Source organism: Tiliqua scincoides, chromosome 1, assembly GCF_035046505.1.
Source record: "Tiliqua scincoides isolate rTilSci1 chromosome 1, rTilSci1.hap2, whole genome shotgun sequence".
NCBI classification, from domain to species: domain Eukaryota; kingdom Metazoa; phylum Chordata; class Lepidosauria; order Squamata; family Scincidae; genus Tiliqua; species Tiliqua scincoides.
Genome location: NC_089821.1, coordinates 62,815,470 through 62,958,598, shown reverse-complemented (window position 1 = coordinate 62,958,598; position 143,129 = coordinate 62,815,470). Strand labels below are relative to the sequence as shown.

General features: G+C 44.5%; 4 protein-coding genes and 1 pseudogene across 6 annotated transcripts in view; 2 read left to right on the top strand and 3 right to left on the bottom strand.

Annotated features, from left to right (window-relative positions):
- The window catches only part of LOC136656418 (bestrophin-1-like), a 23,856-nt gene extending 24 nt beyond the window's left edge, over positions 1 to 23,832 (top strand). Inside the window, exons 1-9 of the mRNA XM_066633031.1 lie at positions 1 to 128; positions 3,888 to 3,982; positions 5,759 to 5,992; positions 11,472 to 11,626; positions 14,027 to 14,104; positions 19,099 to 19,251; positions 19,804 to 19,884; positions 21,043 to 21,194; positions 22,620 to 23,832. The exon at positions 1 to 128 is cut by the window's left edge and continues 24 nt beyond it. Of these exons, the coding sequence (XP_066489128.1) occupies positions 1 to 128; positions 3,888 to 3,982; positions 5,759 to 5,992; positions 11,472 to 11,626; positions 14,027 to 14,104; positions 19,099 to 19,251; positions 19,804 to 19,884; positions 21,043 to 21,194; positions 22,620 to 23,832 (2,289 nt within the window). The remainder of the gene's footprint in view (positions 129 to 3,887; positions 3,983 to 5,758; positions 5,993 to 11,471; positions 11,627 to 14,026; positions 14,105 to 19,098; positions 19,252 to 19,803; positions 19,885 to 21,042; positions 21,195 to 22,619) is intronic.
- LOC136637865 (5S ribosomal RNA) lies at positions 17,261 to 17,381 on the bottom strand (annotated as a pseudogene).
- Positions 23,833 to 30,983: 7,151 nt separating the features above from the next.
- FTH1 (ferritin heavy chain 1) lies at positions 30,984 to 37,870 on the bottom strand. Its single transcript, XM_066630080.1, has 4 exons — positions 37,610 to 37,870; positions 34,099 to 34,245; positions 32,284 to 32,409; positions 30,984 to 31,298 (listed from the first exon to the last, which is right to left on the bottom strand). The coding sequence occupies exons 1-4, from the start codon at positions 37,718 to 37,720 to the stop codon at positions 31,134 to 31,136; spliced, it is 549 nt and encodes a 182-aa protein (XP_066486177.1). The 5' UTR covers positions 37,721 to 37,870; the 3' UTR covers positions 30,984 to 31,133.
- Positions 37,871 to 60,203: 22,333 nt separating this feature from the next.
- LOC136655588 (inner centromere protein-like) lies at positions 60,204 to 92,746 on the bottom strand. Of its 2 annotated transcripts, none has more exons than XM_066632161.1 (19): positions 92,601 to 92,746; positions 89,709 to 89,853; positions 88,834 to 88,947; positions 87,186 to 87,901; positions 86,703 to 86,751; positions 85,114 to 85,147; positions 82,291 to 82,402; positions 81,463 to 81,556; positions 80,277 to 80,412; positions 80,058 to 80,192; positions 78,997 to 79,008; positions 78,629 to 78,738; positions 72,355 to 72,475; positions 71,703 to 71,789; positions 69,670 to 69,764; positions 69,229 to 69,310; positions 65,893 to 65,997; positions 61,555 to 61,714; positions 60,204 to 60,503 (listed from the first exon to the last, which is right to left on the bottom strand). In XM_066632161.1, the coding sequence occupies exons 1-19, from the start codon at positions 92,629 to 92,631 to the stop codon at positions 60,295 to 60,297; spliced, it is 2,547 nt and encodes an 848-aa protein (XP_066488258.1). In that variant the 5' UTR covers positions 92,632 to 92,746; the 3' UTR covers positions 60,204 to 60,294. The 2 variants fall into 2 exon arrangements, with proteins under 2 accessions (XP_066488258.1, XP_066488267.1); XM_066632170.1 differs by having other exon boundaries at positions 80,304 to 80,412.
- Positions 92,747 to 98,886: 6,140 nt separating this feature from the next.
- INCENP (inner centromere protein) lies at positions 98,887 to 142,684 on the top strand. Of its 2 annotated transcripts, none has more exons than XM_066630910.1 (18): positions 98,887 to 98,959; positions 102,332 to 102,470; positions 104,182 to 104,289; positions 109,012 to 109,814; positions 110,719 to 110,767; positions 113,189 to 113,222; positions 115,763 to 115,859; positions 116,893 to 116,941; positions 119,160 to 119,274; positions 119,361 to 119,498; positions 134,267 to 134,376; positions 134,454 to 134,574; positions 138,675 to 138,797; positions 139,329 to 139,504; positions 139,692 to 139,797; positions 140,026 to 140,118; positions 141,359 to 141,509; positions 142,404 to 142,684. In XM_066630910.1, the coding sequence occupies exons 2-18, from the start codon at positions 102,340 to 102,342 to the stop codon at positions 142,607 to 142,609; spliced, it is 2,610 nt and encodes an 869-aa protein (XP_066487007.1). In that variant the 5' UTR covers positions 98,887 to 98,959; positions 102,332 to 102,339; the 3' UTR covers positions 142,610 to 142,684. The 2 variants fall into 2 exon arrangements, with proteins under 2 accessions (XP_066487007.1, XP_066486999.1); XM_066630902.1 differs by having other exon boundaries at positions 140,023 to 140,118.
- The last annotated feature ends 445 nt before the right edge of the window (positions 142,685 to 143,129 follow it).

The following is a 143,129-nucleotide window of genomic DNA, read 5'->3' as shown; positions in this document are numbered from 1 at the left end:
GTCGCCGATGCACGCTTGGGCACCTTCTCACAACTCCTGCTCCGATGGAAAGGAAGTATCTACAAACTGCTCTATTGCGAGTTCCTAATCTTCATCTCTTTCTACTTCAGCATCAGCCTCATCTACAGGTGAGCTTTCCCACTGTACCTGGGTCTGATGGATTTCTTTAGGGCCTTTCTGCCTACGGGAAACACAACCCAAGCACATTGTGGACACCAGTGTTCTGTACTTCTGCAAGTACACGGACAAGAGCATTGCAGCTCACCAACACAGGAAGTTGCCTTATACTGAGTCCAGTCACTGCTACGAGCTCTCAGCTAGCAGGCCTCAGGCCACATTCACCTAAGTCAAGGACAGTAGGACCTAGAGCTCCATGGCAGTGTTGGGAGGGTAAATTTTTTTTCCCCAGAAGTTTGCCCCTATAGGCTTGCTTGGCAGTTACAGCACTGTACAACCACTTTTCTATGAATAGATTCAGCCAGAAGTGAATGAGGAAGAAAACCTGCAGCCTCTCGCCTAATCCTAACATGTCCTGCTTGATTCACCATTAGGGTTGTGAACCCTCCAAGACTGGTATGGAATCTTAAGGTAACAGAATTGATCTCAAGATGCCTCCTGAAAGCAGTCCTGGAGATTTTAACAGGAATTCCTTGGTTTAAGTGATATTAAAGTGGTGTACTCATCAGTGGTGTAGCTAGCAGGGGGCGGTCTGTCCTGGGTACCACCCTTGGGGGTGACACACCACAAATGCCCCAACATTGCTAACATCGCGAAGGTTAGGAGTAACCCCATCTTGCCATGTACTGTTGGATGCAGAATTTCCAGCTGAATGCAGTGCAAAAAACAGGATTGAAATAACTCAATTCCATCAAAAGTTATGGCCAAAAAAACAAAAAAAATGCATGGAACCCTATGGAAAATGAAACTGAACCATAATTGCATGTTTACTCGCAAGTAGGCAAACTTGCCATAGTTCGTCGGAAAGGGCAGGCTGAGAGGAATCCAATGACACCAGAATGGTTCCTATCCAATGAAAGCAGCCCCAAAAAAACACCCAAAAAGGAAGTCCCTCCCTCCAAGCAGGCGAGTGTATTGAGCCCTATGAAAAAAGTAAGCCACAAAGTCGCGTTTACTTATGAGTAAACAAACGTGCCTTGGCTCCTGGTTGAGTCAGGCAAAGGAGAATGCAAAGCTAGCTGCATGGTCCCAATCTGATGAAAGTGGAGCTCAACAAATGCTCCAGATGCAGCCTCCCCTCCCTAAAGAATAAAACAGAAGCTTCAGTTGGTAAGGTCCATTTTATTTGTTTTTAGACCTGTAAAGCCAGGTGGGTCCTGATAGTGCTATGCTTGAAATATAAGAATTTACACTGAACTGGTCGCTTGGGAGGGCTGAAAATCTCACTGATATTTTTGTGGGGGGGAGGGGGTGTTCTTGGAGGCAGGCTACAGAGAAAATTCCATTGGTGGAACAGGGCTGGCTTCCCCTTATTTAATTATCTGTTTTTCTTTAATTTAATTATTTATAATTATTTTGTTTTGCTTGATGATGTCACTTCCAGTCATGACATCACTTTCAGTGGGTCCTGGACAGATTGTCATTCTAAAAAATCGGTTCCAGTGTTAAAAGTTTGAGAACCACTGCCTTAACTCAAAACAGGCCAAGGAGACATCCAGGGGGGGTTGGGTGACACCCTAGTGACCAAAACTCTGGAAATTGTGGCTTTTAGGAATAACACCATCATGTTATATATACCATTTGATGCAGAATTTCAGCCATTGCTTGTGGGGAAATATTCACTGCATTTATTTTTAGGCCATTATTATTAATTACATGTCATGACTATTACTATCTCTCAGTCTCACCTACCTCACAGGGTTGTTGTGAGGATAGAATAAGGGGAGGAACCATGTACACCACCCTGAGCTGCTTAGAGGAAGGGTGGTATAAAAATGTGAATAATTAATTAAGTTGTATGGGGTGACAAAAATTTATGGGCCCTGGGTGTCAAATGACCTAGCTACGCCTCTGGTGCTCATATTTAGCAGGGGAAGAGCAATTGTCTCTCTTTGCCCCTGCATGGGGTATTTTCTAGTAACTGTTGCTGGGGTATCTTCTGTATTTTTTTATTTTTTTTAGATTGTGAGCTCTTTGAGGACAGGGAACCATTTATTGACTTACATGTAAATTGCTTGTGAACTACTTTTGTTGAAAAGTAGCATATAAGTAATAATAACAACAATAATAATAACAATAAATTTCATACTGAAAAGAACCTTACATCATCAGGAATAACTTGAGTCAGATTTGGAAAACCTATTCCCTGTGAAGCGCCCTATCCCTGTCTCTAAGCACAAGTAGCAAAAAAGTGCATATTTTAAATGATAGATTTGACCATATCAGAACTGTTCTACAAATAAAATGTGTGGGGGAAAAGTGAGTAGTGGAAGTGAGTACATTTCCTTCTGCTCCAAAATAGGCTAAATTGGGGGTGAATCAGAGGAGAGAGATGCTGAGAGTAACCTCAGCATACCCTAAGATTGAGAACTCTCAATCTTAGTTCACGATGAGCAGTGTTAGATGGCATTCACCCACTGTGTGAATGAAAGGCAATTGTGAATGCATATGGGGGGTCGACAGTTCCCTTTGCCTCCTAAGAGTAGTTCCTCTCACCTCTCAAAAGCTGCTCATGAGGGTTCCTCAACCTTCAAGAGGGGCTTTCGAAGCAACTGACATCACAAATAGTTTTTGATAGATGTCTGTGTGCAGCAACATTCCACACTCAACAACCAATGAATGTGCTTTCTGGAGTAAATATGGCATTGTAACGTCCATGGCGGGAGGAGGCCCCTTCCCTGGGGTTGTTACCGAGTGTGAGGGGCTTACCTGGTCAATAAGCAGTGGTCAGCGGTGAATTAAAGGACAGGAAGTAGGTATGGTAGCTCTACACAGGCAGTTTAACTGCGTCAGCCATTTTACATTCATGTGGACCGTTACTGCACGGCCCACCGCACTCTATGCTGATTTATGCCATCGTCGTCTGATCAGCTCAGGACCTGGCCCTTCCGGCTCCTTGGCAGTTCCAGCCCAAGCTTCCTGGCCAGGGTCTCTTGGCCCAGAGTCCAGGTTCTGGAGGGCCACAACCCTGCTGGCCAGGGTCAGGCTGGCTGGCCTTGGGAGGGCCCATGGTACCTCTGCGCAGGATCCCCAGTCAGTTAGCCACCCCAGGGTATAGTTGGCAGCAAGCACCCAGCTCAAAAACCCAGTCTCTCCAGGATACGCCCTCTGGGTCCAGGCAGGTCCTGGGTCAGGCAGGTCCCTACCCCAGCCTCCTCTCTCTAGAGCAGACCCCAGCCCCTTCCCTCTGGAGGCCTCTCTCTTTCCCCTCAGACAGGGGAGACTTTTCCCCTCTGGCTTGACTCCGGCCTTCCACCCCTCTGAAGAGGAGCAGGCTCCTTATGAGTCCAACCCTCCTGACCACGTGTCTGCCTGTTCCCAGCTGTTCCTTGTCCCTACTCCCAGGTAGGTGTTCTGCAAGGGCCCCCAGTCCTGATGACACTTGAGTAGGCCTGAGTAGGCCTCGACTCTAGAGGAGATCCTTGCTCCCAGGGAACTCCTGGCCACCGGGCTGGCCTCAGGTGACAGGCATTTAAAAAGATTTCAGTGATCAGAAAAGATATTTGCACAACAAACTGCTACATTGACAGAAGATGTGTTCTGCAGTTGAAAAATGGGAATAAGTATGTTTACAAACTGACAAGACCACCTGATTGTGCAAAAGGGCCCTTAGAACTGGGTTGGCTTCAGGTAATTAGTATTTTTTTTTTTAGTTCCCATCAATGAGAAATACCTGAGACTGTCCTCTCCCCTCTGTGTTTCCATTCCAGGTTGATTCTGAGTGAAAGCCAAAGACTGATGTTTGAGAAGCTGGCCCTTTACTGCAATAACTATGCCGAACTGATCCCCGTTTCGTTTGTGCTAGGTAAGGGATACCAAAAAAAAAAGGTAAGGGCGAGACTTGACCTCAGTTTATTTTATTTACTACATTTGTAGCAAGGACCAAACCAAAAGATGTCAATACCTCAGGCAGAAAGTCTAAAATGGTGCCCCACCTTTCTCTGTAGTAAAAATATAGTCATATATTAAATAATGGATTGTTTGCTGCTCTTTAACGACACCCAAAATCTGTTTCACTCTCCCTAATAAGTCCAGGCTTCATAATAGCACATTAAGTTCTGTTGGCTCAAGGCAGATTATAGCAATTTCATTTTAAACTAGAAAGGATGGCTGGTCCTTCAAAGGGTTCATAATATACACAGTATTATACAGAGCATGGGAAAACAAAAGGTAAACTACTAACAACGATAGAATCAGACTGTATACAATTTAATACATCCTCTAACAGTTCCTTTATAGGTCATTCTCTTTCCATCTCCAAGTAGTCAAAAAGTCCACAAAGCGCTTAATATAAGTTGACGTGAAATGTGTTGTGCTTCTTGCTAAGAGCTTAGTCATGCTGCCTGTATTCTTTCAGCTCATGACATGAAGTCTTTGAGGCAGCCTCCACTGCATTGTTTTGTGCCTCACAACAACTGAACTTGATATTTAAGCATAACTCTGAAGGCTCACGAAATATTTCCTATTGTTCATTTAAAATGCAATACAAGGAAATACCCATGAAGATATGTTTTGTGAGAGACAGACCAGAAGCACCCACAAGTGGCCTTTTACTATTCTTGTAAACAGATTTTTTTATGTAAGGTTTTATTAAAATCTCCCTACTTCTGGCTGAGAAGACTATGAGGAACAGTGATGCCTGTTATGATAGGATATCACAGCATGAGAGAAGGGCAAAGATCTCTCTTACAGAAAAGTCAGAAGGCCTAAGAATTAAATATCTCTTATGGCCAGATACTACTGACAGGGAATGGAGCATATTTTGCCTACTATTGTCCACCTAGAATCAGAGAAATAATTGAGTTTTCACAGAATCTTAGCTCTCTTCCTTCTAAAGGACGTTTTTTCTATCCTTTGTGATTCTCCAGGAAAATCTACAAATGTATAGACCAGGGGGAGTCAACAAAAGGCCCAGGGGTGGCTGGGCTGGATGCAGCCCACAGAAGCTCTTTATCCAGCCTTATGGCTCTCAGCTGCTGAGCTGTGCTGAAGTGTCACTGCTGAAAGGGCAGCCTGCGTGATAACTGGGCTCTCCCAAATCTTGAAAATATGATTAAGATTTGCAGATTTTCTATTCTGTTATTTCTAGCTAATGAATAACTAAGTGAGAAAAAAAGCACTTCTGGTCATCATCTGCTCAATGATATCACTTACTGTTTAATGACATCATTTCCAGCCCTCAGTAGGCATCCTGAATGCTGTTTGGCCCACTGTGTGAAACAAGTTTGACACCCTTGGTCATACACTTTCACAATACTGTACTCTGTGAAAACTCAAAAACTGAAACAGTTGTTGGCCAGAACTTTTGGTGGCTGTAGTTGCTTGGGGGGGGGGGGGGACATTAAATCACAGTTACTTTACTGCTCCATCCTTGCTCCTACTACCTGCTGCCAAATTCTGTTCAAGTAAAGGTGAAATTTTTAACAATAGCTCTCAGGGCCTTCACCCAAAATGGTGCATTGACCTCTGAAATATGAACAGGGCAGTTAAAAAAAAAAAAGGTAAGAAACATGCATGCCAAGGTAACAGACAGGCCTTTCCTCTTGGGCCTCCTTATGACTAACTCTCTCTGCCATTCTAGGCTTTTATGTTACCTTGGTGGTGACTCGCTGGTGGGGACAGTACGAGAGCATCCCATGGCCCGATCGCATCATGAACTTGGTCTCAAGTAGCGTGGATGGGAAGGACGAATACGGGCGCCTCCTGAGGCGCACGCTGATACGCTACATCAATCTCCTGAGCGTGCTGATCCTGCGCTCGGTCAGCACTGCCGTTTTCAAGCGATTTCCCAGCATAGACCATGTCGTGACAGCAGGTACAAGCCAGCTGCGAAATGGACACACTCCTGAATGTTACAAATGAAAATCCCCACGGGAACCTCAAAGCTTGCTGAAAAACCAAAAGCGGGGGAGGAGGAAAAGCTATGAAGCCTTTTGGCCACGCGGGCCAGTTATCATTGTTATGTTGCAACTGGCCACCCTATAAGACGCACCACCAGATCTGTACAACTTGGGATCCACCAAGCTGAGTCATGTATTGTAGCCTGCCAGATGCCTCTCTCACTCACTCACACACAAACACACACACACAGGGTGGGTTCTGCTTGGTGGGTCACAAATTATGCAGATCTGCACTAAATCCTTTTTTAGAAAAGAAGTTCATCAAATGCTTAGTCTCTTTAGGCTCTGTCAGCATTCACTTCTGCGGGCAGAAAAAAAATTCACACATCATTACAAAAGTATCATTCAAAGACCTTTGCAGCTTTGTCAGGAAAATCTGCTTTCCGTGCCCCAGTGGCAATGCTGTTTTCCTTTAAACAGGGCAGCCTTCCAGATCCATACAGTGGAGGGTCCCCACATGTCCCCACACATGTCCTCACTCTTACCTGCCTCTAACTGTGCAGCGTAAGTGCCTCCACATGTACGGGCAAGAGCAGCTACCAGCCGCCCTGGGTCCCGTTAGGGAGAAGGGCGGGATAAAAATAAAGTTTTATTTTATTATTATTATACAACACCAATGGGTATAATAAACAATTTCCCACCCTTTATGTGCGACTTTTATTCAAGGTTCTCTGTCCATCATGTAATGAGTTTTCCCATGCCCACTGACAACCATCATTTATGCAGATCAGTTGTAGCTCAGTAGAGCAAATGCTTTACCTGCTGAAAATCCTAGCTTCCATTCCTACCACCTCCAGGGGAAAGACCACAGTCTGAAACCCACAGAACCACTTCTGGTCAGTATAGACAATCCTGAGCTAGATAGACTAATGATCTGACTTGGTCTAAGGCAGTCTCCTATACCCATATGATTGCAGGCAGGAAAATTCAGTATGTGGTGAGCTGTGCTCACGTAGTGAGTGACTTCTGCTATACAGCACAAGGTGGAAGAAGGCAGCATTCACCACAGAGCTGCTGTTCCCTGGGTTGGGTCTCTTCTCATCTCACTGTTTCCAAAGAACTGTGCAGGTAATCATAATCACCATAGCTCCATAAATCTGCACAACTTGGCTAGAACAATACTACCTGTCACTTATGGCTTCTCAGCAGAGGTTTGGATACATGCCCAAAGACACTGTCTGGGAGGTGGCTGCCTTGCTTGTCTTCCAGCTGGCCCATAGGAGGTAAGCAGGCATTTTATGCAGGCCTTCCACCAACCCAAACTTTGCCACTATTTGGTATCTCCTAGATAAGTTTCAGGCAGCTTCCATACTTTAATACACTGTTTCTCAAACTGTGGGTTGGGACCCTATAGGTGGGTCACGAGCCAGTTTCAGTTGGGGTCCTATTCATTTCAATATTTTATTTTTAGTATATTAGACTTGATGTCAACATGGTATGTGACTGCATTTGGGGAGATCTGTACTTTTAACAGGCTACAATGTATATGCTTTTAACAATGATAGGCAATGGGGCTTACTCCTGGGTAAATGTGAATAGGATTGCAGCCTAGGATTGTTAAAAAATTTTCGTGCTTGATGTTGTCACTTACTGCCATGACATCACTTTCAGGTTAATGTCATCACTTCCAATGAGTCCTGACAGATTGTCATTCTAAAAAGTGGTTCCTGGGCTAAAAAGTTTGAGAAACGCTGCTTGAATAAACAGATCCTATCTAACATGCGTTCCAACTAGAGAAAGAAATGCCTTTCCTCAATGCTGTACTACTGTGGCACTATCTAGTGGCCATTTCACACTCTACTTTCTGCATTTCTTTTTCTTTTCTTTCTCTCTTTGTGAGATGATCAAATTTAGTTTTCAGATCACTAGAATCTTTTGTGGTGGGTGGCCCTGGGTGAAATAAAGGACAGCAGCTGGTAAATAAAGGATAGCAGCTGGTAATAGAGAGATCTGTAACCAAATTAAATTTCATTGTTAATATATAAATACATTTATATTGCGCCCTCCAGTACACATTTTCTCCAGGTGGCTAACAAAAAATGCAATAAAAATCAACAAAACATGACAAAACAGTAACATAACATATAACAATTTAAAAATTAATAAAATAGCAAATTCATTTCAGCATAAAATCAGAAGTAACAAAAATACTGGTAAAAGACCTTGAAAAAAAAACAAAGGTTTTTGCCCACTACTTAGGGTTACCAGATACAAAGGGGGACAGAGTGCCTCTACCTTTAACCATTGCATAGAAGAGGGAATTTGGGCAGGTGCAACTTTTTAAACCCTTCCATGTTGAGCTGCACTTGCCCAAATTCCCTCTTATATACAATGGTTAAAGGTAGAGGCACTCTGTCCCCCTTTGTATCTGGTAACCCTACAGATACAGAAAAGCCATTGAAGTAGGTACTAGGCAAGCCACCCTAGGGAAAGTATTCAGCCATTCAAAAAAAAAAAAAAGGCTGCAAGCCTATGCATATTTATCTGGAAATAAGCCCCATTTATTATAATGGGACTTACTTCTGAGTAGACAAGCATGGGCTTGGGCTGTTCAACAATAAGTTGGACTGAGTTGCAGGTCACTTGATCTCCTGTTCATTTCCTTCCTCTGAAGTCCAATACAAAAAAATCAAATTGCATAGAAGTAAGACAATACAGTAATTCTAAGAAGGCTGCAAGCAGTTTGATGTGTTCCTTTTTTGTTGATACAAAATCCTGAACAACCTGTTTACCACAAACAAAGAGGGAAGGCTGCAAGATTCACCTTTAATTCTCTGCTGGGGATGGGGGAATTGACTGCCTTCTTCCTTAACCTGTTATTTAAAACAACAACCAGAAGCAGCAGCGGAATGCTGTATCACTTTAAAGCATAATTTCTGGGGGATCAGCTGTCATAAATTACAGCTCACTTTGTTTGGGGCAATGAGAATGTGAGTCTATGAGGACATGATGTGACCATCACACTTTTCCTAGATGAACGAAATACATCAAACAAGAAGAGAATGATTTTGGTTTCAGTGCAGGGATGAGATGCCCATTCCATGCTAGGGATCATTGAAAAGGGATTATGAATAAAACAGCTAATATTATAATGCCATGGAACATATCAATGGTACAGCCACACTTGGAGTATTATGTGCAGTTCTGGTTCTCACATCTTTAAAAGGTCATAGTGGAACTAGAAAAGGTGCAGAAATAGCAACCAAAATGATTACTGGGCTGGGGCACCTCCCTAATGAGGAAAGGCTACAATGTTGGAGGCTCTTCAGTCTAGAAAAGAGGGACCTGGGGGGGGGGGGAAATGACTGAGACATACAAAATTATGCAGGGGATGGATAGAGGGATACTCTTTTCCTTCTCACATGACACCAGAATTACGGGGCATCTACTAAATTTGAGTGTTGTGAGAGTCAGAACAGACAAAAGAAAATATTTCTTTACCTAGCATGTAATTAGTCTGTGAACCTCCTTGCCTCAGGACATGGTGGTGGCATCTGGCCTAGATGCCTTTAAAAGGGGATCGGACAGGTTTCTGAAGGAAAACTCCATCACAGGCTACAAGTCATGATGGGTATGTACAATCTGAGATTAGCTGGTTACTCATCATGAAGGCTGGGTAGGAATTTTTTTCTGTCATCCGAATTGGCTGTGGATGGCAGCTTTTTCTCCTACCCCAGACTGGCAAGGGAAGGAAGGTGCGTTCAGTAGGTTTCATGCATTAAAAATTGGTCACCTGTGTTTAATAAAGTGGCCCAAGTTAAACCCAAGTGCAGTGTCTTTGTTGGGGTTTGTGAGAGTGGCAGCGAGATGCAAGTATCTTGTGGTCTTGTGTGCTCCCTGAAGCATCTGGTGGGCTGAGATGGACTAGATGGGCCCTGGGCCTAATCCAGCAGGGCTCTTCTTATGTTCTTATTCTTGATAGCAAGAGATGGTCATTTTGGGTTGGGAAGCTTAAGTAAGCCCTGACCTTGTCAACACATCTTCACTCTTCATAGCATTCTGTGGTTCACCAAATAATTACCTGTACCTGGAGGTCTCTATAATTATATGGTGTGGGCACTTAGTCTTGGGGGAAAAAAACAGTCATCGTAAATCAAAAAGAGGGTCTCCTGAACATTATTTTGCTCCTAGGAGGTAATCAGGTGGGGGGGGGGAATGGGACACCACACACAAAGATTAACTCATTTTTGCCAGCCCACAAGTGTACACACTTCATCCCTGTTGTGTATATGCAGTGTTGGGCAGAAATGGCTTTAGAGATCTCTTAAAGCTGGAATCCTAAGCACCTATACTAGGAAGTCCGATTGAATTCAGGTGAACTTACTTTTGAGCAAACAGCTGTAAAGTTGTCAGTCTAGTAGCTCCCCTAGCCAATATGCATATGCACGGGTTTACCTAAGGGCAGGCCAAATATCTGGCTAGCAGATGTCTGGGCATCAAATGGTTCAGTCTTAAGATATGCTGCAACAACTAAGGGCTCAATCCTATCCAACTTTCCAACACTGATGCAGCTGTGCCAAGGGGTGTGCACTGCATCGTGTGGTAGGGGTGCAGTCACGGAGGGCTCCTCAAGGCAAGGGAATGTTTGTTCCCTTACTTCAGGGCCACACTGTAGCTTCATCAGCACTGGAAAGTGGGATACGACTGGGCCCGAAGTGCTCTGTCAGTGTGCCAAGGCAATAGAAGGATAACATTGCAATGGAACATTGCAGTGGAAAAAAAGACTGCCGTTAAATGTTTAGGATCAAGGAATCAAAACATCCTATTTTAGCATTGTATGACTAGTGTATGAAGTTGAGTCAAAGGTCACTGGTCCATCTACTTCTGCTGGCTTCACTGGCCCTCCAGGGTGACAGGCTATGAGCCTCCCATCCTTGCTACCTGAGAGTCAAAATCCCCTGCTGACAGGGATTGGATTTGGCTGGGATCTTTTGCACGTTCTGCGTGTGCTTTGCTATTCACTTACCTGGAGCCCCAGAGTCCTATTCGCAGTACTTCAGGCAGATATGTCTGTATCCTGTCAGTTATTCAGTTCCATTGCCCAAAAGTACATCCTAGAAGGGACCTAGTATAAAGGGGGTGGAGTCAGCAGGGAGGAGCGAGCAAGGACGAAGAGAGAGAAAGGGAGAGGATGGAGATGTCCCCAGGGAAGAGCCAAGGGGGAGCAGAGCTCTGTCTTCTTCTACAGCAGGATCAATACAGTCATCAACAGGAGTGCTGCTGTTGGAACTTTAGTTGAGAAGAAGCATCAGGCTCAGCAGATGGCAAACTAACAAGTTTGCCTAGGGACATATACTGTATTTATGTACAGTATAGGCATTTCTTTGTGCTGCTGTTCTCACACATTCTGTAAGAATCCTGTAAACGGCCCTTCCTCTCTTCTCTTCTGAGCAGGCCTGATGACTCCAGAAGAACACAAGAAGTTTGACAGCCTGAACTCCCCCCATAACAAGTTCTGGATCCCCTGCGTGTGGTTCTCAAACCTTGCAGTAAAGGCACGTAATGATGGCCGAATCCGTGACAGTGTACTACTCCAAGGCATCTTGAATGTGAGTTCTGGACACAGAAATGGGGTTGCACGGAAATTTCATGAACAGCATCTGGCATTTCTCCAGCCAGGACAGAGGCAAAAGCCTTGCTATATGTCATGCAAGTGTAGAATACAATGATGGGGAGCTTAGAGCCAGGCAGAACACTGGCATGTAGGTAGGTGCAGATCCAAAGAGATACAGGGCTTGTGATTCTCCCCATTCAGACTCCAGATTCAAGGCTGTCATCACACCAGGTAAAGGAAATATACAGTAGTAAAAACAGAGAACTGATTTAAGCCATTGTGAGAAGCGAATGAGACCTTGAAATCTTATTCCAACAAAAAAAAAGACAAGCTTGAAATCCCATTGATGGAGCCCTGGTGGGTAGGAAAAAGGGCATGGAAAGAACGAACACAGAGGAGTTCTCAAACAGTGTTTTGGTGGGACTCCTCAATCCAAGATTGAAAACTGACTTCTTGAACCAGCAATGAAAAAATATAGGTCATGCCTCGCTGTCCACTGGGGTTCCATTTCGGAACCCTTAGTGGATAAAAAAAAATCAGTGGATACCATGTCAGTAGAAAAATAGCTTTAAAGACCCACTTCCAGGTCTGTTTCTTGCTCCTCCATTGTCACCCCAGAATGCATTGGTATAGGTATCATACTGCATTCAGCCACTAGTTGGGGTGAATAATGGAATCTAATGGAATGAAATTATGACTGAACTTAGTATAGTGTCTATACTGATGCATTCTGGGATGACAATAGAGGAGCAAGAAACCCGGAAATGGGTCCTTAAAGCTATCTTTAACCCTGAGAAGCTTGCAACCAGTGCAGTTCAACAGCACGAAGGTACAAAATTGAATTTTGTTGCTTTTTTCCTTGTTACAAGTTATTTAAAGGTGGACCCCAGTATCAGTGGTGAATCAAATCAGTGGATGTCAATTCAGTGGATAATGAGGCATGACCTAGAATATGCTGGTAATAATCACCTTTCAAACTTTTAGAATTTTGGTGGCTCATAAGCTTCAGCTTGTTTGCCCACATCCAGTTCATCACTGAGCACAGACACAGACAGCCTAGTCCTGTTGGGTCTACTGCTGCTGGATCCTGTTCCAGGATTGGTAGCTGCTTTATGGCTTTTGCAAATGGCCTCTGGCAGTTCATGAAACCATCCTCTTCCAAATGCCTCCGAAGAGGTTGGAGTAGTCCTGTGTAAGGTGGCAGGGCAAGGAAAACCCACTGACTCAGGTATGTCAGTGGAGAGGGCAGAACAGGGCGGAGGGAGGGTGGAGCAGAGTGGGAGATGGAACAGAGGAAGGGTGGCATGTGCGTAGGAGGCAGGAGGGGATAGCGCTTAAAGCAGGTGACTTTCGCTGGATGCTATCCCCTCCAGGAGCAGCCGACATGCGTCCCCTTATCTCCATGGATTTGTACCAGCTAAAGAGTCCCCCCATTGTTGTGGGGGAGGCTTATTTTCCTGCTCTGGGAAAATATTTTCTTTTTCCTCTCCGAAGTATCTCAATCTGCCACCTCCCCCCACCCACCGCATACAGCTCAGCGCATTTTGGTTTGGCTACATGCAATGGTAATTTTTGGGCTCTGTTTCAGGGCCTCCCCTGCTCCCCTCATTTTTGGACTCATGCCGAGGCAGACAGATCAAAACAAAAAGGAGAAAGCAGGATTAAGTAGGTCCATAACATTCTTCAAGGGTCACACAGGAGGAACCATAGGAGCCCACAGAGAGAAGGAGGGGGAGAGGGAGGGAGAGAGAAAATGAACCCTTAGCCTTTATCAAAAGCAGCAAATGAGAAGCACAGTCAGAGGAAGGAAAAAGGACCCATGAGCACGCTGGTCCTATAAAGACACATAAATGGGCCTCCTGTCCCTGTACTGGGTTGGGGGATGGGTGGGCTGAGGTTGAGAGACACAGTCACTTCCCTAACACTAGTGAGTTTATGACAAGACGAGAGCATGGCTAAAGGCTTCTTGATTTGCAGCTTGGTCTCTCAGTCATTATGCTATGCCAACTCCCAAATTTTTAGCAAAAACGGAGCCCATTTCATATGCTCTCAGTGAAATGGGAGGGGGGGTGAACGTTTGACCACTTGAACCTTCACCCGTTAGTGTTTGGAACCCCCTACACATTTTCAAACTTTTGTCCAGCATGATGATTTATAGAGATGTTGGAAGCCCGTTTTTGTGCTAGATTCCACATTTGATGCTGTACAGCATGTATTCTGAATGCATGAAATTCTTGGTTTGATATAGCTGAGTGAGGCAGATATAGTATAACTGGAGCCCATTTGTGAAACAGGATCAAAAGTAGCTATTAGCACACGTAATTATATAGTAAAAAGAAGCAGGGATTCTCCAGGGAATAGTTTCTCTGTCACTAGTTGTTTTTCTTTCCACTAGGAAATGAACACATTGCGCAGTCAGTGTGGGCGACTCTATGGGTATGACTGGATCAGCATTCCATTGGTCTACACACAGGTGAGGAATGGATTCTGGTATGACAGGCAGCAAAATTATTTTATCCTTCCAGAATGATGCTTGGGAACAGATAAAGGGTGCAATCCAGAGAAATTTAATTTAAATTTTGACCAATTGAAAATAGAATTATTGGGATGCTAGCTCACAGTTAAACATTTGAACTGTCACTGATGTCAGTGGTTTCAGCAAAATCGTAGGTGACCATTTTGTCCCATTAGAAGAAAAATCCACAATCTAAAGTTGGGTAATGCTTTATTTAGGGCCAACTAAAACTAGCAAAGTACAAAATGAGCATTCAGGTTCAACAGGTTTAAACACACGTAACCTGCTTTGGCTTACACCCAAAGTACTGGTAAGTACCTACACATAAACCCATATCAACTTCCCTGGCACAATTACAAATACATATGCTGCATACATGTTCCCTTGCACCCTTCACACCTGAACCTTATTTTCTTTCAAATAGTCTCTCCCCAATCATAAACAGGAAATCTTCACAGTAGCTGGTCTTTATTTTCTCAGAGCATAATTTTATTCTCCTTATATTGTTGGCAACCTTCAGTCTCGAAAGACTATGGTATCGCGCTCTGAATGGTGGTTCTGGCACAGCTTCTAGTGTGGCTGAAAAGGCCGATTCGGGAGTGACAATCCCTTCCACACTGGGAGCAAGTGCAGTCTGTCCCTGGCCTGTCTCCCTGGCTATGGGCCTTCCTTCTTTGCCTCTTTGCCTCAGTCTGTTGGCAAAGTGTCTCTTCAAACTGGGAAAGGCCATGCTCCACAGCCTGCCTCCAAGCAGAATGCTCAGAGGCCAAGGTTTCCCATCTGTTGAGGTTCATTCCTAAGGCTTTCAGATCCTTCTTGCAGATATCCTTGTAGCGCAGCTGTGGTCTACCCATAGGGCTCTTTCCCTGCATAAGTTCTCCATAGAGGAGATCCTTTGGGATCCGACCATCGCCCATTCTCACGACATGATCAAACCAACGCAGGCGTCTCTGTTTCAGCAGTGTATACACACTGGGGATTCCAGCTTGTTCCAAGACTGTGTTGTTTGGACCTATGTCCTACCAGGTGATACTGAGGATGCGTCAGAGGCAGCGCATGTGGAAAGCGTTCAGCTTCTTCTCCTGTTGTGTGTGAAGAGTCCATGACTTGCTGCAGTTCAGAAGTATACTCAAGATGCAAGCTCTGTAGACCTGGATCTTGGTATGTTCCATCAGCTTCTTGTTGGACCAGACTCTCTTTGCGAGTCTGGAAAACGTGATGGCTGCTTTGCCGATGCATCTGTTTAGCTCGGTATTGAGAGAAAGAGTGTCGGAGATCGTTGAACCAAGGTACACAAAGTCATGGACAACCTCCAGTTCATGCGCAGAGATTGTAATGCAGGGGGGTGAGTCCACATCCTGAACCATGACCTGTGTTTTCTTCAGGCTGATTGTCAGTCCAAAGTCTTGGCAGGCCTTGCTAAAACAGTTCATGAGCTGCTGGAGATCTTTGGCAGAGTGGGTGGTGACAGCTGCATTGTCAGCAAAGAGGAAGTCACACAGACATTTCAGCTGGACTTTGGATTTGCTCTCAGTCTGGAGAGGTTGAAGAGCTTTCCTTCTGATCTGGTCCGGAGATAGATGCCTTCTGTTGCAGTTCCAAAGGCCTGCTTCAGCAGGACAGCCAAGAAAATCCCAAACAAGGTCAGCGCCAGAACACAGCCCTGCTTCACTCCGCTTCGGATGTCAAAGGGGTCTGATGTGGAGCCATCAAAGACTACAGTGCCCTTCATGTCCTCGTGGAAAGACTTGATGATGCTGAGGAGCCTGGGTGGACATCCAATCTTGGAGAGAATCTTGAAGAGGCCGTCCCTACTGACCAGGTTGAAAGCCTTCGTGAGGTCTATGAAGGCTATAAAGAGTGGCTGTTGTTGTTCTCTGCATTTCTCCTGCAGCTGTCTAAAGGAGAATACCATATCGGTGGTGGCTCGGAATCCACACTGTGATTCTGGATAGATGCTCTCTGCAAGTACCTGGAGCCTCTTCAGTGCAACTCGGGCAAACAGCTTTCCTACAACGCTAAGGAGAGAGATGCCACGGTAGTTATTGCAGTCACCCTGTCGCCTTTGTTCTTGTACAGCATGACGATGTTTGCATCCCTCATGTCCTGTGGTACTCCACCTTCTCTCTAGCAGAGACAGAGGATTTCATGCAGCTCAGTGGCAATGATATCTTTACAGCACTTTAGGACTTCAGCAGGGATACTGTCTTTCCCAGGTGCCTTGCCAGAGGTGAGGGAATCCAGGGCCACATGAAGTTCTGCTAGGGTTGGTTCACTGTCAAGCTCGTCCAACACAGGCAGGCACTCGATGTTGTTCAGTGCTTCCTCGGTTACTGCATTTTCTTGGGAATATAGCTCAGGGTAGTGCTACACCCAGCCTCCCATCTGCTGCGCCTGGTCCTGGATGACCTCACCTGTGGCAGACTTCAGAGGGGCCGTTTTCTTCTCTGTTGGACCTAGAGCCAGCTTGATACCGTCATACATCCCATTGATGTTGCCCGTGTCAGCTGCTATCTGTATCTGGGAACAGAGTTGGAGCCAGTAGTCATTAGCACATCTCCTGGCAGTCTGCCAGGAGATATTCTCCTTGCACATATCAAAAATTGTAAGCTGGTCCCTTCTGTGTAATCTTTCTTTTGCCTGAGCCCCAAGGATAGTGTTTCACAGTTTTTGGCACACACAACACTGCATTTAGTGAACTGAACCATCTTGGCACTCCCAATGAAGGGAAAGCTGTTATCTGCTTTAGCAACACGCACGTTAACTGTTCACCACCGCCCTAATTGCCGTCTCAGGGTGGATCTCATGATGCCAGCTTCCTCCTATGTCTTATGCAATCCTACTACTTAGATAATGCACTTTGCTAACAGCCTGTGTTGTGCAGTGAAAGAGGATTCTTGTCCCTGTGGACCATTAAGGTTAATGAGAGATTTGGAACCCTGGGCAGATCAGAGTCTCCTGCAAACTAGAATTGAAGGTGGATGAAGGTCAAAAACAAACACAATGCATCTGTTTCTATGGGAACTTGTTTGGAAGTTGTAGGATGTTGGCTGGCATGTATAAGAGAGAAATATGAATGGTTGGCAACCTTCAGTCTCGAAAGACTATGGGATAAGCCTACAGCACCTGGTATTCCCAGGCAGTCTCCCATCCAAGTACTAACCAGGCCTAAACCTGCTTAGCTTCCAAGATCAGATGAGATCAGGCATGTGCAGGGTAACAGTTGCCGCTATGCTTTGCACATTCTTTCTCACATGTGCACACACATGCAGTCACGCTCACACACTGATGTGTTTCAGAGTGCGGTCTGATTTGGCTTGTAACAGTGAACTAGGAGTGGATAGGCAGTAGGGTCAGATTTCAGCTGGTGCATAGACTTACTGAAATCTTTGCAGCAACATAACCATCTCTGGGGACAGAATTTAGAGAATGGATTCATTAGTCCATCTTAAACTGCAGGCTACCTGTTGTTAAAGACAGTTGATGTACTATTTTTATTATTATTATTATCAGTTACCTATACAATGTACTAGCCACTTTCCAAAAATGAAAACAGGTCAGTTTCAAAATGGGGGCTATAATCTGAAATCCAGAACTTGTCCATTTACAAGCTGCATCGCTTCCTAAGGTACTGTTTCATGATAAATATGTATACTATATTGTGATGAAGCTAAGCTGTTCCATTAGGTTGTGCACCATACAGCCTACTTTGTCCTCTTGCCTTCTTACATTGTTGTTGGCAACCTTCAGTCTCGAAAGACTATGGTATCGCGCTCTGAAAGGTGGTTCTGGAACAGCGTCTAGTGTGGCTGAAAAGGCGGATTCGGGAGTGACAATCCCTTCCACACTGGGAACAAGTGCAGTCTGTCCCTGGTCTGTCTCCCTGGCTACGGGCCTTCCTTCTTTGCCTCCTTGCCTCAGTCTGTTGGCCAAGTGTCTCTTCAAACTGGGAAAGGCCATGCTGCACAGCCTGCCTCCAAGCGGGCCGCTCAGAGGCCAGGGTTTCCCACTTGTTGAGGTCCACTCCTAAGGTCCACTCCTAAGGTCCACCTAAGGTCCACTCCTAAGGTCCACTCCTGAGGTCCACTCCTAAGGTCCACTTCTTCTTCTTTTTCTTGCCTTCTTTTGGCTTTCCTTGCACGAGGAAAGCCTTCTACTTTTCCTTTTTCTTGCCTTCTACTGCAGGCAGATTATGTGGGTCCTTAAATATTTAAATAATAAGTAATTTAGAGCACAATCCTGATTCTGATTTTGGCCAGCACAGGCCACCTACAATGGACCAGGAGTGTCGCAAACATGCCATGAAGCATGTTTGTGCTTCTTTAAGAGCAGGCTGTGATGGTGCAAGGATGTGTGCCAGCCTCACTGAGCCAGATCCAGCCCTGAACACGGTGTTGGCTAAGGCAAGCCAGTGTGAGGTGGTGGTGGTGGTGGAAGAAGATGGCGGGGGGCAGAATAGAGGTAGATTGGGCCCAGAAGGGAGGGTGGGATCAAATCCTAACCCCTATCTCTGACCCAATCAGCATTACATTGACTGCTGGATTTGTGCTAGCAAAATTGCTGGCACAGATCCAAGTAGCCCCATAGGGTTGACTTGCTAGGACATTCCAAGGGGTAAGGGGAAAAAAATCCCCCTATCCCAAATTGCTCTGCAGCTGGCACCTACCTTGGGCCGGATACAGTGCAAGCCACTAGGCCTGCCAGTTTAGCACAAGTTAGGATTGGGCTGCCCAGTAATTAAATAATGAAAACTGAGATTCACAGCATCCAACACTTAAGCCAGAGAGTAGATTAATAATGACTCAGGGTGCATGGAACATTTACGGTTATGACTTTGGGTTTCCTTTTTGCAGTGTAGAAGTACTAGAAGATCAGCAGAACTGTAGAACTCAATGCCTGAACGAGACAGAAGGGAATGTGTCTCTCATCTGAACAGTGTCTCTTTTCCCAAGGTGGTCACAGTGGCTGTGTACAGCTTCTTCCTGGCTTGCTTAGTTGGCCGGCAGTTCCTGGACCCAGCAAAGGAATATCCTGGCCATGAGATGGACCTCTTTGTGCCCATCTTCACTTTTCTACAGTTTTTCTTCTATGCTGGTTGGCTAAAGGTCAGTCCAAAGGAAAGCCTGTCTTCAGGCTGGAGAGTTAACTTCAAGGTTATTGCACGCAATATACAGAGGCAACCCAAGTTTTCCAATGAGGTCCAAACTACACATGATGGTGGTAGACCCACATTATTAAACATAGGTCAACCCATTCATGTGTGAAGCATGGGTGTAGAGAGTATTTAAAAGAGTGGGCAGAAGATGCTGTATCTCCCTTCCATCACTTCTACCTCTGTAGTCTTTCATACCAGCTCCATTCTGGTCAGGCTCCATTACCAGCCCAGTTTTTAAAAAATAAAAATAAAAAGCTGAAAAGAGCAACAGTTGATGTAAGACTATAAAGAACAAGCAAATACAGTATATGCGTCTCACTCCTCTACAGAGACCTAGATCCTTGGATCTGCCAATCTTACCCTCTTGTCCCACTTACTGCACAAGTGAATAGTTCCTTCAGTATAATCCTGGAATCTGTTCCCAACAACCTACACCCGATTTAGGAGAATTCCATGAGCCAAAACCTCTATTGGTGATCCTTTCATTGTTCTCATTTCACAGGTAGCTGAACAGCTGATTAATCCATTTGGGGAGGATGATGATGACTTTGAAACCAACTGGCTCATTGACAGGAATCTACAGGTGTGTTGGAGGCCTGGCAATACAGCCATCAGAACTCAGAGAAAGTCTTTCTCACACTTCCTTTGTGGCTATATTTTCCCTTCTGTGCCATCCCAGGCAGTGGCAGTTCTCAGATGTTTTTAATACGTGCCTTTTTATGAAGTAATACATGTACATTAGAATTTAATTCAGTTGGGAGTGGACACCTATGACACTTCACCTTCCCTCTCAGCAGTTCAGGAATCATCCAGTGTTCACTGAGACCATGACACTAAATATACATTTCATATCATATTAGTAGTCTCCCAAGTCTGGCAGATATTTGTCTCGGTGTGCTGCTCCATTATCGTCAAAACTGCTGTGCTTATAACTTCATTATTTCAGTGTGTGACCTTTCGATGTCCTTTTAGATCAAGATCATTTCTAAATGTTGGAAAGTCCAAACAGGCCTCCCATGCTCACTTCTCCCTGAGCATTCACTCATGCTGTGCTTCTTGCACTTTGATGATTCCCTTGTCATTCATGAGTCCATGCTGCTCAGTGCTTTCTGTGCATCAAAGAGCATTCCTCCTTTTCTAGGCAGACCTGAACAATTTATGACCCACCATAAACCCATATATTTCCCATCTAGGACTACAAAAAAGGAGGGGATTATCAAGCAACCAACAAGCCACAATCCCCAGTTAACTCAGTGGCAGACCTGCCATTGGATGAAAGGGGCAGAGCCTTGTGCACCTCTAGGACTGTGTGGAAGCCTCACTGAGGCTCCCAATGTGGTCGGAAATTGTGCTTCCAGTTTGCTGGAAGCACAGTTTAAAGCGTTGGGGAAACTTAAGGAGGCTTCCCTGATGCATCCTGGAGTTGCATAAGGCTCTGTGCATTCCTGGTAATTGGGGGGGGGCAGATTTGCACATGTGGGGTGGCGGCATCCTGCAAGGGGCGCCATCACTGGCCTTTGCCCAGGGGCGTGGGACCAGGGAGGTCTGCCACTAAGTCCATTATCACAAGCTCTTTAGCATATTCAGTTATTGGCATAAACAAACCACACTTTGTAGTCTTTCAACTTTTCCTAAATTATTTAGAAATAGAAAAATAAGAGCAAGATTGTCATGGTGTTTGATTCATCCTCATTCTGTTTTTACCCCATTGCCTTTCATATGTGTGGGTGTCTCTTGGCAGGTCTCCCTTATGGCTGTGGATGAAATGCATCAAGACATGCCCACTCTGCAGAAGGATCCATATTGGAACGAATCCGATCCACAACCACCCTATACAGCAGCAACTGCAGAATATAAGCGGTCATCTTTTCTTGGCTCAACATTTGATATCAGGCAAGTGACACATCCTTCCCTTTCTTGACATGGGAAATGCATCTCATGAACTTGATTATGGAATCTCTTTCCTCCATAAATGTCTCGCCATAAACCCTATCCAATTTTCCAGTGCCAGTGCAGCCATGCCACTGGGGCGTGCACTGCATCCTGTGGTGGGGATGCAGTCACAGAGTCCTCCTCAAGTATGGGAACATTTGTTCCCTTACCTTGGGGCTGCATTGTGTCTTCACCAGTGCTGGAAAGTTGGATAGGACTGGACCCTTAGTCTTTATGAGGACAAAAGACTCAAATAGGAAAAGCAAATAGGAAAAATCAACATTTACTCCAAATCTCATGCCATTCTTTGTAGATCAACATCTACCAAAACTTTCCATTTGCTTTGACTCACTGTGATGCTTTCTAGCTGTTATTATAGCTCCTGGCATAACCTCAGCCATCCAATCCTCATACATCCACATTGTTTGTGATGTGTTGGCAAACCCCACCCTTCTTGTTAAACGCTGCGGTACTCACTGTACGGTGTGAAGGCAATGAAGTGAGCAGCAGTTCTGCCCAAGGTAATCAAGTGGGTGCTGTCAAATAAGTTGTACTTGGTACACACCTCAGTCTTATCATCCCTGAGGTGTCTGAATAAACAGGAAGGAGCTCTCAGACATGTCTGAAGAGATCCAACTTGCCAAAGACTTCACATGTTCCTGGGACAGGAATTTTGATTCTTCATTTTAAGCATGCAGAGCCTTGTTGTAGCATTTTTTTTTATTTTTACCCTATCATTCCTCTGAGGAGCTCAGGGAAGCATGTATGATTCTACCTACTCCTGTTTTATCATCACAATAGCCCTACGTGAGGCAGGTTGGGCAGAGAGGGAGTGACTGGCCAAGATCACATGGGGAGCTTAATTTCTAAGATGGGGTTTGAAGCTGGGTCTCTGTGGTCCTAATCAATACTCTAACCACTATACTACACTGCCATTCATACACTGAATAATTGCTACTGGACACCAGAGTAAGAGTTGATATGAAGGATTGGCATTGTCGGGCACCTGTCAAGACCATTCCCCCTGCAAAGCCTCCCATCAAGGGTCTTTCTGCTGTTCTTTCTCTTCACTGCCACCTGCCATCTCATTGGTTCAGCAGGAAGAGCAAGTGAGCAATAATGTTGGTGTGGAGGAGGAGCAGCTGCCACCACCCCAACTTGTCCACTGGTTTTCTCACTGATGAGCAGGCAGGTAGCAGCAACAACAGCAGCCTAGAGGAGGAGGTGAGCCCACTGAGGGAGGGAGGCAACCACTGAGGTTGTTGCAGTAGGGCCCCCAAAGCCTGGCAGCAGCATTGACCAGAGTGAGCGGATATAAGCTGAGAGGCATTCTGTATTTTGATTCTCTTTGTTCCCTGTATGCAACTGCCTGTTCCTTTTTTGCAGCATGCAGAAAGAAGAGATGGAGTTCCAGCCCCTGGAACAGATTAAAGAGAATGAGGAGGCAAACCACTCCACCCCACTGCTGGGGCACATAAGCCGCTTCTTGAGTGTCCAGTCCCCCAGTTTTGCCAGGTCAACATCAAGAATGAACCTGATGCGTCGGAGGAACGAAAACGTGCCTCCTTCTCCTTATTATGTCTACCCAGATGTTGGGAAACCTGCGAGCCCCACCAGCATTAACCAACAAAGGGGGGATTACTCCTCCCCAGGACTTGGCTCCCAGGATCAGTGGGATAAAGCTGCCAGCAAACTGAGAGAATTTGACGCCTTCACATCAACGCCCTTCTGCGAGAGGCCCGGCTTCTACAGCGCTCCACAAACACCCATTAGTTCCATCCCCATGATCTTTCCCTCCAGGCGTCAAGGCCGTAAGAAGCCTCCTGCTCTCTCCGGTATTGCTGCCTATCCTGCTTCTTTGCGGGACAATTCAACCAGCCAGTCACCTTGTAGAATGAGTGATATAGACAGAAGTGACACTTCTCTTGGTTCAGGAGCCAGAGAAACATTTGTTTGGCCAACAGAAAAAGGCCAAGCCCCAGACTCACTGGCTGTCACCGTTGAAGAGGAGGCAAATACTGTGACTGACAGATTGAAGGAGGCTGCTCCTCTTGGAAGCCCCATGGCTCTGTCCTCCACCGACTCAATAAGTCCAAAGTTTCCTTTCTTTGGCGACTCCCCAGATTCTGTAAAGCAGGCTAATGTCAAGAGTTTGAATGCTCAGAAAAGCCACAGGCACCCCTGGCAGACTCCAGATAACACAACAACTCCAAATCCAGACCATGCCAGCTCCCTTCACACCCACAGCCTCAGGACCCCCAGCAGCAATGGCCCAAGCTTCTTTTCATTCACACCCTTGACTTCTCCAGTACTCGAGAGATCCCGCCTGAGCAAAACAAACATTGCTCTTGGCCCTAGCTCAGAGGACACTCCTGGAATCCCTGAGCAGGGTTCTGCATCAGCTTCTGGGGGTGCCAGAGACACAGGAAGTGGAGTCACCAATGCTTATCATACCAAGGATCAGAGAAAGGCCCCCAGTTCTTCACCCAATGACTCTGGCATCTCTCTAGCAGAGGGGGATTTTGTAGGACTAATGGAAGTGATCATGGAAACCAGCGAGAGTGTAGCTGATGAAGGAAAGGTAGACAGGGACGACTAAATGGAACAGTCTCCCTGATGCTTTCCATTTGGATGTGTGATGATTCATTTTTTACCAAGCTTCATTGGTGCTCAGTCTGTGGATATCATTTGCCAAAGAGACACCAGAATTGCATCCGATAAACTGCAAGAAGCCCAACCCTGTAAGGTAAAGAGCTCATTTCATGGCTACACCCATGTCTCTTCTGTCAACAGGCCTGTAAGAAAAATTCATGGTACAGTACAGTACTTCAGTCTCACTAGACTAAGAAGATTCCAGTAATGGATGTTAGCATTTAAGACTTCTCTGTTTTATCATTTGAAAGTACCAAAGAATGGAACCCATGCCACCAGGTAACTTTGCTCCAGGTATCAATTCAGGACTAGCTGGTGTCATTTGTTTTCCAGTCATGCAGAGGATACCCTCCTCCCCATAATCATATACACAGGTGAGACTGTTCTTGTGAAAGTAATGATCCCATTTTGCCATCTTATGTCTGAAGCTTATTGGACACATATTGGGCTGGGGAGCAGGCTTCCCTCTCATCAGCTGAAGTTCTTTCAGGGAAGACCACCATATGCTGGAGACTGATTGCATGAAACAGGTGAATGCCTGGAGTACAGAATGCACCCCTTAGAGTTTCATCCATTTCAAATGCATTTCAGTTTCTGCTTTCTGCAGGGCAGGGGCCCCACCCTCTGTACTACCTGACCTGTTGAAAAGTGCCTTGAAATTTCAGCCATGTTGGCAGAGCAGGAATCAGCAAATGATGAGCACCATAATTCTGATTGGGAATAAGGATGCACTGCAATACCTGGATACAGCCAGTGCTACAGCTGACAGGAGAGTGTGGGAATTCCAGAAGCATGTGCATTACCTGGAAAGGATGGTCTTATTTCAGGGCCCTGGCTGACTGGGCAACAGGAAGGCAATAAACTGGTCTGGCCAAGGAAGATGCTTGCATGTTGTTATGGAAGTGGATTTACATGTATATTTTTATTTAATTCTTAATTTTTATAATTTTTTTTTGTAGTGTAAAAGTGGTGTGCCTCCAGTGTTGAAACTGGGGCGGAAAAAACTGGCCCACAGAGCAGAAGTTGGGAAGCGCTGCTCTCCATGCACAACAGAGCTTAAGAAATAAATGTCTAGGAAGATTAAAGTTCAGAGGCTAGAAGAGCCTCTTGCCTGATAAGCATTAGCAGTTTTACACTGACCGTTGAGACCAGATAGTGAAACCGTTGTGCTGGATTACAGGGTGTGCTTCTTGTGCCATGCACAGCGGATAACAATTGCACACTCTGTTGTAAGTAAGTGTAGGCCCTGCTAATCCAAAGTGGTATGCAAATTCTGCCCCCCCCCCAACACTAGCACACATGGCTGCCCTGCTGCTGCCACCATCTCCTCACCCACTGAAGCAGCCAAGTGGGCAAGAGAGGAGGGGGAGGGAAGGGAAAGAATGGCAATCTACAGCCTGTCCCCACCCCCATATCCTGTGTTCTGACCTCCTTCCTCTGCACCATCCACTTTGAGATAAACACAAAGAGTAGAGCATGTTTAGTGGGTGGGAAGCAGCAGCAGCAGCTTTTATTTTTCTTCTTTCAGTGGTGCTAGAGGAAGGGGTGGGCTGCTACTGCCCTGACTGGGAAGAGGATCACAGACCAATTGAAGCAGCTCATTGGGCAGCAGGCTGGAGGGGGTAGCAGGCAGATTCTGGTTGCTGGGCACTCTTCATCAGTGTACCACTCCTCCCCCCCCCAACTTGCCAAACAAAGCAAGTGCTTAAGGCTGCAATCTTATGCATACTTTCCTAGGAGTAAGCCCCATTGACTGCAAAACACAACTTACTTCTGAATAGACAAGCCTAGAATTGTGCTGTCAATCAGCCTCCTTGCTAGGTTAGCCACACTTTTTGTGCACATTTGCCTACAATCTATTTCTAAAAAGCAGGTGACAAGTGACGCCACTGAAGAAAAAGTCCCACTTCTTAGTTTCTTAAATAGCATCTGCAGAAGCACGTAGGCACTGCCCTGCTAAAATACAAAACAACAGAGAATAGACTGAACTTCCTGTGGTTTGTGTAAGATCTTAAACGACAGGCCCAATAACTGATCCCTGATGTTATTTCTTGGCTGTTATGTTTCTAATTCTGCCCTTCCAATCAACTAAGAACCCAGTCAACCAAGCATTTAATCAAGGAACTAGACAAGATTTGGGTCTTTCCAATTGCCTGTTGACACTCTCAAAGAGCTCTAGGTTAGTAAGGCAGGGCTTTGTAGAAATCATGCTGATTCTCCTTCAGCACAGTTTATTCTTCTATATATGCTCTCTATCCGTTTACTTGCAACAGACATGAAGTTGAGCTTGTAATTTTCTAGATCCCCCATCCCTTTTCCAAGTTTTGGTGTTACATCGATCATCTTCCAGTTCTCTGGTACAGAGGCCAATTCCACACCATTCCCATTATATCCTTTCTGGTATGTATCCTGAAACAGCCCTATCCAACTGGTTCTCTCCAGGCTGCCAGCTTTCCATTATATCTATACTCTCCTTTGCAAATAAGCACTCTAGCTCCTCCCTCTCACCTTGAATCTTCCAAGTCAAGGCTTCAAGAAGTTGCATATAAACACCTACACATCGTGTTCCCTTATTAATGCTGTTGGTAAGTGCCTTTTCCCCTACAGCCTTTTAATCTTTTGACGAGCAGGATCAGTAAGGAAGATGACAGCCACAACTTATGCTGGAAAGGCAGAGGCCCTAGGTAAGGCAAACCTATTTCAGGTTTGAGTGGGGCAGGGAGGGCCATCCTTTGCTGAGGTCCCAAAGAGGAATTTATCAAAAGTTGGATGGAATCTGTTTTCCAAAAGAGGAAGGTATAGATTATACTCATGGCTAAAACTGGCAGAGTAAGAAACTTCTCAACTGTGTTAGTTAAATAATGCAAGAGTTTGACGAGAACAGTTGCAATTACCATCCACTGAGACCAGAGAGAAACAAGACAGGCTTTGCATATTGACAGAGCATGTCAAATATCACTTTCAATAGAACCGGATGTCAGCTTCTATACTTGGGGGTGAATGAGAACAGAAGAGAAACAAATCTAAGACTTTCTAGTCTTGATCACCTTGAAAGTGCATGCCACACAGGTGAAGTACGAGAAAAGCTCAGATTGGACATTTAGTCAGTAGGACTCAGGGCACTGCATAGCTTCTCACTGTCTTTCATACTGAGTAAAAACTAAGCTATGATCACAAGTACACTTGGGCAAAGTTCAGCTTAGTGGGGTTCAAAATATTACTTTAGAGCAGAACACAGGAACCTGCCTTTATATTTTAGGATTACCTGACCTAGAAGTGTGTCTGAATGGAAATAGATGCATCCTTGTGACAATGACACTAATCAGCCAGTGCATCTCTCAAAGATCTGCAACTGAAGTGTAATACAGAAAATGATACAGGCTTTATTCTGACTTTCTGCCCATGACATAAAGGTAGTCAGGAAGCTAACAAAGGTTCAAAAGTGTATATGAGATAGGGTCATTGAAGTTCAGATCACTTTTCCTTGGCAACCCCAACCCTGAGCGCTAGATAAAGAATTTCACTTTGCAGCAGTAAGAATAGTGTTTTACCAGATTATGTAAATGTTTTTGAAATGGCAATAGGGAGCAATGCAAGCCTTGCCCCTGCCATCAGCTGCAACACTGCGAACCGGGCTGAAAAGGCACAGCTTTGACTTGACAGTGTCCTCCTTCTACCTCCCCATGTTGGAGTTCAAGAATTTATGCCGTGAGAGTAAGCCATGCCAAAATGAGGTTGTGGGGCTTGGCTTTCTGTAATGCAGTTAGGAAACACTTGTTAAAAGCAGATTACTGCCCTTTCATTTGAAAGCCTGTCTCCCCTACCCATTCAAGTAGAAAATGGTTGGTTTCTCAGAGGAGAAAGGAGAGCTCTCTGGACACATTTAGAAACACTTGGGATGCAACCCTAAAGACTTTCACTAGCGAGTGTGTCCCACTGAACACAATGGGATGCATTAGACTGCACTGTTAGTAGCATACAAGTCCTGGGACAAGAAAGGGAGGAACATTTAAGAGTTACAGTCCTACCAGTGCAACACACATTACTGTGAGTTGTAAGTAGTATGGAGATGTGCTCAGGAACATAAGAACATAAGAACAGCCCCACTGGATCAGGCCATAGGCCCATCTAGTCCAGCTTCCTGTATCTCACAGCGGCCCACCAAATGCCCCAGGGAGCACACCAGATAACAAGAGACCTCATCCTGGTGCCCTCCCCTACATCTGGCATTCTGACAACCCATTTCTAAAATCAGGAGGTTGCGCATACACATCATGGCTTGTACCCCATAATGGATTTTTCCTCCAGAAACTCGTCCAATCCCCTTTTAAAGGCGTCTAGGCTAGACGCCAGCACCACATCCTGTGGCAAGGAGTTCCACAGACCTACCACGCGCTGAGTAAAGAAATATTTTCTTTTGTCTGTCCTAACCCGCCCAACACTCAATTTTAGTGGACGTCCCCTGGTTCTGGTATTATGTGAGAGTGTAAAGAGCATCTCCCTATCCACTCTGTCCATTCCCTGCATAGTTTTGTATGTCTCAATCATGTCCCCCCTCAAGTGTCTCTTTTCTAGGCTGAAGAGGCCCAAACGCCGTAGCCTTTCCTCATAAGGAAGGTGCCCCAGCCCCGTAATCATCTTAGTTGCTCTCTTTTGCACCTTTTCCATTTCCACTATGTCTTTTTTGAGATGCGGCGACCAGAACTGGACACAATACTCCAGGTGTGGCCTTACCATAGATTTGTACAACGGCATTATAATACTAGCCGTTTTGTTCTCAATACCCTTCCTAATGATCCCAAGCATAGAATTGGCCTTCTTCACTGCCGCCGCACATTGGGTCGACACTTTCATCGACCTGTCCACCACCACCCCAAGATCTCTCTCCTGATCTGTCACAGACAGCTCAGAACCCATCAGCCTATATGTAAAGTTCTGATTTTTTGCCCCAATGTGCATGACTTTACACTTACTGACATTGAAGCGCATCTGCCATTTTGCTGCCCATTCTGCCAGTCTGGAGAGATCCTTCTGGAGCTCCTCACAATCACTTCTGGTCTTCACCACTCGGAAAAGTTTGGTGTCGTCTGCAAACTTAGCCACTTCACTGCTCAACCCTGTCTCCAGGTCATTTATGAAGAGGTTGAAAAGCACCGGTCCCAGGACAGATCCTTGGGGCACACTGCTTTTCACCTCTCTCCATTGTGAAAATTGCCCATTGACACCCACTCTCTGCTTCCTGGCCTCCAACCAGTTCTCAATCCACGAGAGGACCTGTCCTCTAATTCCCTGATTGTGGAGTTTTTTCAGTAGCCTTTGGTGAGGGACCGTGTTAAACGCCTTCTGAAAGTCCAGATATATAATGTCCACAGGTTCTCCCGCATCCACATGCCTGTTGACCTTTTCAAAGAATTCTATAAGGTTTGTGAGGCAAGACTTACCCTTACAGAAGCCATGCTGACTCTCCCTCAGCAAGGCCTGTTCATCTATGTGTTTTGAGATCCTATCTTTGATGAGGCATTCCACCATCTTACCCGGTATGGATGTTAGGCTGACCGGCCTAGTTTCCCGGGTCCCCCCTCTTTCCCTTTTTAAAAATAGGCGTGACATTTGCTATCCTCCAATCTTCTGGCACCGTGGCCGTTTTGAGGGACAAGTTGCATACCTTAGTCAAAAGATCTGCAACTTCATTCTTCAATTCCTTAATAACCCTTGGGTGGATGCCATCAGGGCCCGGTGACTTATTGATCTTTAATTTATCAATGAGGTCTGAAACATCTTCTCTTTTAACCTCTATCTGACTTAACTCCTCGGTCAGGAGGGGCCGTTCGGGCAGCAGTATCTGCCCGAGGTCTTCTGCCGTGAAGACAGATGCAAAGAACTCATTTAACTTCTCTGCCATCTCTAAGTCTCCTTTTATCTCCCCTTTCCCTCCCTCACCATCCAGAGGGCCAACCGCTTCTCTGGCGGGTTTCCTGCTTCTAACATATTTGAAGAAGCTTTTATTATTCCCCTTAATGTTGCTGGCCATGCGTTCCTCATAGTCTCTCTTGGCCTCCCATATCACCTTCTTACATTTCTTTTGCCACAGTTTATGTTCCTTTTTATTCTCCTCATTAGGGCAAGACTTCCATTTACGGAAGCTTCCTTGCCCTTCACAGCCTCTCTAACTTGGCTGGTTAGCCATGCGGGCACCCTCCTGGATTTAGTGGAACCCTTCTTTCTTTGCGGTATACACCTCTGCTGGGCCTCTATTACTGTTGTTTTAAGCAGCCTCCATGCACTCTGGAGAGATTGGACTCTTTTTACCCTCCCTTTCAACCTCCTTCTAACCAGCCTCCTCATTTGAGGGAAGTCCGCCCGTCGGAAGTCAAGGGTTTTTGTTAAAGATTTGCCTGGTATTCTTCCCCCAACGTGCACGTCAAAACGGATCGCAGCATGATCACTGTTCCCCAATGGCTCAGTAACGTTTACATCTCTAACCAGGTCCTGCGTACCGCACAATATTAAATCCAGAGTCACCTGTCCTCTGGTGGGCTCCGTGACTAGCTGATCTAAGCCACAGTCATTTAGCACGTCAAGAAATCCGGTTTCCTTATCGTGACCAGAACACAAATTGACCCAGTCAATATGAGGATAATTGAAGTCCCCCATGATTACAACTCTGTCCCTCCTTGTCACCTCCCTGATCTGTTTCCTCATTTCAAGGTCCCCATCCGATTTCTGGTCTGGAGGACGATAGCACGCCCCCAGTATTACATCGCTGCACAAGCCTGGTAATTTAACCCACAGAGATTCTACGGTGGAGTCGGACCCACCTTCAATCTCTACTTTGCTGGATTCTATCCCTTCCTTAACATAAAGGGCCACCCCACCTCCAACACGCCCCTGCCTGTCCCTCCTGTAGAGTTTATAGCCTGGGATATATAGCCCTGGGATATATAGCCCGGGATATATAGCCCTGCACAAGAGTGCAGAAGTCAGATGGTATCCAAGGAGCTTTAGAAATGTGGATTGGGGCCACATGGCAACTAGGGATCTGTTATGTACTTGGCTGGCACTTTAGTCCTCAAACACTGCAGTACAAGTAAGACCAACTGGAACCAAGTCACTTTATTGAGGATGAGTCACAACACAAAAGAAAGTTTGCTGATTTTATACAGTTATGGACAATGTTAGAGATAAACCAAAGAAACATGCACAGCTGAACAAGAAGCGAGAGTCCACTGAAGCGCTCATGGGAGGTGTTTAGTTCTCACTGTCACTTTCTCCCAGGGTGTGCTTGTCAAAGAGGTACTCTGCCATCCCAGATTTTGGTGCCCCCATCTTTCGCAGGTTGGTCACATGATCACCCAACTCTTTGATAGATTTGACTTGCTCATCCAGGTAGTGGGTTTCAATGAAATCACATAACTAGGAGGAAAAAAAACCAAAGTGCATTACAAAATGATGCATCCAATGATTCATCCAACCAACCCTCACGGTGCCATGCAAACACCCAAAATTCACCAAACAATGAGCAAAGCCAAATATTAAGAAGACTCTCGAGCAGTGTCAGTAATGCAAGTCAAATTTGCAGTTCTGAAGTGCAGCTCTATTCTCCATTATCTTTTCCATATACACAACATATTACCCAAGTCTGACAAGCTCCATTCACAAGAGCAGCTAAGCACATGGGCATTATCTACTACATCCAAGAAAGTTTTGCACTTGGGCAAATTGTATATGAGAGGCAGGGGACAGTCCCCAGGGACAGGCATTTGCCCATATCCAGAGTTTCAGCCACCTGCAGGAGATGGGCTATCTGCAGGCCTATATTGGCACAAAAGCTGGATTCTGCCATCTAGGGAGGTTTGCAGCATCAATTATGCAATCTTTTTTGTTAATCATGAAAGAAGCATTGTCACTGAAGCCCTGACCCAACAACTGAAAAAAATCTCAACTTCTCTTGCATCTGAGATTTTAGCAGGCTTTGCTCATACACTTTCAAGCATGCTTTTGAAGGTGTTTTTTTTAAAGTTATTCTCAGAGGGCAAATTCTTCATGAACCAACACATTCTTCACTCCCACAGAATCTCAACACACACAGTTCCGTCTACGAGTTTAAGCCATTTCAGCCCAGAGGAGCATATACACAACATGGATCAAATGTGCACAACTGTGGGGTGGGCAGAAAGAAGTTTTTAACATTCCATTCTTTACTGGCTCAAATTTCATTTTGCTATTATTTTTTGCAAACCATTTTCAAATCTGCATTTTTTTAAAAAGGGTTGCAAGATAAAAATGCAGGTAGCAGAATCACAAGACCATTATTTACAGCCATTCAGGTGCAATCACTTGACCAGCAAACATCACAGATCCCTACAAGATCATGCCATCATCATCAACTTCTACTTACGTGGGGGTCATTTTTGTCTGTTGCCAGCTTGTGCAGCTCCAGTAGTGACTGGTTCACATTCTTTTCCAAGTGCAAGGAGCACTCCATCGCTGTTAGCCCGCTCTCCCAGTCATCACGATCTGGTTTCTAAGAAAAGCAAACAATTGTCACTGGAAAGAGTTACAGTATACTTGATGCTTGGGTAACAAGAGTGATTGACTGGTTTTCTATAGGAAGACAGTAAGGACCTTAATCCTTTACCCAAGAAAACACTTTCCAGCAAGTCTGATTACAGACCATCTCTGAAGTCAATATACTTCAGCAGTATGTTCCTAAAGCATGGAAGAAGGTGACAAGTTCTGCCATTTTCAAGTGTTCTACGGCATACACCTTTAAACCTCTACCTGAGGTACTTCTACATTTATTTCAACTTTGACACCTATAAAAGAGCTTGCCCTCCACTCCAAGTCAGAATGGCAGAAGAGCTACAAGCAGCTACAACACCAAGGAAGATCCACAGCCCAGCAAACCTTTCCCTGAACAGTCCGATGTTCAGAGATCCAAGCATGGCTTTAAGGTATTCTTGACAGGTTTCAAGCTTCTCACAATCAGTTCTTTCATCAAGATACTTAGTACTTTCCTTAGAGACTTGCTCACTTGCTCATCACCTAGCAACTCTGAAGCTATATGGAATGTCTACTCTGTCGATTACACTGTTTTCCAGTTTATTATGCAATCACAACAGGATCTGTAGACATGGTTTCCATGGCAGCCATATTCTCAAATGGCATTTATGTTTTACAGAGTAGAGGCATGTCAGTCTGCACATATCCTTAACTCTACAATTCCAGTTGTTGGCATGAATGTTGCCCTGACCCAGCAGTTTGGAACTTTTGACCTTAAGTTCACCTGCAGAGGCATCCCTTATCTTGCAAGGTGTTCTGAGAACTGCAAAGACTTCTGAAGCAAAGGGATTACACAGCCATCAAATCACAGCAGTGACCTTCTGGAATGTCCTCCCTAAGGCGGTCTAGTGGCCCCTGCCCTACACTCCTGTAGATTTTTAAAAACCTGGCTCTCCCCTTCGACTCTGGGAAGAAACAATGTCTGCAGTCGTAGTGAGGATACTTTACTTGACCTTCCAAGTTGGGGATCTTGGTTTCGTTAATGCTGCCTTTCATTCTCACTTGTGTTTCATTTGATACTTTTACTCTGGTTTAATTTTATTGTAAATTACCTTGTTTACAGTCAAGACGAGATTGGTTAGAAAATAAAATACAGGCAACAAGACAGCCAGTTGAATCACATTGTTACCTATGTGAACCCAAGAGCTTATCTCATTTCCCCCCAGTAACACACAGCTGCAAATTGATAGTGGCAGTCAAATTACTCAGGAAAGCCAACTTAAAGTTATTATCAATATAGCCCAGGATTCCCCCAAACATGTTTGAAAATCCATCCTTTGAGACCACACATAATCCGCAGCCTCACATCAAGTACTGCAGTACTTCAGACTGCCACGGTGGACGAATTCGTTTGAATGTTTCCTAGATTCCTGATCATCTCGAACATGCTTGTTTTGCACATGCAGAGAAACAGTTGAACACTTGACATAGCCCCACCCATGCAGATAACAACATAGCCCAGCAATCCCTACATGAGGCTAATCATGTACAATAACCCTGAAGTGTCTTCAGCTGCCACAGTCATGGATTACACAACTTCCAGAGCACTGTACAAGCATTTCACCCGTTTTCATTGCTCTATGGTTCACTGAGAAGAGCAGCACAATCTCTCCCATACCCTTGAGCTTGAATCCTTAGTGGTGCCACTCACCTTGATGTCCTGTAAGAAGATGCGGCCGCCCCTCTGGTTCTGCAGCTTCATCAGTTTCTCTGCATGCTCACGCTCCTCATGGGACTGGTGCAGGAAGTACTTGGCAAAGTTCTTCAGAGCCACATCATCACGATCAAAGTAGTAGGACTGAAAACAAGAAATACAAATCCTCAAATAGGACCATCATGGAGCCCTTTATTTCAGCTACAAATTTATTTCAGCTACAAGGGTTTTTACTTCATCTGTAACACCTAGACAGCAACTTGTTAGGAACAAGTCAGTGAAACTATCTGCCTGTTGCTCAATTGTTGATGCTATTGCTGCACAGCAAATCTTTGTCAAGCTTGGCCATACTTAGAAGGTAACTGCAACTAGCATCAGATGCAACATGCAAAATTGAAGCTGTAGAAGCACTGCAGCCCCCAGATCCAGTCACATGGGAAATTCCTTCAATCCCATCACTTGTAGATTCCATAGCAAGTTAACTCCCAAAAGTTACTCCAAAGCAGAAATCTTTTAGTTGATTTATTTTCCCAGATACTGGGGCAAAAAGCCAATTAGATCTTTAAGAAAAGTGTTTGGCCACTCTAGGAATTCGGTAACATGTTTTCCAGTTGTGCAGCTCAACTGTGTGCAAATTAACTCAGAAGTGTACTACCATAGAAATGCTTTTTCGTTGTAAGCTGCCTTGAGAGCCCCTTTGGAGCAGAAAAGCAGGGTAAAAATTGCTAAATAAGAATATTGTTCAACAAGATTTACTCCCAACCAGGCTTGGATGGGGTTGTAGTTTTTGAACAACTGCCAGGATAGTGAATTACTGGCAATTCTGCCTTTGAAGGCATCATAGTAAGGGGAAACATTACTTTTAAGTAGTGGTCAATAGTTTCAACTTGGCCTGTGTTAAAGTCAGAATTGTGGCCACTCATAGGCACATGTGCAACCCATGTTTTCTCCTTCCTGCTTAATAGCAGAAATGGAAAGTGATCTATTCAGCTTCTGCTTGGTTACTCTGGAATACAGCAATTAAGCATTGCCACCTGCATTGCTGCTGAAGAGCAGGAAAGGGGAACTCCATCTGGCCGCACTTTGAGGCATTTCAGAGTGCTGTGGCTGAGCAGCTGCCAAACATGCACCCTCCCATCTCTCTTCTTACTGAAGAGTGGGGCGAGACAGGCTTATTAAGGCTCTGCGTGATCAAGGCACCCTTGTGAAAGAGCTAGTCACAGTGCAGCAGTCAAACAATTTATACCCTTTCTCCCAAATTTTGACCTGGGGAAGGGGCAGGGACCGCTGACAACAATCTTGTTGATCCCCACCTACTTCCCCAGGTCAAACCTTGGGGGGGGGGGGGAAGGCTGGGGCTTGTGCTACTCTCCAGACGGTGGTGCCATAGGAAGCAGTGGAAGCTTGATTGTCATTGTTTGAGTGAACTTGTCCCCAAAGGTGCTTTTAAACTATGAGAGAGATTGAGTGGTCAGTATTGTGATGGTAAGGTAAGGTAAGGGAGTCAGATAAAATAAATCCACTAATAAATCTGAGAAAAACCCTTCAGTTTCAAGAGACAGCACATCATTACTGGTACTTGGAAATTATTTCTCTACTGCAGATTTATGATTAGATGGCCGATTATGCAGCTTGGTCACTTATCACTGCTAGTGTTCTTAATTTCTTAAAGCCAGAAATATGCTCTGTTATATAACTGTGTTGAGCAAGGCTCCAGGGCAGAAGTGTCTATTCACTTGGAACACAAAGGTACAGCTATCAGATTTTACACACTAACAAGTTCACACCACACATTTAAACTTGTTTTTTTAATGGTGTCACTTATGTAGAGTAAAGTGAACTGCTCTGGGAAGGATTGAAAAGTCTATTGCTCTTTAGAATACTAGATAATTCACTGACAAAATTCTCCATATGTCATTATAATCCAATTCACTGTTTAAAGGCAACAGGGTTGGAGAAATTTGTACACAGAAAATTTTCCACTGTTTACTCAAAAGTACTATAAACTCTTTTCACACAGTAGCCATTGGCTAGAGCTCCCTGAAGAAGCAATAAATGCATGCAGCCACAACCTTAACCTTTCGTGATGTTCAAGCTGATAGAAACTGCCAACAGGCCAACTGTCAATAAACTGCTCCTCCTCTAAATAAGGATAATGATTTGCTAGGACTTCTGATTCGGTACAGACTAGTACAAATGCTACTACAGTATATTGCTTCTCATGGCTCACTGAGCAAACTGTAAATAAATAAGCAAGGACAATCACCCTGTACTACAGAGATAAGAGCTGGAGGCTTTGCACAGAACAGGCCTTCCCCGTAATATGGCCCCCAGCAGGTTTCTACCAACCTTATCAAGTTCCCACCCTATTATCCATTTGCAACGGCACATGCGGGCCACTGCTTGGTTGCACCACCACACAATGCCCTATTACAAACCAAGGGTTAGGTGTTCCAACCAATGGACAAGCTGAGACCTAGCGAGTACAAAGGTCACCGCTGAGGCAGGTAAGAATGCAGTTCTCCCTTGACAACCCCATCTGGCCATACAGTAAGAGTGCAAAATTCCTCAGGGCCAAACCTAACTGAACCAAAGCCAGTCTTGCTCCACATTGTATTTCCAATAGCAATCAGGGTAGAAATGTAAAACTCAAGCCTAATGGAAACGGCTGGTTTTCAGAGTCACTCTCCCCTACCCTGAAGCAATACATGGCAACAGCTCGCTCCAAGAATGGGTGTGGAGGAAGCAGTTACACCTTGAATCAGAGCCATTCTCTAGGAAGACCTCATCTGCTCCAAGGACAGCACAAATGTCTCTGAACAGAAGAGGCGGGATTGTTGACAACGAATCTTGTGCCCAGGCCCAGGGGGCTCCTCCTACCCAGAAACCCAACAGGGAACCAGTTGCACCTCCCACAGCACGCAGGCTTGGCTGGCTCCCCAAGGACGCGCTGATGCACGCACGTAAACAAGCCGAGAGAGGATCACAGGACCCAGACTCCAAAAATGCTGCATGGCGTGCAGAGAGAGCATGCTTGGCAGGAGACAGGACAAAACAAAGGAGCACCTTCCTCAGAGAGCACACAAGTCGACTGTGGAAGTAGCTGTTGCAGAGGCCACAATGACTGCCAGGAATGGCCAAATTCATGGCACACGACAGCTATGCATGACCTCAAGGGTTCAGCACAGTATGCCTCCAAATCTCTACTGCAGGCGAAGGAGTGTGCCTTTGGCTGCAATCCTAGCCACACTTACCTGGGTGTAAGCCTCATTTTGTATAATGGGCCTTACTTCTGAGTAGACACGTACACATGACTGGACTGTGACTCTCCTGCGTGTGGGCTCCCCAGAGGCAGCTGTGGGGCCACTGTGGGACAGGGAGCTGGACTGGATCTAGCAGGGCTCGTGGGGGGGATCTCTGGCCGACATCCCCACAGCGCCCACCCAGCAAGCCACAGCCCATGCAACCCAGCAACCCTCAGCCCCCACAGGCCGGGGAGGAGACTCACCATGCTGAGATAGACGTAGGAGGCGTAGAGCTCCAGGTTGATCTGCCGGTTGATGGCAGCTTCGCAGTCCTGGTGGTAGTTCTGGCGCACCTGGGAAGGAGACGAGGCCATGGCAGCGCTGCGGCGGTGGCGGTGTCGCTGCTGGGCGGACTGCGCGGAGACGAGCGGGCCCGAGCGGGGGAGGGTTCCGTCCAATCACTGTTGAAGCAAGAACCTCTTCGGCTGGGTCTCGCGGAACGTTCTGAACGCAGCGGCCTGACGTGGCCTCTATATATAGCCCGAGGCGACGTCACAATCGGGAGCAGGGAAGCCACGCCCAGCGCCACGCCCACGAAGGGCGCGAGGGAGTCCGGCGCGGGGGGCTGCCGTCCTCGAGACAGCCCCTCCCCTCGCAGACGCTCTGCTCTGGAGTAAGCGTGACTCAGCGATTTCCACCACGTCCTCTGACTCGGCGGGAGGAGTCGGACTGGCCCGGAAAGTTCGCAAGCTCCGCAGAGCGCAGCCACGTGCTCGCCCACCGGGCTGCTGGGGAAGGTGGGCGAGGAGAGGCAGGGCAAGCCAGCCCGCCCCGACGCTGCAGCTGCAGTCCCCACGCCGTCCTGGTTGAAAGGAGCAGGATGAGCGCAGTCTCTGCCCCGCTCAGCCTGCTCATTTCAAGCAAGATCAAGGGGAGGAGGCAGTGCCGAAGCCGGAGGAACGGGGAGGGCTCCGGCTTGCTGCAGCCTGCCTCACCTGGCCTTCTGTTCTCCTGTTCTTCCAAAGCATCCAGGCGGGCAGTGAGGAGGAGCTGCTGGCAGTGAATGCAAACCCCCCACGTACACTGTTGCCGCTGATAGCTCCTCCTTTTTGCTCTCCTACTCCTTCACCTGTCGAAGCTCCCAGGTGGGCAAAGAGGAGGGTGACGTGGCCTTTTGGAGTCTCTGGTCCTCTTCTGGCCCACTGGGAGCAAGCTGGGAGAGAATGAAGCAGGGACGGATCAGTGTTTGTAATGGGGAGGGGGGTGAGCACTCCTTTAACTCCAGAGCCCAGGTCAACCAGGTGGGTAGACCTGGGCTCCTCCAGTCTGGACTTGGAACCCGGATCTATCTGCTGGGTAGACCTAGGCCCCGGTTGAGTTTATGGGTAGGAAGTCTGATCTAGAGGGTAGAGCCTCCATTTGCCTGAAGATAACATCCGAAGGTCACCAGTTCGAGGCCACCGCACAGTGAAGGGCGAGATCTTGAAGCAGCTGACAAGCCTAGCCGAGTTATGCTGAGTTATTTCCTGCTCTTTGGCCACTGTCAGCCTGTGTGGGAGGAAAATGGAGGCCAGAATGTGATACCAGATCATAAAATCCATCTGAAATGTTGTGGTTCTTGAAAGACAGAACCTTCTTCAATTGTAAAAATCCCTATTGGGATTTAGTATTTCCTGCCTATGTAAACCGCCTTGAATTAAAGTCTGAGGAGAAATCTGACGACCAAGAAAGGCGGTATATAAATACCTGTATTATTATTATTATTATTATTATTATTATTATTATTATTATTATTATTGCTGCCTCCATGGCCATTTGCTGGGCGTATCTGGGATCTCACCCAGAGTTGAAGCCCAGAGCTACCTGCAGGGTAGACCTGGGCTCCTGGTTGAACTTAAAGCCTTCATGGCATTTTGCTAGATGGGTAGACCTGGGCTGCAGTCTGAACATGGAGCCCAGATCTACCTGCCAGGTAACATAAGAACAGCCCCACTGGATCAGGCCATAGGCCCATCTAGTTCAGCTTCCTGTATCTCACAGCGGCCCACCAAATGCCCCAAGGAGCACACCAGATAACAAGAGACCTCATCCTGGTGCCCTCCCTTGCATCTGGCATTCTGACATAGCCCATTTCTAAAATCAGGAGGTTGCTGATACACATCATGGCTTGTAACCCGTAATGGATTTTTCCTCCAGAAACTTGTCCAATCCCCTTTTAAAGGTGTCCAGGCCAGATGCCATCACCACATCCTGTGGCAAGGAGTTCCACAGACCAACCACAAACTGAGTAATGGTAGACCGGCTCCCATTCTAGCTCAGCTCTATCAGCCATCAATCTCCTGCTCAGTGGGTGTTCCCCTAGCTCCCAACTTTGCTTCCTGCTGGTGCAATGGTTTGGGGGGTTCGCATACCTATGGCCCCCCCTTGTACCCACCCATGGGATGAAGGCAGTTGCAGCACACCTCTTCCCTCAGCACTGCTGGAGGAGATGGGAAGGAAAAGGCTGGGGCAGGTACCAGCTCCTCACCCACCTGGCTCTTTAGGAAACAGCAAGTGGAGTTCTACAGTCCCAGCCCCTTGCCTTCAGTTATGGTACCACCTCATCTAGCTCCTTTCTGTCCTCTTAAAAATAAGAGTGGCCACAGAGCTCTTCTTTATTTGAAATAGGACTTTGAGGAGAAAAGCAGAAGCACTGGTAAGAGAGCGTAGGTGGGCTTTGGCTCGTGCTCTGCCTGGCTTGGCCCTCCTTGGTTTGCCAGTCTGGCTGCTTCTTTAAGCAGCAGGGAGGAGGAGGTGGCAGTGAAAAAAGAAGGGGAGGAAGCACCTTATGTTGCTGCTGCTTCCACCTCATCTTTCTCTTCCCATTTCATTCAGCTGCAGTGCTTAGGAAATGAGCTTGGTGGGCAAGGAGGAGGGTCAAACAGTGGCAGAAGAAGGCTGACTGCAGCAGCCATTTTTAGAACCTGGTCAGGGGGAGCATCACTCCCTGCAGCTGCCCACCTCTCCCCTCTGGTCCACCTTCCACTTCAGTCAGCTCACTGATCCTGTTTCTGCTCACTGCTTTGAGCAGTGAGCTCAGAAAGAAGCAGTGACAGGCTGCCCTCTTCCTTCAGCACCACTGGAGGGGTAGGAGGAAAGAAGAGGCTGATGCCTGCTCACCCTTCTGGCTGCTTAGCAGAGCATTGCAATCCCAGCTCCTTATCTTTAAGCTCTGCCTCCTCTAGCTTCTGTCTGAAATAAGCAGAATGAGCAGTGCATCCTGGGAGCTCTCAGAATGCTCTGCCTATCCTGTTTAAATAAACAGGACCTTATGGAGGAAGGAGGCTGGAAGACCAGGCTGTGCATTTGCCTGGCCTTGTTCACCTTTTCTTGACAACCTGGCTGCTTTCCTAAGTAGCTGGGTAGGCAAGGAGCAGGAGGTAGGAGCAGCGAAAAAAGAAGAAAAACACACCTTATGCTGTTGCTGTCTTCTCACCCATCTTACATCTTAGGAAAGGGTTTCGTTCTACATGTTTTATGTATTTTATGTGCAATGAATTTTCCACAATTCAGGCAGCAGATCTATCTGGACTGCTCCTGCTGCTGATTTGCTGTGTCATTTAAACTGCAGATTAGAGTTCCTTGAAATAAAGGAAAATCCATCAGCATGACTCTCCAAGATGAGGCAACTCTGACATCTCTTGCTTAAGATTGCTGTGTTCTTTCCCCCAGACATGTGCAAATGCAAACTACCCAAATAGGAGAAGATCTAGTAATGAAGGAAGCCAGTTACTGCAGAACATGCTCTTTCTGATGTTCACCCATTCCCATTATTGCTTTTAAAAGGCTGGTACTTTTCCAATGGTTTTTGATGAAATGTTTTATGTAACACAAAACTTGGTATATTTCTGCAAACAATACTGTACACAATCTTTTCTTCATTTCTTAACAAGTACATGGGTGTTGTATCATGTAAACATATGACAAATGATGAAATTTGTCAAATTTGTCAAATTTATGTGAAAGATAAATTCCTGCTCAGAGACTGGAGTTCTGCTATATAAAGCCATCTCTTCTTAAAGAAGCACCAGTATGATTGACTGCAATGATCCTTAAACTAATCTCAGGCTTCCTAGAGAAAGATGGAATTGGCAGGGGCAATGTAAGGTATTTTGGACCCATCCTGGTGGCTATTCTGTTTAGGTCTGAAAGCAGAATAGCAACCCATTGCCACCATCCTCAAATCGTGCACAATAAGATTATGTGTGTCTTGTCAGTACTTCTGGAGGTTAAAAGGGCAACTGTTGTTTTTATAAGCCTATTGGTCTGAATATCAGCTAGTACGGTTGGTCCATCCATGAGCTCCACTGAGGCAGTTGCTTCAGGTGTCAGATTGGCAGTAGTAGATTTGAATAGAGCAGGGAACAAGCAGAAGAAGACGTGTAAACTTGAGGAAATTGGTGGGCCAGGCATTAGAAAATCTGTAGCCACACGTGCCAGGGAGTCAAACCGTTAAAAACGGAGGTTTACCTTTATCACAATTTTTTTTTTTAACTTTCCAGTTTAATTTCATTTCAGACTCTTAACTTTCCAAACTGGTTCATTAACTCATTCAGACATTGTTACCAGTAGTTACATTTCATGCATTTCATACTGTTTTTTTCTTGCAGTGTAACTCTGTAAAAGAAATACAATAATATTTTATTTAATCTCAAAAAAGATATTTTTAAATTGTTTGTTTTTGAATATTTATACAAACAAAATGCATGCAACAGGAAGAAGAAAAAGCAAAATAAAACAATCAGATAATAGAAGGCTGAGTATGTTCTTCTGTTTTGATTTGTGTCCACAAAGGAAGAGCAGTGATGAGTTTCATAAATGTAGCATATTCCTTTGTGGAACTGTCAACATTGCAAATATACTTCGGTTTCTGACAGGAGAAAAGAGCTACATTCCAAGGGCTCTTTGTATGTACAGTAGGCAACAAGCTGGAATGAATTAGGGCGCAATCCTAACCAACTTTCCAGCACTGACATAGCTGTGCCAAGGTGAGGCGCACTGCATCCTACTGCGGGGAGGCAATCAAGGAGGGCTCCTCATGGTAAAGGCATGTTTGTTACCTTGGGGCTGCATTGCGGCTAGGTCAGTGCTGGAAAATTGGTTAGGATTGTGCCCTTAGCCTCTTTGGTCAGGTCTGGTGACATGCTCTACCAAAGAATATTTTTAAATATTAGCTTCTTTTCAAGTATCTATTTTCTTAAATGAGCCCGAAAGCACATTTTCACAAGGCTCACTTATAACTGTATTTGTCTGATCAAGCGCCATTCTCATCTTAAATTTTCAGAATTTCAAAATCCGATACACACTGTCAAAGTTGTGAAATTCAGTTCCCAATAGGAAAAATCTTGTGTCAGCCAAATTGATAAAGTTTGCAGGAAAACTACTGAATTGGGTATGAATTCAATATATGGTAGATCAAGCACAGATAGTGAGAAAATGGGTTCTATTTAAAACCAGATCTGTCTTAATGTTACATTATTATCTTATTTGTTAGCTGTATCATCTGATAAATATTAGTATAAGCTATCCTGGTGGCCCTTGTACGAGTGGAAGGGTGGATTGAAAATTTTTTTAATATGTAGGTATCCTTGGAGGCTATGGATATTCTTGCACTTCTGTGATACCAGGATTGCTGAATGCTGTTACTCCAGAACATCCCAGCCCCATAGAATATAATATGTACACTGTACTTCTTTTGTGAAACAAATGGAAAGAGGGAGGTCATGAGAAAGAAGCAAATCTCAAGCTGATACTAAGGTGATGGTATTGTCAAGGTGATGGGATTTTCTCCATCTCACACTGAGTGACCTTTCGTAACCCCTCTAAGTAGAAATCATTTTTGGAATCAGTGTTTAGTTGAGAAGCTTTGAGTAAGATCCTAATTTTTACCTCAAAAGGAAGGTCTTTTAGAAGCCCCTTTCTAAAAGTTGTAGGTTTTATTTTAATATTTAAAACAATTTATCATACCAGCCTATATGCACTCACCAAGTATTCATGTAGCTGCTGATACTTGAAGTTTACTCTGATGTTGCCTTTTCAGGCATTACATTCTTAGAGAATAGAAATAGAGATTCTTAGAGAGTAGCATTCTCATGACTCCTGCATCAAGATAGGAACTGCTATTTCAAACCACTTGTGTTAATCCTTTCTGTGATGTCATGGAATGTTCACAAACAGGTTCTTCCTGACGCAGTTAATAACAGAATGGTTGCAAACAAGTCAGTTTTCATGAGGGAAATGAAAGGTCTGTTTGGCTGGGGGGAGAGCTTATATATGGTTTAGGAACAGGGGCTTGTGGTCAGGGCCAGTGCAAGCCCCCTGGATGTCTGAGGCAGCATGACAAGTGCTATCCTCCCCTTACCCAATGATATGCCAGTCATATGATATACCACTTGGACATATCATATGCTTTATGAAGAAGTGGGATATCCTATGCCATATGATATGCCACTTCCTCATTCTTCCATGTTCTAGCTCAGCACTCTCCGCACCTCTATGTTCCCTCTTCCTTTCTACCCCCCCCCTTCCTTTTCAATCCAGGGAATGGAAGGAGGGCAGTGGAGGCAAGTAGGCAGATAGACATGGGTGTTTCCCACCAATCTGCTGCCTGAAGCAACTGCTTCAGTTGGCCTTCAGTTGCCTGGGTTGGCCCTGGCTGCGGCAGTCGGGGTAACAGAGGGCTGTGAGGTAGGAACAGGATTCAGGAGGTAGCAAAGATGAGAGATGATGGATGTCTGAAAAAAGTGGAACAGCTAGTTACTAGTTGTGGGGTGAGAAGGAAACCTTTGAAAAGAACAGGTAGGAGAAGGTGGGGCTTCAAAGAAAGGAAAGCAAATTGGGAAAAGGAGAGCCTAAGAGATGACTTGAAGGAACATGCAAAGATGCTTTGGAGGCTAGAGCTGAGAGCAGCCACTGTTTCTATTAGAATAAGAGGCTGGAGGTTACATCTTCAGATCTGAATTAACCAGCCACATCTCAGACTGCAATTCTTCTGAAGAAATAACATTCCAACTACTCTTTAATGGCTTTGAGTCAGCAAAGCGCTTCCAAATTTGACCTTACATTATGCTTGGAGAAGGAAGTGTTTACACTGCACAAAACTGCTGTGTGTTTACCAGCATGGTTGAAATTTGATGTTGTCATGTCACCCAAACAGGAAACGAATAAAAAGCCCAGTGTACCACTGTTAGGGCTGCCGCTTTTAAAAGTGTGATTGCAACAGGGAGTGACTTCAGAGAAGTCGTGCAATGAACTGTTTGTGTAGCAACCAGGAAAAACGCAGTGAAAAATGTCCCTGGGATGGGCCTGCATAAGACTTAGGACAGCATAATCAGGGTTTAAATGAAAATCTCAGTCAGATGCTAAGTCACAAAGTCGAGTTACACAGGCCAGACGTAAGACTGGTGTGGGGAAGGGCAACAAACAGTACTGGAAGAGGAAGAAAACAGTACAGTATTGGCCAATTGACTTGGTCAGTGACTCATCTTGCATGACGCAAAGGGTGTTGGTCAGAATCTGTATCTTAATTCCTAGCATCAGTCCCTTGGCATAGGTAGGTCAGTGTTGGGGAGGAGCTTAGCTCAATGGAAGAGCATCTGCTTTCTGTGCAGAAGGTCCTAGGGTCAATCCCTGGTATCTCCAAGGACAGAGAAAAATTCCTGTCTGAAAATTAGGAAAGGCCCTGCTAGTTGGTGTCAACAATTCAGAGCTAGATGGGTCGGTGCTCTGACTCTGTATAAATCAGTTTCCTATGATCAAGCTGACTATTTTCATTCTCAGTCATAGGGATGCCTCTGAAAACACCTTTTCCAGCCTCCAAACATATACTCTACTGCTGTTCCCATATTCATACATAAGATACTCTTGATAAAACTGAATGTCAGACTAATGCTCGTTAACTTTCAGATTTCACTGATCCAGGAAAACATAGGAACATTTGAAATTGGCACATGCTGTGTGATGGGAAGAACCACACTTTGTGACAATCCCATTTCTGTGTGCCATGCTTAACACTGCAGAAATCCTGTTCTGAACAAACCTAGGCCAATGCTTTTGGCTGAAGTATGTAACCATTTGGTATCCATCAGACCCAAGATCACCAGGAGAAATATCAATAACCTCAGAAATGCAGATAATACCACTTTAATGGGAGAAAGTGAGGAGGATCTAAAGAACCTCTTGATGAGGGTAAAAGAGGAAAGTGCAAAATGTGACTTGAAACTTAACATTAAAAAAAACTAAGATCATGGCATCCGGTCCCCTCACCTCATGGCAAATAGAAGGGAAAGGAATTTATAAACGTGACAGAGTTTATTTTTTTGGGCTTCAAAATCACTGCAGACGGAGATTGCAGCCATGAAATTAAAAGATGCTTGCTTTTTGGGAGAAAAGCTTTGGCAAGCCTAGACAACTAATTAAAAGCTAAGATATCACCTTGCCAACAAAGGTCCATATAGTCAAAACTTTGGTTTTCCCAGTAGTAATGTATGGCTGTGAGAGCTGGACCATAAGGAGGGCTGAGCACCAAAGAATGGATGCTTTCAAATTATGGTGTTGGAGAACTATTTTGAGAATTCCCTGGGCAGCAAGGAGATCAAGTCAGTCAATCCTACAGGAAATCAACCCTGACTGTTCAATGGAAGGACAGATGCTGAAACTGAAGTTTAAATACTCTGGTCATCTCATGAGAAGGGAGGACTCCTTAGAAAAGACCCTGATGCTGGGATAAATTGAAGGCAAAAGGAGAAGGGGATGGCAAGGGATGAGATTAGATAGTGTTACTGAGAAAACAAACATGAATTTGGACAAACTCCGTGATCTATGGGGTCATGAAGAGTCGGACATGACTTAACGATTGAATAGCAACATCTATCAGACCCTTATGCAGCCTACGAACTGTCTTTTTCTTTTAGTTATGCAATTACTCTGACCCCAGCCTTTGTACTGTGGGTGTTTTTAAGAGCTTCAAGCCAGTTTGTTTAATCTAATCTCTTTCAAAGGCATTTGTCACAACGCCTTACACACTCATTCTTAGCCTTCATTTCTTATTAACTCATCCAGATGCCTTATGTGAGCAGAGTGTTTTACTATAATGTGTTGTTAGTAGTATGTTGCGAAATGTGATTTGAAACATGTTTTGAGTCCACTCATCAAGAAGGCGATTCCTTCGTTCAAGTAAAAGCAAGCACTGATTTGATTTATTTGTATTTCATTCAGTGGTTGTTAGAGATTTGGTTCTTTCAAAGAAAAGTTATGATTTCACTCTGGAAAATGAAGTTGTTGGTGTAAAGAAACCTACTTTGTTACCTGGACAGAAGAGGAAATATGTGACTATGTTTCTATATAACTCAGGTTGCCACATAGGGATCTGAAGAAACAAACTGCTTATATGCCTTTATGAGAATACATGGAAAAGAAAATGCATCAAGTTGCAACTTCTCCCACTGGTACAGAGAAAACCACACCTGGTTAAATTCTGCCTATAGTGCAGTTTTGAAAAGTACAGGAGCCCTCTCTGAATCTTGATCTGCCCCAGAGTACATATACTGTACTGTAATAAGCCTTTCATACCTTGCTCAAACAAGCACTTTACCGCTACTGGTTCATTATTGAATTTGCTCCTACCACTGTAAAGTGCACTACTGATATGTTAAATCTGGTAACTACTGGTATATCTAGCAGAGACTGTAAGTGTCCCAGAGGAAATGGTATTAAATGGGGGGGGGTGGAGTTAACAGTCTGTGCAGTAGCAGGGAACCCCAGAGGACTCTGGGGGGAACTGCTAAATAGATGTGTTTCCAGAGGACCTCAGCAATGAGGGACTCTTCATTGACTAAGAAGAAGACATGAAAGCTGAGAGCTTGAACGTGGGGGATCTCTAGGGATGGCGGTCACAGAGGAAACCTCCAGATATTGCTCTATGCTGGATCACATCGTATACCGGATGCCATCTTCGGAGAAGATTCGGAGAAGACAGATTCGGATAGCTGGGTACCCCCCCCCACGGCCTAGATACAACAACATGACAGTGAAAAAAAGCTTTAAACTGTGAGTAACCAGTTCATTAAAAGGCTATAAAAAGAACTGCAATCAAGAGATTGGAAGGAGGGAAAGCTAACCTTAAGATTACCGCAGATACCCGCCTATAAGTCGACCCCAAAGATAAGCCGAGGGCAGGTTTTGAGCCAACAATCATGGAATTTTCTATGACCCTTGGATAAGTCGGGGGTTAAACTTAGAGGGGTGTCTGACTATAGTTTTGTCTGATTTTAACCCAGGCCAGATCCTGAAAAATAACCTACCACTAATTGTTACCTAAGAACTGTAGCCTCTAATTTATTAAAAACATAGTAAAAGATCATAAGATACATTTTTATTCTTTTTTAAATTCTGGTCTTCACCACCTTTTTGTAAAACACTATCAGAGTAAGTGCACTGTAAACAACATACCAGTAAATCAGTGGTTCCCAACTTGGTATTCATGTACTCCCAGGGACACTCAACAGGACCTTTAGGAGTACTTGAAAAAGAATGGAATAATGGTAGAAAAAGGCAGGTCATGCTCCAGAATGCCTTGCAAGGACCAGCAAGGGAGGTAGCTAGTTGGCTTTGAAAGCCCCACCAACAGCTAGTTTTTGGTCATCAATTCATGTATGAACCAGTGATTGAAAACCAGCACAGTAAAAAAGCTGAAACATAATATGGAAAGTGATCAGTCACCCAGAATTTCTCAGCACACTTCTGGTGCAAAACAGTGCAAAGGCAGAGTCTTCTGTTCCTCAAACAGATAAAAAGAGAAAACACTGTGATGAATACATGAAGTCTGGGTTTTCATAGAGAGGAGATGAGGGCTTGTATGATTACAAACATTTTGCTAATATGAAGGGTACAATTTATTATTGCCAAGGGATATGCAAGTGAAAAAGGTCGGCAACCACTGCAGGAGAACTATGAATCAAATCCACCTTTAAGGTGTCTGGTGTGTTAAGCCAGAAGCTCTACATACAACATACAACCCATAACACATAACTGAGAGTGTGCAATTCAATTCACAGCAGAGAGATGCAGCTGCATATATTTGCAATCCTTTTTACTCAGACATAGACCCACTGCTTTCCATGGGTGTTATTCTTAAGTAATGCTGCATTGAATTGTAGCCTGGGAATTGTTGCTTCAAATGGAAAGGGGATCCATCCCATCCTGGTGTTGAAAAAAAAGACCTCTGCCAAATGCAAAGCCTTTGCAAAAGGGAATTGGGTTGCAGCAGCAAAAGGGAACAGAGGGGAATAAAAGGTTAACTTTGGCTGAAATGTCCCAGGAAAGTAACTATAGCAACTAACCAGCTGCCTGCCTAAGCTTAGCTGCGAATGAACCTGTTCAGAGTTGAAAGGCTCTGCCCTCTGATTGACCCGGAGATAAGGCGAAGTGAGAATTGGAGCTTGATTACTTGGCAAAAATTTCACATACTATACCTGAGCATCTACAGTATTTACGTTGGGTGGTAGCCACCCTGAGGGGAAAAGAGTAAACCTGGATTTAAAGAAGTCCTTGCTGGAATATTTTTTTCTTTTTTGTAATAAGGGTGACTGGAAGAAAAGGCGAGAGATAAGACAAGATAAATAAGGGAAGATAAAAGATCACCCTGCTGAAATGGTATGCATGGAAAAGAAATAAATAACTAACATTTATTGAAATAACATTTTCGCTTTCCTAGCAAGAAGGCTCGATTCAGGCCTGGTCATTCAAAGGCATACTAACTTAATTTGCCAGTGTTATTGACCTGAATTACTGATCCACCCCTTTTGCATTTTAAAAATTAAGGATTACATTGGACAAGAAGGGATGCAAGATAATAAGACCTGGATGACTCTTTAATTGTTTGACTGATTTGACATTGTTATTGACTGGAAGTGGAATATTGCCTTACCCCTTTTGGATATAAAAATTGGAAATTAGCCTTACAAGAAGGTGAAACAAGATAATGAGAGTTGGTTGATTTTTTTAATTGTTGGACTGTTTTATCTCTGTTTTTTAACAGTCAGAGGTATATTGGCTTGATTTGATATTGATAAGAATGGCATTCAAAAATTTAAAGGATGTTAGTAAAAGTCAGTCCTTATTATTGGATTTGTTGTGGGATTTCAAAGTGAAATGAAGCAACAGGTCAAAAAATTATCTGAACAAATGAAGCAAATAAACTCCTCCCTGACAAACATGCAGAAACAGATTACAAATAACAGACAAGAAAAAAGAAGGGATCAAATGTCGGATGAAACTAAAGAAGTGGAGATTTTTGAAATGAGACAGGAGATGGAAAAGCAACCGTCATTATCAAAATTGAGAATTTTAAGGAAGAAAAAAGAGGGAACTTTCAGAGAGCATGTTGTTTCAAGAAGAGGAAGAATTTTTGGATTAAATCCAAAAAGAATGAAGAAAAAGAAAGAAGAAAAGAGAGGGATCAAGAAATACAAGAGAGTTAAGAAGAAAAAGAAGAAGTGGAAGGAGCAGTGGGAGGAGCAAGAAGGAAAACACCAATAAGACAGAGAACAAAGGAAGTACTAAGACAGAAAGTGAAAATGGCTAAACAACAAGTAGAATTTTTTTTGTAGATATTAATGGACTGAATTCTTAGAAGTGAAGAGTATTCCATTAATTATATCAAATCAAAGCAGATGTAAATGAAAACAAATTTGGAACACAAATATTGCGATATTTAAAGTGGTATTAAGATAACTAAAAGAGTTATTTTTTAAAAGAGAAATTATATAAAATGTTTTATATATGGTATTTAATTCCAGAGAAAATAGTAAAAATGTACCCTGGGTCATCAAACAAATGTTGGATAAGTAAAGAATTGAGGGAACTTTTTATTATATGTGGTGGATATGTGAAAAAGCAAAGAAATATTGGAAAATGATATATAAACTGTTACAAGAGATATTGAAGTGTGTATTACCATTCAAACTGGAAACATTCCTCTTAAATGCAACATCAGAAATTAAGAATCAGATAAGAAATATTTTGTTCTAAATATTAGTTTAGTGGCAAGAATAGTATATAAGTAAAATTTGAAGTGTATAAGAAAATTTTTATGATTGGATAGATAATTTTAGATAAATATTGATTAATATTGATTGTTTAGTTAATCAGTAGATTAATCAGTAGATTAACAAATATGATAATTTTTGTATTGATGAATAATTTTGTTTTTAGTCATTATCCATTTTGGGGGGGCTAATGCATGTTGTAATCGATGGCCAATACCCTCATGTGTAAGCTGTGTAGTCGCAGCCCTAACCTATTTTCCTTATCTGTATCTGTAATAAATAAACAAACTTCATTGCAAAAAAAAAAAAAAAAAGGAAATGGTATTAAATGAACAGCTGACAGTTGTATATAATATAATAAATCTGAGTAACTAACCAACCACAACCAAGTATCCTTTTGAGATGCAGCATTTTCCATATTTCCTGGTCAGTGAAAGGGAGTTACATATAGAATCATCACAACATTTTTATTTTTTTTGTGGGTGGAAAATCACAGGAAAATGGAAACAGGTAAATCTCAGTGTACTCTGTGTGAATCTGTGCAAAGACACTACAGAGAGTGAATTGTTAATGTCAATGTTACTCCAAAATAGAAAGAGGCATACAAAGGCCTCAAAAACATTTGCTGCTTTTAAATTAGTGAAAGGATTTTTTTTAAACAATGCTATATTTCACTTTATAGACATTTTACTTAGTAGCAGAGATTGCTATGAAAATGATAGGATACTATCTTTCAGTTAGGTTTGGGTTCAGTTTCTGTTTTTGTCACCTTGTATTGTGCTAATATTATTGCTTTGTATTTTGTTTTCAAGACTGAACTTTTTCACGTGGGAACAACAACAAACATGGTTATTGCACAAATACAGCATTGATTTTCAGGCAGCTCTGGCACCACTGATTCCCTGTACTGGCCACAGGCAAACATGACCTCTGCCTATGCATGCTTTGGATTGTTCAGGACAATCCTAACCTTTGTTCTCAACTGAATAAACATCCACTGGAACCAAGTGGTTTCTTTACTCTGTACTAATCAGCCACTTTGTCTATTTGTAGAGTTGCCAGATCTTCACTCAGAGATGGCGCCTGGCCATCTAAAAGCTCCAAGACACCAAGAGAGGATGCACCTGCTGAGCTACCTCCTCCAGCAACACCTTCTTTCCCTTCCACTTACTGTAACAAGCCGGACTGTCATTTGCACTACAGCAGGGAGAAGAAGATGAGCACAAAGGCCAGTGGAGCAACAGTACCACATTCTCAAGGGCCATTTTCACATGGGACTCCTGTGAATGTGCAAAAAGCACTTTCCCCATTTGCCATTCCCATATAGAACCCAACAAATGGAACATGCAGCCAACTCCCACTTTATGAGAATGGTGAATTAACTTTATTGTAGGGGTGTTCAAGAACTGTATTTTCTTTCTCTTTTCATTAACTAATGTCCCCTTTATCTAGTTATTCTTTTATTTATCTTTCATTAATTTAGTTACTTTCAGTCGTCTTTGTTGATTTTGAAAATAAAATTACACTATTTTTCACTGTTTATACAGCACTCTCCTGGTGGTCACCAATTTCCTGTGATACCTCCAATACATCATGACTCTTGAGTATTATGGAAAAAATGATGGCTGCTACAAAAACATGATGGCCTCTGTTTTTTTCCAAATGCCCAAGAGTGATGCTGCATCAAGGACATTTATTTTTTGCAAATGGGCTGCTATAAAGAGCAGTTCCTTGGTCACCAAGAAAAGTATGCTTCCCACCCCAAATGGGTACAAATACGAATTAATGGAGTTCCAAAAAAAAAACAACCCTCCCATTCATTTGGAGATATTGAAAAAATGTGTGAAGAAAAATTGCATTTTCAAACAACCAGGAATGGAGTGGACACACTTTAGAATGCCATGATTGGCCATTGTGTTCCCTTGTGTGTGTTGACTATGTATTTTTAGACACATCACCCCGTCTTACTTGACACACAGCAAACATGCCTGCTACATCAAAATGTGAATCTGTCCCACATTTAAATTAAAATGGGCTCTCTACTGGTTTTCATCCTGTATTGACAGAACTCACTGCTGGAACATCCCAGCCTAAGAAGTGTTCTCGGTGTCATTTGTAATCATGCCCTACATAGCTATACAGCATGCTCTAGAACAGGAGGTCTGGTCTAGAGGGTTGAGCCTCCATTTGCCTGAAGATAACATCCGACGGTCGCCAGTTCAAGGCCACCAGCACAGTGTGACCTTGAAGCAGCTGACAAGCTGAACCGAGCTATTCCATCTGCTCTGAGCGTGGGAAGATGGAGGCCAGAATGTGCGACCAGATCAAGAAAGTAACATCTGAATGCTGTGGTTTCTTGAAAGATAGAAACCTTCTTTCAAATTGTAAAAATCCCTACGGGGATTTAAATTTCCTGCCTATGTAAACCGCCTTGAATAAAGTCTAAGGAGAAATCTGAGGACCAACAGGGGTGTCCAAAGTTTTTGGCAGGAGGGCCACATCATCTCTCTGACAGGGAAAAAAAGAATTAATTTACATTTAAAATTTGAATAAATTTACATACGTTTACATAAATGAATATATTAAAGATGAACTTATATGAATGAATGAAGGTCTTGCAATAGCTCAAGGCCTATAAAAGGCCTTGCACAAAGCAAGGCTGGCCTTTCCTTTGCTGCCACTGCTGCATCACAGACGTGAAACAGCAAGCAGTGGAGGGAGCCCTCATCCCACAGCTCATGTGAGAGGTCAAACAATTGCCCTCACACTGCAAGCAGTTGCGTTGGGCCAGTGCGGGCTCCAGCAAGTCTCCGGAGGGCCAGAGGCTCAATGGAGACTGGGGGCTCCCTTAGGGTCACATTAGGAGTCCTCAAGGGGCGCAAGTGGCCCCAGGGCCGGGGTTTGGGCACCCCTGCTCTAGAAGAACTGAATACAAAGAATTTATTGCATCATAACATTGGTTCAGCGATGACTGAAAGCTCTATAGAACATTGAAGCAATGCAATAGTTACCTGCCCAGTTAGATTAGAACCTAATCCAAGCATTTCAAAGAAAAACAACCACTCACACAGGAGAGAAGAATCTCCAGTTCTTCTTCTTTAGATTTCTTTTCCGCCCAGTAGTAAAATCCATGACTCAGGTTAATTTCTGCTTCCTTTATTTGTGTAGTTTAATATGCTGAAATATTTTTTTGCACATCAAATGATGCAAAAGCAAAAAAAGGGTTTTGTCATTCGTCCGTCCCCCACAGAAAAGAAGTGAGTAGATCAGTTTAGTAGGCAACAAACTTGAAATTTAGGGTTTTCATATCATCTTTTATTGCTGTATTCGTATTTGCTGGTGAAATATTGAATTAAAGCAAACAGGCTATGAACTGAAAATTTCAAAAACCCCTGCTAACTGGGTAAGAGACACTCTTTCAAGTGGGTGCTCCTCTTAGGAGGAGAGAGTAACTAGCCCACCTCACCCCAGCAGTGTCTTTTCTAGTGGTTGCTGCTGGTTTTCTTTTGCATCTTTTTAGATTGTGAGTACTTTTGGGACAGGGAGCCATTAGTTTTTTGTGTTTTTTTTCTCTATAAACCACTTTGTGAACTTTTAGTTGAAAAGCGGTATATAAATACTGTTGTTAATAATAATAATAATAATAATAATAATAATAATAATAATAATAATAATAATAATAATACTGCGAACTTAAACTTGGCCTGTAACTTGAGCTGTAGAATTGTAGCTTAGATGGTCATGCTACTGGCTACTGGCCATCCTGACAGGTTACTTAAGAACATAAGAACAGCCCCACTGGATCAGGCCATAGGCCCATCTAGTCCAGCTTCCTGTATCTCACAGCGGCCCACCAAATCCCCCAGGGAGCACATCAGATAACATGAGACCTCATTCTGGTGCCCTCCCTTGGATCTGGCATTCGGACATAGCCCATTTCTAAAATCAGGAGGTTGTACATGCACATCATGGCTTGTAACCCGTAATGGATTTTTCCTCCAGAAACTTGTCCAATCCCCTTTTAAAGGCGTCCAAGCCAGACGCCATCACCACATCCTGTGGCAAGGCGTTCCACAGACCAACCACATGCTGAGTAAATAAATATTTTCTTTTGTCTGTTCTAACTCTCCCAACACTCAATTTTAGCAGATGTCCCCTGGTTCTCGTGTCCCGTGGTTCTACTTACAAAGAGATAGAAAATGTCAGCACATAAATTTAGCAAGGAATTTACTTACCTGATAGGATTCAGGAATACTTTGCCCCTACCTCTGTGATAGCCCCAGATTTGTAAATACTTGAGGTTGTAATCCTAACCATACTTACTTGAGAGTAAGCCCCATTGAACACAATAGGACTTACTTCTGAGTAGACCTAGTTAGGATTGTGCCCTTTGTCACTCACCTGGCCACCTGTAGCAAATCAAATAGAGCTTTTATAAAATTGAAGAGAGTCTATTCCTTTTTGACTTTTGAGCTAGTAACTTGGCAGCACACAATTGACTAAAATATGTATGTGGGGGCAGGTGGCTAGAAAAATGTAAATTGTAACTTACAAGTCTGGGTCTCTCATTCTTCCTTTAACTCTGCTTTGCATAGGCATGTTTTCTTCTGCTGCTCCAGCATTCTGCTCTACTACCTTGGCTCATGCTGCCACTTGCATTCACTGGGATCCCTTAGGGGGTGATGTGGTCTGGTCCTCTCCCACACAACGTGCCTGAACATTTCAGTGCACTGAGATGCTGAAACAGGATGCATACAGTACACCGTCTTGCACCGTTGTGCCTCCTCAGGATCCTCCTCCCTCCTCCCATGGAACTTGCTGCAAGGAGGGGTATTGAGGGAATCACCAAAAAGAGAGACAAGATGCAATCCCCTGCATGGTACCTTGACACATTTTAGGGTATAGACACCTTGGCATTGCCAGGCAGAAAGTCAGATGCCCTTCAGGCAGTGTGCCAAAGAAGAAAATTCTGTAGGGAGCAATTCTATAGGGGAAAATTCAAGGATTTTAATCCAAGAACTCAGCCCATGAAGGGAAAGACAGCTCTTCTGGAACACCATTATGGAGAGTTTCCACTCCCTATAACCAATGATGCAGTCCCTAGAGATGTTACGCAAACCCTGAAGGTAAACAGTGAGGCTGACTGGTAGGTTTTATGTCTGGAAAGTTGGACTTGCTCTTCTTTGCTGGAATGTTATTCAGAGTTATGTTATTATCTGGGGCCTCTGCTTGTTTATAGGATAGTTCATCAGCAATTCCAAGTGCCAAGAAGAGATTAAAAAAAACAAGGGGTCCCTCTGCTGTAAGGTCTTGGCATCCTCCTTCCCTATCCTCTTCTCTAGTTGCACTCACAACAAAAGGCTTCCACTTCAAATTTCCTGACAATGTTTATTCACTCCTTCAAAATTTGAGGAGACTAAGGGCCCAGTCCTCTCCAACTTTCCAACACCAGTGCAACCACAGTGCAGACCCGAGGTAAGGGAACAAATGTTCCCATAAATTGAGGAGGCCTCTGAGACTGCCTCTCCACCACAGGATGCAGTGCACACCCCATAGGCACAGCACTGGAAAATTGGATAGGATTGGGTCCTAAGACTGCAGTCTTATATAGATTTTCCTGGGAGTAAGTCCCACTGAATTCATTGGTACTTACTTCTGAGTAGACATATAGACTTGCACTATAATTTCCCTCAAAGAACACAGGCCCCTCTTCTCATGGAATGCAAGAGGGAAAAAATATGTTGCAGAGTGGGAATTTTTAAGGAGTCAAAAAGGGTTCAAGGATTCAAAAGACTACAAAATGGATCAAAACAGATGTAAAATATGCAGAGACAGAATTCTGGCAATACAAATGAAGAAATATAGAGCATGGGGGATTTTCTACCAAACCACTGCTGGAATGCAGTATTTTCCTAGATTTTTAGGGGAGCCAATGGAGGACATGTGAAAATGGAGGGAAGAGAGACAGGACTCTTCACCAGTCACCCTAGGTAAAATGCATCACACCAGAAGCTGCAATGGGAGCAGCCTAGAATTAACAAACACAATCTGGACACTATGGTGGGGTAAAAATGAAACTAACTTGCATTTTTCCCTCCAGCCACTAGACAACTAGTGGTCTCAATGCTTATACAGCTAACACCAAACACGCCTTTCTGAGGAAAATGTCCAACACAAACATAAAACATTTTATCTTTTGTACTGAATACTGTAATATCCTGTGAAGGTTCAGGTAGAGTGCTTGAGCCTTCAGGTCATGTCCAGGATTATTCTGCCCTGTTGACGTTCAGCTACATGCACACTTTCCATCTTGCAGGCCTCACTCATTATATCTCTCAGAAATGCTGGTGGTTGCCTTTCCAGATTTGGATACCTTCTCATGGGAGAGAAGAGGGCATGTAAAGATGACCTGGAACATCTGTTATATTAGGTTAACAGGTTATATTAGCAGTAAACTGTGTTGCTATGCACATTTCTGAGACTGTTGCATATGCTCCCATTCTACAAACTATGCTTAGTTTCTATGGCTAGTATGGTAACTTGCTGGTATGGTAACCAAACCAGTTCAAAAGGTTTGTGTATCATCTCTTTTTAACAGAAGTCTTCTGCTCTTAAGGGTGTGGTTGCACATTCTGCTTCACATTTGAGGAGGGGGGGAAGAGTAATGGGATGGAGGTAAGATACTGAGATCCATAGTCTATGCAAACCTAGAGAGTTTAGGGAAAAACTGGAGCCCGTTAGCTGAAATTGAGTGCAGGGGAACTCCAAATTGAGCAAAACTAGTACTAGACTGCCCAGCAATTTATACATACAGGATTTGAAAAGTACTATTCTGTCTTAAGATAGGACCTGTCATCATACTGGCTTTCATGTCATAATTCAGAGTAGAGACTCACTGTAGATATTTAAGTGACCAAGCTGTAGTGAGAGAGACAGCTTTTAGGCAAGGTAGCAGAGTATTAAGTCTGAGTGGTTCCTTAATGTACATTTTCATTCATGTTGCTTAATATGTCAGTATGTATCAAATATCAGGTAGGTATTGACAGACTTCATTCTTATCAGGAGATTTTAGTCATTCAATGCATAATTGAGATGACAGGTATAATTACCATTTTGCTACCACGGTCACCAAGGTGATCGCTGCATGGAAAACAAACACCAGGATGTTTCATCTTCATCACCAGAAGAAGCCCAGGAGAGCGTAGCTGGAGAAAGCAAAGGCTGTATGCTCAGTGAGCACAATTTACCAAGTGACTGCAGGGTGAAGAAATCACATTACCCTCTAAGAAATTCAGAAAAGCAGCTGCTGTAGGAGATTAGCATACTCACACCCCTTTTCAGTTCATGGGTAAACTGTAAAATCATTCTTTAGCTGACCATGGCTGTTAGAACAACTGTTTCCACCTCTGCTGCAAATGGTGTGGTGGAAAAGTTTGCTTTTTTCCCCTAAAGAGCCTTGGACAAATTGAGTAGAACCCTAAGCAGACCTTCTTTCCAACAGTGGTTCAAATCCTTCTGGAAGACAGGCATTGCTTAAATACTGCTGAAATACATTGGGGCTTCGTGCAACCATTACTAAGCAGAGCAGGGTAAACTTGACAAAACCTGGCTGCCTCCACAACATTTGATAAATAAGTCTATTGTATGGCTAGAGGTGTGCTTTTTTAGTGATAATGAAATAAAAACACTACTTTCTGCACTTCTCATTTTTGTGAAAACACAACCCAAAATCTGTAAGAAAAATAAAGACACCTGTACATGTTGGTCACTGTAGGCTGGTTGGGCTGGATGGGTGCGCGCGCATGGGTAATCACCATGGCTGCATCTGCTGACGCTATACCATCTATATCACCTTCCTAGTATGAATAGCTTTAAAAGTATAATAATTTATTAAAATGTGCCCATGGAATTCAAACACAACACCGCTTTCTGCATTTTTCCTCCTGGGGGAAAAACAAAATCTGCAAAAAAAATTTAAGAACACTTCTAGCAATGGCTTAAGGCAGGGGTCTCCAAACTTTTTGGCCAGAGGGCCGCATCAAATATCTGGCATGGTGTGGAGGGTCAGAAAAAGAATTTAAATAAATAAGAGATGGAACATAGATGAATGAATAAATGAATGGGCTCATTCATTCAACCTCTCTGGCCCTCAGAACACCCTCCAGACACAATCAGAGCACCATTCTGCTCATGTTCAGTTGAGTGGGCCAGAGGCTTGCAGGGGACAAGGAGTTGGCCATGGGCTGGAAAGAGGCTTGCTGCAGGCCGCATCTGGCTCCTGGGCCAGGGTTTGGAGACCTCTGGCTTAAGGTGCAGCGAGTTAAAAAGGAAGAACCATCACCAAAGGTGGGAAGTTAGATTGGGGAATTTCTTTCCTAAATCATGGTATTAGAAAAAAAAAATCAAGATCTGCCACTTTAGTTAGGCACTAGGAAGTGTGGAAGTGGCAAAAAAGAACCACATTCTGTCAGCTCTAACATAACTGTAGTCATAATACAGATTAAATGCAAATTGTATTTGAGCCTCTTGACAATTTATGCAGATAAAAGCACTAGAGTTGGAACAGATCATGTTTACAGATGTTGAAGGTGATTCTAAGTATTAACAAGTCATCATGCACACATATGATGTGTATTCATATACAAATTCTCCACATAGAATTTGGCTTAATAAGTTCACTCCTCTTTCACTAGTGCAGCAAGCTCCTGAGGCACAGCAAGAACCCAAACTTTAAGATCCAAACCTATCCAACTTTCCAGGACCAATGCAGCCACAATGTAACTCTGAAGTATGGGGACAAATATTCCTTTACCTTGAGGAGGCATCTGTGACTCTTCCCCCCCCCCAACTGCAGGATGCAGTGCACATTCCATTGGCACAGATGCATCAGCAGTGGAATGTTGGATAAGATTGAGCCCTTAGTTTGTTAATGGTCTGAATTCAGATATGATGGGAAATCACATTAGCAGAAACTTGTGAACCAGCTTCAAGCTATGGCTTCAGATCTTGGTTGTGAGACACAAGTATTATTATGATCCCTCACAGTAGCATCTGCAGAGTGAAAAGATGTGAAAATCCACTGAACGTTTCTATGAGCTGGCAGTCTAGGGGTTAAAACAGAAAGTTTAAGTTTAAACAATAGAAGAAATGGGAAATGGGTGTCAAAAATTATAGTTATGAGGACTTCAAGTGGATGGAAAATAAATCAGAAAAAACTTTCCCTATATATGTCATGTAATCTGAATGAATCTCCAGCTCTTCAGTAAGTGGGTACTTCTATCAGAGTCCCACTGGGTTTCTTATTCTATCAAGGAGAAGGTCCATCATGGGGGTGACACAATGAGCTCTTGTACTGGGTGGTGCAAACCCTTGTGATGCCTCTGTAACACCCCCCCCCCCGGCTGTTATTTGCTCCAGGGAAACATGCAGATACCAATTTTTTCAGCCTGACACTACATAAGAAAATGAAGGCAGCAAGGTTTAAATTCAGATTATTCTTGGCGATTTGTCTCCTTGCTCAGTGAAGCTAGCTAAGAATTTTTATTAACTGCTCTTTGGCTGCTTAGAGGCTTCCACATTTCCCTGCGCAGCAAGCAGACTTCAAGTATGACAGTATTAGAGTACCAGATGGCATCAATGGAAAAGATAAATCCAGTCATAATACAGACCACTCAACCTTTTCTATGGAAAGACTCAAACTCCTTGAACAAAAATACACATGGCAAAGTTGCCCTAGTTAAAAGTCTGAACAGTTTCAACTTTTAAACCTTTATTGCATGAGACATGAAGTATTAAAATGTTTACAGATGTCTACATAAAAAGACAAACAAAACAATGGCAGTGATAAGGTCCCCTATCCAGCCTCAATATTTTTTCATGCTGTTGGATGTACGCAACACTGTTTTTGGAAGAGGTGGGGATTGCCAAACAGCTGAACTTGTGCGCTTGAAATATCTTGGCTTACTTTTGTAGAAAATGTCCTCTAGTTTAGGGCTCAAGATTTGTCCAAAGAACTTGTTGATGTCTGGAGGATTGTAGTATTGGTATGTGACAGCTTCATTAAGTTGAAGCCCTGAAGGAAGTAATAGTTATCACACTGTGAGTAATTTCTTCAAGCAACACATCACCACTTAGACAATTCAAGTGCTTTTGCGTGGGGAAAGAATGTGGAAATCTGCTCATGGAACCAGGCTTCAATCAGCAGTTAATTCAGTTGTGACATTTAATAAAATTTAGGTATGGTTTTTACCAGATGTCATTACTGAATGGCCTCCACCACATAAGTACTCAAGCACTTCCCAGCCCCTAACCTTCATTTCTACAAGTCATTTAGAGGCAGGCAAGTACAAAAACCAAAGAAAGTAAGTTTGCCAAATGGTCATGGGAGGGGGAGAACACTACACAGCAAATAGTTTAATATGGTTTCCCCAGACAGCAACCAAACAGCAAAGAACTAGGATTAATTTTTCCCTATTCATTTTCTTCTACTGAATATGCCACTGGCTCTGTTTAAGTTATGTGGTTACAGACATAGGAGAGCCTAGACTCCTTGATGCGTTCTTTTCTACTTCTTTTCCAAGGAAGTATAGATTGACTCTATGAAGGAAAGGGGCCCCAAACTACACCCTGGTGACCACATCTGGCCCACCAACACATTTTGACCACTCAGCTGCTGAGCTCAGTGGCATTATAATTATGTGCTGTCCTTTCCCATTCCTTCCTCTTCTCCCCCCACCCCGTTGCAACCACTCACTTTCTTCCTCCTACTGAAGCAACTGCTGAACCGCCTAGCAGAGCGCCCAGCTGAGAAACAGCAAGCAGCTCCACAACTGCAAATATTTTTCTCCTATTGTGCAAATTCTTAGTTATATACAAAATGTATATATTAATTTTTCCACAACTGGCTTGCTGTGGCCCACCATAAGAGTAAATAATGTGGTGCTGATTGACCCCCTAATATTAGGCTTCAGCTCAAGAACTACCAGTTGGTACTGCAGTATGTTCAGGACACTTGGAGCTTCTGTATAAAGACTAAGAAATCTGTAGAGACCATCAAGTGTCAAGCAGGACCCCTTTAATTTCAGATTTACCATTTTGCAACGGGTAAAGAGATTTACACATACCACTGGCCCAAAAAGGGATGGGTTTGCGGGGCTGGCTTTCATCATCAGTAGAGTCATCACTATTCAAATCCATTCCATAGTCATTGGGATTGACCTTGAGGACCTTGGAATTTCTCAAAATTTGGGGGTTCATTTTGCTAGGGCTGCCAACAGCAGATTTCTGAAATAATGCAGACAGAATACTTAATGCACAGCTAATGCTACATCTGTAGTTTGACAACAGTGACTATTTGGCAAAAGTGCTTGCACTTGTAAAACCTATATCTGGGGCTGTCTTCGTGTGAATTCCAGGTCCTTGCATAAGAAAAATGCTTATTTTCCAAGTTCAGTACTATCCCTAGTGCAATTCCCATATTGGAAGTATTTAAAAAAGGAAAACAAATGCTTGAGCAAACTTGAAGTTCTGTATCAGCAGTATAGAACAAAAACTATATCCTCTGCAAAGTACATAGATAGAGAGAGATGGGTGATCATGAGTCATGAAACCCAGAAGAACCAGCTGGGCATGATAAGTTTGTGAAATCTAGAAGAGAAGGGTGCTTGTAAAGGCAGCTTGTTTGTCCACCCAAGTATATCATCTGGGAGAGGCTACTTCAAGACAGAACAAAAATGACTACATAGATGTGAAAACAGCTAATTAGATTATGTATCTGAGTGGAGCTTGTTCCAACATGCTGACACAACACCACAAAATAAAGGACTGTAGAGAGGCAGGAGAATGCTGACAAGGTATTCAACTACGCACATTGCAGCTTCCTTCACAATAGACTGCAATGAAGCAGGTAATGATCAGGAAATTTTAAAACCCAACTCCCTTGTTTCACCAATCACATCTTGAAGTTCTCAAATATTGGGGTATATCTGTATGCCACCATCAGATATGGTTTTTTTTAAAGCAATACGAGTGGGGTCTCAGCAGGGTCCTCAATACCAAACCACAGTTCAATGTCCTTGGTATGTTGCTGGCTCCATATCCTTTTTAGGATGTAGGCAAAGCTCCGCCCTGGCTTCAAACGTGGTATAAAGAAGGATTTTATTCAAAACAAAAGTCAGGTTTCCCCCATATCCCTGGGCCCCACATCTGTAGTTTCACTTATCCACAGTTCTCAAACCCCCCCCCCATTGCGCTTGTGACTCAACCTCTTCGCAAATGCTTTACAAACAGAAGATTTTTCCTTCCTTCCCTTTGAAACAGGAAGTAAGCAGCAAGAACCTAGACTTGTTCTTGCTGGAAGCAACAGTGAGACCATTAGCAGAAGTCCTCTGCTGTCCACTTCCTGTTCACCCAACGTGGAATCGTGTCAGCTCTACTAGGATTGGCAAGTAAGGCTGATGCATCCTGTGATGAAGGAGCTTAATCACCAGAATAGCAGGCCATGTGTTTAGCTCATGGCAAGGATCTTATAGTATTGACCCCCTCCCAAAAAATGTTAACCTCATCTTTGCCAGCTATCAGTAATCAATCATTGTCCTACATGTGAGAAGGACATTTATTTCTTGTGTTGATGTTATGAATGTTGGTCTAAGACAAGGAAATATAGGGATAAATACTTCCCAAATCTTGTGTCCATAGTGGCATTTGCAAGACTCCTTTTTCAGTACCCAAACTGCATTTGACGTCAGACACTGATCAGTTACCCTTGTAATTAAGTTAGGTGTTCAGACTTGCCTAAAAACCACATCTAGTTTTTAAACTAGCAGCAAGATCCTAGCAGGCAGATTCTAATTAAGCCACTCTTGCTATTTATTTCAACTTGCTGCTGGTTATTTTCTGAAAGTTTTTTAATTTCAAATTGTGGAAACCCCACAAACCCTTCTAGGCTGGAAAAATCTTTAAGTATAAAGAGTATGTAATGAAAAAGGATGTCCCATATTCACTGAACAGCCAATGCCAATCAACCTAGGTGACAAGACAGGCATTCAGCTTTGTCTAAATATCTTGGTCCAGTCCTGATGGGGCAAACAGTGGGATGGTCAAGGAACATCTCACATATTTCAACTGCACACCAGATGTGCATCAGTCAGAACTCCTGTTTGCAGTAGCACAGTTCAGGGCCATGCATGCCCAGATAAATATCTTCTTTCAATGGGAGAAGAGCCTACTTATTCACTTGCTAGACTCATTAAGGGTGCTGAACTGAGCCTTTGTTGTAATCCTTATTTCCTATCCAACACCTCCCAAATATGTCACCAGCCATTTTCTTAGGGAACGGAAAATGTTCTCTACATTTTTGCAACTTCTTTCCTTTCCATTGTTTGGGTGGAATAGGTGACAGAAGAGGCTGCAACCCAATCTATTTTTCCTTTCTCATTATACTCCTATGTATGTCAGAAGCAAGTCTCACTGAATGTCAGGTAATTACTTCAGCAACAAGACTTATGCCTTTCAAGAAGCTGCCTAACTTAATAGGCGGGGGGGGGGGGAAATGAAAGGAGATATATTCTCCTTTTCACCCCTTTAGTTTAACCCAGGAGTTTCCAAACTACTTAGTGCTGTGACCCATCTTGTCCTCTGCAGTGGGTTGTGATGTGATGCTCCCTATAGCACCATCAGTGCCTTCCTGTAAGCCCCGGAAGATGCTTCTAGATCCTGCTGGGCCCACAATCCACTCCATTGGCTTCTGTGGGCCCCAGAATGCCCTGTGGAAGTGACTTCTGGTTCAACTAAAGTTGCAACTGCAAATCGGAAATTGCTTCCAGTCCCTTCCGTGGGGCATTCTGGGGTCCACAAAGGCTAATGGAGTGGGTTGCAGGCTGAGCACAACTTAAGAGCAGCCTCCGGGGGGGCTCCTAAGAAGGCACTGCGGTGCTACAGGGAGCACTGCATCGCAGCCCAGCATATGGGTTTGCAACCCATTGCACATCGGGTCACAACCCAGTTTGAGAAATGCTGATTTAACCTTTTCAACCTTCAGCTTTCCACTGTACCTACAATAGTAGATTCATACTACAATTTTGATCAAAATGATGTATATGGGTCGCACACAGATTAACAGAATTAAAATAGTAATAACAGACTCAACTATGACTGCCACTAAGCGTCAGACAACTAAAACTTTAAGCCACCTTAACATAATTTAATTTTAACATGCAGGGTGATGCACATATTGTTGGAAAGCAGGTAGACTGCCACCTGCAGGAGGGCAGGTGGGCAATGTATTGCTCAGAAGGCAGATGACTCAGAGGCTACCTGTCTTGTCTGATCTGTGGAGTTGTAACCCTGCCTGGTTTCTTTCCTCTCTCCCTCCTTCCTCCTGATCTCCTAAGATGCAATACCTCTCCAAGAGATCTGACCAACCACATAGTCTACCATGCAATGTGTCATGCACTCACAGAAACAGCTCAAGGATTCCCTATTCCAAGTCTAAGACCTGTCCAGGCAATAGAGGCATACATCTTTATGAACTGTAAGTAAAGTATTTGTCTTTGAACTCTTTTTACTGCCCCTGCTCCTGTTTTATTATTAGCAACAAACCAGCAGAGGTTAGAGGGGAGTAATTGGGAAAAGGGTCTTCCCTTCCTACATGACTCTGCTAGATTTAGACCACTTTTTCCAAACATATTTTGCACATTCATTATCCTACTATGTGTGAATGGAGCATTGTCAGATATCATACACACAATGACATAGTAATATGCAGATTTCGGCAGGGGGAAGCTTTCATAAAAGTAATTCCCTGCTCCCCACACACATTGCGATGTTACAGTTGAATGAAGGATGGTACTGCATTCAAGTTTGCGCCAATGTGTTGCTTGCTTTGTATCAGGCAGCTCTGATATTACATGATAGGCTCCCACTAATTAGCCGAGACCACTGTCAGACAACTGTGCCTTCCACCAAGCCTGATACTTTTGTGAGATACAAGGACAAGTGTGTTGAACAACTAACATTCTCAAGCCACACAGGGATTGTGCCAACCCAATATCCTCCTCTTGAACACAGCCCATTGCACTAAGCTTGTACCAGCAGCACAGGTGGCAGGGTGAAATACTATTACCCCAAACCTCCTCCCATAGGAAGTCTCTTCTTTAGGTCCTTCTTGAGCTGGTTCTGCAGTTCTGAAGAAGCCAGGTCTCCTTTAAAGCAAGAGTCATTCATTTCATTCATCATGCTACCATGCTCTCATGTGACAGTTTGACAGAGCTGGGAAACCTTCAGAATCCATGGCTATAGGAATTTCTTTCAGTGTGTTTAGAGGAGAATTCCTGTCTCTTGGAAAAACACCACGTTAAGCACGGGAACCAATTCCTATTTACAGCCTGTATGCAGTCTAATGGCATCATCCAGCTGGCTGAGTTCTCATCTCACTGGAGATGACAGAGAAACAAAGGACTCACCTGAGCAGTGATATTCAGCCATTTACCAGCAGAAGGAACTGTGCTCGCTTCTTTGATCCTTTTTTCTTGCTGTGGCACTTTCAGATGGCCAGGCCTCTTGTCTTCCTATGAGCAAGAGGAGGTTTTCAGCTGCTCTTTCTACACGGATTCTCATTACCATTCAATCTGCTTTATCTGCTTTGTTCTCTGGGTTGAATATTTTTCCACTCAAACAGCTATTTTGTCAGTAAGTATACTGTAGTTCAACTCCTGCCTACCTCCCTGAAATGCCAGCCAGAAACCAAAATGCAGTTAGACTGCAGTTGCAGATCTCTTGACTAAAATATGCAACTTGTCCCTTAAAACAGCCATGGTGCCAGAGGACTGGAGGATAACAAATGTCACACTGATCTTTAAAAAGGGAAGGAGAGGGGACCCAGGAAAATATAGGCCAGTCATCCTAAGTTCTATTCCAGGTAAGATGGCAGAATGCCACATCAAAGATAGAATCTTAAAACATACAGATGAACAAGCCTTGCTGAAGGAGAATCACCATGGCTTCTGTCTTGCCTCATGAACCTTTTAGAACTCTTTGAAAAGGTCAACAGGCATGTGGATACAGAAGAACCTGTGGATATTAGATATCTGGACTTTCAGAAGGCATTTGACATTGTCCCTCACCAAAGACTGCTGAGGAAACTCCACAGTCAGGGAATTAGAGGGCAGGTCCTTTCATGGAACTGGTAGAGGACCAGGAAGCAGAGAGCATGTGCCAATGGGCAATTTTCACAATGGAGAGAGGTGGAAAGTGGAGTGCCCCAAGAATCTGTCCTGGGACCGATGCTTTTCAACCTGTTCATAATTGACCTGGAAACAGGGTTGAGCAGCAAGGTGGCTAAGTTTGCAGACAGAAAACTTTTCCAAGTGGTGAAGACCAGAAGAGACTGAAGAGCTCCAGAAGGATCTCTCCAACTAGAATGGGCAGTAAAATGGCAGATGCATTTCAAAGTAAGTATAAAGTCAAGCACATTGGGGCAAAAAATCAAAACTTCACATATAGGCTAATGGGTTCTGAGGTGTCAGAGACTGAATAGGAGAGGAATCTTGGGGTGGTGGTGGACAGCTCAATCAAAGTGTTGGCCCACTGTACGGCGGTGGGTGAAGGTCAATTCTATGCTAGGGATAATTAGAAAAGGTATTGAGAATAAAATGGTAATATTATAATGTACAAATAGATAGTAAGGTCGCACCTGGAGTATTGCGTCCAGTTCTGATTGCCACATCTCAAAAAGAACAGAGTGGAAATGGAAAAGGTGCAAAAGAGAGCAACTAAAAAGATTACTGGGCTGGGGCATCTTCCTTATGAGGAAAGGCTACAGCGTTTGGGCTTCTTCAGTCTGGAAAAAAGACGTGCGAGGGGAGACATGATTGAGACATACAAAATTATACATGGGAAGGATAGAGTGGATAGAGAGATCCTCTTTTCCCCTCACACAACACTAGAACCAGGGGACATCCACTAAAAGTGAGGGTTGGGAGAATTAGGACAGACAAAAGAAAATAATTCTGTACTCAGCATGTAGTTAGTCTGTGGAACTCCTTACCACTGGCTGTGATGTTGGCATCTGGCCTAGAAGCCTTTAAAAGGGGATTGGACAAATTTCTGGAGGAAAAGTCCATCACGGGTTACAAGCCATGATGTGTATGTGCAACCTCCTGATTTTAGAAATGGACTATGTCAGAATGCCAGATGCAAGGGAGGGTACCAGGATACAGGTCTCTTGTTGTCTTGTGTGCAACCTGTGGCATTTGGTGGGCCACTGTTAGATACAGGAAACTGGACTAGATGGGCCTATGTCCTGATTTAGTGGGGCTGTAATTATGGGTTTGGAAAAAAGGAGACATTTGTAACAACCCCTCCCTTTATTTTTAATTTTTAAAGAAGGTTCAGTTGGAAGCCTCCCTCTCCCATTAAACACAGCAAGTGGGGGTGTCATTTGGGACTGGAACTAACTGGAGCAGACTACTAACCTCCCCCCCCCCACCTCCTACAGTGGCTTCAGCCTATCTTGCATCATTATAGATCCCTCATCTGTCATTTACTTTAAATAAGAAAACACACAAACCAGAAGATGTGTCCCATAAGCATGTCTAATCTGGTGCAAAATTAGAGCAAAAAAAATCAAATCTTCATATATCAGCTAATGAGTTCTGAGAAGACTGACAAATCAGGAGATCTTGGGATGCTAGTGGACAGCTTCATGGAAGCGGTGACCTGATGTACAGCAGCAGTACAAGAAGGCCAATTCCATGCTTGGGATCATTAGAAAAGGTATTGAGAATAAAACAGTCAAAATTATGACAGTGTACAAACTGATGGTAAGGCCACACCTGATGTATTCTGTCCAATTCTGGTTGCTGCATCTCAAAAAAAGAGAATGGAAAATGTAGAAAGTACAGAAGAGAGCAACGAAAATGATTATTGGGCTGGGGCATCTCCCTTACAAGAAAGGCTGCAGCATTTACAGCAAAAGTGCCTGAGGGGACATGATTGAGACAAAATGATGCAGGGGATGGATAGAGGGATGCTTTCTTCCCCTCTCACACAACACCAGAACCAGGGGACATCCACTAAAATTGAGTATTGAATTAGGACGGACAAAAGAAAATATTTCTTTACTCAGAGTGTAATTAGTCTGTGGAACTCCTTGCCACAGGATGTGGTGATGGCATCTTGCCTAGATGCCTTTAAGAGGGGATTGGACAAGTTTCTGGAGGAAAAGTCCATTACAGGTTACAAGCCATGATGGGTACGTGCCACCTCTGAATTTTAGAAGTAGCGTACCTCAAAATGCCATATGCAAGGTAGTGGCACCAGGATGCAGGTCCCCTGTTGTTTTGTGTGCTCTCTGAGGCATCTGGTGGGCCACTGTGAGATACAGGAAGCTGGAATAGATGGACCTTTGGCATGTTGTTCTGATTCTAAGAACTATATTAAACTGCTTCTACCAGTGAGTCCACAAAGTTTCCTTTTCCAAGGAACTGTGAAACTGAGAAAGTACCTGTGCAAATTTGCAGTTCAGGTTATATTTTCAGGATGGGTACACTAAATGCAAGTTTGACAGTGAGGCTTAACAAGTGGATGTACATAACCCCTGTTTAAAAAACATGCAGCTAGGATTGTATCAGTCAAAAAAAAAAACTAATTTCTGTATTCCCTTCCAACAGTATAGGGAATACATTGGTGTCTTATGTTGAAATTGCATCTGTAAGAGCCAAGTATTTGCTCACACATTTGCCAGAATACTACTTCCAATGCACCCACACCTTCAAGGTTTTCCAAAACTCTTACCACACCTTCAGATCTTCCTCTTCTTCTGTAACCATTGCCAACTCCACGGGTTTCACCCATTTCTCTTTGTCCTTCTGTCCACGGGCCCTGAAGGAAAGGAAAGTTAAGCCAAAACACACATGCAACATGATGTGCATGCATTTTTACTTCAAAGTAATGTCCACCATGTCCAGTGTAGCTACTTCCTCATGCGTATGTTTAGGATTGCAGACTTAAGCATCTGCCTCCCAGTATCACTGAGCGCCCCTGGAAAGTTTATAATACCCAAACTAGTAGAAAACAAAACCTCATACACCAGGGTCTTCCATTCAGCAATTCTTAGTTTGGGAAGCCGACAGTGCTTCATCCATCTCTTTTCCCTCAAATATCCCAGCCTCCAATTTGCTCACAGTACATTTATATTTAAAGCTCACCAATCCTTGTAAGTTAGGGAGCGAAGGCCTCACCATTCTTTTTCTTGTTTTACACTATTGTGCTCTAGCATTTTCTTAATCTCTCCAACTGTCTTCCACTTTTCTGGTTGCTCTTGTTTTTCTTCTTCCTGAAACAAGATGTCTAAATCACCACCCACCAAAAGTGAAGAAAAACACCAAACATTTGCAGAGCAGTGAGGACAAGTCTCCTCCACCATACTTAGCTGCTTCTTATGCATGCAGTTGTCAGGATTTTCAAATGCAGCTATGTCTGCTGCTGGAAATACTAGTATTAAACCAATCATAATACACAGAACTGTCTTACTTGGTGCATTTTACAATACTTGAATATTGTTTCCAGCAGCAAGAGGAACTGTATGCACGTTATAAACATTTGGGGGAAATGCATAAAGAGGTGTTTTAATGACAGGTACATAACATTCCAAAAACAAACTGAGATTTGCAGACAATACTTTTCTAATTTCACCCCTATATACAGTGGCATTACAATCAGAATGTGAGAAACCGCTTCTCACTGCACTTAGAAGGTAATGCCCAAACTAGAAGATGCCAAGTGTATTATTGATATAGCCTCATCAATTTGCATGGCACCTTACCTAGAGTGGAATGAGAGGCCCCTGCCCTGAAGAGTTTACTACCGGGATACAAAAAGGAAGACATCAGAAAGGAGCGGACAGAAGCAGGGCAATAAGAGAAAAATGTATGTAATATTTTAGTTACATGTATTTAAGTTTAATTAAGTAGGGAAAGAGAATTAAGGTGTAGGTTGAGCCTCATTATCCGCATGGGTTCCAAGCACTCATGTGGATGACAAAAAAATGCACTATAGCAAATCAATTTTTTAAAAAAAAGTTTCTTTGATTTAAAAACAGCCTTGATGACCTTTGCGATGTAAGATAAGAGTCATTAAGAAGACAATCAATCAGTCAAGAGCTTAGAAATAGGCTTCATTTAGCCCCTCCCTTCACCAATGCAAATTATCACCTTTCTTTCACATGCTCAGGGGGAAGGGAGGGGTCCGCTGGAGAGAGAAGGACTGATGGATTGTCAGCGAGCTGCCCTCTCTCATCAAGGAGACTATTGTTAAAGGACTGTTCAGTTTTTAAAACTGATTTTAAATGGGTGCATTTTTCCCCTTCTCCAGGGATCAGGACATTCCTTCTCATTTGCAGTCGCCATGCATACTGAGTCAAATCCGTATAATAAAAATACGTGTATAAATAGGCTGGACCTGTAGTTCCAAGCAAAAGGGCAGCAAGGGGTGAGATACAATCTGAGATCCTAGCCATCAAGATATGGAGGAAACCTCAGTCACACAAATTCATGAAACTTACATGCAAAGGCACTCTGATGGGCTAATACAAAAAGAAGCCATATATACTGCCATTACTATTAGCTGCTTATATTCCCACTGCTCCCTGTGATTGCATTTGCTTGAGAGCTGGCTGGGCTGTCGTGGAGGCTTGAGCCATGTCAGCTGGGCTGGATCCTGACCCTGCGCCAGCCAGCACAGGTAGTTTATGCCAGGTGGTGTGGGGGTGGGAGAAGGTGGCAGGATAGCGCAGGCGGGGAAGGGTTGTTTTGCAGGCAGGGGAGGGACGAACAGGGAAAGATCAGGCCCGGGAAGGAGGGAGGATCGGCAGTAGTGGAGCACACCACATCCTAACCCTTGTTCCCAGGTTGGGCAACCCTACACGGCTCCCTGGATTTGCACCAGCTATATAGCTGGCACAGATCCAAGAAGCCCATAGGGATAGCTGTGACTTTACTCAGGACTAAGGGAAAAATCTCCTTATCCCCTTGGTTTTCAAACTACTCAGGAGTTTGAGACCTGAGGTAAGCGTGTCCTGAGGGGGTCCAAGGAGTCCTCCACAGGGCTCCCCATGCCTCTAAACAACTAAAAAAGAAAAATTGGCACTTCTGGTTTTGTCACAAAAACTGGAAGTGCCCGTTTTGTTTTTTATCCCCTGCATGTAGAACACCCAAAATTCTATTTGATTCGGCACATTTTTATACTTGTACACCAAATTCAATACAGCACTTACCACTTGCAAAACTTTTTGTTTTCGAGTTTCTGCCTCCCCCATTTTCTTAGTAGATAGCTTTTTCTTTGTCTTTTCTTCTTCTCGTACCTATGTGAAAGATACTTTAGAATTTCAGCTTGTCCTCCACCAAGCATCACTTTAGAATGTTACACTGCAACTCGTACTTGTAATGAGCTATACCAGTGGTTTCCAAAATTCCACAGAGAAGTTGGGAACCATACAAGTCTTTGCGGGGGAGAGGCAATGGCAGTGACACGAGTGCCAGAATCATACTGCTGCCAGCGGACAAAGTGGGGTTTTCATACTTCCCTGTAGCAGCACCGGCTTCCTAGGAGGTGTGGGGAGCCTGTGGACAACTCTGCAGGGCTTCCCAAGCCTCTGAATGATTAAAAATAGCTATTGGAACCCACTTCTGGTTTCGTGGCAATCATGTTGCTGCCATCCCTGCAAGGTAGTCCCCTTAAGAGGGAATGCCCTGCTTCCAGTTCCCCTGGTGGGGTGCAACCCACCAGTTTCGGAACCACTGAGCTAAACTCCTAACTTAACTCATTGGGATGAGCAGGGAGAAGAAAAAACTGAGGATGTGTCTCTCTTTCATAGTTCTTTACACAAAGAATCTACAGTTTGCAGGAAAACGAAGTGTATCCTCTACCTTCTCAATCCTTTCCTCATGTTGAAAGATCTTTTGTCCCATTCTCTTCTTCTTTTCTTCCTCCATCTGCTCTACCCTCTCTCGAGCTTGCAGAGCTTTTCTTAATCGTTCTTCACGCTTTCTGCAGGATGCGCAAAGACCATTTACTTTATGGAAGACACTTCGTATCAATATATTCGAACGTACGTGCAGACACAAGTGTGTTTGTTTCATGCCAGCAATGGCTGCTTTCTAAAACCTATGCAAACCGTCTACAGCAGTGGTTACCAAACTGGTGGGTTGCGACCCACCAGGAAACTAGAAAAGGGCCATTCCTTTTTGGCTGCAATCCAGAAATTGACAGCAACGCGACTGGGATGATAGTGCTAGAGTTGGGGAGGGAAGCGTTTTTTAAACTTACCTGGGGGTTGCTATGGCTCTCTGGAGAGTCTAGGGTTGGGATCGGCAACATGTGTTTTTAGAGCCGCATGCAGCTCTTTCAGCCATCTGCTTTGGCTCCTGCAGGCTGGGATTTAAAGGGGCAGGACGGGCGGCTGCTGCTCTGGCTCCTGCAGGCTAGGATTTAAAGGGGCAGGATGGGTGGCTGCTGCTTTCCCCTTGGGCGGAGGGGGAGATTGTTTTGTGCTGTGGGGGAGGGAAAGGGGGGCTTGGCCGCTCCTGCCTGGGAAGATGGTGTGCTGGGGCTTCGCCTGCTCCCGTAATGTGCTGTGCATCGTGCATATGGTGAGTGTGGCTGACAGCAGCGAGGCTCCCCTCCTGGCTTCCTGCCACCCTGAGTGTGGCTGGCAAGGGGTGGGGGCGGCAGGCGGGTGGGATTCCAGAGGGAGGCTGTGGAAGGGCTGCCTGTGTAACTCCATCTTTACCTTGCTTTTCTGGGGTGCCATGGGGAGCAGGAGGGCAGAGATGGGACTGTGGGAGCCTTAGAAAGGGGTGCTCTTTCAGGAGCAAGAAAGATGGGGGTTGACCTGGGGAAAATGAAGAGTGCTAAATTCAAGGGTGCCGTCTTAGCATGCACCGTCCCAGTGTGTGCCCAGGGTGGCCAGAGGTCCTCTTTTTCCAGGACATGTCCTATTTTTTAGCCCCATGTCCTGGAAAAGAACTTAAATGTCCTGCTTTTCCCTGTGAGCAGGCAACGCATCCCCTCTTGTAATTAATAAATTATATGTAATACAGTTTTAAATTCAATAATAAGTAATTTTAAATTAGGCACATGAGATCAATAATACAATATATAATAAATATATAATCTATATATTGATCAATATATAATCAATATAGATGAGTGTTTTTAGCTTTTATTTTGTGGTCCTACATTCTTCTTCAATATCCTACATTTTGGGGTGACTTGTCCTCTTTTATTGTTGACATCTGGTCACCCTGTGTGTGCCTCAGAGTGCCGTCTCAGGGCCCAATCCTATCCAGTTTTCCAGTGTCGGTGCAGCCATTCTAATGGGGCATGCACTGCATCTTGTAGTGGGGAGTCAGTCACAGAGGCCTCCTCAAGGTATGGGAACATTTGTTTCCTTACGTCTGGGCTGCATCAGTGCTGGAAAGTTAGATAGGATTGGGCCCTCAGTCAGGATATATCTATCTTGACAATAAGTATATTGTCTGGTTAGCAAAGGAAGGGGAGCTTGCAGCAGATCATAAAGGTAAAAAAAATATATATATGCAGTGTTATCTTCATTTTAGATGTCAAAAGGGTTTTGTGGCTCCTGAGGTTTTCTTTTCTCCGGAAAACGGGTCCAAATGGCTCTTTGGATGTCTAAGGTTGCCGATCCCTGGTCTAGGGAGCCTATAACCCCCTCTGCATCCCTCCAAGCAGCTCCAAACTGCTGGAAAAGAAAAAACCCACTTCCTGTTTTGCAACAAAAACAGGAAGTGGGTTTTTCTTCTTCAGTCCTTAGCTGGAGCTTGAGGACAGGTTATTCTCTCAAACAATACACTGCTGTAGGTGTTGCTGGGATCCGTGTGTCATTCATAACACCCTACAAGAGCAAATAGTGGCCCAAGGGCTAATTTCATTAAGAGAAAAGTCTGCTTTCCCCATGTTCAAATACAAATGTTTTGTTTACTACAATTTTTATGATTTCTATTCTGTTTTTTCCCCTATTTTTATGATTGGCAAAAACAATAAGAACATAAGAACAGCCCCACTGGATCAGGCCATAGGCCCATCTAGTCCAGCTTCCTGTATCTCACAGCGGCCCACCAAATGCCCCAGGGAGCACACCAGATAACAAGAGACCTCATCCTGGTGCCCTCCCTTGCATCTGGCATTTTGACATAACCCATTTCTAAAATCAGGAGGTTGCGCATACACATCATGGCTTGTACTCCATAATGGATTTTTCCTCCAGAAACTTGTCCAATCCCTTTTTAAAGGCGTCTAGGCTAGACGCCAGCACCACATCCTGTGGCAAGGAGTTCCACAGACCGACCACACGCTGAGTAAAGAAATATTTTCTTTTGTCTGTCCTAACCCGCCCAACACTCAATTTTAGTGGATGTCCCCTGGTTCTGGTATATGTGAGAGTGTAAAGAGCATCTCCCTATCCACTCTGTCCATCCCCTGCATAATTTTGTATGTCTCAATCACGTCCCCCCTCAGGCGTCTCTTTTCTAGGCTGAAGAGGCCCAGATGTCGTAGCCTTTCCTCATAAGGAAGGTGCCCCAGCCCCGTAATCATCTTAGTCGCTCTCTTTTGCACCTTTTCCATTTCCACTATGTCTTTTTTGAGATGCGGCAACCAGAACTGGACACAATACTCCAGGTGTGGCCTTACCATAGATTTGAACAACGGCATTATAATACTAGCCGTTTTGTTCTCAATACCCTTCCTAATGATCCCAAGCATAGAATTGGCCTTCTTCACTGCCGCCGCACACTGGGTCGACACTTTCATCGACCTGTCCACCACCACCCCAAGATCTCTCTCCTGATCTGTCACAGACAGCTCAGATCCCATCAGCCTATATCTAAAGTTTTGATTTTTTGCCCCAATGTGCATGACTTTACACTTACTGACATTGAAGCGCATCTGCCATTTTGCTGCCCATTCTGCCAGTCTGGAGAGATCCTTCTGGAGCTCCTCACAATCACTTCTGGTCTTCACCACTCAGAAAAGTTTGGTGTCTTAAACTTAGCCACTTCACTGCTCAACCCTGTCTCCAGGTCATTTATGAAGAGGTTGAAAAGCACCGGTCCCAGGACAGATCCTTGGGGCACACCGCTTTTCACCTCTCTCCATTGTGAAAATTGCCCATTGACACCCACTCTCTGCTTCCTGGCCTCCAACCAGTTCTCAATCCACGAGAGGACCTGTCCTCTAATTCCCTGACTGTGGAGTTTTTTCAGTAGTCTTTGGTGAGGGACCGTGTCAAACGCCTTCTGAAAGTCCAGATATATAATGTCCACGGGTTCTCCCGCATCCACATGCCTGTTGACCTTTTCAAAGAATTCTATAAGGTTGGTGAGGCAAGACTTACCTTTACAGAAGCCATGCTGACTCTCCCTCAGCAAGGCCTGTTCGTCTATGTGTTTTGAGATCCTATCTTTGATGAGGCATTCCATCATCTTACCCGGTATGGATGTTAGGCTGACCGGCCTATACTTTCCCGGGTCCCCCCTCTTTCCCTTTTTAAAAATAGGCGTCACATTTGCTATCCTCCAATCTTCTGGCACCATGGCCGTTTTGAGGGACAAGTTGCATACCTTAGTCAAGAGGTCTGCAACTTCATTCTTCAATTCCTTAATAACTCTTGGGTGGATGCCATCAGGGCCCGGTGACTTATTGATCTTTAATTTATCAATGAGGTCTGAAACATCTTCTCTTTTAACCTCTATCTGACTTAACTCCTCGGTCAGGAGGGGCCGTTCGGGCAGTGGTATCTGCCCGAGGTCTTCTGCCATGAAGACAGATGCAAAGAACTCATTTAATTTCTCTGCAATCTCTAAGTCTCCTTTTATCTCCCCTTTCCCTCCCTCACCATCCAGAGGGCCAACCGCTTCTCTGGCGGGTTTCCTGCTTCTAACATATTTGAAGAAGCTTTTATTATTCCCCTTAATGTTGCTGGCCATGCGTTCCTCAGTCTCGCTTGGCCTCCAGTATCACCTTCTTACATTTCTTTTGCCACAGTTTATGTTCCTTTTTATTCTCCTCATTAGGGCAAGACTTCCATTTACAGAAGGAAGCTTCCTTGCCCTTCACAGCCTCTCTAACTTGGCTGGTTAGCCATGCGGGCACCCTCCTGGATTTAGTGGAACCCTTCTTTCTTTGCGGTATACACCTTTGCTGGGCCTCTATTACTGTTGTTTTAAGCAGCCTCCATGCACTCTGGAGAGATTGGACTCTTTTTACCCTCCCTTTCAACCTCCTTCTAACCAGCCTCCTCATTTGAGGGAAGTCCGCCCGTCGGAAGTCAAGGGTTTTTGTTAGAGATTTGCCTGGTATTCTTCCCCCAACATGCACGTCAAAACGGATTGCAGCATGATCACTGTTCCCCAATGGCTCAATAACGTTTACATCTCTAACCAGGTCCTGCGTACCGCACAATATTAAATCCAGAGTCACCTGTCCTCTGGTGGGCTCCGTGACTAGCTGATCTAAGCCACAGTCATTTAGCATGTCAAGAAATCCGGTTTCCTTATCGTGACCAGAACACAAATTGACCCAGTCAATATGAGGATAATTGAAGTCCCCCATGATTACAACCCTGTCCCTCCTTGTCACCTCCCTGATCTGTTTCCTCATTTCAAGGTCCCCATCAGATTTCTGGTCTGGAGGACGATAGCACGCCCCCAATATTACATCGCTGCACAAGCCTGGTAATTTAACCCACAGAGATTCTACGGTGGAGTCGGACCCACCTTCAATCTCTACTTTGCTGGATTCTATCCCTTCCTTAACATAAACGGCCACCCCACCTCCAACACGCCCCTGCCTGTCCCTCCTGTAGAGTTTATAGCCCGGGATTGCGGTATCCCACTGATTCTCCGCATTCCACCAGGTTTCCGTTATGCCCACTATGTCAATATTTTCCCTTGTCACCAGACATTCCAGTTCTCCCACCTTTGCTCGGAGACTTCAGGCATTCGCATAAAAGCATTTGTACACGGAATGCCCCAGGATGCGCTGCTTATTCGCTCCTTTGTCCCCGTATCCTCTCACTGTGCCAAACCGTCTATCACATCCCATCACACTACCTTTCCCAATTTCTTCTCCTACTCTGCCTTTGTCTTGTTGTTCTCTAACCTCCCCATCCTCATCCCATAGGGATGAGGAGTCCCGAACCGGATACCCCTTGGCTCCTGTCGGCCTTCCCCCAGGGATCAGTTTAAAAGCTGCTCTGCCACCTTTTTAATGTTATGCACCAGCAGTCTGGTTCCATTCTGGTTCAAGTGGAGCCCGTCCCTCTTGTACAGGCCCCGCTTGTCCCAAAAAGTTCCCCAGTGCCTAACAAATCTAAACCCCTCCTCCCTACACCACCGTCTCATCCACGCATTGAGACCCCTGATCTCCGCCTGCCTAGCTGGCCCTGCGTGTGGAACAGGTAGCACTTCAGAGAACGCTACCTTTGAGGTCCTGGCTTTCAGCTTCCTGCCTAAAAGCCTAAATTTGGCCTCCAGGACCTCCCAGCTACACTTGCCCACGTCGTTGGTGCCGACATGCACCACAGCCGCTACCTCTCCCCCAGCACTGTCTACTAGCCTGTCTAGACAAGAAGTGATGTCCGCAACCTTCGCACCAGGCAGGCAAGTCACCATGCGGTCCTCACATCCGTCGCAAACCCCCCTCTCTATGTTTCTAATAATCGAATCCCCCACTACAAGAAGCCCCCGACCCCCTTCCCGCTGAGGAGTATCCCAAGTGCGTTCGGATACGGGCCCATCCCCTGGAAAAGGGGTCCCCCCTAGGGGATTGTTTCCCTCCTCTCCAGGATGACGTCTCATTCCATGAGAAATGTTTAGGTATCACTGACTGCAGCAGCTTGCTGCTCCATTTCTAACAATGGATATATTTGTGATTATAGAAAAAACTGAAGGATTTATACTTTAAATTTCATAAATATACCAAGTACAATTTTAAGTGCCAATATATAACACTTGTTAACTAATATGGTAAGTTTAGAAAATGAATGTCACATAGATTTCTGTTCTACCCAAAAATTTCACTTCCTTCCCTAGGAAAAAAAACACAAGTACTAATCCCCTATCCATGCAAGTTCAGAATTTCAAATCTTTAGTCTAGATTTGAGAATAAACAGTTCCTCACAATTTTATCTCTTCTAACCGTCGTCTCTTTTCTTCTTCCACTTTCTGCCTTCTCTGCTGCTCAGCTTCTTGTTTTTTTCGCAGACTCTCCAGACGCTGTCGCTCCTTTTCCTAGGGTGTATAAACTTTCACTTATTTTCAATTGCTGCAACTATTTCACCCCACAATTGCCAACACAACACACATTTCCATCAATTCTATTGTCAAGTGAAAGCCAGACCAGAAGATGAGTCAGATCTTAGGCACACGGAACACCAGCCTCAAAATTATCCACATGAAGCTACAATGAAGAGTGCATTCAGGGCAGTTAAATGTCTTTAAACAGTTCACTGCACAAGTTACACAGCTCAAAAAATAAGAGTTACTTACAACAAAGTCCCCCTTTGAAAGATGAACATGAAAAAGAAAGAAAAGAAATAGTTGTCAGAAGTATAAATGCTTGTTGACTAACCAGCTAAGCAAACAGCAGTTCTTCCTGCCTCAGGAAGGCAAAAGGATTGTAGGAGAATGCAACATGACACCCCTTCCTAGGCAAGTAACTTCTTTTCCCATCTGTACTGTAAAGCAGGGGTTGGCAACTTATAGTATGTGGGTCAGATCTGGTCTGCCAACTGAAGTCCAGCCTGCATGTAGTTCACTTGGGAGGCAAAGCCTTCCACCCAGTTTTCTGCATGCCACCCAGGGAATGGTGGAGCTGCCCTCTTGGGCTCATAGAGTAGACTCTGTGAGCCCAGTCAGGTGGCTCCACCATTCCCCAGCCATTCCCCATTGTGTGGAAATCTAGAAGGGAGACTTTGCCTCCCCAGCCAAGCTCTGCTTAGGTTGCTTCCGGGTGCTTGGCAACCCAGTTCAGTGGTGATGTGATGCTCCTTCCTTTAAAAGGAAAGGTTGCCAACCCCTGATGTAAAGCAGTGAGAAGCATTTTAAAGAAATGGGTAATGTTGTTCGAGATCATAAGCAGCTAATAAGGAGGTACAGACATTAAGTCCATGCTCGATTCTTCCTGCTTGAACTTTAACCTAGAAAGATACAAGCTGCAATAGTCAGAGCAGCACAAGTTTGAGGTGGTCCTGGGCAAAGTGCCATGTGGAGGACTTCCTCCTATATCCAGTGGCTTCTAGTGGGTTTTATTGGGCAGTAGAGCTCCTCTTGGAGCCATTTTCATTCTCTTGCAAATCTTTGTTGCAGCATTGCACTATAGTAACACTAAGTTGTGGGCATGGAGGGGAAATTAAAGTGGCAACTCCAGCCTTACACTTACAAGGCAGGGATCATCTCACCGACATGCACTAAACACAAAATCTTGTCATTTTGTAGAGTTCTGTATAACAGAATTGTTGGTCTATCAGAGATCTTAAGACTATGACCAAGAACACAACCAATCAACCCACTGATTGATTCATTTATGAAAGAAAGCTTCTTCCCCTTACCTTGGAGTCAGGTTGAGTGGGAATATTACGCTTGAGAAGAGACCTCAATGCCCTATTGTGCCCTGCAGACACAGGGGATTTGAGTAGCTGGTTTTTCTGCATTGTCTGAAAAAAGTTTTTGAATGGTCGTGCAATCTGTCAAGAGAGAATGGATTTCTGAGGACCTGACCAGTGATGGATATAGAAGAATACATGACAGTGTGCTTGGCATTTCCTTACCTTGGCTGGGCCAGAAGGAGATAGTACCTTATTTGCCGGGGAGGATGTGGTTTTAGGACTTGAAGAGGAAGGGCATGCGTCTTGTGAATGCTGGGCAGCAGGCAGTTCACGAAGTGCTTGTTTAGAACCTCGTTTCCTAAACAGATAGCAGGAATGAAAACCCTTGTGTTTTGAATCTGAGGATCCTTCAGACAGAACACTTGATATACGTAGTAGTCATTCTCCAGAATATATTTACTGTTTAAATGGCATGTTGGTTCAGGGCGGCTAGTTCTGCCTAAAATACTTTTGTTACATACAGCAGATTTGTTCCCTAGTAGTGGACCTCAAAGGGGTCTCAGGTTTATCACCCAACTCAAAACACCAGCAATCGCTTTAAAGAATGCTTTATTCAGCCATGCACAGAACAGCAAAGTTCTAGCAGAAGAGCCCCCACCCCTCCAAATAAAAAAACAGGCTGCAGATAACTTTATACTATCAGGTTTCAATCTCCTGGGCCAATGGACCCTTGCCACCACTTGAAGCCAATTGGCTGTTTGCTAACCAATAATACACACAGAGACTTAGATAGTAACCCTGTCAACTTGTCAGTGGCCATTTTGTCAGGTAGGCCTCAATTCTTTTCTGTGTCGTAACAAGAGCCCAGTGTGCCACACACCACCATTTTCCTTTGTTTGCCATATTGTTTTCTGCTTTCATTTCTCTCCTTCTTCCCAACTACCTTGGGAAAATCTTAGGCACATTAGGATACAAGAACAGGCAACACCAACTCTAGTAGTAGGCATATATGTAATGAATGTTAATTTATTCTAACTATGACATATCCATATGACTTCTGTGCTGTACTTTATATTCTTAAAGTAGTAAATATTTCAGTTTTTCCTGTTTCATTAGGAAATCAATGCTTACAGTGAGGAATGTACACAAACATACAACACACCAGTTTTAAAGTTGTCAGTATATTTTACATTTCTAGCTCTTCACACCACACAGTACATTCTGTCCATACAACCTGATCAGTTCTGACTGCCTATCCTCCACCTCTACACATCAAGTACGCCTCGGTCATGAATTCTCAGATGCTATAGTATTGCAAACAGGTGTAATGCTATCACCCAGGAAGATTAATACTAGCCTCATATGCTATACTTGTATGTTTTTAAAAAAAAATTTTTAAAGCACATACCAACTATTATATGACTGTTCATGGAGATGGTTGCTCTGAGTTGAATTTTCACACTTGCTGACCTGGGAGCCAGTAATTTTAGTCTCATGGCTTTCTGTGGAGATGGTACAGTTAATTCTATGAGAGATATTTTCTGCAACTGAAGTCTTGCAGCAACTCTACACTTTATCACAAAAACTACCACCTAAGTAAATTTCCACTTTCCCCTTCAAATAAACAGAGTGCTCAAGGTAGCATACAATAGAGAAAAAATAGTAAGATGCAAGAACAAAATACAAAATGTGATTTTAAATCATAATAAAGAACAGTACAACATTAACAAAACATGGATGCAACCACAAAACCCAAAAGCAACAAACTAAGAAGGGAAGGCCAGGGAGAAAAGGAAAGTTGTTAGCCCTTGCCAGAATGACAGCTAAGCTTAAGCAAACACCACACCATAGGTACAATCTGTACACCAGATAATCAACGTATGCCAAGATAGGATGTTATCAGACCTTCCCGGTCACTTTTGCATTACGTCTAGAACAGTTTACCACAACAATAAAAAAATAATGAAACTCAAAATATAATCAAGATGAACGCATTTTTAAAAAACAGAGCCATAAAAACCTAGTTGGAAGATACAGAACAACTCAAATTGCTCATCCAAATAAGATGGTTTTCATGTACTTCAATACTTTTGAATAAAATGAACAAACTGATATAAAAAAGAATCAAAATGAAAAAGTAGGCTTGCAAATAAAAACAAGTTGTGTTGCTAGACAATTCCAACTTCTAAAAAAAGTTTTATGTACTCACTTCCAGTGCTAATTGTTTGTTATTTACCTTCACTGAACATTAGCTTTTGCTCCATCTCAAGACTTTTTACAGCACAGCTAGCAATTGGCACAGGTGTAATCAGAGCATTAGGCATTTTAGGTAGCATGTTCATCAAAGCCTAAAAGAAAAAGGGTATTATGCATTAGTGCAGGGGTGCCCAAACCCCGGTCCTGGGGCCACTTGCAGCCCTCAAGGCCTCTCAATGCAGCCCTCAGGGAGCCCCCAGTCTCCAATGAGCCTCTGGGCCTCCGGAGATTTGTTGGAGCCCACACCGGCCTGAAGCAACTGCTCTCAGCATGACAGCAACTGTTTGACCTCTCCCTTGAGCTGTAGGGTGAGGGCTCCCTCCACTGCTTGTTGTTTCACATCTGTAGTAGTGAAAGGCCTTTTATAGTTTATAGGCCTTGAGCTATTGCAAGACCTTCATTCATTCATAGAAGTTCATCTTTAATACATTTATGTAAACTTATGTAAATTAATTCAAATTTTAAATGTAAATTAATTCCTTTTTTCCCCCTGGCCCCAGACACAGCGTCAGAGAGACAATGTGGCCCTCCTGCCACAAACTTTGGACATCCCTGCATTAGTACAAATGAATGCTACAAATTCTGCTGCAGAAAGGAAGTTCACCTTAAAATATACACTCCTAAAACTTCTCGAATTAGTTCACACCCAAAGTGCAGTAAAGGAGCAAAGTTCTCCTAGACAACTTGGAGGTCACTTGTCCTTTTTTGAGCTGACTGATTCTAGGTTAAATTACATATGCCTAATCTCATAGTTTTCAATGGGTGTAGCCAGACGTAACTACACACAATCAGGAAGACTGTTTTCCAATATTTGAAGAATCTACTTGGGGCCAGCAATTTTGACATGATGACTAACTGAAATGGAGTAGCCCCATCTTCCATCCTTCTTGACAGAGCTTCTTACAAGTAGCTGTGTTTGTTTCTGGTGAATAAGAGCCTAGATTTACTGAACACAATGGGCTTACTTCCAAGTAAAACACCATTTTCAGATACCTGTACTTATGAGCAGTGCTTTTTTGTAAAAAAAGGTGCAGGAACTCACAACTTGTTAATCTTTTATTTATTTATTTATTTATTTTTAAACCATTTTTTATTGGAGAAATAAAATATTTTTTTATGTGCTTCCCCCCTAAAGATGAACTTACTTCTGAGTAGACATGCATAGGATTGGGCTGTCAATCTCCACATCTCCTTCCCCCTAGCTACTTTTTCTACACATGGGGAAAAATACTGTAGCATGTAGTATGTAGTGTGGCACTACTTCGAGGAGGGGAAGCAGTGAATGGATCCTGAAAAATGGCTTACATGAGTTCCATGTAGTAAAATTACTCTAAGCAACTGTGGGAGTAAGAACAAAAAAGGAATTCTTACACGAGAGGGGTCCTTAGGTGCACACAGAAAAAGCTATGTTTGCAAACAAGCTATTAAATATGGTTTAATTCAGGTATCAGAATACTCTGTCTTTGGGAAGGCGCTTGGCATGCAACTGTATGTTCTCTGCTGCCCTGAGCAGCTGCTGTGCATTGCTGGAGAGGAGTTGCAAACGCTGGCTGGCAGCTTGTGCAGGAAGGATGAGGAGGATCTCTGGCAAGGCTGGACAGCACGCTGTACACACATAGAATCCCTTTTCACCTGCCCTTAGCATGTGAAAATGGGGGCAGATATACATCTCTGCCAGGATTAAGAGCCCAATTCTAGGTATGTCTACTCTGAAGTAAGTCTCATTCTAGTCAATGGAGCTTACTCCCAGGAAAGTGCCTAGGATTGCAGCCTAAGAGCCCAATCCTATGCATGTCTACTCAGAAGTCCACTTTAGTGAATGGGGCTTACTGTGGATAGGATGGCAGCCTCAGGGCCCAATCCTGTGCCTGTCTACTCAGTAGTCAGTCCCACTAGAGTCAATGGAGCTTCCTCCCAGGAAAGTATGGAGAGGACTGCAGCCTCAGAGCCAAAGCCTATGGCTGTCTACTCAGAAGTCAGTCCCATTAGAGGCAGTGGGGCTCACTCCCAGGAAAGTGTGGAGAGGACTGCAGCCTCAGAGCCCTTCCTCTGCCTGTCTACTCAGGCTGCAAGGCTATGACACTTTCCCAGAAGTAAGCCCCATTGAACAAAATGGAACTTACTTCTGAGTAGACATGCATAGGCTTGGGCTCCCAGGCTGCAAGGCTATGCATCCTTTCCCAGGAGCAAGCCCCAATGAGCACAATGAGGCTTACTTCTGAATAGACACGCCTAGGCTCCTGCTGCAGATTGGCACGGGGCTGCACCAGCCAGCTCCTCCTCCGCCAAGCCAGTACCTGGGTGTTCCGTGGGTGCCGCAGCCCATCTCCCTGACTGGCTGGCTGTCCCTCATCCTCCTCCTCGCGTCGGCGCGAGGCGTGTCCCCCCCCACCCTCCACCGGCTTGGAAGAGTATTATGCACTGGCTTGGAAGCTGTGCAGGGAAGCAGAGCGCGGGGGGAGGGGAGGTGGGCTGGGCTCAGGCAAGAGCTTGGAGATGGGGGCAGGAGGGGCAGGAGGGGTTCATTGTGCCTTCAGGCAGAGGCCAGGCGCCCGCCCACCCACCCTGCACCCCCCAGCACCCACCCAGCAAATGCCTCTGTTTTGCTCCCCCCCTTCCTGGAATGCCTCCGAAGGGGAGGGGCCCCTGCAAAAAGGTGCCAGAATGCCGTTCCCCCACGTTCCATTAGAAAAAAAGCCCTGCTTACGAGTATCTGTGATAGTGTTTGAATTCAGGCAGCAGAAGGAAGAGAGGGAAGCAATCCACCAAATGTAATCCAGCAAGCACCTCACCAAGATCTTACCTCACCAGATTCAGCATTCTGTATCAATGAAGGCCTAAGGAGAGGCATTTTGACAAAGTGTTACCCATCCCAACCAACACAAAACAAGGGCTTTACAAGCTATGCACTTCAAAACAACAATTTACAGATTATACAAACAGGCCACTGCTTTAGCAGTTACACTGGCTGCCGGTTCATTTCCTGACTTAATTTAAAGTGCTGGTTTTGCCTTTTAAAGCCATTTACAGGCTGGGATCAAGGTATTTAAGGGACCACCTTCTTAAATTTATGTTTATTTCTGTGTTTGTTCTCTCACTCTTAGGATTTTATTGCTTTAAAATTTTTTAGGTATTTTATTTGTATAAATATATAGTGTCAGAGTACTTTCTAACTGGAAATGTAATTTTAATTTCTGGAAAGTATCTGAAACACAAAAATGTGTTGCTTTGTGTTTTTATGCTGTTGTCAGCAACACACACCTCTATACATTAAGCCCTCCCTTATGTTTATTTCTGTGTTTGTTCTCTCACTCTTAGGATTTTATTGCTTTAAAATTTTTTAGGTATTTTATTTGTATGGCAAATTATATTGTATGCAAATTATTTGAATGTTAACCACCTTTGGCCTTCCAAGAAAGGAGCAGACATAATTTTTAAAAATAAGCAAATTTCAATTTGTTTAGTAAGAACATGGGAAACCTTCCCTATTTCTGCCATAGATGTTTCCAATTTGCTGAAGAGTTAAAAGTACATGTTCAAGTTATTGATTTTAGAAACAAGAACCATAAAGCTTTATCAAATTCTGCATATTAATTCAGACTGTAGCCAAGTTGCTGCATTATTTCACATTACCCTAATTATGCAAGATGGACTTATTTGCAACAAATCAATGCTGTTTTGCAGTGATAATTGTTCAGAAACTTATTGCTATATTTGCTATCTCATATATTGCTCTTGGAATAGAACCTGCAGATATTCCATCCATAGAGAAAATCTCAATTTTTCTCATATAGAACTTGCTAGCAGAAATGAAGTCTGACACTCACTTTTTATTATTTACTACATCTAGCTACTTCAAGTACTGTTTATATACCATGCACGTGCAGCATAAGAAGTAAATTGTTTATGTTATGCAGTGCAAGGCTGCATTTTTGGGATGCATACGTGAGGGGATGGCAAGCAACGGTGTGGAGGAAAATGTAGCGAAACTATCTTAAAAAGTAAGGGAGAGATTGCACTTTGCATCACCCCTTTTCCAACCACAAATTTACCAGGTTGGTTTGGCAAAAATCCCACCTTCCAACTCTGCTTCTACCACTACTGAAAGACCTTTAACTGACAGTAGCCAAGAAGAGCTCAAATCAAGCTTCTCAAGTTTCTGCCAAAAGTTATCAACCATACAATACTTATATTCACTATGAATTATGAACTGAATTGTTTTAACTGTTTTTAGCACTGATAAATTTGTTTGTCGCCTGGAGTATGTAAATGAAAAAGGCACAAAACAAGTAAACTAAGTAGCTTTCCTTAGGTCACAAGCTACAGATTCAAAACTTAACAAGTTTTGGATTTCCATTTAAGTTCTCAGTATATTTACAAAAGCTAGCTCACCCACGTTTGTTAGCTTCATCATCCACAAATACTTCCATGGAACTATGGCCTGAAAAAAGTAAACCATTAATAGTGAGTTTTGTTTTGGTTAAGTTTTGTAAAATTCATTGTACATGTGGCCTTTTCATTCAACTTTACATTCAAAGAAAAAGAGTGCAATATGCCAAAGCAAATCATTAGTTGACAAGATGCATTAAGAGTATAACTACACATTATTAACTATACAGGGCAGCCACAAAGATGCTACTTTATAGAGTTCTTCCATTCAATATCAGTATTCTCCTTCATGCATGAAAAAGGCAAACACACCATTAGATTAGTCATGGTTATTGGCTCTTAAAACATTGCAGTTAGACACAATGCCGTCCATACAAATTGCATACTGAACATGCCATCTCTTTTCCCACATTCCACCAAATAAGGTTACATATGAACAGTTAGCAGCCGCTTTTAAGAGGACTGTAACAAGCTGCCTTTACTTACAGCTTAAGTGAGTAGCAGCAATAGCTAAGGAGTCTCGAGCCACTTTCTTCTTGGCAATTGTCCTGCTGATGGATTTCCGAATCATGCTCTTCCTTTTACTGCTTAGCGAGTACTTCTCCACAAGTGACACTCTCCTGCTCCGATGGGGTCTATTTGCAGGACGACAACCTGACTGTGAACCTCCTGAAGTTCCAGTGCTATCCTTCAGATCTTGGGAGGGATCTCCCTCTTGCACCAAAATGCTAACTAGTTCTTGCCCTGGAAACCCCTCTCCTCTATCTGTGGGTGCCCCATCTAAGGATGCTTTTGGAGTGGATGTACTCAGTCTGGAGGAATCCCAGTCTTTTTCAGTCCTTGTGGGTTCAATAGTGTGCGATAGCATTACTGCAGAGCTATTTGCAATGCCTGCAGCATCAGGATTCTCAGTCTTATCAATCAAGTGACCATCTGAGCACACAGTAAATGTTTCAGGGATTGCATTCGTCTTATCATTCCTCATTTCCTTTAATTCAATATTATGGTTACAATCAATACCAAGTATTCCTTCTTCCATTGGCATCATAGCTGTCTTGTCACAAGGTGCTCCTAAAATTTCTTTACCAGGAGATGGAGGTGAAGATGCTGCCACCTCCACAGCAATACTTTTCAGTCCTTCCTTGCTTTGGGAAAGCCTGTGAGAGGATGCTGGCTTTAAGCTGCTTTGTCTTCTCGAGAGTCTTAACACAAAACACCAATGAAAGATATTTTAAAATCAGATTATTCGGTTTCAAGCCACAAGGTGGCACCAGAAACTGAGGAACAAGTCCAGATACTCCTGAAGAAGTTTTCACATCATTACTATTTCAAGTGATCCTATCAAATCTCTATTTTCTTTACCTAGTACTCAAGTGTACATTCACTGGCATTATCAAGTACCAGGCACAAAGTTACATGTTTATTTCTATCCCCATGTGATAAGTGGACATGCAATTAGAAGGCAAAATAGTTAGGTAAAATAAACAGATTATGATTCAAACCCTATCCACACTTATTTGGAAAAAAATGGTTGGCAACCTTCAGTCTCGAAAGACTATGGTATAAGCCTACAGCACCCAGTATTCCCAGGCAGTCTCCCATCCAAGTACTAACCCAAACTCATTAAACAAAGTGGAATTTATGACAGTGCACAGGATTGAGTTGTCTGTGTTTAAATGCACATCCAAATCCACTTGGCATAAGTGAACACACTAAAGTTTTTACCACATTATCCTCTTAAAGGACAAAATGTAAGACTTTGCTTTTAAGAGAATTCATTCAATTTTACTTCTATTTAGAATGGCAAACAGTATTGTCTAGGTTTCCAAGCATGAAAACAAGAACTGGCACACAAATATTTGACAACACATAGACATAATTTGGGGGGAGGAGGAGAAATGTGACTGAACATGAAAAGATCCCAAAATTACATTACTTTAAGCTCATCTTTAAGGGATGGGCTTAAAACCAGAAGTCTCTCTTTTATCCCTCCATGAAGAACAGCTATGAGAATGGTGCAGATAGGAACTGGGGGGGCAGGGGGGAGAAAAACAAACATGCAACTAATGTGCAACTTCTTAGTACAGACACAGTCAATCCAAAGTATAGTCCAATGTTTCTATGTAGTTTCTACCTTTTTCTAGTTAGTTCCTTATTTTCATCCTTAAAAGAAAAAGAGCGTTTCTTCTTCTTATGCTTCTTCTGAGATGGAGTTTTGGGCATTAGCTCAGGTTCAGCACTGAAGTTTCTGCTCAGAAAAGAAAAAATCAAATAAGTACAATGAATCCCCCATCAATCGTAAGAGGCTCCTTGACCCGGGAGCATTTGGGGGTTTTTATAGCAAGCCAAAACTTGTAGTATTATCAGCCAGTTTATTAAAAGAATAAGGGCACAATCCTAACCAGGTCTACTCAGAAGTAAGTCCTATTTTGTTCAATGGGTCTTACTCTCAGGAACATGTGATTAGGATTGCAACCTAAATTTACTATAATGACAGTCACATGTTAAAGGCAAAGCCCTACCCAAATACAGATCATTTTGAGTTTCTGAAGCATATCAGGAACTCATGCTAAGGCAGCAGAGAGCAAAGAAAGGCATGCCATGTAGGTGACCATGCACTCCTTCCCACTGAAAGTAAAGAAGGTGAAGTTTACTGTCCTTTGTATGAAAAAAGTAGCATCTACAACAGGTTTGATGCAAGAATCGCAGGGGTTAACAGGGGAACTAAAACCCACTTTCTCTGCTTCAGGGAAATCTCATGGGCCCAAGAGTTCTAACATAGAGTTCATTCTCAAAATTCTCCATTTTGACTGTCCTTCTCTCCTGAGACATGCTCCATGTGAGCCTGTGGGCAGGAGCTGCTGCACATAAATTTTTTAAAAATGTACCTGACACATATTAAGTTCTTTATAAAATATAGTATGATAAACAGTACCAGTAGAAATAGAAATCTTTCTATTTTGCAAGCCCACAAATACAGCGATTACCCCTTCCAAAATGTAAGCCTACCTATTAAGCATTTTCAGGGCTTCCTCCTCGATTTCCCGCAACCAGACTAATCTTGTGTGTTCAGCATTGAACAAGAATTCCAAGAACTTTTGACTACAAACTTCTAGAAGGTGTGTGGGACCTCTTGCCTCTGCCATTACACTGACTGAAACATAAAAAAAGAAAGAAATAAGTAAGCTTCATTCTGTATATTACTACAGTTTCCCCTCCTCTCCATCAACTAGTACTGAGCCTCTCTTATCAATTTGCTTTTTTGAAACAGTTGACAACTAATGTTGAGCTTACAGAAAAACAAGACAGCAAATAGATTTGTATAAAGTTGCAGCATACAAAACCACAATGTTTTGGGGGAAGGATCTGAAAGCAAATTCTGATAGGGATTTCAGAACAAGTGAAGTTTCCAAAGAGCCTAACGATGTTTTGTTTTCAGAAGAGCAAGGCTAAAGATAATGAAGTATGCATATGCTTAATTAAGTACCCATTTCAAATGACAGACTGACAATGGTACTCAGAAATAACCTTGGACAGGACAGATCAAAAAGGGAAAGTAACAGAACACCACTGGATGTCACCCAGAGCTCCCAGGTAAAACCACTCCAACACATTCATGACCTCCAGTCCCTCTAGAGCAGGCGCAAGCAATCTACAGCCCAGGGGCTGGATCTATCCCACCACCCAAAATCATCTGGCCCATAGTCACAAAAATATATCCACTTGAACCACAGTGGCCAAAAAAGAATTCTAGTTTTTAATTCTATCTCTGCAAGGCTTACAGTGTAAGCAAACCAAGGACAGAAACTTCTTTAAGTGTCATTCTGTCTGAGCACGAGTCTCTCCACACCATGTCCATCTCTTTTTTTGCTTAGCTCTATGGCATAATCAAGGGGTTCACATTGCATATAGAATACTCATGCGTTGTTCCTACTGACAAGCCTGACACAGAAGAAGGTAGACTACAAGAAGAAATTGCTTAATTATTATTTATCAGGAAATTTGACTCTATGCAGTCTGGCTTGAAGAAGATTTCTAGTCTCCCTACACTGCTAACATTATTAGCCATGTATTATCCCCCAGTATTTCTGACGCAACTTAACACTGCAGTTACCACATACATTTAGGATCATAAAAGAGCCACCCACTACATTTCTCATATTATATGGTCATCTTTCATTTACAGGGTCTGATATAACTGTCTAAGGCTCAAAAGGAAATCATTGTTCCTACCTCACTCCTTACCATATGTATGTTTATTCAGAAGTAAGTCTCATTGTGTTTGGTGAAGCTCACCCCAGGAAAAAGACTGCAATCCTAGACACACTTTACTCAGAAGTAAGGCCCACTGAGTTCAATCTACTCATGTTACACATACAGGACTGCACTTTGCTTAATCAAAAAGCCAAAGAGATGGCTTTATGTGCTATTATGGTTGGGTTCCACCAACAGTTTCTGTGGTGGGGGTGCACACAACACTACTTACTACTACTACTACTACTACTACTACTAGCAGCATTTGTATACCGCCTTTCTCAATGACTCTTACAACACATTGTGAAAGTTTTACAAATTCAAGGTGGTTCACATAGGCAAGTGATATGAAACTCATCTTTATTTCAAATGAGTTTTTACAATAATTGTTCTATGAGCACTTGTAGAGCCCTTCACTTCCAGATGAAATCCTTCACAGCATGGTCATATCTGGCATCTAGGTATGCCTTCTGAACTTCCAGCAGGAGCAGGTTCAGGTCAGCCAAGCTGTTAATCCTTCATTCTTTCTTGAAAACAGACTCTATATACTCCTCCACATTCCTACAGCATCACTTGTGAGTCCATCACCCTCTTGCAGCCACAGGCCCCAACAGTGATGATGCCTCCTACTAATGACTGCACTTACATCTGATGACAGAGGCTGTAGTAGCCTGTGCTTAAGTAATGAGATTAATACTTAGCATGCAAATCACTTAGCATACAAAGCGCTTTTTAAAATAGTTTAAAAAATGCAAGATCTTTCTCCCACAGAAAATAGTTCAATAGCCATTAGTGCTTTGATTTTTCTCTGTAAACCGCTTTCTGAATTTTTTTCACTCGGTATATAAATACCATTAAAAATAAGAACAGTGAGAAGGACTTCTTTCTTTAGTTCAGTTGTACCCAAGCTTTACGAGCCCACAGACCACTGAGGCAAACACTGAAATTGTCGTGGACCACATGAAACCCCCTTCAAGCCCACCACACCAAAAAATACAATTCAATTTGATAGGCCATGGGGGAGGGCTTGGTGAGACAATGGAAATGCAAGCTGTAGGGGGTCCATTTGAAGGCCTCTCTGGTGGTCCATGGGAAGCATTTTGTTAAATCATCATCTTTTTTCCCCTGAGACCTCATGGACCACTTCTCGGGGTTTCACAGACCACATGTAGTCCAACCAGACCATAGGTTGGGAACCACAGCTTCAGTTGAAGGAGGAAGAGGCAGTGGTGTAGCTGGAGGGGGGCAGAGCAGCAAGTCCAGGGGAAGGCTCAGTGGGGCAGGCAAGCGACCCTTCCCTTCAGAGCCATTCCCAACTTTGGGGGGGGGGCAAAACAGCTCTGTTTTGCTCCCCCAGCCAGGAATGACTCCAAAGGGAGGGGTCACTTGCCCGCCCCACTGAGCCTGCCCCCCGGACTGGCTGCTCTGCCCCCCTCCAGCTACACCACCAGGAAGAGGAGAACAGGTCAAGACTACTCCCCTGTTCCTAAGCCCAGTGCAAGAAAGGAAGCAAACTGAAGGTTTACAAGCAGTCAGAACCATGTAGTAACCTTAGACACAAACTAAATTAACACCCCTTTGCCCTTTCTCAGTGGGAGAGGCGCCCACCAAGGGAGGCACTAAAGCCTCCGCTTCTCCTCCACCTACCTAGAGCCTCTCCTGGCTGTGCAAAGTACATCAACCCAGCGCGTGCGCAGAAAGAACCTGAACTATATGCAACCACCGCCACCAAACCAGGGCCCCGCCCCAACGCCCTCCACGCGCTAGGCTCCCCTCGCGCCTCCTCAGTGCCACATCCCTACCACACCAGCGAGAAGCAGGCATGCGCCTAAGCCTGGGTTAGTCCCCGGCTTCTGTGAGTGACATCCCAGATGTCCCGCCCTTTGCCGCCTCATCCAATCGGGAAAGCAGATTCCTCGCTTGTTTCCCCCCTCAGAATTCCACTTATAGAGTTAAAAAATGGTCTAGACTCACCATGTCCTCCTTCTGCAAACAGGGCTACATGCAGCCGTCGCCTGTTGACTCAGAAGGAAGCCCCACTGAGGTCAATAGGACTTTCTCTCAGCCAAGGAGTTAAGAGGCGTAGCAGCCCCTTATGGGAGGATTCAGGGTCTTTGCGGTTAACTTTGGGGAGCAGCCTGTGCCTCCCTAGGAAAAGGTGCAGAAGGGGGCACCTCCCTTATGAGGAAAGGCAGCCGCATCTGGGGCTCTTCTGTCTGGAAAAGAGGCACCTGAGGGGGGACATGATTGAGACATACAGAACTATGCAGGAGGTGGACAGAGTGGGTAGAGAGATGCTCTTTAGACTCTCACACAACACCAGAACCAGGGGACAACCATTAAAATTGAGTGTTGGGAGAGTTAGAACAGACAAAAGAAAATATGCCTTTACCCATGTGTCGGCATCCTTCAGTCTTGGAAGACTATGGTGTCACGCTCTGAATGGTGGTTCTGGAACAGAGTGTCCTCTCCAGTGCGCGAAGCCTGGGTAAAGTAGGTATGGAGGATAGGCTGTTACCCATGCAGCAAATCCCCCCTCTCCACGTCGCTGAAATGGTCCAATGGAAAGGCAGAGGCCAATACGGTTGGTTCCAGCGGCGTTGCAGGAGTTGCCATAACGTGACTGTGTTCAGCCATGAACTGATGAACTGCCTCAGGGACTCCAGCTCCGGATTTTGCCTCGAGGTTGACTCCTGAAGCCTGTTCCATAACTTTTCCCCTGGGGGCTGGGGATAAGAATAGGCCCTCAGTTTGGCTGTACTTGTCGTAAGAGGCGACTAAACAGCCACCGGGTAGATGGGACTCGTCAGCCTGGGAAGGCAGCTCATCTGAGGGAAGGAAAACTCTGATCCCAAACCGCCTTTACCCAGCATGTCATTAACCTATGGAACTCCTTGCCACAGGCTGTGGTGATGGCATCTGGCCTAGAGGCCTTTACAAGAGGTCTGGACAAGTTTCTGGAGGAAAAGTCCATCACATGTTACAAGCCTTGATGGGTATGTGCAACCTCCTGGTCTTAGACATAGGCTACTTCAGAATGCCAGGTGCAAGGGAGGGCACCAGGATGCAGGTCTCTTGTTGCCTTGTGTGCTCCCTGAGGCATCTGGTGGGCCATTGTGAGATACAGGAAGCTGGAATAGATCCGGCCTGATCCAGCAGGGCCTGATCCTGGAGGGCTCTTATGTTCTTACCTCCCACCCTAAAACAAAGAACTATTTCAAGCCTTCTATTTTGTGTGGAAAATGTGATATGTAGCCAGATCCTGTGTGTGTGTCTACTAAGAAGTAAGTCCCATTGTATTCAATGGGGCTTACTCCTAGGAAAGTGTGCATAGGACTGCAGTCTTAGAAAAATGATTGTGTAGCCCAGTGTTGTTATTATGACCTTAGAAACACCCTTGCCACCTATTGGAACATTTGGGCTGTTGAGAGTAACGCTTTAAAATGATGCAGGGAGGTGGTGGTAAAAATTGCAGGTGATGCAGGGAGGTGGTGGTAAAAGTTTTCAATGTAAGTAAGTGTAAAGTGTAAGTAAGTGTAATGCGGAAAATCAGTGGGATACCGCAATCCCGGGCTATAAACTCTACAGGAGGGACAGGCAGGGGCGTGTTGGAGGTGGGGTGGCCCTTTATGTTAAGGAAGGGATAGAATCCAGCAAAGTAGAGATTGAAGGTGGGTCCGACTCCACCGTAGAATCTCTGTGGGTTAAATTACCAGGCTTGTGCAGCAATGTAATACTGGGGGCGTGCTATCGTCCTCCAGACCAGAAATCTGATGGGGACCTTGAAATGAGGAAACAGATCAGGGAGGTGACAAGGAAGGACAGGGTTGTAATCATGGGGGACTTCAATTATCCTCATATTGACTGGGTCAATTTGTGTTCTGGTCACGATAAGGAAACCGGATTTCTTGACGTGCTAAATGACTGTGGCTTAGATCAGCTAGTCAAGGAGCCCACCAGAGGACAGGTGACTCTGGATTTAATTTTGTGCGGTACGCAGGACCTGGTTAGAGATGTAAACGTTACTGAGCCATTGGGGAACAGTGATCATGCTGCGATACGTTTTGACGTGCACGTTGGGGGAAGAATACCAGGCAAATCTCTAACAAAAACCCTTGACTTCCGACGGGCGGACTTCCCTCAAATGAGGAGGCTGGTTAGAAGGAGGTTGAAAGGGAGGGTAAAAAGAGTCCAGTCTCTCCAGAGTGCATGGAGGCTGCTTAAAACAACAGTAATAGAGGCCCAGCAGAGGTGTATACCGCAAAGAAAGAAGGGTTCCACTAAATCCAGGAGAGTGCCCGCATGGCTAACCAGCCAAGTTAGAGAGGCTGTGAAGGGCAAGGAAGCTTCCTTCCGTAAATGGAAGTCTTGCCCTGATGAAGAGAATAAAGAGGAACATAAACTGTGGCAAAAGAAATGTAAGAAGGTGATAGGGGAGGCCAAGCGAGACTATGAGGAACGCATGGCCAGCAACATTAAGGGGAATAATAAAAGCTTCTTCAAATATGTTAGAAGCAGGAAACCCGCCAGAGAAGCGGTTGGCCCTCTGGATGGTGAGGGAGGGAAAGGGGAGATAAAAGGAGACTTAGAGATGGCAGAGAAATTAAATGAGTTCTTTGCATCTGTCTTCACGGCAGAAGACCTCGGGCAGATACCGCTGCCCGAACGGCCCCTCCTAACCGAGGAGTTAAGTCAGATAGAGGTTAAAAGAGAAGATGTTTCAGACCTCATTGATAAATTAAAGATCAATAAGTCACCGGGCCCTGATGGCATCCACCCAAGGGTTATTAAGGAATTGAAGAATGAAGTTGCAGATCTCTTGACTAAGGTATGCAACTTGTCCCTCAAAACGGCCACGGTACCAGAAGATTGGAGGATAGCAAATGTCACGCCTATTTTTAAAAAGGGAAAGAGGGGGGACCCGGGAAACTATAGGCCGGTCAGCCTAACATCCATACCGGGTAAGATGGTGGAATGCCTCATCAAAGATAGGATCTCAAAACACATAGATGAACAGGCCTTGCTGAGGGAGAGTCAGCATGGCTTCTGTAAGGGTAAGTCTTGCCTCACAAACCTTATAGAATTCTTTGAAAAGGTCAACAGGCATGTGGATGCGGGAGAACCCGTGGACATTATATATCTGGACTTTCAGAAGGCGTTTGACACGGTCCCTCACCAAAGGCTACTGAAAAAACTCCACAGTCAGGGAATTAGAGGACAGGTCCTCTCGTGGATTGAGAACTGGTTGGAGGCCAGGAAGCAGAGAGTGGGTGTCAATGGGCAATTTTCACAATGGAGAGAGGTGAAAAGCGGTGTGCCCCAAGGATCTGTCCTGGGACCGGTGCTTTTCAACCTCTTCATAAATGACCTGGAGACAGGGTTGAGCAGTGAAGTGGCTAAGTTTGCAGACGACACCAAACTTTTCCGAGTGGTAAAGACCAGAAGTGATTGTGAGGAGCTCCAGAAGGATCTCTCCAGACTGGCAGAATGGGCAGCAAAATGGCAGATGCGCTTCAATGTCAGTAAGTGTAAAGTCATGCACATTGGGGCAAAAAATCAAAACTTTAGATATAGGCTGATGGGTTCTGAGCTGTCTGTGACAGATCAGGAGAGAGATCTTGGGGTGGTGGTGGACAGGTCGATGAAAGTGTCGACCCAATGTGCGGCGGCAGTGAAGAAGGCCAATTCTATGCTTGGGATCATTAGGAAGGGTATTGAGAACAAAACGGCTAATATTATAATGCCGTTGTACAAATCGATGGTAAGGCCACACCTGGAGTATTGTGTCCAGTTCTGGTCGCCGCATCTCAAAAAAGACATAGTGGAAATGGAAAAGGTGCAAAAGAGAGCGACTAAGCTGATTACGGGGCTGGGGCACCTTCCTTATGAGGAAAGGCTACGGCATTTGGGCCTCTTCAGCCTAGAAAAGAGACGCTTGAGGGGGGACATGATTGAGACATACAAAATTATGCAGGGGATGGACAGAGTAGATAGGGAGATGCTCTTTACACTCTCACATAATACCAGAACCAGGGGACATCCACTAAAATTGAGTGTTGGGCGGGTTAGGACAGACAAAAGAAAATATTTCTTTACTCAGCGTGTGGTCGGTCTGTGGAACTCCTTGCCACAGGATGTGGTGCTGGCGTCTAGCCTAGACGCCTTTAAAAGGGGATTGGACGAGTTTCTGGAGGAAAAATCCATTATGGGGTACAAGCCATGATGTGTATGCTCAACCTCCTGATTTTAGGAATGGGTTAAGTCAGAATGCCAGATGTAGGGGAGAGCACCAGGACGAGGTCTCTTGTTATCTGGTGTGCTCCCTGGGGCATTTGGTGGGCCGCTGTGAGATACAGGAAGCTGGACTAGATGGGCCTATGGCCTGATCCAGTGGGGCTGTTCTTATGTTCTTATGTTCTTATGTAAAGTCATGCACATTGGGGCAAAAAAAAAAAATCAAAACTTCACATATAGGCTAATGGGTTCTGAGCTGTCTGTGACAGATCATGAGAGAGATATTGGGGTGGTGGTGGACAGGCGGATGAAAGTGTCGACCCAATGTGCAGCAGCAGTAAAGAAGGCCAATTCTATGCTTGGGATCATTAGAAAAGGTATTGAGAACAAAACAGCTAATATTATAAAGCCGTTGTACAAATCGATGGTAAGGCCACACCTGGAGTATTGTGTCCAGTTCTGGTCAAAGCATCTCAAAAAGGATATAGTGGAAATAGAAAAGGTGCAAAAGAGGGCAACTAAGATGATTGCTGGGCTGGGGCACCTTCCTTATGAGGAAAGGCTACAGCATTTGAGCCTCTTCAGCCTAGAAAAGAGATGCCTGGGGGGATGGGACATGATTGAGACATACAAAATTATGCATGAGAAGGATAAAGTGGATAGAGAGATGCTCTTTACACTCTCACATAATGCCAGAACCAGGGGACATCCACTAAAATTGAGTGTTGGGAGAGTTAGGACAAAAGAAAATATTTCTTTATTCAGCATGTGGTCGGTCTGTGGAACTCCTTGCCACAGGATGTGCTGACGGCATCTGGCCTGGATGCCTTTAAAAGGGGATTGGACAAGTTTCTGGAGGAAAAATCCATTATGGGTTACAAGCCATGATGTGTATGTACAAGCTCCTGATTTTAGAAATGGGCTATGTCAGATGCAAGGGAGGGCACCAGGATGCAGGTCTCTTGTTATCTGGTGTGCTCCCTGGGGCATTTGGTGGGCCGCTGTGAGATACAGGAAGCTGGACTAGAGGGGCCTATGGCCTGATCCAGTGGGGCTGTTCTTATGTTGCACCGTTTTTCTACCAGCTTCTGTTGGCGGCTGTTAAGGCTTCCCAGCAGCCTAAATCGACTCAGCTTGCAGTAATGCAATAACAACGAAGCCTGGCCCGTGTTGTTGTAATGTTGCTTTTACCCTGCTTAAGCGGCAACCCTGTACCATACTTCGGAGAAAACACCACTGAAGACACTTGATATGAACATGCATGGAATTGCAATGTCATAACATGAAACAGAAATCCCTCTAAGGCTGCAATCCTATGCACACTTTCCTGGGAGTAAGACCAACTCAACACAATGGGGCTTACTTCTGAGTAGACATGTGCAGGCTTGTGCGAGATCCCTTACCAAAGCCACTCAACAGAGCCAGTTCTATTGAGCCCTTCGTGTGAGTGCCCCGCACAGGACCTGCACGTGTGACTCTAGCGCTCCTTCAGTCCCAGCCTCCCTTTTAATAACCTTTATCAGGAGTCGCCCAGGAGGGCGCCTTCGCTCTTCCTCCTATTCCCCCCCTCGATGACGTCAGCGCCGTTTGAGCCAATAGGAGGCGCCGCTGCCGGCACCCGCCGTTCCGATTGGCGTGACGCTCTTTCAAACTTGAAGCGGGCGCGAGGCGAGGCTTGTCCTCGGGCTGCGTTTGTGCGGCTCGTTATTAACGAGTGTCGTGGGCGAGCTACGCGTGGCAGTCCCTGAGCGGCTTGTGGCGGGCTCTGGAGAGTAAGTAGCTGGGGGGCATGGTCGGGTCACGGGAGGGCGCGGGAGTCTCGCCCCCCCCCCACGCCAGCCCCCCGTGTTCTTCTCTGTGCCCTTAACGCCTGCAGCCTCACACACGCATGGGGCAGACCAGGGCTTGCTTCTGAGTAGGCGTGAGCAGGGCTGTGGCTGTGTCCTGTTAGGGCGTGAGTTCGTTCCCCGCCCTGCGTTACTTGGGAAGAGCCCTGCAGGATCAGGCCCAGGGCCCACCTGTATCGCAGCAGCCCCCCTGGTGCCTTGGGGAGCACTCAAGGCCACAAGAGGCCTGCATCTCGCGGCTACTCTCGCCCAAAGACCCCACACTGTGCTTGGATTTAACTTGGGCCCTTTAGTAAACACAGGTGACCAAGAGCCTGCAGGATCAGGCCCAGTCCAGTCCTGCTCTCTGTATCTCACAGTGGCCCACCGGATTCCTCAGGGAGCACACACAAGGCAGTGCATCTCACTGCCACTCCCTGCATCTGGCGTTGTATTTACCCTCAAACCCCCCCCCCCCCACACACACACAAAGACACCAGGCTGCACTTGGGTTTCCCTTGGGCTCTTTATTAAGCACAAGTGTCCAATTTTTAACACATGAAACTACTGAACACACCTTCCCTCTCTCTCTGGTCTGGGGTATGAGAAAAAACTACCCGGTACCATCCACAGCCAATTCAGATGACAGAAAAAGAGTCCCACCCAGCCCTCATAATGAGCAACCAGCTAATCCCAGGCTGTACATACCCATTGTGGCTTGTAACCTGTGATGAAGTTTTCCTCCAGAAATGTGTCCAATTCCCTTTTGAAGGCATCTAGACCAGGCCCATCACCACATCCTGTGTCAAGGAGTTCCTAGTTGGGTAATTTGTTTAGGAGCCCATCTTGGTAACTGCACTTTTGTGCATACTCCAGAGTCAGTTGTATTGAACTCAGTGGGGCCTGCTGCTGAGAACACTTGCATGGGTTCACATTGTATGTCTCTCGATTGTTTTCCTCCTCCCCTAATGTAACCTGTGCTAACTGGGTAAGAGGCACTTCTCAAGTGGGTGCTCCTCTTTTATTTAGCAGGGGGAGAGTAACTGGCGCTCCTCACCCCAGCAGTGTCTTTTCTAGTGGCTGTCTGCTGGTGCTCTTTTGCATCTTAGATCAGTGATTTCCAACCTTTTTCGTCTCATGGCACACTGACAAGGCACTAAAATGGTCAAGGCAAACCACCAGGTTTTTGACAATTGACAAGGCACACTGTGCTGCCAGTGGGGGCTCACATCTCCCATTGGCCCTATTAATAAATGACTTTCCCCCAAATTCCTGTGGCACACCAGTGTGCCACGGCACAGTGGTTGAAAATGGCTGTCTTAGATTGTGAGCCCTTTTGGGACAGAGCCATTGTTTGATTTTCTCTGTAAACTGCTTCATTGAAAAGTGGTATATAAATACTGATGATGATGATCGTAACTCCTACATTGAAGTTGCACTCTCCAAATGCAAGCAGACCCTTCAGAGTCGTGTTTTTGTATGTAGAATACAGTTTATGTGTGTAGAATACAGTTCAGAATTCAGTGCAGTTGTCAAAGTGCAAAGGTTGCAACTTCTGAGCTTAAAAAGAACAGCCTTCCATATTTAATATGTGATATTATTTTAAATGGTTTTTCTCTATTTCCAGCTTATTGGGTAATATTTGGTGACTTGGCAAGTATTGTAAGGTCTGTGGCTGCTCTTTTAATATGGAATTTGAGACCTTGGTTTGTTTGGGACTATGTTTTTAATTTTAAAATGTAGTGCTGCAAAATAGTCAACAAGTAACCAGAACTGCAGCTACTTTGTGCTGTGTCCACCAGTATTTGAAAGTAATAAGTTGTTTATGAGAAATGTTCAGGTACTGTACTGGCAAATCTCCACAAGACTTCAGTATAGAGTATACTATTTACTGTAGCTTCAGTGTACGAGCTGTGAAGAGCTAATCTCTACCTGGTTTTTGCTGATATTATGTTGTGTTCAAATAGAACTTTCAGAAGGATATTAGCTACCTGGTACTATTTGTGTTTATTTGTAAGTAAAGTCTGCTGTAATCAGTCAGATTTAATTCAAGTGCATGTGAGATTGCAGCCTAGGGGCAGCTTGATGTAAACATGTTTAACATGGGTCCAGAGGTTGAGTGGCAGGGGTTTACTTCTCAGAGCCCAAATCACTTTTGGAGGTTGTTTTATTGCCATTTGTATCCTAGAGGCACCAGGCATTCAACACGCTAGTTCTTGGATTTAAATCAAAAATATTTTCAGATGTTCTAGTTGGGATTTGCAAGTCATTCTTTTGTCAGGGTTTAGTTCCCATTGCCAGTTATGAGATGATTTTTTTCCATGTTTTTCAGTTGAGTTGTTATTATTATTATTGTTATTTATATATACCGCTTTTCAACTAAAAGTTCACAAAGCGGTTTACAGAGAAAAATCAAATAACTAAATGGCTTCCTGTCCCAAAAGGGCTCACGATCTAAAAAGATGCAAATGAATACCAGCAGACAGCCACTAGAACAGACAGTGCTGGGGTGAGGTGGGCCAGTTACTCTCCCCCTGCTAAAAAAAAAAGGAGCACCCACTTGAAAAAGTGCCTCTTACCCAGTTAGCAGGGGTTACGTGACCATGTGCTATAAGCCAGCCAGATCCTGGAATTGTGCTCTAAATAACTGCAGAAATAGTGTTAATGTCTGCTAAATTACTGTAGGCTTATCCCATGGAATCACTGACAGGTGATGTCTGCTTTTGGCTCTCAAGGTGGTGGCTTTTCATCACAGCCACTATCAAGTTGCATTCAGATGTCAAATGCAACTGTCAAGTTGCATTGGGCCCTGGGGCAAAGCCCTGTACAGGGCTTTCTTTTCCCCATAGTATACCAGGCAGTGGCATGTCTGCAACAACTACTCCATCTTGTTTTACCTTTGAAGAGTGGGAAGAAGAGGAGTTACCTCAGTTACATCCTTCAGTACCAATTCCTCCCCTTCCTGTTAGCCAAAGAGGAGGGTGGCAGTGTCAGTCTGTTGACTTACATAATCGCTGTCAATAATCAGGTCAGCTGGGTGGGTAGGTCAGGGCCCCTGGGCCTGTGCCCCACCTGGCCTAACCATAGTGCTGGCACTGTTTCTGAATTTGATAAGAATGAATGCTACCGGCTTTTACGTGCTTGTGCATATTTGGGTAAAGGCAGAATGATGAGTGCTGGATTATTTTACTGTCTCGAAGAGAGGCAGGGTTGGAGATGTCAAGGAGATTGAAGAAGCAAGGCAATTGCTGCTGCTTTACATTGGAGGATGGGGACTTCTGCTGTTCTGAAGCTCAATCTTACTGTTGCTACTTGCAGGCCAAGCCATGCGGAAGATGTTGGACATTGTAGGCTTAGAAGAGCGCTGCAAGCGGAGACTCTCAGAAGTCCTGCACAATGTGGACAACAGAGACCTTCTGTGGCTGCAGGAGATCTGTGAAGATGCTATCAACATATGGTAAGTCTAGAGGTCTGAAACAGACCAAATTGTTCAGTTTTGGGGATGCTGTTTAGTGAAAATCTAAGAGCTCATGTAAACCATGTCCTGGAATTAGGGTTATCACTTATGTAGATTAAAATAAAGTAGAAAAATTTAAAATCAAGTTTCCCATTTGGAAATGCATCTGTTTCTCCCAGAAGCATGCACAAAAGTTAGCTATGGTCAGCCTTGTTTATTAAGATGCCAAATTCTTGTCTATAAAAATTTGAAGTCACTAGGTGGAAAAAGGGCAGTTATCATTGTTGATGGCAGTAGCAGGACTTGTTTGTTTCTGTGGTGCTGCAATAGCAGGTACAGCAGTGCTTGAAGTGTTGACGTTGTTCCCAGCAGCCAGTCCCTGCTGATCACTGTCTTTTCCATGTACATTCTAAAGAAGAAAAGATGGTGATCTACAGGTACCATCTTCAGGAATTGTATTCTGTTTTGATGATGATGATGATGATGATGGTTGTTGTTGTTGTTGTTGTTATTAACAGCATACTGCTGTTAGTGTGATGAAAACGAGTGAAAAAGAAAAAAAACCCTAGTAAGCTGAAGACTGCCAATGGCAAGTGGTGAGACGTGACTGAGAGTCAAATCTAAAGCCGTTGGTTATGAAGCCCACATGCTTTCTCCATTACTAAATTATATCTGCATAGGGGACCAATGAGACTTGTGTTAGCTCTCTGTACACACGAAAGGGTGCCAAATAAAATCACTTGAAAGCCAAAGTGGCCAGCCTATGCCTGCTTATTTAATTTGATGTTTGATAGATGGGTGTGACTTGGTTTAAGGGATTATGGGCGTATGCTAGATTGTTAAATTCAATTTCTTTTGAAATAGGTTTTTGGCTGGCTGTGTTGGGTGGCATCGTGACTATTGCTTGCACTGTTGAGAATTCTCTCTGCAAACGGGAGAAGTTCTTCCATGAGTGGATTGTCCCTTTCTACTTAAGGAGGGCGTTTCTATTGGTGGAGGAAGGGCAGAAACACTAGTTGGCATGCCACCTGTGAACTGCAACTGGAAAATAATTTGAAACTGTGTTCTAAGTGACTGGTTTTATCTGCTCTATTCAGGTGGAGGCAAGGGACAAGAGGGGGTTCGCTCTTGGAGAGACAAGCAGCCTGGTTAGGTTGTAATAGAAAACAGTTGTTCCTATTTCACTATATGTGATACTTGCTTTGTGGTGAAAACTGCTTTATCTATTACTGCTGTTGTGAGTCATCATTGTACAGGTGTCCCCCAGTATCCACAGATCCAGATCCATGTGTCGTCCCCCCCCCCCCCCCGCAACATTACCTAGCCTTTGTTGTTTACCTGGTGCTAAGACAGTATGGTTCTTGCTTTTACAGATCCATAAAAAACCTTGCTTTTACAGGTTGTTAAAATGGGAATGTGATGAGCAGGCAGGCAGCTGGCACAATAAGATAGAGGAAATGCTGCTTCCTATTAATGTTCTGGCATCCCTGTATCATACCGCCTACCTGCCTGTTCATTGTATTTGCATTTTAGAGACCTGTAAAATAAGGTTTTTTTAGGGACCTGTAAAAGCAAGAACCATGCTATCTTGAGGCAGGGTAAACAACAAAGGCAACGTAATGGCAGTTAAATAAATGGTCAAAATGCTACTAGATAAAGGCATTTGGCAGACCAGGGATTAAACTTTTTCTTATCTCTTATGTCAAAACAGCAACTCCAGTGGAGAACCTGAACTGATGCCAAAAACTCCATCACAGAAAAATTGTAGGAAAAAGAAGTGTCTTTCTTCCTTGAAAAATAATCAGTTTGCCACAAAGAGGTACAGTGAATGTCCAGTATGTATGTGTATTTTTGTTGGATGATCTAGGACAGGGGTGTCCAAACTTTTTGGCAGGAGGGCCACATCATCTCTCTGACAGTGTCAGGGGCCAGGGGAAATTTACATTTCAAATTTGAATAAATTTACATAAATGAATACATTAGAGACGGAACTTATATGAATGAACTAATTTTACTGAGCTCATTTATAATACACATGAGATCCAGAAAAGTGGGGTTGTTAAAATAATTCCTGATGCATATAACACACCTCTTCCTAGGGAAAAGTACATAACAAACTTCAGAGGAGTCAGCATGGGCTCCTTCCCCCCCCCCATGCAGGAGCATGTTTTCTCTCTCTCTCCCTCCCCCCCATCCTGGCAACAAGCAGCAGCAAAGGAACACAATCAGTCAAGACAGGACTGCCCCCTCAAGACTGGAGTTTGTTTCTCCTCATTCACATAGAGAAGGGAGCTGCCCATCTCCCTATCTCAGTGCTCCCCTTCCCCAGCCTGCACTGTGCACCAAACAAAACAGGCAGAGAGCTGTGTGTATTTCCCCCTTCACAAACGGACCCCCATCTTCCTCCCGCTCTGCCAGCAACCCCAACAAGCAAAAGCAGTAGGGTTTCTCCCCATTCAAATATCCCGTGAGTTCTCCCCTGCAGTGCCGCCTCCAAAACTGAGCACTCACAGCCCAATCAACCCACACTTTCCTGGGAGTAAGCCTCACTGAGTCTGATGGGATTTACTGCTGAGTAGACATGCTCTCCAGTGGCATGCTAACATCCCGGGGACTTCTCCCCTGCAGTGCCAGCCCCGGACCCCTAGCACACTCACAGCCCAATCGGATCCACACTTTCCTGGGAGTAAGCCCCACTGAGTCTGGTGGGATTTACTGCCAAGTAGACATGCTCACAGTGGCATTCAAACATCCTGCGATTTCTCCCTTGCAGTGCTCACGCCCCAGCACACGCAAGCAGCACAAATAGACCCACAGTTTCCCATCCCTCCTCAGTGCCTACCCCTACCCCCCCCCCAAACAGCAGGGCAAACAGACCCAGGACTTCTCACCCCCATCCCACGCCTGGACTCAGCTGTAGCCTCCCCAACCTAATGGGAGGGTTGCAGATGGGCGGGGCTCCTGCTTTCCTGTGAGTGCTTAGCCTTTTCCTCACTGTTGCTTCAAAGAGCAGTCATGTTCGGCCAGCGAGGGCTGCAGCTGCCTGAGCACCCATTGGAGATGGGGGGCTCCCTGAGGGGCTGGACTGGGGCCCCCTGTGGGCTGCAAGTGGCCCGGGGGCCGGGGTTTGGGCAGTCCTGATCTAGGATGAGGGTGGCAAACTCATTTCATACAGCAGGCCGAATAGCATTCATGATGCCTGCTGAGGACCAAAAGTGATGTCATTAGGCAGGAAGTGATGTCATTAAACAGGTCACAACCAAAAATAAGAACTTTTTTCTCACTTAGAAACTCACTAGCTGCAAATGGCAGAAGAGAAAATATGCAAATATTGATTTCAAGATACGGCAGAGCCAAATTTTCATGCTGCCCTTTCAGCAGTAATGCCGAGTAAACTGCTCAGCAGCTGAGAGACTGAGGGCCAGATTAAAAGCTTCCGTGGGCCAGCCCCCTGACCTAATGTTTGACACCCCTGATCTAGGATGTGCTCACAAGCTGTCATTGCTGGTAAAGTTGTGATTTCTTTTACGTACTTCAGAGAAATGGCAGGATTAAGATTGCAACATTTATTCAACTACCGTGTTTCCCCGATAATAAGACCTATCCCGAAAATAAGCCCTCCCCTTACTGTGTAAGATTCCTCTAAAATAAGCCCTCCCCCGAAAATAAGCCCTATTGAGATTGCTACTGTAGTGAAGGTGATCCCCTGTGCTACACGCTACATTACGGTACCCTCTGTATGCACCGTCCCCCCCCCGGGTGAAACGCACGCCGCGCTCCGAGCTGCATCCAATCAGAGCTGCAGCAGTGAGCGCGTCATCCTGTTCTTCCCCAGTGATTTGCTTGCTGGCGCCATTGAGAGCAGTGCCGCGGAGGAGAGCTGAGGCAGGACAACATAAAAACCCGGTATGTAAGCGGGAGTGAGGGGGCATGATGGAGGATAAAAGAAGAACTCAGGAGGCATGATGGAGGATAAAAGGGGCATGATGGAGGATAAAAGAAGAACTCAGGAGGCATGATGGAGGATAAAATAAGCACTCAGGGGGCATGATGGAGGATAAAAGAAGAACTCAGGGGGCATGATGGAGGATAAAAGAAGAACTCAGGGGGCATGATGGAGGATAAAATAAGCACTCAGGGGGCATGATGGAGGATAAAAGAAGAACTCAGGGGGCATGATTTGTTCACATTTACCTGTTTAATTAAAATTGCTGTCAATGTTCATTAAAATAAGCCCTCCCCTGAAAATAAGCCTTCTGGTGTTTTTCTGTCCAAAAAAAATAATAAGACAGTGTCTTATTATCGGGGAAACACGGTAGTTGTTTAAATTACTTTTTAATTAAAAAGACCTTTTTAAAGGTCTTCCTGCCTACTCGGGCAGCAGTTGTCAATATTTAAATGCAAGAATTTACAATAGCTGTGGCTGATGGTTGTTCCTTTAGAAGAATGCTCCACCTTCAGTTTTTTGCAAGTTTTTTTTCCGGTTTGACACATTTTTCTGTGTGATCTGCAAGTATGCCATTTTTCTTCAGGGTTTTTGTATCTGCTTATATGACTACATACATGGTTTTATTGAGTTTGTTTACAATCGGGACACCAATTGTAACAGTGCGATCCTTTGCATTTCTGTTTAGAAGTATAATTTATTTAATGGAACTTACTCCAAGATAAGTGTATGTAGGATTGCATCCTTGGGTATCTTTATTGTGACAACAGACCTAGTCTCAATTTCTCTTGTCAAAGCACATATGGTGGAAATATCAGCAGGGATTCTGAGGACACTATAAAATGGAGTGAGTGTCCTTGCAATAGGAATTGCCCAGAGTAGTCAAAATGCTCAGGAAAAATTTGGAAATTCCTCAGAACCAATTTATTGAGGTTTTTAAGAACAAGCTTGGCAAGAGCTGAACTGCATTGGCTTAAAGCTTGAGAATCTTTTGTTATGTAGAAGTGGAGTTTTACCCACAAGGACTTTTAGGTTCCAGTTCTGTCCAACTTTCCAGAGCTGATGTAGCTGTGCCAACAGGACATGTATGGCATCCTGTGGTGGAGGGGCAGTCACAGAGGCCTCCTTAAGGTAAGGGACTCTTTGCTCTCTTATCTTGGGGTTACATTTGGGGCTTATCTTATCTTGGGGCTGCATCAGGTCAGGAAAGTTGGGTAATGGAACCCTTAATGTTCTAACTTTCTGCATTGTCTTTGTTTTGTAAAGAACCTGAAACTGCAAGCACTCTTAGTATGCATCCTGTCTTTGAGATGTCAGGGTGGGGGGCAGGACACTAGATAGATGATGACACAAGTATACAAGACTTTTTTCTTTTCTTGTTTTAATTAAACTATAATTTGCAGACATTGAAACATTGCTGGGTCAGCTTAGTTACTCAGTTGTCTTGCATAATTTTTATGAAATACAAGGTACTAATGGAAGGACTTTATTTATTGCCCAGTTAGGTCTCAATGGAAGAGATGTACTGAGTTTTTGAGTCCTACTTGAACCATAGGGCTAATAGTCACATATACATATTGGGGTTGTCAGCAAGTTAAGAGGATACTTTTTAGGTTTAATTATCTGCTGCTGACCAACGAAGCAAAATTTAAATAAATTAGCATATAACTAAAACTTCAGTATAGGTGTTCTTTATGTATATAGACTAGGTCTGGTCAGTTCCTGAATGGGTGACTGCCTGGAACCTCCATGTGTGCTCCCTTAAGTTGACTGGAGAAAGTCAAGGTATAACTAAACATCAGCCTGTAAATTCCCTTTGCAGATTAAAATTGGCTTGTTGTTAATTGACCAATTGTAGTTTGATTATCAGTTAAAGGTTGCTTCTCTTATTTAAGCTTCTACTAAGTAGAGTCTTCAGTCCAGTTGTGCTATTGGTAGGGGCAGTTGTATGTGATATTTACAAAATACCACGATATAATGTGAAATCGTACTGTGAACTGTGCTGCAGCGTGGGAATTGCCGTTCCCACTTCCAGTGTGGGAATTGCAACTGTTAGAGGTCTCCTTGGGGTAAAGCCCCAGCAGCCACAATGGTGCTAATTCGATGTGTACCAGCAATATTGCTGGCGCAAATCTGAGCTGCCATGTGTTAGGTTTCCAAGCCTGGGAAGGGGGATAGGATATGGCTGCCGGTTCTGTCCCCCCGCCCTGTGCCCCCCTGCCCTGGATCAACTCCTCCCCATAATGCCAGCGGAGTGTCTACCTGTTCCAGCAGTTGCAAGCCCTCTGACTGGCAGTCAGTCTCATACCAGTCTTATCTTTGGTGTGATGATCCTTCACACTGCCACAGTGCTCTTTATGGTGTGTTTGCAACAATGTGTGCACCCATCTCGATGGTGGAGGCCAGCATAGAATTAGGCCATTATTCTTTTTTGTTTTTTTGGTACTATCAAACTGATTATCCCTTGCAACTTCTGTAGTATGCAAAGGCTAATAGAGGATTGATATTCTACTCTTGTCATAGTGTCTCTGCCAAGTGTGCCCTGCAATGAACTTGATCAAATTTGCATTTTTGACAATGTGTTTCTGTTACCAGATTATCAAAAAGAGACACTTCCCAGCTGCGCTCTTCTAAACGCATTTCCCAAGAACTTCAACAGAAAAAGGACTTACAGGGTGCCTCTCCTTGTCGTCGTGTCACTAGATCACAGGTTGCCAAGTCTGCTATACTTTCCAGTGCTTCTCCTTGTCGTCGTGTCACTAGATCACAGGTGACAGTGTCTGCTAGACTTTCCAATGCTTCTCTTAAAAATGCAGGCATTGACTTGGCCAATGGGCGGATTCCACTAGTAGAAATTGGTGTTAATGAGAGACGCAGTGCAGAATTGCATATGGGAAAAGAAACATTGCAAACAAAACAGGTTGATTTGACCCTCGTATTGTCATCGGATGATGAGTCCCCTATAAAGAGATCAAAACCTTTGTCTAAGGCATCTTTGCTTATAGTTCCAGACACTCCTGAAGCAAAAATAACAAAGCAGGGACGGGAGGCATGCAAGTTGAAAATAGCAAATATAACAATTGCCAAAACCACTGAAAGTAAGGAATCTGGCATACAGGAGGAAAAATTATGTGCCCAACAAGAGAGCACTTCTTCTAAAACGGAACCCCCTCCAAACTCAAATGAAAGCCCGCAAACACCCACAGGACCAAAAGCAAACCGTCGATCTGTACGCCGAAGTCTCATGGGCAGGACCTCTGAGAATAGTCGAGCATCTCTGATGGAAAGATACTCACTTAGTAGCAAAAGGGAAAGGATGATCCAAAAATCTATCAAACAGAGTCTATCCAAGAGAAAAACAGTGCGGCAGTCGTCATCCATTTGTAGGCGTGTAAGTGGTAAGTTTCTGTGACAGCTGTTGTGTGAGACAGTGGCTCCTTTCTCTGTCTTCCCCCCCCCCCCGCCTCCCACCCTTTCTGGCATTCCGATGTTGAAGAAAAGCACTGTGGAGCTATACTGGTGTGCCTATGGCAAGCTTTTAATGAAATCTACTCAAGATCCACCCTGCCTAAAGCAGATGCATCTAATTCTTTTGATCAAAATCAGTAGTAGGTTGGGAGTAACACTGGAGCTCAAATTCATATGTTAGGTTTCTTTCCACTCTGTCCCAGTGACTTGCTTGGGGCTTGTAATGTTCTTCCCCACTAAAACAATATCAAATTGAATATGGTGCGTCAGAATGATTTAGCCAAACTAAGTGAACCTTTGGTTTAAAATGGTCAAGAAATGTATTCTTCCAAACTTAACTCCCTGTCCAGGAAGTTCTATCATTTTGAGGAGATGCTTGAGTTCCTCCAAAGAGATGAAGTAGCTATAAATTCAACTCTCTTTCACACTACCAGAAAGCAATGCAGACCTAAAAGCCAGTGTTCAAAGTAGGCAGATGAGTTCTGAACAAGCAACAGTTCTTGGTCTGAGAGCACCCTAGGGACCTGAACAGTTATTGCCAGTTATTAATCTCAGAGGATATCTTGCCCTTTATGTCAGGTAGGATTTGTAGGAAAATCTTCTCTCCCACAGCTGGTAATCTTTCTCATGTTGTTCAGTCCTTAAATATAAGCAGTCACAATTTTAGCACTTCCTAAACCTCACTGACTTCTACAGTTCCCAGGTCCTGCTTCCTATGTAATTAAATGTATTGATACTTTCCAATTGCAAAGTATCTTCAAAGGTGGTGGATTTTTGTTTTAATTGCATATGCAGTTTTGGAGAGTTTGTTCTATTTGTGCATCTTTTCTTCAGGCCCCACTGATAATGGGAATGAAGAGACTGAAGAAATTACTGAAACACAGTGAGTTTATTTGCTGTAAATCTAAGATTTATGAAATGGCTTAATCCCTATTGAAAGCATGCCATGTGCTGAGATTTTGTAAGAACATAAGAACAACTCCGTGAGATCAGACCAAAGGCCTGTCTACTCCAGCTTCATGTATCTCTAACAGGAAACCTGTGTCCTGTGGCCACTCCTTTGCATCTGGCATTGTGAGGTAGCCTACTTCTAAAACCAGGAGGTTGGATATACCCACCATGGCCTGTAACTCATGATGACTTTTCCTCCATGAATCTCTCCAAATCCCCTTTTTTAAAGGCATCTAGACCAGATGTCATAACCACATCCTGTGGCAAGGAGTTCCACAGGTTAATTATATGCTAGGTAAAGAAATATTTTCTTTTGTGTGTCCTAACTCTTCCAACACTCAATTTTAGTGAACGTCCCCTGGTTCTGGTGTGGTATGTGTGAGAGAGGGAAAAACTTCCATCTAGCCATCCCATGCATAATTTTATACATCTCGATCATGTTCCCCCTCAGATGCTTTTTTCTCAACTGAAGAGCACCAAATGCTGTAGATTTTCATCATAAGGTGCCCCAGCCCAGTAATCATTTTGGTCACTCTGTTCTGCACCTTTTCCAATTCCACTATAGATGTGCATTGCTTAGCGATGTTCTGATCAACTACCGACCACATATGCCACAAGCAGTTGCCTTCCCCTCTCTAACTCCTGCGTTCCTTGCAAAGTCTCCTGTGGCAGTTGCATTTTTTTGTTCCTGATTGTTGAAGCAGAAACTGCTGAATTAATGCTTGCCTACAGTGTCCTTTGATCTCCAAGATATATGGAAGTGAGGTTTGTGTGACCTCTTGCTGCTGATACCACTTCCGCATATCTCAGAGATCAAAGGATGGAGCACCCCAAGATCTGTCTCCTGATCCATCAGACAACTCATAATCCATTAGTGCACAATTTTTAAAATTGTGGATCGGGACCCACAATTTAGTCTTTAGCAGCCACAAGGAGCCCTGTGGTGGGTCTAATGCTAAAAAGTTGGAGAACTTCTGCATTAGTGTATATGTGAAGTTTTATTTTTCTTCACCATGTGCATCACTTTGCACTTACTTGCATTGCCATTTTTGCAAATGCACCTGCCATTTTTCTGTCCATTTTCCCAGTTTGGAGAGGTCCTTTTGGAGCTTTCAGTAGTCCCTCCTGGTCTTCCCCACCCAGTAAAGTTTAGTGTCAACTGCAAACTTGACCACCTTGCTGCTTATCCTCAACTCCAGGTCATTTATGAACAAGTTGAAAAGCACCCATTCTGAGACAGGTCCTTGGGGCACACCGCTTTTCATTGTGAGAATTGCCCATTGACATCCACTCTCTATTTCCTGATAGAAATCAGGTCCTAATCCAGGAGAGGGCCTGTCCTCTTATTCTCTGACTGTGGAGTTTTCTCAGGAGCCTTTGGTGAGGGACCATGTCAAACACCTTCTGAAAATCCAGATAAATAGTATCCATAGGTTCTCCCGCATCCATGTGCATGTTGACCTTTTCAAAGAATTCTTAAAGGTTCGTGAGGCACGACTTGCTCTTACAGAAGCCATGCTGGTTCTCTCTCAGCAAGACTTGTTCCTCTATTGAGACCCTTGAGCTCAGCCTGCCTATCTGTGTGTGGAACAGGTAGCACTTCTTAGAATGCTACCTTTGGGCTCCTGGCTTTGAGCTTCCTACCAGGCAACCTCCAAGACCTCCCAGCTACAATTCCCTACATTGTTGGTGCCAACATGCACCACAACCACTACCTCCATCCTGGCACTCTCTACCAACCTATTTAGACGAGAAGTAATGTCCGCAACCTTCATACCTGGCAGGCAAGTCACCGTGTGATCTTCACATCTGTCACAGCCCCCGTTCCTGACTATAGAATCACCCCCTGAAAGTAGCGCCCTTCCCCAGGAGGGTATCCTTAGTGCAACTGAATAAAGGCCTATCACCAGAAGAAGGGGATAGCTTTCCTCTCTTCCAGAATGTCCTCTAGCCCTGAGATTTCCTACCCTTTCAGCTGAAGAGCTGCCTATCTAAGAGTGAAAAATCGTAGGGAAACCTTTATGTCCCTGGAAGACTCACAGTGGTTCCTCTTTGCTTGTCTATGCTTCACTAGGTCAGCAACCAAGGCTTCACGGGAGCAAACCCATTCTCTAAGAGCCTAGAGGCATATAGTTATACATACGGCACTTGGTGCAAAACACTGGATAGCCCCCACTCTGCTGCTGGTTGTATGGTCTTCTAAAATCTTATATTGGATGGGGGAATGCAACTGAGGTTGGAGATACATTGATTCTGTATTTAATGATTTGATTGGATATAATTTTGTTGCATGGTAGCAGCTTGAAATGAATTTGTTTGCCACTGTTGACTTATGTTGCCTTTTTCCTTGTAGGTCAAAATTAGATCCTGTTTCCCATTCTCAAGAGGTAAGTTCTGTAAAGTACTAAAGTAATAAAGAAAATTAGAGAAATTGTTTTTGTGAACTTTCTCAGCAAATTGAATTTCTGTGTCTAGGTCTAAACAATGATATCCTAGGGCTCCTGATTTGATAGTAATTTGCTGACTTCCTTTTAGGTTCTTTTGAGCATTATGCAATTTCATAATATTTTGCATGAATAAAAATATCCATAGCCCATACTATATCAATTTGGAGTTTAAAACTGAAAACTGTGCAGCTTTTTTCTATGTGCATTGGATTACTTTTGCAAGTTGAAACTAATTCTGTAATACAGTAACTGCCAAGGGAAGATGTAGGCTTCTCTCTGAGCTCCCAACAAATGGGTCACTTGTATGATAGAGAATGACCCCTCCCTTCCTGCGAGTTCAGAAATTTGTAACTTAGCTGCAATGATGTCATCGGGTTACTTGATTGGAGGTGTAGAACCTACCTTGTCACTGCATCCCACCCCCTTTACCTAGATCAGGGGTGCCCAAACCCCGGCCCTGGGGCCACTTGTGGTCCTTGAGGACTCCCAATCCGGCCCTCAGGGAGCCCCCAGTCTCCAATGAGCCTCTGGAGATTTGCTGAAGCCCTGCGCTGGCCTGATGCAGCTGCTCTCAGTGTGATGGCCAACTGTTCAACCTCTCACATGGGTTGTGGGACGAGGGCTCCCTCCACTGCTTGCTGTTTCACATCTGTGATGCAGCAGCGGCAGCAAAGGAAAGGCTGGCCTTGCTTTATGCAAGGCCTTTTTCAGGCCTTGAGCTATTGCAAGACCTTCATTCATTCATATAAGTTTCATCTCTAATATAGTCATTTATGTAAATTTATTCAAATTTGAAATGTAAATTATTTCTTTTTTTCCTGGCCCCTGACACATTGTCAGAGAGATGATGTGACCTTCTTGCCAAAAAGTTTGGACACCCCTGACCTAGATGGACAGGTTTGGCTGCCCAGTAACTAAGCCCATGCTAATCTGGAAGGAGGGATAGCCATTCCAGACAAAGGGTAACCACATCTAGCATGTGGCCATCTTGGAATGGCATTTGTCAAAGGACAAAGCCTGTGTGCAAAAAGATGCTTCAGAAGTTTTTTTTCTCAGTTGTTGAATGGGTTAGGGAGCCTCCAGGAGGTTAAGTGTCCAAAAGCAAAAGTGTACAATAGGCAAAAAACAGGGGGGAAAATGGGATTCATCGCATTCATCAACTGTATTGCCATAGAAATATATAGGAATAGTCAAAAAAAGACTCCCAAGAGGATGCAGCCTATTCACAGTGAATTTGCAGGATGACGTCTATCCATATGGTATGCCTGTCCCACCATATACTCTCACATTTCCTATATTTCCCTAGGATTTACGCATATGGAGATCAGCACATGCAAATCTAATCTGCATAACCATATGTTAATAATTGCATGAATAGGAGTCTATGCGCATAGATTCTATAGCGGCAGGTGCCAAAGTGATGGGATCACAGCTTTGTTTTTTTTATTGAAGATAGCAAGAAAGGTGCTAGATTTCCTTCAAGCAGCGTTTAGTGCCTGCTTTTCCAATAGCTACATGCTGAATGCCACATAACAGAAGGGGTTTGTGCACCAGCACAGACTCGTTGCAGACACATTGCCCAGGTGGTACTGGCCAATTTAGTGGCAGCTACTAAATACAATGGCAATAACTTCACCACTGGGTGCTGTGGCCTGCTTCTGCTCCTAGTGCAATAATAGTACTTTCAGTTGAATGCTCGAAGTACAGACTCCAGAAGATTTTTCAGGTGTGAGCAATGCATGTGTTTTTGCAGAGTTAAAATATATCATGACTTTAGGCTGCAATCTTACATGCACATATAGTACTCTCCTTTTGCTTCAACCTTCGTTGGTCTTTCTGGAGACTACTTCCCCATTTGCATTTTGCTCCTTTGTTTGGTCCTGCCTCTTTCTCTCTCCCTTCATCTTACTCGCTTTTCTTCTCCTCCTTCCCCTCTGTCCTCCCTCCTCCTACAAACCATCCCAACTGACTCTTCCTGTTGTCTTTTATTCCTGGCCCTTATTCCCAAGGCCCACCCAGCCTCTTGTGGAGGCCGATTGTTCTTGCTTAGCTATGCCATCCAGCAACATTACTGCTGCGCTGCAGAGTCTCAGCAAGGGCCTAGGATAAACTATGGTGCACAAAGCAAGTTGCAATAGCACCTGATGAAGGCAAGATGAGCTGACCTTGTAACCCAATAAAAAGAATTTTGCAACCCGTACTTGCACCAACCCTAGCAATGCCACGACATTTAGGCTGTGCATATGATATTGTAATTTATTCTGTATGGTCTGATATGGGAGCAGGTCCATCATGGGGATGACAGAATGAGCTCTTGTACCGGGTAACACAAACCCTAGTCACGCCTCTGCTCCCTACCAAAGTGTTTAGGATGTTTACATAACTACCGTATAGGGCCTTGTCTGTGCATGCCAAATAATCATTTAGTTGTCTCCATGTAATGAGGGGATTGCGCTGCAAATGTGTTTGCCTTACTGCAGGCTGATAAAAACCACAGGATGTCCCTTCAGTCTCAAAGGAACAGTGTGACTGCGGGTATCCAATCTGCAGAACAGCAGCAAGGAGGGGAGACTGAAGGCAAGTATATTGGGAGTTCCTGATTGATAGAATATTGGGCAAACTGTGAGGCAAATGGAACACCCCCAAGCAAGGTGACTAGGTGGCAAACAAACTTACTTGTGCTTTAAAACTATTAGGTTGATTGTACTTGGGCAAAGATAAATATTCTGTTTGCCAGTATAGGATAACAACTGAAGAGTATGACTGGAGAGACTCGTGCAGGTTTCTGCCATGAAGCTTAGCCCTTCGTTCATTCACCAGTCACTCTCTCAGCATACCCTAACTCACAAGTGAAGGTTGTGGAGAACAGTAGGATTTCATTACATATTTTCGTTCAGGAATCAACTATGGACATGAAACATGCAAACTGAATTAGTTTGATCATTTCTTCCACTCTTTAGTATACTTGTAGTAGAAACAAACTTACTATTTATTACTTTTATCCTGCCCTTCCTTCCAGATAGCATACATTGTTATTCATGCAGTTCTCTGCGCTATGTATTAATGAAGCAACTGTTAAAAATGAGTATTGTACTGTCTTACGTTTGTCCTAATTTGGGGTTTGCAGAAGTGTTTACAACTGATGAGCTTACTTGTTGTAAAGTTTCCCCATAAAATGGTAACCTAGCTCTCTGATTAGTAGAGACCCAGATGCTTTCTTCACTTGCTTCCCAAACTTGTCTCACAGGACAATCCTAATCCACTTTTCAGCGTTGATGCAACCGTGCCAGTGGGGCATGCGCACAGTATTCTGTGATGTGGGGGCAGTCATGGACGCCTGCTCAAGGTAAGGGGAAGTCTGTTCCCTTACCTTGGGGCTACATTGCAGCTACATCAGTGTTGGAAAATTGGTTAGGATTGGGCTGTCAGTGAAAATTCTGTGTTTGATAAGATTTCTTTGTTGTGCAGCAAATGTGCAGGCACACATACACATTACCCTGGCATATTAGCGACTGTTATGTTTGAGGAGAATACAGTTTTTGGCCTCAGGCCTCAAGTGGAACACGTCAGTCATTGCTGTTTCTCTCTCTCTCTCTCTCTCTCTTCCCAGAGGGCAGCTTCGAAAAGGGTGAGGTTCAAAAACAACCTCAGAGTGTCAGGTAGGTTTTCTTTGGATCTTCTGAGAAAAGCTCCATGTCTTGCAGCAATTCTTTAAATGAATACCATTTTTAAAGCCTGTGCCCTCCTGCTGTGCACTGAGGAGTGAATATAAATACCTGTGAACAAGACCACTGTCAACTGTAGCTCCCTGTAGGTTGGGAGCAGGAGTCTGGGCAGTCTGGCCTTTCCTTTTCTGCCACTACTGCATCACAGACATGAAACAGCAAGTAGTGGAGGAAGCCTCATCCTACAGCTCACATGAGAGGTCAAACAGTTGCCCTCATGCTGAGAGCAGCTGTGTCGGGCCAGTATGGGCTCCAACAAATCTCCAGAGGACCAGAGGCTCATTCGAGACTGGGGGCTCCCTAAGGGCCTCATTGAGAGGCCTCGAGGGCCGCATGGGCCCCAGGGTCGGGTTTTGGGCACCCCTGGTCTAGGGTGTGATTGACAGCTGTTGTAGCCAGTGGGAGCAGTGCATTCTGGGTAGTGCAAGGCCAATCAGCACCAGTAATGTCTCAGTTCAACTATGTCTCCTATAGTGTTTTTCACTCAGCATTTGACTTTCAGAAACTTATCACTTGTGCTTTTGGAGCTATTACTGTAATTTGGAAGAGATTTCCAGAGTGGGCTCTGAGAAAATGAGTAACTGTAGAATAGGTCCTCTGCTGGCACTCTGGTAGACAAGACTAGCTCCTCTGTAAAGGAAGTCTTCATTTTAAAATACCCAAGCAGCCATCTTGCCTCATTTTGTCCTTTATGAATATCTAAGTCAGGGCTGCCCAAACCCAGGCATGCAGGCCATTTGCGGCCCCCGGGGACCCCCCAGGGAGCCCCTGGTCTTCAAAAGCCTCTGGCCTGATGGGCATCTGCAGGAGTCCTTGCTGGCCCGACACAGCTGCTCTTTGCAGCATCAGCAAGGGAAAGGCTGCCCTTCCCTCACAGGAGAGCTCTGAAGAAGCCCTGCCCATTCACAAACACTCCCATTAGGCTGGGGAGGCTGCAGTTGAGTTCAGGCATCGAATGGGGGTGAGAAGTCATGGGTACTGCTTCAGTTTGGCTGAGGGGGGGCGAGGGAGGGAGGGTCTGGTTGTGCTGCTTGAGTGTGCTGGGGTTCGGGTGGCGCTGCAGGGAAGAACTCATGGGATGTTTGAATGTCACTGGAGAGCATGTCTACTCAGCAGTAAGTCCCATCAGAACCAGTGGGGCTTACTCCCAGGGAAGTGTGGTTCAGATTGGGCTGTGAGTGTGCTTGGGGGCTGTCGCTGCAGGGATGAAATTGTGGGGATGTTTGAATGTTGCTGGAGAGTCTGTCTACCCAGCAGTAAGTCCCATTTGTGTCAATGGGGCATACTCCCAGGAAAGTGTGGATCTGATTAGGCTGTGAGTGCTTGTTGTCAGAGGTGGACACTGTAGGGGAGAACTCCCAGGTTGCTTGAATGGGGAGGGAGCATGCTGCTTTTGCTTGTTGGGATTGCTGGCAGAGAGGGAGGAAGATGGGGGTCCATTTGAGAATGGGGAAAAACATGCAACTCTCTGCCTGCTTTTAAATTTGTTTGGTTCTTGATGCTGACTGGAGGAGGGACTGAGAGAGGGAGACAGGCAACTCCCTTCTGTGTGTGGAGGAGAAACAAACTCCTGCCCTGAGGGGGAAGGTGCCCACCAGCTCCCTGGCTGACTGTGTTCCTTTGCTGCTGCTTGTTGCCAGGATGGTGAGGGGGAGAGAGAGAGAGAGAGAGAGAGAGTGAGTGTGAGTGTGAGTGTGTATGTAAGTAAAAACATGTACCAGCATGGAGGGGGGAGGAAGCCCATGCTTGCTCCTCTTAAGTTTGTTTTGTACTTTTCCCTGGGAAGAGGTATGTTAGGTGTGTCAGGATTTATTTTAACACGCCCACTTTTCTGCATCTCATGTGTATTATAAATAAACTCAGTAAAATCCATTCATTCATATAAGTTCCATCGCTAATATATTAATTTATGTAATTTTATTCAAATTTGAAATGTAAATTTTTCCCAACCCCCAACACGGTGTCAGAGAGATGATGTGGCCCTCCTGCCAAAAAGTTTGGACACCCCTGATCTAAGTCAACAAGGGCTGGAGCCAGAGATATCTGTTTCTCATAGTATCCCTAAGACTAGGTTATTCCACAGTATCCCTAAGGTTAGTTGTTTTCTCTCCTGGGTTCTACTATGTAATTAGCCCTGTATGAATATTTGCAGGAGAAAGGCAAGCTATAAGAGAGCAGTTAATGAGCTGGATGATGGGCCTCACACAGAAGATGAGCTCTCTCCACCTAGGAAAAAAACCCTCTCCCCCCAGTGTCCTGCCAGTAAGGTAAGATACATATCTCATCTTTGGGAGTGCAGCAAGTCCCATCAGATGCCTTCAGAGGACTAAATCCCTTGTGGCTTCTTTTCCAGGTTGTCCGCCCTTTCAAGACATTCTTGCACACTGTACAGAAGAACCAGAGGCTCATGATGACCCCTGGTTCTGGGAGCAGGAACAGCACCATAAAATCATTCCTCAAACAAAATACACCCCTCCAAACCAACCTTAAGGTAAAGTCGTTTTGCTTGGTTTTTTAAACTGGCAGCAACAATTAGGAGGTGACTTTTGAATGGAAAACATATCTAATGAGTAGTAAAGGTGCCAATGAGAGAAATGAAACTCCTCCAACATGAATTATTTATGGAAAATCTTCTGTCCCATAGAAGAGACATAGTCTTTTCTCTTCTGTGCTATTTCCCTGCAACTTTTCTCAGTAGTGAATATCAATCCTGGATTCCATTGTGATTGGCTTTTGTTACAGTGCAGTTTGAGAACCTTGATCAAAAGATGGCAGAAACTGAAAAACAATACTTATAGGGCCAACTCTGACTTGGTAAACTGTCTTGGCAAATATTTATCAAGTCCATTTTGATTTTAAAAATCTTATCATGCAAGGCTTTGAAGGTGTGCCTTTATGCTAAAAATTGCCTTTAGAGATCAGTTGGGAGCTGGGAAAAATTTAAGTAGAGTTAAAGGAAAACAGAAGGGCGTAGCAGCTGAGAGTTAGAGTAATGGAAGAAAGTGAGCCAAAGGGCTGAAAGATAGGGGCTCAGAACCAGTGGACAAAAAGAGGTATAAGGGAAGTCCTCAAAGAAAGTAGGATTGCACAAAAATTGCAGATGACATATTTGCCATTTCTTTGATCAGGAGGGATTATATGCTATTGATGGGGAAGAGAGCTTAATTGTGGATTGAAGGGTATGCAGGCATTAGGTTTGATACCATTAAAATTTGCACATTGATTTGAACTATCCAGCCACAATGTGAGCTGCCGGTATGTGTATATGTGTTGAACAGCAAGCTGAATGGTTCTGGTCCCTGCATAGCATCTGAACAGTTCAATTTGTTTTTAGCATCAATTTCTTGTTTCCAGTTTGGTAAACATCTGTTGCTGATTATCACAGTAACTAGATGCTTTGCAGCAACATCAGTGACTTTTCTTCGTTTGGTGTGATTGAGAGTAGTGTTGTACCTCTAAACACTACTTGGTGCCAGTAGGCAGGGTTTTTTGTGAATCTAGTTTTCACACGCTGTTGGCAAAAAATACTGAGTAGCTAACTTCCAGAGATATTAACTATGTTTTTGTCTTTTCTTCATACAGAGGGGGTTTGTTGTAAGTAATAAGATTGCTCTTTCTGTAGGTGTAGTTGCACATCACTAATACACTGCGTGCTGTCTGATGGTGTCCCTAACTTGCATAGTAACCTAACACTGCTCCCATTTAAAGTGGGAAATCTAGCACTTATTTTCTGCTTTTCAAGACCATTTTACTAAAAAGTAAACTGTACATGTACAATTATGAATACCGTAGATACTCACCTATAGTATGTGAAATTTTTGCCAAGTAATCAAGCTCCAATTATCACTTCGCCTTATCTCCCAGTCAATCAGAGGGCAAAGCCTTTCAACTCTGAAAAGTTTAGTTTCTCAAGGGGCAGACAGACACCAAGTTTCTCAAGCAGCAGGCAGGCAGGGCAGAGATCGTTTCTGTGGCAACTGGGAAATTCCAGCCAAAGTTTACCTTTTATTCTTCTTCCTTCTGCTGCAGCCAGGTTCTGCTTTGCAAATGCTTGCAAAGCAGGTCTGTTTTTTGAAACACCAGGATGGGACCTTCCATCCCAGGCTACAATTCAGTGCACAATTACTTAAGAGTAACATCCATGGAAAGCAGTGGGTCTACTTCTGAGTAAAAAGGGCTGCAAATATATGCAGCTGCATCTCTCTGCTGTGAATTGAATTGCTCATATGTTATATGTAGAGCTTCTGGCTTAACACACCAGACACCTTAAAGGTGGATTTGATTCATGGTTCAACCTTTTTCACTTGTATATCCATTGGCAGCCCATTTCCATAAATTGTACACTTCCTATTAGCAAAATGTTTGTAACTAGACAAGCCCTCATCTCCATATGAAAGCCCAGACTTCATGTGTTCATCACATATTTTTTCTTTTCATCTGTTTGAAGAACTGCCTTTGCACTGTTTTGCACCAGAAGTGTGCTGAGAAATTCTGGATGATTGATCACTTTCCATATTATGTTTCAGCTTTTTTACTGTGCTGGTTTTCAGTCACTGGTTCATACATGAATTGATAACTGAAAACTAGATATTGGTGGGGCTTTCACAGCCAACTAGCTACCTCCCTTCGAGGCTGTGCATTCTGGAGCATGGCCTGCCTTTTTCTGCCATTATTCCACTCTTTTTCAAGTACCCCTAAAGGTCCTGTTGAGTGTCCCTGGGAGTACATGAATACCAGGTTGGGAACCACTGGTATGTTGCTTACAGTGCACTTACTCTGATAGTGTTTACAAAAAGGTGGTGAAAACCAGAATTTAAAAAAGAATAAAAATGTATCTTATGATCTTTTACTGTGTTTTTAATAAATTAGAGACTATAGTTCTTAGGTAACAATTAGTGGTAGGTTATTTTTCAGGATCTGGCCTCAGGTAAAATCAGACAAAACTATAGTCAGACACCCACCTAAGTTTAACCCCCGACTTATCCAAGGGTCATAGAAAATTTCGTGGTTGTTGGCTCAAAACTTGCCCTCGACTTATCTGTGGGGTCGACTTATGGATGAGTATCTGCGGTGCTTACAGAACACCTTGACCATTTTAAAACGTGTTCATATTTACTATTTCTTTGCATCAATGTCCCACCTTAAGTAGAAAATTAAAGCTAATGTTTATTTAGCTTAGCAATAAGGTTCAGAATAGGAAGAACCAAGCCTCCTCTCAATTATTCCTTGGTTATGGGAACTTTGCTGACTTCTATAATTTAGCCCGCATTGGCTTTGGATCACTTCACACTCTACATTTTGGATGATATCAGAACTGCCTCTTCTGAACAAAAGATTATTCTATTTGCAAGAGGAATAGGTGGTGATTTTGGCCACTCTCTCCTTTACTGTGTAACCCTCAGCACCCTGTGTAGACCTGGAACAAAATTTGAGCAGGCACTGAGGTCTGCTGTACCCAGGAAACAGAAGGGAAGTTCTCTTCCACAAGCTTCCTTCCGTGTGTGCTCCTGTTATATAATCCCATAGATGTAAAGTCCTTGTTGAATATATACTCAGTGACAAACCAAAGCACTTTTTTCCTTCTTTGTGAAGAGAAAACAAAACAAAAAAGAAAAGAAAAATAACAAACACGTAAAAATTACTAAGAATAATAATCTTTGCATAAATGTCTGAAAAAGCTTTCAAAAATGAGTCTGTATCTGCTGTTCTTGCAGGTAATGTCCATGAAATAGGCAGACTATTCAAAAGAACATATGTATTAACAAATATCAGTGTATTGGAAAGAGATGTGTGAGTGAAATGGAAGATGCGGGGGGCAGGGCATTGTGGGTACCTGGAAATTGGAAAGAGAGATGTGTGAGTAAAACGGAAGATGCGGGGGGCATTGTGGGTACCTGGAAATTGGAAAGAGAGATGTGTGAGTGAAACGGAGGATGCCGGGGGGGAGGGCATTGTGGGTACCTGGAAATTGAAAAGAGATGTGTACCTGGAAATTGGAGAGAGAGCTGTGTTGAGTGAAACGGAGGATGCGGGGTAGGAGGGGGGGCAGGCAGCTCATCTAAGAGAAGGAAAACTCTGATCCCAAACCTCCACTGCCTTGTGGCTAGATCCAGTTATGAAAAAGGCTTCAGGAGTCAACCTCGAGGCAAAATCAGGAGCCGGAGTCCCTGAGGCAGTTCCTGGCTGAACACAGTCACGTTCTCGCAACTCCTGCGATGCCACTGGAACCAACCGTACCGACTTCTGCCTTTCCATTGGACCATTCCAGCGACGTGGAGAGGGGGGATTTGCTGCATGGGTAACAGCCTATCCTCCATACCTTCTTTACCCAGGCTTCGCGCACTGGAGAGGACACTCCAACTTCGCCATACGGCGTCGGCACAACACGGGAAGCAGCAGTTTACCGGTTATAAGTCTTTGCTCGATTGGCGTAGAGCGTGATGCCAGGGGCTGCTTCCAACGGTGGGAGAGATCATTACATCTCATTGGGCAGCTACTGCCTGTCTTAAGCTGGGCAGTCCCCAGTCAGTAAGGTGTTGCCTCGCCACGGTCCGTTAACCTCATGGGGTGCGTGGGGTTTAGGGTGAAAACTGACAAGCGGATCGACAACTCTACACCATGCAACAGAAAACTCCTGCCCTAAAGCTGGGCACCTGGAACGTTAGGACAATGACACCTGGCTTCTCTGATGACCTGCAAGAAATAGATGACGCACGCAAAACAGCTGTCATCGACATGGAGCTGAGCAGACTACAGATGGACATCGTCATCCTTCAAGAGACGAGGCTTCCAGATTCCGGATCTGTCAAGGAGAGAAATTTCACATTCTTCTGGCAGGGAAAACCACCAAACGAAACTAGGGAACATGGTGTTGGCTTGCAGTCAGAAATTCCCTGCTGAAGTCCATCATCCCACCTACTGTGGGAAGTGAAAGAATTTTGTCCCTGCAGCTCCAGTCATCAGCAGGACCTGTCACTCTCATCAGTGCTTATGCACCGACTTTGTCGTCTCCAGCAGAAGCCAAAGACAAATTCTATGATGACCTGGCCACCACTGTCAAGAAGATCCCTGTAAAAGAACCATTGTTCATCCTTGGTAATTTCAATGCTAGAGTTGGTGCTGATAACAGTTCGTGGCCCACTTGCCTAGGTCAGTTTGGCATTGGGAAGATGAACGAGAATGGCCAACGCCTGCTAGAGTTTTGCTGTCATCATGGTCTCTGTGTCAGCAATACGTTTTTCAACACGAAGCCCCAACATAGAGTCTCTTGGAGACACCCAAGATCAAAGCACTGGCACCAGCTCGACCTAATTCTCACCAGACGCTCCAGCCTTCCCAGCACCAAGATCACACGCAGCTATCAGAGTGCTGCCTGTGACACTGACCACTCCCTGGTGTGCAGCAGAGTGAAACTGCAAACAAAGCGACTGTATCACACGAAAAAGGAAGGAAGACCTCACATTGATACCAGCAAGACCCGGGATCAGAGAAAAGTAGAGGAATTTGCACGAGCGCTTGAGGAATCTCTTCCAGGCCCGGTCGATGCAAACGCATCCAACAGATGGGAACATTTCAAGAATGCCGTTTACAACACCGCCTTGTCCATATTTGGCAAGAAGACCAACAAGATGGCAGACTGGTTTGAAGCCCACTCTGAGGAGTTGACACCAGTCATTGAGGAAAAGAGGAGAGCTCATGCAGCACACAAGGCCTGTCCCAGTGAGCGCAACCTGCAGGTCCTCCGAGCTGCTCGCAGCAAAGTCCAGCAGACCACCAGGAGATGTGCTAATGACTACTGGCTTCAGCTCATGTACATCGTCATGCTGTACAAGAACAAAGGCAACAGGGTGACTGCAATAACTACCACAGCATCTCTCTCCTTAGTGTTGTAGGAAAGCTGTTTGCCCGAGTTGCACTAAAGAGGCTCCAGGTACTTGCAGAGAGCGTCTATCCAGAATCGCAGTGCGGATTCCGAGCCAACAGGACCACCACCGATATGGTATTCTCCCTTAGACAGTTGCAGGAGAAATGCAGAGAACAACAGCCACTCTTTATAGCCTTCATAGATCTCACGAAGGCTTTTGAAATGGTCAGCAGGGACGGCCTCTTCAAGATTTTCTCCAAGATTGGATGTCCACCCAGGCTCCTCAGAATCATCAGGTCTTTCCACGAGGACATGAAGGGCACTGTAGTCTTTGATGGCTCCACATCAGACCCCTTTGACATCTGAAGTGGAGTGAAGCAGGGCTGTGTTCTTGCGTCGACCTTGTTTGGGATTTTATTCGCTGTCCTGCTGAAGCAGGCCTTTGGAACTGCAACAGAAGGCATCTATCTCCGGACCAGATCAGATGGAAAGCTCTTCAACCTCTCCAGACTGAGAGCAAAGTCCAAAGTCCAGCTGAAATGTCTGTGTGACTTCCTCTTTGCCGACAATGCAGCTGTCACTACCCACTCTGCCAAAGATCTCCAGCAGCTCATGGATCGTTTTAGCAAGGCCTGCCAAGATTTTGGACTGACGATCAGCCTAAAGAAAACACAGGTCATGGTTCAGGATGTGGACTCACCTCCCTGCATTACAATCTCTGCGCATGAACTGGAGGTTGTCCATGACTTTGTGTACCTTGGCTCAACGATCTCCGACACTCTATCTCTTGATACTGAGCTAAACAAACACATCGGTAAAGCAGCTACCACGTTTTCCAGACTCACAAAGAGAGTCTGGTCCAACAAGAAGCTGACAGAACATACCAAGATCCAGGTCTACAGAGCTTGCGTCTTGAGTACACTTCTGTACTGCAGCGAGTCATGGACTCTCCACTCACAACAGGAGAGGAAACTGAACGCTTTCCACATGCGCTGCTTCCGGCGCATTCTCAGCATCACCTGGCAGGACAAAGTTCCTAACAACACATTCCTGGAACGTGCTGGAATCCCTAGCATGTATGCACTGCTGAAACAGACGCCTGCGTTGGCTCGGTCATGTCGTGAGAATGGATGATGGCCAGATCCCAAAGGATCTCCTCTATGGAGAACTCGTGCAAGGAAAGCACCTTACAGCTAGACCACAGCTGCGATACAAGGACATCTGCAAGAGGGATCTGAAGGCCTTAGGGATGGACCTCAACAAGTGGGAAACCCTGGCCTCTGAGCAGCCCGCTTGGAGGCAGGCTGTGCAGCATGGCCTTTCCTAGTTTGAAGAGACACTTTGCCAACAGTCTGAGGCTAAGAGGCAAAGAAGGAAGGCCCATAGCCAGGAAGACAGACCAGGGACAGACTGCACTTGCTCCCGGTGTGAAAGGGATTGTCACTCCTGGATTGGCCTTTTCAGCCACACTAGACGCTGTTCCAGAACCACCTTTCAGAGTGCGATACCATAGTCTTTCGAGACTGAAGGTTGCCAATACTTTGTAATACAAAGTTTAATATAGCTAATCTCATCCCCAAAAATTCATATCACAGTGCGAAACCATATCATGAGTGATGATGCTTCATGCAAATTGCAATGCTTATAATTAATCCCTTAATACAAAGGTGTGATGTTGGCTTCTTTTTCTCCATTGATTCAAGAAGTTGATTTTCAAGATGCAAGAGATTCAGTAGTAGATAATGTCACTGGATCGAATTTGGACACTAACAGATGTTGTAATCACTGGCATTGCTAGGGGGGTGCGGGCTGCACGGGGGGGGTGATGCTCCCTGGGGGAGGACACACTAACTTCACAGTGTTAGGAGCTACCGCGTCATGCCATACACCATTGGATGCAGAATGGCTGGCGGAGTGCAACGCAAAAACCAGAATTGAAATCGCTCCTTTCGTTCAAAAGTTGTGGCCAAAAAACCAGAAGGAAAAAATGCATGGAGCCCTATGGAAAGTGAAAGTGAACTGTATCGTGTTTACTCGTGATTAGGTGTACTTGCCATAGTCCGTCAGAAAGGGCAGGCTAAGAGGAATTGAACTACACCAGAATGGTTCCGATCCAATGAATGCAACCCAAAAAAAAAAACACCTGAGAATTTCCTCCCTCCCAGCTGCGAGTCTGAGCCCGAAACAAAGCCATGTGGTCACATTTACTTACAAGTAGGCGGACTTGCCTTAGTCAAGGCAGGCTGAGAGGCTCCAAGGATGTAAGAATGGTCCTGATCCAGTGAATGCAGCCCCCCAAAACACGGAAAAGGAGGTCCCCCCTCCCAGCTGCAAGTCTATGGAGCTCTATGGAAAGTGAAGCAGCCTCATGTTGTGTTTACTTGTGAGTAGCCAGGCAAAGGGGAATGTGAGGACACTGGAATGGTCCCACTCCATGGAACTGGAGTGCAACAAATGTTCCAGAAGGCAGCCCCCCCGCCCCCCCCCCCACTAAAAAAGACAAAAAAGTGGCTTGAACTGGTAAGGTGAAGTTTTCTATTTTGTACTTGCAAAGCCAGGTGGGTCTTTATCTTGATATGCCTGAAATAGAAGAACTGGGCACTGGGGAGGGCTGGAAATCTCACTGATTCTTTTTGGGGGGTTGTTATTGCAGGTGGACTGTGGAGTAAGTCTTACTTCAGAGTAGACATGCATAGGATGCATAGGCTCACAGGCTTCAATCCTACCCACACTTTCCTGAGAGTAAGCCCTGTTGACCACAATAGAACTTACTTCAGAGTAGATTCACTTGGTGGAAGAGGACTGGCTCCCCCTTATGTAATTACGGTGGTGCCTCACATAACGAAATTAATTTGTTCCGCGAGTCCTTTCGTTATGCGAGTTTTTCGTTTTGCGAAGCGCGTTTTCCCATAGGAATGCATTGAAATTTAATTAATGCGTTCCTATGGGCAAGAAAAGTCAGAACAAAGTCAAATTTGTTTTACAAAGTGTTTATTAAGTGCTCTTTAAAGGCATACATACTGTACTGAGGTTTTCGAAAATGGGGGGGGGATGCTGAGTGGGGAGCTTGAAGGCTGTAATCCTGTGCACACTTTCCTGGGAGCAAGCACAATGGGACTTACTTACATAAACTGACATGAAGATCCTCCCCTTACTAGGGTGGATGGGATCATAAACTGACATGAAGATCCTCCCCTTACTAGGGTGGACGGATCATAAACTGACATGAAGATCCTCCCCTTAAAACAAACCAAACCAAAACAAAATTCGTCTTGCAAAGCACGGGTCATAAAAATTCGTTGTGCGAGTCACCAAAAATCGCAAAACGCTTTCGTTCTGCGAGTTTTTCGGTGCGTGAGGCATTCGTTATGCGAGGCACCACTGTATTTTATTTTAATTTAATTTATAATTTATTTTAATTTGCTTGATGATGTCACTTCTGGCCATGACATCACTTCCAATGGGTCCTGGACAGATTGTCATTTTAAAAAGTGGGTTCGAGTGCTAAAGGTTTGAGAACTGCTGCAATAAGGTGTTAGTAAGTTGATACGGACATGTGTGTGTGAGAGAGACTCTACAAATTTTCAAAATCACTAAAATCAGAGTTTGAAGGAATAAGACCATCATGTTATATATCAATCAATGCGTAATTTCATGAGGAATGCAATGAAACAAACCACATTGAAATATCTGTGTTCTATCAAAAGGTACAGTCAAAAAATCGGTGGGGGCGGGGCGATGGTACATCACCACGCCCGCTTGGGGCATTGCCCCGCCCACTGATGGTGTGATGCGCAGGCCTCCCACACCGGGTGACTCGAATCCTAGCGACGCCACTGGTTGTAATTGTAAATATTGCCATTTAGCTAATGATGGCATATATTTAGCCTTCAACCTGAACAATAAAAGAAACTCCTGATCTTGCCCAGTTAATTGATCCAAGTCAAAATTAGCCTATCAGGCAAGGTCTTCCACAAAACAGATTCCTTCCAAATCTTTAATGTTAACTTGGTTTGTAAATATGGATCAGATTTATATTTCTGTTACATTGTGGTCAACAAATATCTTCTAAGTGAAGAAACTGGCAGTAGAAAATTCTCCATTTTAAACAAATGTGGATGCCAGTGCCATTCATTTAGAACAGCAGTTTTCAATGGGTGTGCTGCAGCACACTGGTGTGCCGTAGTTCCTCCTCAGGTGTGTTGCGAGACAGTAGCGCGGGGGGGAGCAGACCTGCCTTATTCCCGTTTTCTCTGTGTGACAAGTCTTCCCAAAGCTTCATTGTTTGCTCACTTCTAACAGTGCCTGTAACTGAAGCTCTGAATAAATAAAGGTACAGAAGCCCTGTAGGGTCATAAAAAGTTCAGAGTACTGTGTGTGTTAGCTGGGAAGAGATCAACAGCAGCCAGGCTGCAGTGGTTACAAAATTAATCATCCTATGGACCTGTGCAAATGCTAAAGATACTTGATATACTTGAGTTGATACTTAATATGCTGTTTGACCTTTGTATAGTATACATTTTAAGATTTACATTTTAATTATTGTTTTACATGGGTGAAGGAGAAAAGGGGCTTCTTTGCACCCTGTGGCAGTAGTGTTCTACAGCCCAATCCTCTGCATACCTACTCAGAAGTAAGTCCCATTACCATCAGTGGGGCTTACTCCCAGGAAAGTGTGTGTAGGATTGCAGCCTCACAGCCTCAGCCTATGCATGCCTACTCAGAAGTAAGTCCCATTACAGTCAATGGGGCTTACTCCCAGGTAAGTGTGGAAAGGATGGCTGTCTTAGTTCCTGAGAGCAGCAGCATTTTACCTCGCAGGGCTGTGCAAAGCCGGGAATCAGCTAAGCAGGGACCAAAAACAGCAGCAAAGAAGTGGTTGGGGAGCTGCCCAAGGCAGGATGCTGCTGCTCAGCTGAGAACAGCCTTGCCTCAGCGCCTGAGCAGGGATCAAAGATAGCAGTGTTTCCCTTCCCACAACTGCTAAGTCTGGGCTGAGAGTAGCAGTATTCCGCCTTGTGTGGCTACACAAAAAAAAGAGTAGGGACCAAAAATTGCAGCATTTCACCTCGTTCACTCGATCAAAGCAAAGAAGCAGTTGAGCAGGGGTCCCAAATAGGTGCTTTGTGCTTCCTTTGGGCAGCAACTGAAGGAGAAAGCTTCACTTACCCATCCTCTTTCTGGTGCCCTTGAAAGTCTGTGTGTAATTCAAGGAAATCCTTTCTAAACAGCCCCTTCCATCAAACTACCTGTGGCAAGACCCTTTCATTGCTCCTGTATCTTTTCACTCTGCTGTGTCCTCAACCTGTTGCTGCTGCTGCTGCTGCAGCTACTGCTTTCTATCAATACAGAAATATTAGAAGCCCAAGAGCTTCATCATTGTTCTTTACTTCTTCCACCCATTTTTTAGTGTGACTGTTTGAGATCAAGTGTGTAGAAAATACTTTCTCAACTCTCCACCAAAACAGAGTGTAGGCATGGATAAATTTTTAATTAAGAAACAGAGAGATGATGATGAGTCAGGTATGGCTAGCACTAGTGCAGGCAGTAACACACCTAGTAGTGTTGGTTCTAAAACTGTCACATACCAATATAATAACATGTCCAGTTAAAAAAATTTCTAAAATCAGCTGTTTCTGACAAGGCACAAGAAGCAAGCTATGCTGTTGCTGTAATTGTGGCAAAAAACATGAAGTCACATACAATTGCTGAATCACTAATTTTACCAGCATGCTGCAAAATTGTAAATATTATGTTTGGCGAAACAAATGAAAAAGAGGTCTTGAAAATACCTATGTCAGATAACACTATTATTCGGCGTATACAAGACATGTCTGAAGATGTTGAGTCACAAGTTATAGCCAACATTAAAGAAGCTGATCTTTTTGCCACCGGGCTGGATGAGTCAACTGACATCACAGGAAATGCACAACTCTTAGCATTGAGTAGGTTCATCTGTAATGGCAACATCATTGAACAATTCTTATTTTGTAAATTGCTTCCTGAAGCCACAAGAGGCCAAGACATTTTTGATGTTGTTGACCACTATTTCAATTCTCATGGTTTGTTGTGGACATCATGTATCAGCATCTGCACAGATGGTGCTCCCTCTATGTTGGGAAGCCTAAAAGAATTAATTGCACTGGCCAAACAAAAGAACTCTGGCATTGTTTTCCACAGAGAGGCCCTTATTTCAAAATCAATAGTACATGAACAAAAAGTTCTGACTGAGACAATCGAAATGGTTAATTACATCAAGAGTAGGCCATTAAAATCAAGGTTGTTCTCAGCGCTGTGTTCTGCCATGGAAAAGCTACTCATAGCCATTTCACTTCTGTCTGCAGAAGTTGGGTATCTGGAGGGCTTTCAAGGTTGTATGAACTGAGGGAACAGCTTCTAATCTTTTTTACATCAGTAGGGTCTGAGCTGGCTGACCTGCTTAGTGATGACACCTGGTGCAATAAAGTTGCATTCCTAGCTGACATATTCCAAGCCTTGAACACTCTTAACAAGAGTATGCAGGGAAAGAATGAAAATATTCTGACTTGCAGTGACAAAATTATCTCAAGGAAAAACTAACATTGTGGGTTGCCAAAATAAAAAAAAGAGAACAAAAGTTGAAATGTTTGAACTGACAAAAAGTTGTAAACTGGACAGACGTCTTGTGGATTTATTTCTACAAAGTTTGTCACTGCTGGGGACAAACATTGAAAAATATTTCCCGACACTTAATGTATCGTCCTTGCACTGGGTGAGTGATCCATTTGTGCTAAGTGCATGTGAGTCAGCTGAGTTACCTGTTGCAAAAGAAAATGAGCTGACAGAAATCAGAAATGATAGAGGACTGAAACACTTGTCAACAGATATGGCCTCATTCTGGTTGTCTTTCCGAGAGGAATACTCCATGATCACAAAGATGGCAATTAAAGCACTTCTTCCTTTCTCAACATCTTATCTGTGTGAGGCTGGTTTCTCTGCTATGAACACAATGACGAGCAAGATCAGGTCAAGGCTTCAAACACTAGAGCAGAACTTGAGGGTATGCTTGTCAACCATCCATCCTCGGACAAGGGACATCATGAAACATAACCAAGCACAAATTTCTCACTGATTTATTTATTTTTTAAATAAGTTTAGTTATTGAACTTTAAAGTTTTGATTAAAAGTTTATTTAATCAGAAGTTATTCATTAAAACTTTAGCTATTCAAGTTTAAATACAATCTTAGTACTCTTTTTTTAAAATAATAAAATATATCCTTAAAAAACTGATGGTGTGCCTTGACAATTCTGGTGCCTTGCTGGTGTGCCACGAGATGAAAAAGGTTGAAAATCTCTGGTCTGAGGAGCTATATCTACACAAAGAAGCATGAGGAGGAGGAAGAGAATGAAATCGGATGCTTTCCCCCTAAAATTCTTTCAGTGTTCCCTACTTAAGCCAAGGCAGTAAATGCAGGTACCATGTGCAAGTGGCAGCAATAAGGGGAGATGAACTTCATATGGATTTGAAGTAGGCAACTAGTGAAATCTGCCACAAGGAAGAGAAGGGGGGAGAAGAGAAGAAATGGCACCCTTTAAGTGGCAAACCCAGGCTTCATTTGCTCCAGGCAAGTCCCCTCTACAAAATTTAAAGTTAATGCACTGGGCAGCTTCACTGTGCCTCTCCCTCCATGCTGCAGCGGCTTGCTCTCCCATAGCCATGTGTCACCACTAAGAGATGTTGACCAGGACAGAAGGAAACTTGGCCCAGCTTTACATCCTACCTCCTCCTTCCTAAGATATAGCACGGGGTCTCCAAATTTTTTGGCACAAGGGCTACATTGTATATCTGACATGGTGACAAGGACCAGAAAATAAATGATAAATACATGGAGAACTAATGCACTGGAAGTTTGATTGAATGCAATAAGTGGGTGGGAGTGGAAGGAGACGAGGAGCAGAGGGCAATGTTGACTTTCACAGGAAGTAGGGGGAATGCGTTTTGGAAAAGCATCAAGCAGCCTATGATGCAAATCAAATGTTTTTTTGTCTGTTTCTTGTCTCAGTTTCCATATAAGTTTACTATAGACATTATCTTTATTTTTATATACAGGTTGAGGCTAATTACTTGCTTGGGTTCTGTTCCAATAATTTCTTCATTGCATTACATTCAGGACCTCTAGTGGCTGAATGTGGTATATACCCACAAGGTATGCCTGTGGAGCTATTTTTAGCTCAGAGGGGCTAAGGAACCACACAGGCAGGATAAAAAATATATGGAGGGTTGGATGTGGCCTGAAGGACAGGGTTTGTGGTCTGCTAGACCTGCGTACACAGGATGTCTTTAGGATTTCTAGCCTACATTACATACATTTATAACTTGCCCTTCCTCTAAGGCAGCAATTTTCAACTTTTTTCATTTGACGGTACACTGACAAGGCACTAAAATTGTCAACACCATTAGGTTTTTTTGTAATTACCAAAATGGTAGCACACGATGCTGCCAGTGGGGGCTTCAAATCCCTACTGGCCCTACAAAAAGTGACCTTCCCTCAAATTCCTGTGGCACACCTGTGAACCATTCGTGGCACACCAGTGTGCCACGGCACAGTGGTTGAAAATGGCTGCCTTATACTCTTGCAATCAGAATCGCTCAGTTCCACCCTGGGTGAGACTCTAGTGTTTTGGTAACTGGGTAGAAAATGTGTTTACAGGTGCAATTTTTTTTCTGTCAATGTAGTGTTGCAGTGGTGACTGAAATAGCACCTGTTTCTATATAATTAAAGGGAAAGGAAACTTGTCCTGTGTTAGACTGGGCAACTCAATCTACTTTGGAATCTTTTAAAGACTTGACTCAATTCACACTTCTTCTGTAATGAGCAGACATTCTGAAGGGTGTGGTGCAATGCACTGAGAAAGTAGCCAGAAAACTAGCATTCAGCTATGTTACACCACACATTTTCTGCCCATTTCATTTAGTTTTGCTCATCAGAGACTTTCTGAAGAAAAATGCAGCTGGTGCTTTAGAACTGAGAAACCTATTTGGTGGTTGTGAGTGCAGATTAATCACTAAACTGTTGGCAGTGACTTTCATCCAAGATGTGTGGAGTGAAGTGGGTAGAGCAAAGTGGACATGGCAAGAACTACTCCATCCCTTTATACTGCATATCTTGCTCCTGAAAAACTTGGCATCTAACCTAGCATTACAGATTCATCCCCTGGCTGTTGTATATTCACCTCTACAAGGTGATTGTGACTATTGGATGTGTCTCCTGCACTACAAAGAGCTTCATTTCCTTGACTTGAAATTGTAGGCCAGTTGTTTATCTTTTGCCTGTAACAGGTTGCCATGTTACAGAAACTGGGGGAAAGGCATTCCTTTAATAGTGTGCTAATATGTATATCCTGCTCTACCTAGGAAAAGGAGAGGCAACGGTTAGAGAACCTGAGGAAGAAGGAAGAAGCTGAAGAGTATAGAAAACAGAAAATGGAGGAGGAAAAACGGCGGCGGCGGGAAGAGATGAAGCAGTATGTATACGCCCTTTCAGTTGTTCCTTTTCTGGTATCTTGGAATGTCTTTTAATTGGATTTACATGTGCCACCAGGAAGCGTGAGGAGCGCCTCCGTAAGGTGTTACAAGCTCGTGAGCGTTTCGAGCAGATGGAAGAGGAGAAGAAAAGACGACTTGAACTAAAGCTTGCTCAGCACGAGGAGAAGAATGAGAAAGTAAGCTTGAATATGGCTCTGAAGCTTTTGGAAGGGTGAGGTCTCTGCGTAGTAGTATGGCAAAGATCTGAGGTGCCAGTAACATGGTGTCTTAGCTTAATCTTGTGTTGAGTGTGTGTAAAGTGTTTTGCATTAGAGTGCATTTTGCATTAATGCCTGGTCTTCAGAGAGGCATAACTGGATCCTTTATCAGCCCCACAACGCAATTGCTCTTTTTTTGTCTGTGACATTCAACAATTAAGCCATTCTCCAGTGGGATCTTCATGTCCGTCTTAGTCCTTACAAGTGGGTAGCTCATCCCTCTCAGGTAGGCAGACCAGAGTCTTTTGGACTTCCTGAGGGGAGGGGCTGCCTGGACTTCCCCAGACTGGCCTAACCTTTCGGCGGAGCAGGACAGAGCTGGGTTCAGCTCTGCTGAAACCCCCCATTGGAGAAGCTAAGAGGGTATTTTATTTTTTCTTTTTACCTCTTCCCTAACTGTCCAGCCCTCCAGCAGGCAATACTGCCTGCTGTCCCTTTAAGAAACCTTTTCCCTTTTCCTAACTCTCCAACCTTCCAGCAGGCAATACTGGCCGTTGTCCCTTTAAGAAATTTTTTCTTTGTTTTACCAGCAGCCTGCCTAGAGGCGCGGCTGCCTGCTTTAGAGCAAGGCAGCCAAAAAATTCTATTTTGAATTTCACTGCAAGCTGCAGTCCCTTTAAGAAATTTCCCTTTGTTTTACCAGCAGCCTGCCTGGAGGCTCCCGTGTGGCTACCTGCTTTAGAGCAAGGCAGCCAAATCTACTTTTGAATTTCGTGCCGCACCTGAGCTTTGTACCTCTGCTGAGAGGCAGCAGCTAACAGGGCCCGCTTTCTGGGCTGTCCTCGCTTGATCCAGGACGACCGCTTTAGTGGCAGCAGCCACACAACACGGGAGAACCTGGGCTGCCCTCATCTGACCCCAAGGCAGCCCCGCCCCATAGCTGACAACAACTGTTCAAGTGGCGGCAGCCGCACACCCAGCCGGTGCTCCCACATCTCCAGCCGCTCACCCCCCTGTGAACCTGGCAGGGCGAGGCAGTCTCGCCTGCAAGCGCTCCAGCCGCAGCCAGCCTCTGGAGCCGCTTTCCCCCAGCAGCAGTGGGGGCATGGAGCTTCCTCCTTCCCTCCCCATTGTTCCATGCGGTTGGTGGGCACCATCTTGGTTTCGTGCCCAAAGAGCACGAAGACCAGCCCCCCCAAGCGGGGCAGGGGTGGCAGAGGCAGGCTCACAGCAGCAGCGGGGGCTATCCAGCTGCTTGAGCTGCCTCCAGCTGCAGCAGGAGAGCAGCGGAGGAGAGGACCATGTGCGCGGGTGCCATCTTGGCCACGCACCAGTCCGGACTTTGGAGAAGTGGTGAGCCCCCCCCCCGAACTGGCGGACACCCCCAGCAAGGCCCCTGATGTACACACTCCCTGCGCGAGGCTCAGCGCCTTAGACTGGGGAGAGCTCTCCAGGGCCATCCGGGACATGGTCCAGGCCAGCATCAATGCTGCCATGGAGGCACACCAGCAACCACAGGGGGGCACCCCAGAGCATCCACCCTTGGGGCTCCCAGCTTCCTCCCCAGAGGAGGTGGTAGAGGGGGGAGGATGAAGATGAACCCATACTCCCCTCCTCCAAGAGGCGCCGGACATCATCCGTGCGCAGTGCCACCCCCGAACACACCCACCTCTAGGAGCAGGGCAAAGAGAGCTCCCACGCCTCGTCCGTGGAGGAGGGAGAAATATCGGGGGACGAGGTTAAGACACACAAGCTCCACCTCTTCTATGCTGAGCAGTTTAACAAGCTAGTCTCAGGGGTGGTTCAGGTGCTAGACCTGCAGCCTGAGCACCACGAGGATACGGGGCCCAAGACCAAGTGGGGGTCCCCAACAGTCTTTCCAAACCAGCAAGAAACCCCCCCCAATGGTTTCCCTTCCCTCTTTTCTTCCAACAACTGGTGGACAAGGAGTGGAATAACCCAATTAGGGGCAGAGACTCCAGCAAGCCTTCCACCAGGTTCTACAACCTCCCCCCAGAGGTCATGGCCTGCCTCAAGTCACCCCTGGTGGACGCCCCAGTAGCAGCACTACTGGGATCCCCAGCCGTCCTCCCCACAGACAGTGATGGTCTCCCAAGGGACCCCACAGACAAGAAGGTAGAGCTAGCCACCAGGAGGGGATTCGAGGCCACTTCCAGTGTACTGCGGGCCTCCACTTCCCTCTTCTCCAGGGCGTTGGTCCTTTGGCTTCAGCAGTTCAGTGAGACCCACAAGCTACGCTCCAGGGCTAGCTTAGATATCGGAAAGATGGCCTCAGCTGCCGCCTTCATAGCAGACGCCACAGCAGATGCCCTGCAGTTCTCGGCCAGGGCCGCAGGAGTTGCCACGCGCCGCAGCACCTGGCTGCGTAACTGGGATATGGATGCAATCTCACACGCCAGGGTCACCGGCCTGCCCTTCCAGGGAGCCAAGTTGTTCGGGGACGCCCTGGACCTGCTACTGGTGGAGTCCAGGTTAAAGAAGAGGGTACTGCCCACCAGGGAGAGGAACCCAAGGCCTGCCCAGATTGTCCTTCTCACCGACCCTACCTTCCTACCAAAATGAACTCCCTGTTTCACTGCTCGCAGGAGGTGGTGCTGCCTACCTTCACAGGTGCTTGCAGGAGGTGGTGCTTCCCTTCTCATCCCAGGGAGCGTGAATGGCATGCCCTCGACGGGCGGTGAGCTTTTATTTCTCCAGGACCTCTGCCCACAGGCACTCAGAGGCCTTGTTTGTATCATACAGACCCAGTGATCAAGGCAGGAAGATGTCTCCCTCCACCGTTTCCAGATGGGTTAGAGAGGCCATAACCAAGGCCTACAGGGCATCCAGCAAGGAGCCCCCTGGGGCATAGTGGCTCACTCTCTCAGGGGACCTGCCACCTCAGCAGCATTCAGGGCTCACCTCTCCCTAGAAGCAGTGTGCAGGGCAGCTACCTGGAGCTCACCTAACACCTTCATCAAGCACTACAAGATCGACGCCCTTCGCCTCTGGGGGCGCAGCCTTCGCAAGGCGCGTCCTGCAAAGCGTAGCACTATAGACTTACGGTAGCTCCCATCCTTGAGGAGCACCGCTTGGGCACATCCCACTTGTAAGGACTAAGACAGACATGGAGATCCCACTGGAGAACGGGGAGATTTGTAGTTATCGTGAATCCCCCTTCTTAGTGGTCTCCATGTCTGGATTAGTCCGCCCACCCTTGCAGCCATACAAAAAAAAAAAGAGAGAGAGAAGTAGTCATAACTAAAGCAGTAGGGTCAGGGGGGCGTAGAGCAACGCAGAGTAATAATGTAACCAGGATAGGGCCTAGAGCCACCTGGACCCATTCCGCGCTCATCCCTGAAGCTGACATGCAATGCAGTATGCCACAGCAGACAACCTCCACTACAGTACCGTACGGAGGAACACGAGTCATCTGGCATCCAAATAAATCTCACTCAGGAGGGGCTCTTCAAGCTTGGACAGTGGGGAAGTCCAGGCAGCCCCTCCTCTTAGGAAGTCCAAAAGACTCTGGCCTGCCTACCTGAGAGGGAGGAGCTACCCACTTGTAAGGACTAATCCGGACATGGAGACCATTGAGAAGGGGGATTCACGGTAAGTACAAATCTCCCCATTTCTGCCCAACGTTACATATATGCAACAGGAACCAAATGTGTGCACCTGTGGGCCGGGCAAAAATGGGTTTATCTGTCCTTGGTCTTCCTATTAAAATTACAGAGAACTTAGAAGTTTCAGTTTGATGCAAGGGAGGCACCTCTTAATATGTACAGTGATGCCTCGCAAAATGAAATTAATTCGTTCCGCGAGTCGTTTCGTATTGCGAAAATTTCGTCTTGCAAAGCGCGATTTAAAACAAACCAAAACAAAAAAAATGCAAAAAAATTCATCTTGCGAAGCACGGCCATAGAAAAATTCGTCTTGCGAGTCACCAAAAAAATCGCAAAACGCTTTCGTCTTGCGAGTTTTTCATTGCGCGAGGCATTCGTCTTGCGAGGCATCACTGTATATAGAATGAGATGAGTACCCTATTTAATTGCAAGATGCGCACAATCCTATTCTAGGTGCGAGATGAAAAAATGGCAGAAGAAAAAGTGAAAAAGAAGGTAGCTGCCAAGAAGAGGGAGGAACTTGAAGCCCGGCGCAAGCAAGAAGTGGAAACCTGTAGACAGAAAGCCCTGCAGCTGGTAAGGTGGCAGCTGTAGGAACATTGGAAGGGGGTTGGTGGTGGCTGTGCAGTTGTAGGAAAAAACCAGAGTAACATCATCAGTTCTTGTTACCACCTGGTTTTTGAATTTAGCTGTAGTAGAGAGTGGAATAAGTCAATGTTTACTTATGAATCCTTTCAGGGCTATTTAATGTTATTGCAATAGCTTCTAAATTTGTTAATAAAATGTACATAATCCCTATTGGGCTTTTTGAAGTTCTGCTCCTCCAGGCTTCAGATATGCTTCAGTATACAAGATACTTTGAGACGCTGAGTTATTAGAACTAAGAGTGTTCAGATTCTCTGATTTGTAAGCCTTCCTCATGATTTAGGCTTAGTCCTATTTAAGCTTGATGGTAATAACAGTGCTTTTAGGCTATATGGAGAATTTGGCTAGTCTATGTACACCTTGGCAAAATTTGTCCTGTCTTCAACTTTATACTTGTAGATCAGTTGGGTCAGGTTTGCTGTAGGAGTTTTACTTTAAGGTAACATCCCCCTTTCTTCTCAGGAGGAAGAAGACCGTAGACGCAAGGAACTATTGCAGAAGAAAAGGGAGGAAGAGGAGCTAGAGAAAGCTCGGAAGCTTGCAGAGCAGCGGCAGGCAGAACTGGAAAAGGAGAAGAAACTGTCTGCTGAGAGAGAACAGGAGAAGAAAAGAGAGCAGGAAAAGCTCCAAGCACAACGGTGAGAATAAAATACCTGAGCAGGCTTGTGATGACTTGGTAAAGATGGATGAAGGTAAACTGTGAGTAGTTCAAAGTTGGCTGCAACTTGTCTGAAAGCCTACTGGCCCTGGGTAATATGCTCTTAAGTTATGCTGAAAGGCATGCTCCCTTCTCCATTTTAGAGACTGATGTCTACTTGCTTTCAGGGAACACGAACAGCAGGAGAAAGAGAAGGCTGTGCGCCTGCAGAAGGAGCTCATGGCAGCGAAAGAGCAGCTCAGGAAAGAGGTGGAGGAGAAAGAGAAGAAATTGGTAAGAGGTTCTATCAGTGTTAAAATGAATATTTTCCTTTCAGTGCATGTTTGAACTCTGGTAACTGCCACTGTGTTGCTGAAGTCTCTCCTTCTCTCTCTCCCTCTCTTGGAGCTGTGGAGATGGAAACTTGGATAGGTGGACCATGTGTGCATCTGCCTGGGTTGCACCATGATTTGGGGCAGGAGCACTGGCACTTGATCAGCATTGTGTGCTCTTTCTTAGCAGGAACAGCAAAAGCAAGAGGAGCAGCAGAAAGCTACTTCAGAGGCTGCAGCCAAGGCTGCTAACAAGCAACTGAATAGAACGGTGGAGATAGAGGTGAGCTTTGCACCACAAATCAGTAGCTGGGAAAAGTGTTGATGCCTCTGTTAGATTTGCTTTACAGGGAGTGTCTGGTGTAGTAGTAGAGCACAGGCTTATGTAGGGAGGCACTGTTCATTCAGGGTATTTAACTTATGTCTTTCACTTTCCATTTTTAAGAATGAGAAAATACTGGAGAGCAACATGCATGTACTCTCCAAGAAACTTTAGTGCTGGTATGTAGAAAATCCCAGCATATCTCTCAAAAGTCTGTAACTCTCATAGGTGCAGGCTTAACTTGGAAGTGCAAGGACAAACAAAAAGGATGATTCCAAAGAAAAGAGGCGAGATTTGTCAGAGCAGATCCTGGTTTTCACACATAAGGACAGTGTTTTAGGCATAAAAATGTTTTTATTTCATGAAATTCATATCCTGCCTACTTCTTCCAGGGCAGCTAACAAAACAGTTTAGAACAAAACTGCCAACAAATCCATAAATAGTAACAGTTAAGGCAGCTGCAAATAAGCAAAAGCATTCAAAACCAAAAGTAGCATAAGAAGTTCAAATTTTTAAATATCTGGGAAAAATCTTTCTCCTTGGAGCTGAAATGATATCTGATTAGGCACCAGGCAAGACTTCCTGAGATGAGTGTCCCAGAGGTGAGGTCCACAACAAGGCAAGTTTCCCAGTTTGCTACTTGCCTAAATTCTAGAGACGACACGGTTGCCTGCAGAATGGCTTCTGAGGAAGAATTTGGTATAGAGACAGGGTCTTTGTGAATGAGGGGAGTCCTTTACTTCCCTGGTGCTAGGACATGCAGAACTGAACTTAAGCACCAGCACACTGAATTGTGGTTGCAAATGTGTTGGCAGCCAGTGTGCTGCATTAAGAATTGATGTGATGTGTTCCATCATCTGGTCTTCCTAATCGAGCAGCTGTATTTTGGACCAACTAAAGCTTCCAAACTGTCATCAGAGACAGCTATACAATGAATTTCAATAGTCTCACCTAGAGGTAATCACAGCAGGAAAAAAAACCACAGTAAAATAAGTGTAGTATGTCCCAACTGTAGATTTTGAGTGAACAGGCTGGAAGCTCTCTTACTGCAGCAGTTCAAATGCATGAGAATGGCTCCTCTGGAAAACTGCCCCTTTGAAAGGAGACCTTCTTGGGATGCTGGCACTTTGCTGTGGCTTACTGAGTAGAACACATTTCTAAAACAAATGACATTTTAACTTTTATCCATTCTTCTGCCTAGAATTCTCCTGCCTGCAATTCATACCAAATGACGCCCCAGGCTCCCAAACAGCCCAAGATTGATACAAATAATTATGGGATGGATTTGAACAGTGATGACTCAACAGATGACGAGAGCCAGCCCCGCAAACCCATCCCTACCTGGGCTACAGGTAAGTCTTACTCAGTCTGTATACTTTTTCCTCCTTTTTGCTGGTGAGAGTGTATTGATGTATATGATTCTATATTGTGGTTTGTGCTGATTTTTGCTAACTTAGATAAGTGTAAAAGGTGATAGAAGCAGTGGTATAACCATGAAAGCAAAATAGTCTCTGTGCTTAGAAGCAGTGTACCACTGAAAAACAGCAGCACAGGAGGGTTGTTGCACTACATGTAGGATATGGAGGCTTCCTGGAAGCATCTGGCAGGCCAATGTGAGAAATGGGATGTGGACTACATGACCTCATTGGGGCTGATCCAAAAGAGCTGCTTCTAGGCTCATGTTTAATGAGACTTTTAGCCTTTTTCCACGTGCATATGGTTAGGGAATAGGAGTTCAGTAATATCTGTGCTATGCATGCTTGAGACTGATCTTGACCACTTGGAATATATCATGTTGATGATGGAACTGATCTGGATATACACACTGCCCCAGAGTGAGTCTGAGGTCAGCAGATGAAGCTGCTGCTGTTCCCTCAATCACAGTTCCTGCCACTTCTCATCACTTTTAAACAAACAATACCTACTTTTCTGATGTAAGAGATTTTCAACATAATATTGAGTAAATGTGATTTTAGCTTTACACAATGACCCTGGAACATTTGCCCAAGACAAGGCATGACTGTACTGTACTTCCTGACTGCATGTGTGTAACATGAGTTATCTTCAACGGAAGAACTGGAATCATATCTGTTTGACTTAAGGGAGGAAGGGAAAGTCCATGGTGGAAGCTGCCCTTGCTTCCTTAAGAAGTTGTGCCATTTGCTTTTAGAACTCTTTCTCAGCAGAACTTGTTGCCAGAGGGTCTTTCTGTCTAAGATATTAAGTCTTTATTTTTGTTCACCTAGGAAATCTGCTAAGCCAGGCTATCATACAGCAATATTACAAACCACCCAACACCTACGCACTCTTTGGGGTTGTGAAGAGTCCCAAACTGGAAGAAATTTTTTATAAGAACAAACCTCGTTACTTTAAGCGCACCAGTTCTGCAGTGTGGAACTCCCCACCATTTCCAGGAGGCAAATCTGCAACATATTCTTTCAAGAGGTGCTGAAGAGGTCTTTACCTTCAATGTGTTTTTAGTATTTTTGTGCACAGAGCCAATAGTCTTGTGCTTATCCATATTAATAAAATTGTGCTCGGCCGCCTAAATACTGTTTTGTCTTGGGGGGGGGGGAATTAGAGATCAAAAGGTCTTACTGCATTGGCAGGTTGAGTGACTAAAATACTACCAACTTTATGGGTTGTATCCTAGGTGTCTCATGGTGATGGTCCGTAGCTTCAGGCTCCTTCCATGAGTGGAAGAGTTGCATTCACGCAAAGACCCCTTCTGTAGGCAGAAAAATTTAAGGCTATGTAGCACCACCACAGATGAGGGCAGGATGCAACTCCTCATTTGCTACTCTCAATTACTGTAAGTGATCTGGCAGCACAGTATTGCAGGAAAACCATTTTATATATTTTGTAGAATAGAATAGAACTTTATTACGGTCATAAGACCAGCCACATATAAAATATCAAATATCTTTTGTAGAATTTGGTACTTCTTAGCCTGCTGACATCAGTGGACATGG

Excerpts from the sequence above, each read along its gene's own strand:
- INCENP (XM_066630902.1), top strand. The coding sequence starts at position 102,340 with ATGCGGAAGATGTTGGACATTGTAGGCTTAGAAGAGCGCTGCAAGCGG. Across the intron at positions 104,290-109,011 it reads AATCAGTTTGCCACAAAGAG|ATTATCAAAAAGAGACACTT; the intron begins GTACAGTGAATG and ends TTCTGTTACCAG. Across the intron at positions 119,275-119,360 it reads CCCAGTGTCCTGCCAGTAAG|GTTGTCCGCCCTTTCAAGAC; the intron begins GTAAGATACATA and ends CTTCTTTTCCAG.
- FTH1 (XM_066630080.1), bottom strand. The coding sequence starts at position 37,720 with ATGGCCTCGTCTCCTTCCCAGGTGCGCCAGAACTACCACCAGGACTGC. Across the intron at positions 34,246-37,609 it reads CCTACGTCTATCTCAGCATG|TCCTACTACTTTGATCGTGA; the intron begins GTGAGTCTCCTC and ends TCTTGTTTTCAG. Across the intron at positions 32,410-34,098 it reads TCTTCTTACAGGACATCAAG|AAACCAGATCGTGATGACTG; the intron begins GTGAGTGGCACC and ends TGCTTTTCTTAG.
- LOC136655588 (XM_066632161.1), bottom strand. The coding sequence starts at position 92,631 with ATGTACTTTGCACAGCCAGGAGAGGCTCTAG. Across the intron at positions 88,948-89,708 it reads GCCCTGAAAATGCTTAATAG|AAACTTCAGTGCTGAACCTG; the intron begins GTAGGCTTACAT and ends TTTTCTGAGCAG. Across the intron at positions 80,413-81,462 it reads GAACAGTCATATAATAGTTG|GAAACGAGGTTCTAAACAAG; the intron begins GTATGTGCTTTA and ends CTATCTGTTTAG.